Below are 144,179 nucleotides of genomic sequence, written 5' to 3'. Positions count from 1 at the left end.
TGGCTCTTTTATTTTGAATTTTGCACTCAAGAAATGGTTTTTTCTTTTTTCTGTAACTTCCCCTTTTTTCTTTCTGTTTTTCTGTTTCGCCTGAAGCTTGTGTTTCTCCGTGATGCTTTGTCTTGGTACTTTGTTGTTGCTTTGCTCACGAGACGGTTTCCAAGCTTTGTTGCTCTGGTTTTCGACTTTCTTCAGAATCTTTCTCCAGGTTGGTTCTACTTTCCTGTTTCTTTACTTCTTTCGTCGTTTTGCCTTCGGTTTTTTATAAAGTGCATTCTTGGAAAATCTAAATCTTTTCGTATCACTGTGAGCATGCTTGTTTACTGTTTGGAGTTTTTTCTTGCTTTTTAAATGGTCCCTTTGTATTCTGCTTTTTCTCGAAATATTGTTCCTTTGATGTTTTCCGTCATGCTGATAGCTTTGCTGATGAATTTCGTAAAAGATAGCGATTTTTCTAATGGCTCGTTTTGGTTTTCTTCGTGTTGTTTTGCCTTTCTGGGGAGAATTTATTTCTCTGAAAAAGGTGGCGTCTTTGATGACTTTCTTCTTGATATGTTTTGCTATTTGTTTGCTGATAAGCTGAGATTGTAAATTTGGAAGGTAGCTATTTCGATTCTGTTTGATTTATAGCTTTCTGGGGATGTTGCATCTTTGAAAAAGGTTTTTTCTCTGTCTTTGCTGCGAGTTTTGTTGGGACGTTAGTCTTGTAGGTTTTCCTGAATCCTTGTTCCCTGACTGCCTCCAAAGGATGCCCCTGGATCTTTTTGGTGTAGGTCATGGGGTTTCCTTTTATCGCTTGTACTGTGCTAGATTATATTGGCAGAGTTGTTTTGACTTCGTCCGAGATGTTTTTTGTAATCCAATTTTCCTTTCTTGTTTGTAGGACTAGTTGGCCATGTCTTCTCGCAAAAATATTGTCGAGGCGTCTTCTAAGGTTCCCGAGTAGATGTCTGATTGGTTGGACTCCCTAGTGTTGCTGTGTGTTTCTTTAGCCAATCCTGACTCCGAGGAGAGGGTTTGCTTCCCTGTCCCGACCCAAGGGGAGCACCCTTTCTTTTATGCTTACGACTATTTTTTCAGCCAGTTGGACATCACTTTTCCCTTTACTTCCTTTAAGACCGATTTGCTATGGTCGTGTAATGTAGCTCCGTCCCAGCTTCATCCGAACTCCTGGGGCTTTATTAAGATTTTTCAGCTTCTTTGCCAAGAATTGGATGTTACCCCCTCTCAAACTCTTTTCCTTTATTTGTTTGTTTTAACTAAGCCTGGAATTTCTTCAAAAAAGAAAGCCTTGTGGGTTTCTTTTAGATCTGCACAGGGACATAAGGTTTTTACCATGTATGACAAGTCCTTTAGGGACTTCAAGAATTATTTCTTCAAGGTTCGAGCTGTTGAGGGAGCTCGCCCCTTTTTTCTGGAAGCGAATGATGAGCCATCCTTTCCTCTGCATTGGCAGCAGAATGTAGTAGTATCCCGATATACGTGGGAAATGCTTGACGAGATTGAGCAGGCTTTTGTAATAGTTTTGGAGGACCCTTGGGGGGAACCTCCTCATTTAGATACTAAAAAATCCTTGGGGGACCCCTCCTTTGTTCGAACTGCATTGGGTATTACTTGATATATATTGCTTCTTGTTTTTACTTTGCTTTCTTCTTTTTTCCTGGTCTGTAAAACTATTGGTTTCTATTTTACAGAGATGGCCAAGAATAATGATGCGATGATAGCTTTCAAGAAGGCGAGAAAGGCTGCTACCGCTCAGAACATCTCGGCCAAGATGGATGGGGAAGGGTCTTCTCAGGTGACGTCGAAACCATCTGTGCTGAGCTCTCCCGGCCCGAGGAGAATGATCCCTACTCCTTGAGTCTGTGTAGTGGATCCTCCGCAGTCTTCTGCTGCTGCTGCATCTTCTCCTCCGGTCGTTCCCCCTTCTAAAAGACCTCAAACTGTTGAACCCTTCAATCTGGATGCCCCTGATTTCGACGCTGTTGGGTTTGTCGACCAGCAGATCAGTCCTTATGGTGCCCTCCCTATGGATGATGTATCACTGCTTCACCATTTAGACTTTATAACTCGGAGTAGCATCAAGATGGCATACATGGGGGCATCCTTATATCGGACTGCCCAAGATCTTTCTCTTCATGCTACGAAAGCCTTTATGGAGGAGGCCAAATTGGAGTTCGATCGGATGAAAGGTTTGAAGGAGGAGCTCGAGGTGAAGGTGACCAAGCTAGAGAAAGAGTTGGAGGGTGGGAAGGCTAGTTCTATTGCCTTGGCGGCTTCTGTAAAGTTGGCTAAAGACACGGCTTTGAGGCACAAGGATAGCTATGTTACGGCCTACAGGGAGGTGATGCGTCTCAGGGAGGAGTTGGAGTCTGCCCGGGTTGATTATGCCGAGCTCCAGGATCATCTTGTAGGCAGCGTAAATGCTGCTTATGAGAACCTGAAGGAGCAGGTTCAAGTTCTTGCACCTGAGGCCAACCTTACTCTCTTCAGTCTGGACAATGTTGTAAAGGATGGCAAGATTGTCCCTGATGATCCTGATGACGATGATGTTGAACCCTCCATGTGCCTGCCGCTAAGACTTCAGCTGGGCCGACTTCTTCGGCTCCTTCGTCTGAGACTGGTCATCCTGAATTGGAACCGGATTTTCAGATCTTGAACAGAGATGACAGGACAGTGGATACAGTGCCTCTTCAGACTTGCCCTCCTTCGCCTCATGCTACTGAGAAGACTTTGGATCCTCAATGAATTTTCTATATGTTTGTGTGTATAGCCCGGTTTGTGGGCTTTTTGAACTCTTTATGTTCTGACCTTTGCTACATTCCTGGTTGCTTGTTTAGCAGCTTTCTTTTGAAAAACAAAGTGATTTCCAAGCTCTTGGGGCTAGTTTTGGTAGCCTCTTGAGCTTGTTATTATTATAACTTGTGTTTTTCGTAACATGTTTGTCTGCACTCGTCTCGGTACCTTTCTAGGTGTTTGGAATTTTCGTTGTCTGACTTCTCTGGCTTGATTTCTTGGCCTGATGTTATTTCTAGTAATTCGCTTTGTTTGGACCTTACTCATGTGTTCATTAGGAATTACTTTGTATATCACCAAGGTTTTTGGGAGGCCGATTTCATCATGTTGGTTTTGTCCAAGTTGTTGTTAGTAATCCTCTTTGTTGGACCTTGTTCAGGTCTCTTTCAGGGATTACTTTTGTGATCTCTTGTTTTGGGCTGACTTCATCATGTCGGGCCCTTCTGAGTTATTTTTGTAATCCTCTTCCTTGGACCTTGTTCAGGTCTCTTTCAAGGATTACTTATATAACTTTTGTGTTTTGGGCCGACTTCGTCATGTCGGGCCCTTCTAAGTTATTTTTGTAATCCTCTTCCCTGTACCTTGTTCAGGTCTCTTTTAGGGATTACTTATATAACTTTTGTGTTTTGGGCCGACTTCGTCATGTCGGGCCCTTCTAAGTTATTTTTGTAATCTTCTTTTTTGGACCTTGTTCAGGTCTCTTTCAGGGATTACTTTTATAACTTTTATGTTTTGGGCCGACTTCGTCATGTCGGGCCCTTCTGAGTTATTTTTGTAATCCTCTTTCTTGGACCTTGTTCAGGTCTCTTTCAGGGATTACTTTTATAACTTTTATGTTTTGGGCCGACTTCGTCATGTCGGGCCCTTCTGAGTTATTTTTGTAATCTTCTTTCTTGGACCTTGTTCAGGTCTCTTTCAGGAATTACTTTTATAACTTTTATGTTTTGGGCTGACTTCGTCATGTCGGGCCCTTCTGAGTTATTTTTGTAATCCTCTTTCTTGGACCTTGTTCAGGTCTCTTTCAGGGATTACTTTTATAACTTTTATGTTTTGGGCCGACTTCGTCATGTCGGGCCCTTCTAAGTTATAGTAATCCTCTTTTATAGGGCTGGCCAGACCTCTTTCCATGGATTTACTTATAACTTTGGTTATTGCGACTGGTCCGACTTCTTAACGTCGGCCAGTCTTTAAGTTATTATCTAGCAATCCATTTTATTAAGACCTCGTCAGGTCCTTTCTTTGGATCACTTTCGATAACTTCTTACATTATTCTGTTTTCATCTTTGCTGATTTGTAGAAATTGAGTTCAATCCTCGTTTGGTCGACCTTTTGATGAATTTGGTTTTCATCTCTGTTGGTCTTTATCGTGATCGTGCAGTGAATTTGATTTTCACTTTCTGCCGATCTGTTGCTTTATAATCGGACGATGAATATTTCACATTAATACGGCTTGAGAATTTGTAGAATATCTAAACATATTTTATTCAAAAGAAAATGCAAATATATACATGCAGGAGTTTTTATCCCTTTAAGTCGGATAATTGGTAGGTCTTGGCTTGGTGCCTCATTACAAAACCTTTTCAGGGAAAAAGAGTGCGCCTTATGCTAAGATCCTTTATCATCCCTAACTATAGTACCTTCTAAGGTTGTAGGCGTGCCACGACCTGGGAAGCCCTCGTACATCGAGTTCGGACAGTCTGTAGTAGCCCTTTCCAAGTACTTCTACAACTCGGTAGGGTCCTTTCCAGTTTGCTGTCAGCTTTCCTTCTCCAGGTCGAGTTGTTCTGATATCATTTCAGATTAGGATAAGGTCATTCTCAGCGAAACCTCATGGCACTACCTTTTGATTATATCTCGAAGCCATTCGACACTTTAGTGATTCTTCCCTGATCTGAGCTCTTTCTTGGACTTCCGGAAGTAGGTCGAGTTCTTCCCTTTGAAGTTGGGAGTTGTCTTCTTCATTATAGTGGATCACTCTAGGTGATCCTTCTTCAATTTCTACTGGGATCATTGCCTCCATTCCGTACGCTAATCGGAAGGGTGATTCTTTTGTGGTGGAATGCGGCGTTGTTCGTTATGCCCCTAGGACGTGTGGGAGCTCTTCCGCCCAGGCTCCCTTTGCATCCTGTAATCTCCATTTTAGTCCGGCCAGTATGACCTTGTTGGCAGCTTCGGCTTGTCCATTGGCTTGGGGATGTTCTATGAAAGTGAACTGGTGTTTTATGTTCAAGTTGACCATTAACTTTCTGAAGCCTGCATCTGTGAATTGTGTGACATTGTCTGTGGTGATGGAGTATGGAACCTCGAACCTTGTGACAATGTTCCTATATAGAAATTTTTGACTTCTTTGAGCAGTGGCGTTGGCTAGGGGTTCTGCCTCGATCCACTTTGTGAAATAGTCTACCCCTACTATGAGGAATTTAACTTGTCCCGATCCCTGAGGGAAGGGTCCGAGAAGGTCGAGTCCCCATTTTGCGAATGGCCAAGGTGAGGTCACGCTGATGAGCTCCTCTGGTGGGGCGATGTGAAAGTTAGCATCTTTTTGACATGGTGGACATGTCTTTATGAACTCTGCGGCCTCCTTTTGTAGAGTTGGCCAATAAAATCCTGTCCGGAGTACTTTTTTGGTAAGTGCTTGCGTTCCGAGTTGGTTGCCACAATGCCACTGTGTATTTCTTCTAAAACTTCCCTTGTATTGGAAGTCGGCACACATTTTAACAATGGTACTAAAATCCCTCTTTTGTATAGAGTATTATTTATGATAGTGTAGTATTGTGCCACCCGTTTTAACCTCTTTGCCTCCTTTTCATCTGTGGGGAGTGTTTCTGTTTTGAGATAGTTAATTATGGGAGTCATCCATCCTTGATCTTGACCTGTTATGGCTAGGATTTTTTCTTCTTCCGAGATTGACGGAAAATACAGCATTTTTTGGATGAGGCTTCTATTGTTGCCCCCTGGTTTGGTGCTGGCTAGTTTTGAGAGTGCATCGGCTTGGGCATTCTGTTCTCGGGGGATGTGACTGACTTCATATTCTCTGAGTTGTCCGAGTTGTTCCCTGGTTTTTTCCAAATATTTTTTCATTGTGGGATTTTTGGCTTGGTAGCTTCCTGCTATTTGTGAAGTGACTACTTGCGAGTCACTGAAGATGATAAGCTTTTGAGCTCCAACCTCCCTAGCCAGCTTCAAACCAGCTAGTAGTGCCTCATATTCTGCTTGGTTGTTTGAGATAGGGAACCCAAATTTGAGGGAGAGTTTGATTTGGGTTCCTTGGTCGCTTTCAATTATCACACCTGCGCCGCTTCCAGTTTTATTTGAGGAACCGTCCACGTAGAGACTCCATTCTATGGGGGGTTTCGGGGTGTCTGTAAATTCTACGATGAAGTCAGCCAGGTATTGTGATTTGATGGCTGTCCGAGTTTCATATTGAAGATCAAATTCGGACAACTCAACTGCCCATTACAAAATTCTGCCTGCTAGGTCTGTTTTCTGCAAAATCCCTTTTATAGGCTGGTTAGTCTGAACCCTAATAGTGTGGGCTTGGAAGTATTGACGAAGTTGTCGAGATGTTAGTATGAGGGCGTATGCAAATTTTTCTATTTTTTGGTAGTTCAGCTCGGATCCTTGTAATGCTTTACTAATAAAGTATATGGGTTATTGCCCCATGTCATCTTCTCGAACTAGTACTGAGGCTACTGCCCGACTTCCTATTGCGAGGTACAATATGAGTGGTTCTCCTTCCCGTGGCCGAGTTAGGATAGGTGGTTGTCCTAGGAACCTTTTGAAATCTTGGAAGGCTTGCTCGCACTGCGTTGTCCATTCAAACTTCTTTCCCTTCCTTAGAGTCGCGTAAAAAAGGGAGAGATCTTATTGCCGATCCGGCTAGAAATCTGGACAAGGCTGCCAACCTCCCATTGAGTTGTTGTACCTCTTTGACACAAGTCGGGCTCTTCATGTCGAGTATGGCCCGGCATTTATCCGGATTTGTCTCTATTTCTCTTTGTGTAAGCATAAAACCCAAGAATTTGCCAGCTTCTACTGCAAAGGTGCATTTTGCAGGATTGAGTCGCATGCCATGCCTTCTTATAGTGTCGAACACTTGGGTCAGGTCGGATAATAGCGTCTCCTCATTTTGTGTCTTTATTAACATGTCGTCCACATAGACTTCCATAATTTTTCCGATGTGATCAATAAAGATCTTATTCATTAATCTCTGATAAGTAGCTCTTGCGTTTTTAAGTCCAAAAGGAATGACGATGTAGCAGTAGTTTGCTTTTGGGGTTAAGAATGAAGTTTTTTCTTGGTCGGGTGGATACATTGGGATTTGGTTGTATCCCGAATATGCATCCATAAATGAGAGGTATTTATATCCGGAGGAGGCATCTACCAAAGCATCGATACTTGGGAGTGGACAAGGATCTTTTGGGCAGGCTTTGTTGAGATCAGTGTAGTCGGTGCATATTCGCTACTTCCCATTTGATTTTTTCACCAAGATGATGTTAGCTAGCCATAGTGGATACTTGACTTCTCTTATGAATCCTGCTTCTAGTAGAGCTTGTACCTGCTCTTCCACAGCTTGGGATCGTTTTGGCCTGATCTTTCTTCACCTTTGTTGTACTGGCCGAGATCCTGGGTAGACCGCCAACTTGTGGCACATTAATTTGGAGTCTATGCCCGGCATGTCTGCAGCCTTCCATGCAAAGAGGTCGACATTATCTCGTAAGAACTGTATGATTGATTCTTTTATGTCTCCCTTTAGGTTCGTACCAATATTGGTTGTTTTGTCCGGGATATCTCCGATCTGGACTTTTTCTATTTCACCTTCGGGTTGTGGGCGGAGTTCTTCCAGCCTCTGAACTCCACCGAGTTTGATTGTGTGGAATTTTTCTCTTCTGCCTCTGAGGTTTAGACTTTCGTTGTAACAGCGGCACGCCATCTTCTGGTATGCTTTTATTGTAGCTATTCCTTCTGCAGTTGGGAATTTCATGCACAGATGTGGAGTCGAGACTATTACGCCGAGCTGATTCAATGTTGTCCGACCTATTATGGCGTTGTAGGCTGAGCTCACGTCGACCACGTTGTAGTCTATCTTGAGTGTTTTTGATTGGTTCCCTTTCCCGAAGGTTGTGTGTAGTGATATATATCCAAGTGGTTGAACTCGGGTGTCTCCCAGTCCGAACAGACTGTTCAGATATGCTCTAAGTTCTTTTTCTTCCAGGCCGAGCTTGTTGAAGGCAGTTTTGAACAAGATGTCGGTGGAACTCCCTTCGTCTATCAAGGTGCAGTGGAGATTTGCGTTCACTAGTATAATTGTGATGACCATGGGATCGTCGTGTCCTAAGATGATACCAGATGCATCTTCTTTGGTGAAAGTAATTGGAGGGATGTCGGCTGTTTCCTCTTTCCCCTCAACATGATACACTTTTTTAAGGTATCTTTTGCGAGATGATTTGGAGATTCCTCCTCCCTCAAATCCACCGTGTATTATATGGAGTTGACTTTCTGGTGTACGAGGTGATCGCTCTGTTCGTCCGACATCTTCGTCCCTTCTTCTTTTTCTTTTCTCATCGTCCCGGGTGGCCAGATACCGATCTAGTTTTCCCTCTCTTACTAGTTTTTCTATGACATTTTTTAAGTCAAAATATTCGTTGGTGGAATACCTGCGGATTCGATGGTATTCACAATATTCGGTCCGATTTCCTCCTCCTTTTTTGCCTTTGAGTGGTCGAGCTGGGGTACTTTTTCAGTGTGGCAGACTTCTCTGTAGACGTCCACAAGGGACACCCGAAGAGGGGTGTAATTGTGGTATTTTTTATTTTTCCCCATGTCGATCTTCCTTCTTTTTGGACTCTTTATCCTTGTCCCGGGAAGGATAGGTGAATCCGGATTTTGAGGTCCCTCCTAGTCGAGAATTTTCCTCCATGTTGATGTATTTCTCCGCTCGTTCTTGCACTTCGTTCAGAGATGTGGGGTATTTTTTTTATATAGATTGGCTAAAAGGTCCCTCTCGCAGGCCATTGATGAGGCCCATTGATGTGGCATTTTGTCTGTGCTCTTTAAGAAGAGGTCGGATAGTCTGACCTGAAGAGGTCGGTCAGCTTCTCGTTAAACATCCTGGGTCAGACTGCTTGACCCAGGGTATGAACACTTTCCGTCGTTGATCACCAGATTAGCCGCTCTATATGGAGTGGAGAGACGGTCGACAGACTGGATGTCTGTCCTCATCAGCAAGCAGCCATTTCTGCCATCTGGCGATTATGACAAAATGCCACAGAAGAAGAGAAAGACTACTGATAAACTACAGTTTTATGATTTATCTTGTGCTCAATTGAGTGGTTTTTTTCAAGTCTTTGCTCACTTATTCACATTATTTGCATGGTTTTACAATTCCTTCCTTATTCTGTGATATATGTGAAAACATGTTTCATAGGCCTTAAAACTGTTAATTTTGATTATCCTTTGTTACCATTCGATACTGTGACCTGTGTGTTAAGTATTTTTCAGGATTAATAGGACAGGAATGGCTTAGAGGACAGAAAGGAAATATGCGAAAGTGGAAGGAATGCGCGAAAATGGAGTTTTGAAGAAAATGGCAGCGATGCATGTGCATGGACGACGTGGACGCGTGCCAAGAGCAAAACACAAGCAACGCGTACGCGTGACTGACGCGTACGCGTGACAAGAAAAATCTCCAAATGACGCGCACGCGTGACCCACGTGAACGCGTGACAGACGCCACGTTCAGAATGTTGCAGAAAACACCCTCAGCGATTTCTGGGCCCCTTTTTGGCCCAAATCCAAGCCCAGAAACACAGAATAGGGGCTGGAGAATGAGGGAATCAAATCATTCATCAATCACACTTCTCATAATTCATAATTTTAGGTTTTAGATGTAGTTTTCTAGATTGAGAGAGGCTCTCTCCTCTCTCTTAGGTTTTAGGATTTAGGATTTCTCTTAGGTTAGGTTTACTTCTTCTCCATTCCATATTCAATGTTCCTTTAATTTAGTTTCTCTTCTACTTATATTTATTCTATTACTTTAGTTTGTTTATTTTCCAATTTGGTTTATGAACTCCAGGTTAGATTTGATTTCTTTATTTAATGCAAATTGAGGTATTTCAGATTTATGGTTGTTTTCTTCAATTTATGTAATTAGTGCTTTTAATATTTAGATTTCTCCCCTTTTAATATTTAGTTTCTCTTCAAATTGCTTTCTTCTATTTATGATATAAATAATTTGGATTTTTCCCCTCTTGGCTTGGGTTGAGTAATTGGTGACACTTGAGTTATCAAACTCCTTGTTGATTGAAAATTAGAATTTGCTAATTGATTTGGATCCCTCTAAAGCTAGTCTTTCCACAGGAGTTGACTAGGACTTGAGGAATCCCATTGATTAGTCCACTTGACTTTCCTTTATTTAGTAAGGGTTAACTTTGTGGGAGCAATAAACAATTCTCACCACAATTGATAAGGATAACTAGGATAGGATTCCTAGTTCTCATACCTTGCCAAAAGTTTTTCATGATAATTAATTAGCATTCTTGCCAATTTATTTCCTTGTTCCCTATTTCAAAAACCCAAAAAGATACTTTTCCATAACTAATAATAAATCATACTTCCCTGCAATTCCTTGAGAGACGACCCGAGGTTTAAATACTTCGGTTATCAATTTAATTGGGTTTGCTTTAGTGACAACCAAAACTTTTGTACGAAAGGATTCTCTGTTGGTTTAGAAACTATACCTACAATGTGATTATTTTTATAAAATTCTTTACTAGCTGTTCCGAGGGTTACCTGAAACTATAGGTTGATCTCGGATGAGATCTTCTGTACTAGTCAGGGATGACGTGTTCGGCTCGTGGATGGCGACCGGAGCTGCTGTGTCTGACTTGCTGGACTGGTGATGGTGCTGATCCTTTGTCACCGGAGGGTGGTGGTACCTGCAAGGGACTCCGATGCTTAAGTTAGCAAGGGTATTAAGCAGGTATATGTAGAATCAGAGTATGAGTTATACCTGGGTGCTCTAGTGTATTTATAATGGTGTGGAGTGACCTTTCTGGAGATAAGATAGTTATCTTATCTTATCTTATCTTTGAGTGAGGTCATCTTATCTTCAAGGGAACCGCCTTTATCTCTGTAGGCTTGGGCTGCCTTTGGATTCGGGTCGCGTTCCTCTGTTTGGGCCCTATTTGGGCTTTTCTGGTGATTTGGCCGAGCTCTCTGAGAAGAGGTCGGATAGTCCTGACCTAAAGAGGTCGGTCGACTTGTCGCTAAACAGCTCGGGTCGGACAACTCGACCCAGGGTATGAACAGTGCCCCTGCTTGAGTACGGCCTTCTTTTTTTGAGGTCGAGTCCTTTAGATTTTAGGTCTTTAATCCTTTGTTGGAAAGGCCGAGCTCGAGCACGTTGGTTGATTCCGCTGAAGTTTTTGAATGTGAAGTGTTTTGCCTTCGCTTTCTTTAGTTTGGAGGCGTGCGCTTTTGCATTTATATTATTGTCTTGGGAATGTGCGAGGGTTTAATAACCTCATTAATTCCCTTCGTGCTCCGTTTCTCTTTACCTCTTTCATTTTGAATTTCATACACAAGAAACGGTTTTCTCTAATCCGTTCCTTTCTTGTTGTAACTTCCCCCTTTTTTCTTGCCTTTCTGTTTTACCCGAGGCTTGCATTTTTCGTGTTTCTTTCTGCGACGCTTGCTGTTGGTGCTTTCCTCATTCTGGGTTCTGTCTTCAACCTTCTTCGGATCTTTCTCTCCTTTATCCAGGTTGGTTATTCTTTTCCCTTACTTTTGTCCTTCTTCCTTTGTTTTGTCTTATTTCTTGGTGAAAGTTTTGATCTTGCTTGAATGTTCGTTGAAAGCTTGAACCTTTTCACATTCTTGTGTCTATTTTTTGGCATTTCTCTTTGATGATTAAGGCTTTTTAGGTCTTTGCATGTTTGTTGCCTTTTTATTTGATCTTGTAGCTTTTTGGGATAATGGCTTTGTTTGTTTCTGGGAAAAGGTCGCGTCTTTGATGACTTCTTCTTGATACGTTTTGTTGCTTGGTAGTTCTGTTTGTTAATAAACTGAAACTGTAAGTTTGGAAGGTGGTTATTTTGATGACTTTATTTGATTTGTGGCTCGTGGATTTCTTCTCGGAGTGTCGATTTTGTTGAAAAAGGATTATTATCTTCCTGTAAGGACGTGTAGAGATGTAGGCTTGTAGGTTTTTCTGAGTTCTTGTTCCATAATTGCCTCCAAAGGATACCCCTGGATCTTTAGTGTGGGTCCTGAGGTTTCCTTTTGTCTGCCTTCTTGCCACTTATGTGCTTTAGTTTGAGTTGTATTCTTTTATGCCCGAGTTGCTCTTTTTAACTTGCCCAAGCTGTTTGATTAGTAACCCCTTTTTTCTTTTTCTTATTGTAGGATTTTAGTTGACCCATGTCGTCTCACAAAAATATTGTCGAGACCTCCTCCAGAGTCCCTGAGGGCATGTCGGACTGGCTGGACTCCCTCGTGTTGATGTGTGTTTCTATGGTAAATTCTGAATTCTGTGTGGAGCTGAGAAAACATCACAGAATTTGTGGTAATCGAGAGTAGGAGAAAAATTATGAGCTAGTAGCACCTGATTCTGATGAGAGGGTCTATTTCCCGACTTCAGTCCAGAGGGAACGTCCCTTCTTTTATGCCTATGACTATTTCTTCAGTCAAATGAACATTTACCTTTCCCTTTACTCCCTTTGAAACCAATTTGTTGTGGTTGTATAATGTGTCTCCAACCCAACTTCATCCGAATTCATGGGGTTTTGTTAAGATTTTCCAGTTGTTGTGTCAGGAATTGGATGTTAAGCCTTCTCAAACTCTCTTTCTTTACCTTTTCATTTTGACCAAGCCTGGGATTTCTCCCAAAAAGAAAGCTTCTTGGGTTTCTTTTTGGTCTGCCCAAGGAAAGAATGTTTTTTCGATGTATGATGAGTCTTTTAGAGACTTCAAGAATTATTTCTTTAAGGTTCGAGCTGTTGAAGGAGCTCGCCCCTTTTTTCTGGATGAGAATGACGAGCCCACCTTTCCTTTAGAGTGGCAAAAAATGTTGTAGTGTCGAGGTATACGTGGGAGATGTTGGACAAGGTCGAACATACCTTTGTTAACGTGTTGGAGGAGAATTAGGGACAGCCTCCTTATCTTGACACAAAAAGGTTTTTAGGGGATCCCTCGCTTCTCTGAGCTGAGCTCGGTAGTGGTTGTCTTCTCTTGTTTTCGTTTTGTTTCATTTTTGTCGAGCTTGTTCTTTTTCTCCCAATTTGTAACTGGGTTTTTGTTGTGTTTTTTCTAGAGATGGTTAAAAACAATGATTCCATGAAGGCCTTCAAAAAGGCGAGAAAGGCGACTGCGGCCCTAAACATCTCGGCCAAGGTGGCCGGGGAAGGATCTTCTCATCCTTTGCCCAAGCCGTCGGTACCGAGCTCTCCTGGACTGAGGAGGATGATTCCTACCCCTCGGGTTCATTTGGTCGATCTTCCACAGCCTTTTGCTGCTACCTCTTCTCCTACCGGCGCTCCTCCTCCGAAAAAACAGAAAACAACTGAGCCCTTTAACCTTGATGCCCCTGATTTTGATGCTGTCGAGTTTGTGGACCAGCAAATTGGTCGTTATGGTACCATCCCTACTGATGATGTTTCTCTTCTTCACCATCTTGACTTTATTACTCGGAGCAGCATCAAGATGGCACACATGGGGGCAACTTTATATCGGACTGCCCAGGATCTTCCCATTCATGCTACGAAGGCCTTTATGAAGGAGGCTAAGTTGGAGTTCGACCGGATGAAGGGTTTAAAGGAGGAGCTCGAGGTGAAGGTGACCAAGTTGGAGAAAGAGTTGGAGGGTGAAAAGACTAGTGCTATTGCCTTGGCGGCTTCTACAAAGTTGGCTGAAGACACGGCGTTGAAGCATAAGGAGAGCTATGTCACGACCTATAGGGAAATGATGCGTCTCAGGGAGGATTTGGAGTCTGCCCGAGCTAATTATGACGAGCTCCAAGGTCACCTTGTAGGTAGTGTAAATGCTGCTTATGAGAACCTAAAGGAGCAGGTTTGAGTTCTTGCGCCCGAGCTCGACCTTACTCTCTTCAGCTTGGACAACATTGTGAAGGATGGTAAAATTGTCCCTGATGACCCTGATGATGATGATGTCGAACCTCCTTTTGTGCCCGCCGCCAAAGCTTCTGTTACGCCGACTTCTTCAACTCCTTCAGCTGAGGTTGGTCATCCTGAGTCGGATTCCGATTGTCAGGTCCTGAACCGGGATGATGGGACGGTAGATGCGGTGCCTCTTCAGACTCGTCCTCTTTCACCTCGTGATGCTGTGACTGGGAACTCTCTATGATTTGTTTTGGATGTTTTTGTATATAGCCTGGCTTGTAGGCTTTGAACTTTTTTATGTTTTGTAATTCGTGGTATCTAACTGCTGGACACCTTTAGTTGCTTTTCTGTTAGCAACTTATTTTGAAAAAACAAAGTAGTTTCTCAAGTTCTTGGGGATGACTTTTGGTGGCCTCTTGAGTTTTTGTTATTATTATAACTTTTTTATTGAATGATGTGTTTGTTTGCACCTTATCTGACATCTTTTAGGTTTTTGGGAGTGTTGGAGCCTTGTCGTTCGACCTCTTTTGATTGCCTTCGTATTTTCATACTTTGCAGCTTGATTATTTTTAAGTCGTGGATTTCTGGGTCTAACTCGTATGCCTTCCGTTGGCCAACTTCTTTATCTAAAATTATTTTGTAGTAATCTATTTTGTTTGGACCTTTGTTAGGTCTCTTCCATGGATTTACCTTTAATTTTGGCATCTTGGTCAGGCCGACTTCATCATGTCGGTCCCTTCTAAGTTATCTCTAGTAATCCTCTTTCTTGGACCTTTGTTAAGTCTCTTTTAGGGATTACTTTTTATAACTTTTTGGTTTTGGGCCGACTTCTTTACGTCGGTCCCTTCTAAGTTATTTCTAGTAATCCTCTTTCTTGGACCTTTGTCAGGTCTCTTTTAGGGATTACTTTTTATAACTTTTTGGTTTTGTGCCGACTTCTTTACGTCGGTCCTTTCTAAGTTATTTCTAGTAATCCTCTTTCTTGGACCTTTGTCAGGTCTCTTTTAGGGATTACTTCTTATAACTTTTTGGGCCGACTTCTTTACGTCGGTCCCTTCTAAGTTATTTCTAGTAATCCTCGTTTTTAGGGTTGGCCAGGCCTCTTTCCAGGGATTGACTTTTTATAACTTTGGTTATTGTGGTCGACTAGTCCGACTTCTTTACGTCGGCCTGTATTTTAAGTTATTTTTAGCAACCCATTTTATTAAGACCTCGTCAGGTCCTTTCTATGGATCACTTTCGATAATTTCTTGTATTATTCTGTTTTTGTCGCTTTTTCATCTTTGCCGATTTTGTAGAAGTTAAGTTTGATCCTTGTTTGGTCAACCTTTTGATGAATTTAGTTTTCATCTTCTTTGGTCTTTATTGTGATCGGACAGTGAATTTGATCTTCACTTTCTGCCGATCTTATAGCTTTATAATCGGGAGATGAATTTTTAGCGTTTCAGATTAATGCGTCTTGAGAATTTGTAGAAAATATAAAAAACTTTATTCAAAAGAAAATGCAGATATATACATGTGGGAGTTTTATCCCTCTAAGTCGGGCAATTTGTAGATCTTGGCTTGGCACATCATTAAAAAACCTTTTTCAGGAAAAAGAGTGCGCCTTATCCTAAGATCTTTATTACCTCTAACTATAGTACCTTCTTAGGTTGCAGGCGTGCCATGACCTAGGGAGCTCTCGCCCTTCGAGTTCGGACAGTTTGTAGTAGCCCTTTTCAAGTACTTCTATGACTCAGTAAGGTCCTTTCGAACTTGCTGCCAGCTTTCCTTCTCCAGGTCGAGTTGTTCCGATATCATTTCGGATTAGGATGAGGTCGTTCTCGGCAAAACCTCGCAGCACTACCTTTTGATTGTATCTTGAAGCCATTCGACGTTTTAATGCCTCTTCCCTGATCCGAGCTCTTTCTCAGATTTCTGGAAGTAGGTCGAGTTCTTCCCTTTAAAGTTGGGAGTTGGCCTCTTCACTATAGTGGATCACTCTGGGCGACCCTTCTTTGACCTCCACCGGGGTCATTGCCTCCGTTCCGTAGGCTAATCAGAAAGGTAATTCCTTTGTGGTAGAATGTGGGATTGTCCGATATGCCCATAGGACTTGTAGGAGCTCTTCAGCCCAGGCTCCCTTTACATCCTGTAATCTCTGTTTTAGCCCAGCCAATATGACTTTGTTGGCAACTTCGGCTTGTCCATTGGCTTGGGGATGTTCTATGGAAGTGAATTGGTGTTTTATGTTTAAGTCGGCCACTAACTTTCTGAAGCCTGCATCTGTGAATTGGGTGCCGTTGTCTGTGGTGATGGAGTATGGAACCCCAAACATTGTGACAATGTTTCTATAGAGAAATTTTCGATTTCTTTGAGCAGTGGCGTTAGCTAGGGGTTCTACCTCGATCCATTTTGTGAAATAGTCTACCCCCACTATGAGGAATTTGACTTCTCTTGATCCCTGAGGGAAAGGTCCGAGAAGGTCAAGTCCCCATTTTGCGAATGGCCAAGGTGAGGTTACGCTGATGAGTTCCTCTGGCGGGGCAATGTAAAAGTTGGCATGTTTCTGACATGGTGGACATGTCTTTACGAACTCTGTGGCTTCTTTTTGTAGTGTTGGCCAATAAAATCCGGCCCGGAGCACTTTTTTGGTAAGTGCTTGTGCTTTGAGATGATTGCCACAGATGCCACTATGTACTTCTTCTAAAACTTCCTTTGTGTTGGAAGTCGGCACACATTTTAACAATGGTATTGAAATCCCTCTCTTGTATAGAGTATTGTTTATGATAGTGTAGTATTGTGCCTCCCGTTTTAACCTCTTTACCTCCTTCTTATCTGTAGGGAGTGTTTCTGTTTTGAGGTAGTTAATTATGGGAGTCATCCATCCTTGATCCAGCGCTGTTATGGCTAGGATTTTTCTCCTTCCGAGATTGACGGGTTTTGCAGCATTTCCTGGATGAGGCTTCTATTGTTGCCCCCTGGTTTGGTGCTGGCTAGCTTTGAGAGTGCATCAGCTCGAGCATTCTGTTACCGAGGTATGTGGCGGACCTCATATTCTCCGAGTTGTCCGAGCTGTTCCCTGGTTTTGTCCAAGTACTTTTTCATGGTGGGATCCTTGGCTTGATAGCTCCCTATTATTTGTGAGGTGACTACTTGTGAGTCGCTGAAGATGATAAGGTTTTGAGCTCCAACCTCCTTAGCCAGTTTCAAACCAGCTAGTAGTGCCTCATATTTGGCCTGGTTGTTTGAAGCAGGGAACCCGAATTTGAGGGAAAGTTTGATTTGGGTTCCCTGATCGCTTTCTATTATCACGCCTGTGCCACTTCCAGTTTTGTTTGAAGAACCATCTACGTAGAGATTCCTTTTTGTAGGGATTTGTGGGGTGTCCGTAAACTCTACAATGAAGTCGGCCAGATACTGTGATTTAATGGTTGTGCGAGCTTCATACTGAAGGTCAAATTCTGACAACTCGACTGCCCATTGTAGGATTCTGCCCGCTAAGTCTGTTTTCTGCAAAATGCCTTTTATGGGCTGGTTGGTCCGAACCCTAATGATGTGAGCTTGGAAATATGGGCGAAGTCGTCGAGACGTTAGTATGAGCGCATAGGTGAATTTTTCTATTTTTTGGTAATTCAGTTCGGACCCTTGTAGTGCTTTGCTGATAAAGTATATAGGTTGTTGTCCACTGTCGTCTTCTCGGACCAGTGCTGAGAGCCCGATTTTCTACTGCGAGGTACAATACAAGTGGTTCTCCTTCCCGTGGCCGAGTTAGAATAGGTGGTTGTCCCAAGAACCTTTTGAAATCTTGGAAGGCTTGCTCGCACTCTGTTGTCCATTTAAACCTCTTTCCCTTCCTTAGAGTGGCGTAGAAGGGGAGAGATCTTATTGCCGATCCAGCTAGAAATCTGGACAAGGCTGCCAATCTTCCATTGAGTTGTTGTACCTCTTTGACACAAGTCGGGATCTTCATGTCGAGTATGGCATGGCATTTATCCGGATTTGCCTCGATTCCTCTTTGTGTGAGCATAAAATCCAAGAATTTGCCAGCTTCTACTGCGAAGGTGCATTTTGCAGGGTTAAGTCGCATGCCATGCCTTCTTATAGTGTCGAATACTTGGGTGAGGTCGGACAGTAACGTCTCTTCATTTTGTGTCTTTATTAACATGTCGTCCACATAAACTTCCATGATTTTTCCGATGTGGTCTGTAAAGACCTTATTCATTAATCTCTGATGAGTAGCTCCCGTATTTTTGAGTCCAAAAGGCATGACGATGTAGCAGTAGTTTGCTTTTGGGGTTAAGAATGAAGTTTTTTCTTGGTCGGGTGGGTACATTGGGATTTGATTGTATCCCGAATAGGCGTCCATAAACGAGAGGTATTTATATCCGGAGGAGGCATCTACTAGAGCGTCGATACTTGGGAGTGGATAGGGATCCTTCGGGCAGGCTTTGTTGAGATTAGTGTAGTCGGTACACATCCGCCACTTCCTGTTTGATTTTTTCACCAAGACGACGTTAGCTAGCCATAGTGGGTACTTGACTTCTCTTATGAATCCTGCATCCAGTAGAGCTTGTACCTGCTCTTCCACAGCTTGGGATCATTCTGGTCCGAGCTTTCTACGTCTCTGCTGTACTGGCCGAGATCCTGCGTAGACTGCTAGCTCGTGGCACATTAACTTGGGGTCTATGCCTCGCATGTCTGCAGCCTTCCATGCAAAGAGGTCGACGTTATCTCGTAAGAACTGTACGAGTGATTCTTTTAGGTCTCCTTTTAGGATTGTGCCTATATTAGTTGTTTTGTCCGAGATATCTCCGATCTGGAATTTTTCTATTTTGCCTTCGGGTTGTGGGTGGAGTTCCTCCTGCCTTTGTACTCCACCGAGTTCGATGGTGTGGAATTCTTCTCCTCTGCCTCTGAGGTTCAGACTTTCGTTATAACAACGGCGCGCCGTCTTCTAGTCTACTTTTATTTTAGCTATTCCTTCTGCGGTTGAGAACTTCATGCATAGATGTGGAGTCGAGACTACTGCGCCGAGCTGATTTAATGTTGTCCGACCTATTAAGGCATTGTAGGCTGAACTCACGTCGACCACGATGTAGTCTATTTTGAGTGTTCTTGACTGGTTTCCTTTTCCAAAGGTCGTGTGTAGTGAGATGTAACCCAGTGGTTGGATTGGGGTGTCTCCCAGCCCGAACAGGCTGTTCGGATAGGCTCTGAGTTCTTTTTCTTCCAGGCCAAGTTTGTCGAAGGCAGTTTTGAACAAAATGTCGGTGGAGCTTCCCTGATCTACCAGTGTGCGGTGGAGATTTGCGTTGGCCAATATGATAGTGATGACCAGGGAATCGTCATGTCCTGAGATGATACCAGCTGCGTCCTCTTTAGTAAAAATAATTGTAGGGATGTCTGGTGCTTCCTCTTTTCCCTCGACACGATATACTTCTTTAAGATATCTTTTGCGAGATGATTTGGAGATCCCTCCTCCCGCGAATCCTCTGTGTATCATGTGGACATGTCTCTCTAGTGTACGAGGTGGTCGCTCTGTTCGTCCGACATCTTCGTCCCTTCTCCTTTTCCTTTGATCATCGACTCGGCTGGCTCAGTACCGATCTAATTTCCCTCCTTTTACCAGTTTTTCTATGACATTTTTTAAGTCGAAGCATTCGTTGGTAGAATATCCATAGATTCGATGGTATTCACAATACTCGGTCTGATTTTCTCCTCCTTTTTTGCTTTTGAGTGGTCGAGCTAGGGGTATTCTTTCAGTATGGCAAACTTCTCTGTAGACATCCACAAGGGACACCCGAAGAGGGGTGTAATTATGGTATTTTTTGATCTTTTCCCCATGTTGATCTTCCTTTTTCTTGGATTCTTTGTCCTTATCTCGGGAGGAGTAGGAGAATCCGGATTTTGAGATTTTTCCCAATCGGGAGTTTTCTTCCATGTTGATGTACTTCTCTGCTCACTCTTGAACTTCATTTAGAGATGTGGGATGTTTTTTCGATATAGAGTGGCTAAAAGGCCCCTCTCGTAAGCCATTAATGAGGCCCATAATTGCTGCTTCTGTGGGTAGACTTTGTATGTCTAGACATGCTTTGTTGAATCTTTTCATATAGCTGCGGAGACTTTTTCGATCTCCTTGTTTGATCCCTAGTAGACTTGGGGCGTGCTTAGTTTTTGTCTTTCTGGATGGAGAATCTGGCAAGAAACTTCTTGGCTAGGTCGTCAAAGCTGGAGATGGACCTAGGGGTAGATTGTCAAACCATTTAATTGCCGTCTTTGTTAAGGTAGTCGGGAAGGCTTTGTAGCGAACGGCATCTGAGGCGTCAGTAAAGTACATTCGACTTCTAAAATTACTGAGATGATGGCTAGGATCTGCCGTTCCATCGTATAGAATCATGTCGGGAATTTTGAAGTCTTTTGGAATTTTGGTCCTCATGATCTCCTTGGTGAATGGGTCTTGATCCTTACGGAAGCTATCTTCGTGACCGGATCGAGTAGTTTTGGCCTTGAGATCTGCTTCGAGTTTTTGGAGCTTGTCCTCTAATTCGCAGCGTCGCATAACTTTCCTTCGTAGGTCTCTCCTGGCTTCTCGTTGATGCTCCACCTCTTTTTTGAGCTGTTTTAAGCGATCTTGAAGTGCCTCCATGACTTCCGTATTTGGTGAATTCTTGTCGTTATTAGGTTGAGGAGTATTTTTGGTGTGGTGTCTGCGTTCTTGTGCGGCGTCCTGTCTTCTAGATCAGAGTCGTGGTCGTTGTCAATATTGTCCACCATGATGAGGGGATGACTTCCAGGTTTCCCAGCAGCGGCGCTAATGTTCCGAGGTTTACCTAAAACTGTAGGTTGATCTCAGATGAGATCTTCTGTACTGGTCGGGGATGATGTGTCTGACTCGTGGATGGCGATCGGAACTGCCGTGTCCGACTTGCTAGACTGGTGATGGTGCTGATTCTTTGTCACCAGAGGGTGGTGGTACCTGCAAGGGACTCCGATGCTTAAGTTAGCAAGGGTATTAAGCAGGTATATGTAGAATCAGAGTATAAGTTATACCTGGGTGCTCCAGTGTATTTATAATGGTGTGGAGTGACCTTTCTGGAGATAAGATAGTTATCTTATCTTAACTTATCTTTGAGTGAGGTCATCTTATCTTCAAGGGAACCGCCCTTATCTCTGTAGGCTTGGGATGCCTTTGGATTCGGGTCGTGTTCCTCTGTTTGGGCCCTATTTGGGCTTTCCTGGTGATTTGGCCGAGCTCTCTGAGAAGAGGTCGGATAGTCCTGACCTAAATAGGTCGGTCGACTTGTCGCTAAATAGCCGGGGTCGGACAGCTCGACCCAGGGTATGAACACTAGCAAAAGCCCTCTCGTAAAAAATGGCGCCGTTGCCGGGGAATTGCAATTGTGTGCCTTATTATTAGTCATTGTAAATATTTGCTTTTATTTGTTTATTTGTTTTTGTTTTTAATTTTTATTTTTATTAGATACTATGAGTTCTCACCCCTCTGGCTTTAAGTTTGGTTCCAATGTTGTTGTAAGGAATGGAAGCTATAACAGGAACATGCATCAAGGTCAAAACAATCAAAGATGGAAGGAGCCACGAGGATTTAATCAACCCTTTCGGCAACAACACTTTCCAAGGTACCATGGACAACGACCATCCTACGATGCATGCCAAGATAATAGTTATGGTGGACCTTTTCGTGACAACAAACCTCCACCAAATTACTATGGTCAAGAGCCATTCCGAGGTATATACCAAGATGATAGATATGGTGGACGCCCTTGTGGTTACTAGCAAGCTCCATCATATGCCTATGAACCACTTCCTCAACATAGCTTTGAACCACCATACTCACAAGCCACCTACAACCATTCACCTCCATATGACCCTAACCCTTATCTACCCCAATTCCAACCCAATTACTCCCAAGAACCACCACTTCTATATGTACCATGCCCATACCCAAATAGAACAAGAATCAAAGGATCGTCTCAAGGAAACAGTGGATCAATTTCATGCAACCCTTTATCAATTGGAGCAAGCAATAAATTGATTAGCTCCCAGTACGAAGGAGACACTAGAAGCTCCGGTGGAAGTAAGGAGCATGACTTTGTACTGGAACAAGTGGAGGAAGCCAGAATTATCGAAGAAGAAGAATTGGTTAAAGACTTAGGAGATGCTGAACCTCCACGGGAATCAAGAGTTATAGAGGATTCCGCCAAGAAATTTGCAATTGATGCTAAGGAGGATAGTGCACAACCCCCAAAGCATGTACCTTATGAAGAACTAGACGGAACAGATAAAGAAGCAAGCTTTCTTGGTAATGATGATCATGAATCAAGCTCTCCTAGTGATGAACTTGCATCCGAAACTGAACTCTTTGAGCTTGAAGAATCTTTTTCAAGTGAATATGAAGATGATGTGGAGGTAGACTTTTCTCAACCTCCGACTTATGACTTGAGTGATAGGAAAGAAATCGAAGACTTTGATCAAGACGTGGTTGCAGTTGAAGAGGTTTGTAAGGAAGTGGAATTATTCATGGAAGAGTACACGGGAGTGGAGCTTGATAGACCACTGGAAACACCTCTCCCAAGGCCATTACCACCCAATACAAACTTCAAGTGGGTAAAATCCTTAGCCTTTATCTTCATCTTCCCACTTGAATATGGTTTGCCTGAAACCAATGGCCAGCTTAGAGCTCTTTGTGGCTTTAAGAGTAAGAGGAAAATGGTTAGTAATAGGAGTTGGCATCCAAGGTTCATTACGGTTCCACGCTCCAAATGGAAGTGCAATGATTGGTATAGAGCTCGATTGAATGGATTTTGGAAGATGTTTGGGTGTCTCAGTGAAAATTCAGGTTGCATACCACCCGGTAGGAATAATGTAGATAAAAGCGAAGACGGGTACAAAAGCAAGGTTTGGAATCCTGGAATTCATTCTAATAATCAACACTCCTGGAGCCTGATCACCTGCTTTAACTTGCTCGAAGGATTTACGTGCCTAGTTTGGGACCCCAGAGGCTATTGGAATAGCAAACGTTGGTGGAGATTTCTGGATGAGTTCAAGCATAAGCCACCATAACAAGGAGCTCGCCAAATGTCCAACTTAAGGACTTTAACTAAAAGTACTAGGTGGGAGATAACCCACTGTGGCATGATCGTTCTTTTTCAGTATTTGTTCAATTTTGTTTTGATTTATTATTATTTTTATTATTCTCTTTTTCTTAGTGTTCATACATAGCATCAGCATCTGCATTTTGCATTCTGCATAAAAAAAACACACACACACACACACACCATGCGAGCGCATAGGCCACGCATGGGCGTCGATTTCAAATTGGCGTCACCATCCAACGCCCAAAAAGTTGGGCTAGAATCGTGTGGCTAGTGTGCAATGAGCACAAATTGGCCCATGCGTGTGCGTCAATGATGCATACGCGTCACTTTCATTTATACACACCATGCGTGGGCATGCGCGACGTGTACGCATCGCGTGCCAATTCTTGCCCCCAAATTGAAATAGAGAGTTGTGCCAAAACGACGCTGGATTCGTGCGTTTAGCACGATTCTGGTCGACGCGTACGCGTGCTTCACGCGTACGCGTCATCTCCACCTATCTCTCTTCATGCATTCGTGTCAATGATGCGTACGCCTAGTTGCAATTTTCACTATTGGTTGGTTGTTGTTGTTGCTGTTTCACTGTTTCATGGTTATTTGATAATGTTCTGCTTTATACCATCAATTCATATAAATTGCATTCATTCCTGCTGATTGCAATTATTGCTCTGCATTCATATCACATGTTGCTTGCACATCAATGCCTTGAGACTATCTTGATTGAAAATTCTGCTCAATGCCATTTTACTTGCTGGTTTGATATAATTTGTTTTGACATTCTTATAAACTGCTAATTTTGTTTGACAATTGCTGCTACTTGCTTTATTATCCTATTTGATTTTCCAGGAACGTTCCTTTTACTACCGGAATGCTGCCCAAATTTTCTCAGAAACGATTTTACTTAATTGCCATTCATGACTTGCCTTTGGTACTTTTCCGTTGTGCTTTAATTGGTTTAAACCAAAGTCACCTCATGACATGCTCGGCTAGCATTCACTATCTCTTTTGGTTCCCTTCCAACTACAATTGCATTATTGATGATTCTTAATCCTTTTTATGCTTCTTTTATTTTCATGTTTATCATCAATAATCTGCAGTATCTGCTTGAATGTGAGTTACTTATTCTTCAAGTTTGTGCATTTCTGTTATCTAGGAACTACAGTACCATGCCACTAACTTTAACTTCCCTTTTTAACTCGTGACTTCATTGACTTTCAAACTGCTCTCTTAGTACACTAACCCCTTTTGACCCCTTTCACAGCATGTTTCTTATTGTTTCTTGACAAACAGGCATTCCGAATTTCATTTAATAGCTTTTAAATTGTGATTTCTGATTGAATTCTTTGAATTTTACCCTGCATTCAGTCCAAAATTCTATATCTTTTTAACTCACTTCATGCTTTGGCTTTCATTCCTCTTTTGCCCATCTACTACTTATAGTGCTTGCATACTATTTGCTTTCCTATTTCTCTGCGTTAGTTTGATAAATATATCCTGGATTCTCTGTTTTTCAGGATGTCTGACCCAAAAGGAAAGGGAAAAGCTAAAGCAGGCATGGGTAAAAGGAAAAGAGGAGAGTCCTCTATGGCTCTGTTAGATATACTACATGATGATTCCTGGCGCGAGAAGAACTTTACTCTGCAGGAAAAAGCAGATCAATTAGTGCCTGCAACAGATCCGATCAAGTTCGCAAACCACTACTGTGAACTGAAATATGAGGTCTTTGGGACTAAAAGGCACCTATATTTGGAAAAGTCCCTCAGAATTCCAGCTGAATTACAACAGTACACCACTGAGCAAATCAAACAAGGAGGCTGGTTCTTTCTGGAAAGGAATTTTACTGAGGTTAATACATCCTGGGTCCAGAAATTCTACTGCAACTACTATAAGACAACCCTGGATGTAGTACAGCTCAGAGGAAAACAAATTTTAGTTACTGAGGAGGCCATTGAAAATATCCTCCATTTCCAGCCTTAATCCGATCAGCCAGATGGTTATCAGCAGGCTGAGGAATCCACGAGGTTTATGACCTTTGACTGGGAGGCAGTGAAGCGCACCATAGCCGTTGATCCAGCTGTCCCATGGGTTATAGGTAAGTCGACAGTGAATCCAAAAGGCATAAAAATTATTTATCTTAATGATGAGGCTCGGATATGGCAACAAATCCTGAGCAACTATGTGATGCCGAGCACTCATGAGACAGAGGTGCCGCTGCCATGATAACCCTCATCTGGTGCGTTATGGAAGGTAAGGACCTGTACCTTACACGTTCATCAGGCACTCCATGGCTAAAGTTCATGTCCGAGGCACTCTGCCTTTCCCATATTTGATTACCCAGTTGGGCCGCCGAGCTGAGATACCCTGGGAGCCTGAGGATGAGAAGCCACCAGCTGCCGACTGCAGGAAGATCATCCCACATAGCAGGAGGTTCGAGGCTCTGGGCCACAGACCGCCTTCTCTTACTGCCTCTGCTGATGCAGCCACATCTTCTGCTGCCCCTTCAGCACCTGCTGCACCACCCACACCCACAGCACCCTCACCTGCTTCCCAGCCCATCTACCACCTTGTGCAACGACTATTTGAGCGCCTGGAACGGATGGAGCGTCGCAATAAGTGCCGCTATGAGCATTTGAAGCTGATGATCCGGTCGGGACACACTGACATCCCCTTCGAGCCTGACACACCATCGAAGCCATCTGAGGAGGAGGTGGATGAGCATGAAGAGGATGCACGAGCAGAGGATAAGTAGGCATGATCCCAGCATGAGGAGTCTCAACAGACACAGCCGGCAGATCCACAGGCACCTATACAGGCAGATCCACAGGCACTTATACAGGCAGAGCCTCAGGCACCTTCACTGCCAGAGCCCATACAGACAGCACCAGCACACCCTTCCGGAGGTGACGACCCTTCACACCCAGCCTGATTGAGCATCGAGGATGATGCTATTATATAAGTGTGGGGAGGTCGCCATCTCTGGCAAATGTTATTTTGGTGAACTATTTCAGACCCTTTTCATCCTATTTTATTTCTTTTTTTGTATTTTTATTTTATCTTATTTTCTTTCCAGTACTTGCACATTTTCTTTTGCTATATTTCTGTTTATTTCTACCTTATTACATTTTACACTTTGGACTGTATATATCTTAGATATTTAGCTTGATTTACACTCCTAGTTTATTAGTTATGATATAGAAAAAATATGGATTATTAAGTTTAGTTTACCCTTTTAGCATATGAGAATTTGGTTTAATTGAAAATAGAGAGTAAACTAGAAATTTTTAGTTTTTCATAATGACAACAATCCACTTAGTATATATATATATAGCAATAAATGTTGGTAAATTGACAACATTTTTCAAAGAATATACTTATTTTTATAAGAGCCATTTAAAGATTCACATTGAGTTGAATGGAAACTCTTTATTTCTACTTGCATGATGTACATAACTGATATATGGTTTGCGAGCCAAAGAACACACAACCCATGAGTTTTTGAGCTTAATTACATGGTTACATTATTTAACCATAAATATTTTTTCTTGTGTGTTCTCTTCTCTATAACTGCAATCTTTGCTTTATTTCATTCTATATGTCCACTATTTGGTGTATTTACATGCTTGCATATGACTGAGGCCATTACTTATTTTTGTTCACTTATCCCAAATAAGCCTACCCTTTTAAGTCACCCTTGTTAGCCACTTTAAGCCTTTTAATCCCCTTCTATCTTATAACCACATCACTAGCCTTAAGTAGAAAAACAAATTAAATACCCCAAATTGAATATTTGGTTAGCTTAGGATAGAGATTGTGTATCAACTAAGTATGAGGAACCGTGGAAACTTGGGTTGATAGGGAATGTATTATGATAAATAGGAATTTGGGTACCTACTCATGTGAAACCAGAAAATTTAAAAATCCATATGCATTGATAAGTTATATTTCAGATAAAAAAAACCTATAATTAAATAAGTAAGCTTAGGGGACAAAATTACCCCAATAATGGATTTTGTAAAAAGATCAATGCACATGTGATGAGATTGGAAATAATTTGATACAAGAGTATGTGATACAAAAGTGGAAAAATTGGGTAGCTAGGCATAATTTAAGAATTGTATAAGAATATGTATATGTTAGGTGAGATCTTAGACTAATCAAGGATTCAATTTATAGCTCACTTGGCCATACATATATCCTCACCTTTGCTTTAACCCCATTACAACCTTGAAAAGACCTCATGATGTTTGCATGTGTACATTAAATATTTGTTGATTAGATAGATGAAGAACAAAGTTTTAGAAAGCATGACTAGAGAAGAGTAGAGTGATTAACCCCAAACATTGAGTGATTAGAGTGTATATACAAATCCAGTGAGGGTTCAATAGCTCAATTCCATATATCCATGTTTAGTCATTGCCTGTCTTGCAAGTTTGTGAACTCTTTTGATTAACTCAGCTCAACTGTGAATGTGTTTTAATATGGCTTAGCCCTTGGTTGTGCATATATGATTCCTTGAAAATTTGACTCAATATAACCACATGTAAGCTCTATGTGTATATAGGTGGATAGTAATTAGAATTGCATAATTCATTTAGGTAGCTTGCATTTAGATAGATTGCATTGCATAGATTCCACCATTCTGCCTTCACTCTTTTTCAGTTTCTCTTGAGCTAAGCATGAGGACATGCTAATGTTTAAGTGTGGGGAGGTTGATAAACCACTATATTATGATTTATCTTGTGCTCAATTGAGTGATTTTTATCAAGTCTTTGCTCACTTATTCACATTATTTGTATGGTTTTACAATTCCTTCCTTATTCTGTGATATATGTGGAAACATGTTTCCTAGGCCTTAAAACTGTTAATTTTGATTATCCTTTGTTACCATTCGATGCCGTGATCTGTGTGTTAAGTATTTTTAGGCTTTATAGGGCAGGAATGGCTTAGAGGATAGAAAGGAAACATGCGAAAGTGGAAGGAACGCGCGAAAATGGAGTTTTGAAGAAAATGGCAGGGACGCGTGCACATGGACTATGCAGATGCGTGCCAAGAGCAAAACACAAGCAACGCGTACGCGTGACAAGAAAAATCTCCAAATGACACGCACGTGTGACCCACGCGCACGCGCGACAGACGGCACATGCAGAAAGTTGCAGAAAATGTCCTCAGCAATTTCTGGGCCCCTTTTCGACCCAAATCCAAGCCCATAAACACATAATAGAGGCTGGAAAATGAGGGAATCAAATCATTCATCAATCACACTTCTCATAATTCATAATTTTAGGTTTTAGATGTAGTTTTCTAGAGAGAGAGGCTCTCTCCTCTCTTTTAGGTTTTAGGATTTAGGATTTCTCTTAGGTTAGGTTTACTTCTTCTCCATTCCAGGTTCAATGTTTCTTTAATTTAGTTTCTCTTCTACTTTTATTTATTCTATTACTTTAGTTTGTTTATTTTCCAATTTGGTTTATGAACTCCATGTTAGATTTGATTTCTTTATTTCATGCAAATTGAGGTATTTCAGATTTATGGTTGTTTTCTTTAATTTATGTAATTGGTGCTTTTAATATTTAGATTTTTCCCCTTTTAATATTTAGTTTCTCTTCAAATTGCTTTCTTCTATTTATTATATAAATAATTTGGATTTTTCCCCTCTTGGCTTGGGTTGAGTAATTGGTGACACTTGAGTTATCAAACTCCTTGTTGATTAAAAATTGAAATTTGCTGATTGATTTGGATCCCTCTAAAGATAGTCTTTCCATAGGAGTTGACTAGGAATTGAGGAATCCCATTGATTAGTCCACTTGACTTTCCTTTATTTAGTAAGGGTTAACTAAGTGGGAGCAATAAACAATGCTCATCACAATTGATAAGGATAACTAGGATAGGATTTCCAGTTCTCATACATTGCCAAGAGTTTTTCATGATAATTAATTTACATTCTTGCCAATTTATTTCCTTGTTCCCAATTTCAAAAACCTAAAAAGATACTTTTCCATAACCAATAATAAATCATACTTTCCTGCAATTCCTTGAGAGACAACCCGATGTTTAAATACTTCGGTTATCAATTTTGTTGGGTTTGCTTTAGTGATAACCAAAAATTTTGTGCGAAAAGATTTTCTGTTGGTTTAGAAACTATACCTACAACGTGATTATTTTTATAAAATTCTTTACTAGCAAAAGTTCTCTCATTAACCATTGAGCCACGATCATCTTCAGCAGAGCCCTCAGCACCTCCAGCACCTCCTGTGCCCACACCCCGACTTCAGACACCCTATGAGCTGGGTCGGGAGATCTTGGAGACTCTCCACCGCTTTAAGGTCTGCAACGCTCGCCACTTCCAGTGCATTGTGGCAAACTTTGAGGGCCGAGATCCTAGGCCACCTCCTCCAGATACACCTGAGCCGGAGATCGAGGAGCCAGCACCGGAGGAGCAAGCAGCTGAAGCTGGCCAGGCAGACGAGCCCCATGAGCAGACAGCGACAGAGACCACGGTTGAGGAGGCAGCAGTTCAGATAGCTGAGGAGCCGGTAGTTGTAGCCGAACCGAGTTGAGCCAGCAGCAGAGCCAGCTGGCTAGGCATTTGAGGAGCATAGAGCTGAGCCCACCACACGGTCGTCCAGTGCCATTATTGTATATCATCGTCATCACCACCCACCCCTGCCAGATGGTGGAGCTTCGCAGAGTTGATCACCCCGGTCTGACTTTTGGCACGGAGGAGCGTGCATCTTCTAAGTGTGGGGGAGGATCTACTATTTTTTAGGTGTAAACATTCTCTGTTGAACACTTGTCATTTAGTTTACTTTAGTTTTATTATGCTTTTGTAGATATTTTCAGCACCTTACTTTACTTTTTGCCATATATTAGTACTTTGATATATATATTAGTCGTTTATAGTTATATCTAGTATTGCACTTTCATTTTGGTATATACATACATATTGCATTTTATATTGCATAGTATATAGTATAGATATAGATTGTGATTAGATGATGTAAAAAGCTTATGCCTAGCTCATTTTGATCCTAATTGTTCATGTTACTTTTTGCTCGTTGAAAATTAGGAAAAGAACTAGGAAATTTTGAAAAAAAAAATTGCATCCATCACAACATACATACATATAGGAAATAATTTTGGTGAAAAATAACAAAGATTTCTAAGAATTTTGGGCTTTCTAAAGGATTGATTTGGAAAACTATTTTTAAACTTGCTTGAACAAATACCTTATGAGCTTTTGAGCTATATTGAGTGGTTACACATTTCAACCACTAATTTTGTTCATTGTATATTATATCTCTTCTATGATTGTAATCTTGGTTTTGCTTGATTCTTTATTTCCAATGATTGATGTTTTGAATTGCATTGAGCATGATTAAGGCCATCTTTGAATTAAAGCTTACTTTTCCCATATAGCCTACCCTTTGCATCTACCATTGTTAACCTCCTTTGAGCTTTATTTATCCCATTGTTCTTGATATTAGCACATCACAACCCTAAGCGAAAAACCATGAATTACCTTGGATTGTATCCTTGATTAGCTTAGGTTGAGGAGTGTGTTCCGTTTAAGTGTGGGAGAATCTTTTAGGAAACATTGGTAGTGAAAGAAAATGTTTAATTTGGGTATTCGTTGAAAATTTTGGAAAATGGGAACATTCATGTATGAACTATTAAACCATATGCATTACTTTGAAAAAAGAAAAAAAGAAAAATGAATGAAGGGATGCATATATGATGTTTTTGTGAAAAGCATACATGAGTGTTAGTAAACAAGAAATGATGGAAGGTTAGGATTGCATTTTGTTTTGATTTGGTTGGTATAGGTTGAGTTGGGAACTTAAACTAATCAAGGATTCAATTATAATTAGTCCACTTGGCCAAATCTACCCCTCCTTTACCCTAACCCCATTACAACCATATAAAGTCCTCATGATAATTGTATTCATGCATCATTTGTTTGTTGATTATTAGATGAAAAGCAAATCCTTGAAAGCATGATTGGAAGGATATTTGAGTGAATTGACCCTAGACACCGAGTGATTAGAGTGTATACACACCTAGTGAGGGTTCAATTACTCAACTCTATGTTTCCCTTTCTCCTATCATGCATTCTTACAAGTTGCTTCATTTTGAAACTTGAATCAATTCTTTAGATCTTGCTTGTATTGAATTAATTCCCTGCTAAGCCCTGTTTGTCTATACTTGCTTGGAATTTGATTGTTTGTTTTCACCAAATCAATATGACATTATAGATAGATAGATATATAGTATATACATACTAGCATGCATATAGATAGTTGCATTTAATAAGTTGATTACCCCTTTGATCATTCTCCTTGTTAGTTTAGCATGAGGACATGCTATTGTTTAAGTGTGGGGGAATTTATGAGTCTATATTTTTCGATATATTTTGGCCTGATTTGAATAAATTCTAGCACATGAACTCACACTTAATTACCAAAATAGCATACTTTTGTGTTTGATCCCTAATTTGAACCTAAATGTGAAAATATGCGTTTTAATACTTAGATTAGTGATTTTAATTCCACTTTTTTGTCATTTGATTCCATGATATATTTTTTGAGTGATTTCAGGTCATTTAGGTAGGAATAGATGGCTAAAAGTGGAAGGAAGCATGTACAAGGGAGAAAACATGAAGAAAACAAGGAAAAGCACACACCGCAAAGTGTGCGTGTGCACAAGCACCCGTGCGTGCGCACAGGTTAACTTTCAGCCAAGTGTGCGAACGCACACGTCTGTGCGTCCACAGAGGTCCCTGCACGTGATTGCATTAATAAAACACGTGCTTCGTAATTTCTGAGGCCTCTTGGCGCATTTTGGAAGGCTGGAATGCTGTTTTGGAGTGCTATATGAAGGAGAATTCATCACTTATCAAAGGGGGGACACATTGAAGCACTTAGGGCATAGTTTTAGATAGTAAGTAGGAGTAAGAGTAGTGTAGAGTAGAGAGCTCTCCTAGGGTTTATGTAGTTTTCTTGTAGCATTTTATTGCAAGCTTTGAGTTTGGATTTTGCTTCTTTAATTGTAAGTACTTTCAATTTCCTTTTAATTAAAGTACTTTCATTTTTCTTGGTTCAGGTTACTTTGTTCATATTGCAATTTTGTGTTTCTTGAAGTTTTTATCAATGAATTTTATGTTTCGTGCTTCCTTTATATTTGATTGCTCGTTTATGTTTGGTTTTGTTGATAGTTGGTTATAGTTTTCTAATTTTCCTTGCAATTTTCCATGTCTTACTTTTATGCACACAAGGTGTTTGTAAAAATGCCAACTCTAGTTTTTGAGTAGATTTTCACACCTTGGTTTCAGATTCGAGTTCCTAGGATACTAGAGTCATAATGTCTGACATTTAGTGGTGATTCTTGGGGAGTTAGTTGACTCTTATTTCCATTAATGCTAGCCTTTTATCAACTAGTTTGGTAAGTTGGTTAGGACTTATGGATTAAGGCCAATTATGCTTTCTTGACTTACTCCTCGATGGTTGGGGTTAACTAAGCAAGACTAACTCATGATAATCACCATAGTTGTGGTTATGGCAATGATAGGATTCCTTGGATCCTCAATTCTCAAGTCAAGGCTTCTTCATGCACTTATAGCATTTTCACTAGTTTTGAGCTTGTTCCCTTTTACTTGCATTAATTTCCAATTTTGAGCATTCCTTAGTTCTTTTAATCTTTTGTTCCTTGATTTCACAAACCCCCCCAATTTTTCCTATCAACCGAAAGAGAAACATCTCGATTGCATTCCAAGGGAGAACGACCCGAGGTTTAACTACACTTGATCTCAGTTTATATTAGAAATTGTAAACTTTGACCGAGCATCACTTGTTGGTTGAGATCTATACTTGCAACGAGGTTATTTCTCTTTCACCGAGAAGAGATTCTTAACCGATGGTTTGGCTCGCATCAACCATTCGAGCACCTTTTGAAAAAGTGTGGCTCATCCCACAAGTAATATTTAGTGTCATGGATGAGTTTTCTAACTTGTTGTATGTTGTATTCCTCGGGGATGAACCTTATCACCTTGTAATTTGTAATATCAGCAAACCAAGGCGCTTTGCATATTGCAAAGAGTTGTTCGTCGGGGAAGGTCTCAGATATCTCCGTAATAGGAGGGGACATCCCTGCTGCAGGTTCAATCTGGGATTGGTGGTCAGCCGCCTGGTTCTCTGACCCTTTTCCTGTCCCTGATCCCTATGTCAAATTCTTGCAAGAGCAATACCCATCTTATCAATCTGGGCTTAGAGTCCTGCTTGGACAGAAGATATTTGAGAGCAGCATGGTCAGTATAGATAATAAACTTAGATCCTATTAGATAGGATCTGAACTTGTCAATGGCGTAAACCACTGCAAGTAGCTCCTTTTCTGTGGTGGTGTAGTTTCTTTGTGCGTCATTTAAAACACGACTGGCATAATAAATGAGATGTAGGAGCTTATCATGTCTCTGTCCCAGGACAACACCAATTGCATGATCACTAGCATCACCCATTAGTTCGAACAGAAGGTTCCAGATGGGTGCAGAAATGATAGGTGTAGAGACAAGCTTTGCTTTCAGAGTTTTAAAGGCATCCATGCACTCTTTGTTAAAAATAAAAGGAGTGTCAATGGCCAAGAGGTTGCAAAGGAGTTTTACAATTTTGGAGAAATCTTTGATAAACCTCCTGTAGAACCCTGCATGTCCTAAGAAACTTCTGATTGCCCTGACATTAATAGGTGGTGGTAATCGTTCAATTACCTCCACCTTGGCCTGATCGACCTCTATCCCTTTGTTTGAAATCCGATGTCTAAGAACAATACCTTCAGTCACCATGAAATGGCATTTCTCCTAATTTAAAACTAGGTTAGTTTCTTGGCATCGTTTCAGAACTAGGGCCAGATGGTCAAGACAGGAATCAAAGGAATCCCCAAAGGCAGAGAAATCATCCATGAATACTTCAAGGAATTTCTCAACCATGTCTGAAAAAATGAAGAGCATACACCTTTGAAAGGTGGCAGGTCCATTACAAAAGCCGAAGGGCATCCTCCTGTAAACAAACACTCCATAAGGGCATGTGAATGTTGTCTTTTTTTAATCTTGGGGGTCTACTGCAATTTGATTGTAGCCTAAATATCCATCCAGGAAGCAGTAAAAAGCATGCCCAGCTATTCTTTCTAGCATTTGGTCTATGAACGGTAGAGGGAAATGGTCCTTCCTTGTGGCATTATTGAGTCTTCTATAGTCAATGCACATGCGTCATCCTGTCACTGTCCGTGTAGGGATCAGTTCATTCTTTTCATTATGCACCACTATCATCCCTCCCTTCTTGGGTACAACCTGGACAGGACTAACCCAAGGGCTATCTGAGATGGGATAGATAATCCCGGCCTCCCATAGCTTAATGACTTCTTTCTGCACCACTTCCTTCATTGCTAGATTCAGCCACCTTTGTGGTTGTACCACAGGTCTAGCATCATCCTCGAGCCTTATCTTGTGCATGCAATGAGTTGGGCTAATTCCCTTTAAGTCACTTATGGTCCAGCCTAGGGCTGTTTTGTGTGTCTTCAGCACCTGAATTAGTGCTTCTTCCTCTTGTGGCTTCAGGAAAGAACTTATGATTATAGGGTAAGTGTCACCATCTTCTAGAAACACATATTTCAAAGATGATATCAGTGGGTTGAGCTCGAGTTTGGGAGGTCCATCCTCCACTTTAAGAGCTTTTGAAGCCTCCTCCTGCTCTTCTGATGCCTCCCTATCAGAGCTGGCATCCTCAAGGATGTCATTCAGCTCCTTCTCTAAGCTCTTAACTGCATGTGTCTCTTCCACCAGAGAATTGATAATATTGATCCTCATGCACTCCTCTGATATATCAGGGTACTATATTTCCTTGGTGGCATCCAGTACGAACTCGTCCTCATTGACTCTTTGGGTCACCTTCCCTTTTTCCACGTCAATCAGGGTCTTTCCTTTGGCCGGAAAAGGCCTCCCTAGAATAATGGACACATTTTTGTGTTCTTTCATATTCAAGACTACAAGGTCTGTAGGGAATGCAAAGGGTCCAACCCTTACAATCATGTCTTCAATTACTACTAATGGAATCTTAGCTGAGATGTCAGCCAATTGAAGGCATATGTAGGTGGGCTTGATTTCTCAGGTTAGACTGAGTTTCTTTATCAGTGAGGCAGGTATTAAGTTGATACTCGCCCTAAGATCACATAGAGCCTTCCTTGTGGAGGCGTCTCCAAGGTTGCATGGTATCACACAGCTTCCAGGGTCTTGCAGCTTTTCTGGTAGGTTTCTTTGGATGACTGCACTGCACTCCTCAATGAGGAAGACTGTCTCTGCCACCCTCTAGTCCTTCTTGTGACTTAATATGTCCTTCATAAACTTTGCATAGGAAGGTATTTATTCAAGGGCTTATGCAAATGCGATTTTAATCTCCAGAGTCCTGAGGTAATCTGCAAACTTAGCAAACTGCTTGTCCTTCTCTGCTTGATAGAGTTTCTGAGGATATGCCATCCTGGTCTTGTACTCAGGTGTACTGAGTGGGGTAGAATGATTGTCAATGGTGCTAGAAGGAGGACTACCAGCATGCTTAGGAGAGGTTTTCCTTGGAATTGCACATGCTTGACCTTCCCCGTCTAGGCATTCAATGCCTAAGCTGGTCCCTTCCTGGCGTTGAATGCTAGCCATGCCCCCTTCTGGGCGTTGGACGCTCTTTCTGCCCCTTTTTGGGCATTGGATGCCCAAGGTCATGCCCTGGGTTGTTGTGTTTTCACCTTCTGACATTTCCTGCCCTCCTTGCCTCCCTCTGTCTTGAGATTGGCTATTTAGTGTCCTTCCACTCCTCAATTGGATGGTTTGGTACTCTTCTCTTATATGTTTAGATAAGTTTTGTTCAGCTTGGTTCAGCCATACCTCTATATTCTTGTTAGAGGCACCAGTTTCTTGCAGCACTTCTTGCAGGCTTAACAATTATTGTGTAAGGGAGTGCAGTTGCTGGGTTAGTGATTCACTCTGTTTTAGAGGGTCTGGGTTAGTGTACGCTGCTCTGACCGCTCTGTGCATTGTAATCTCACCAGATGAGTATAGGCGCTGGTTGATGGCGACTGTCTCAATAAGCTCTTGAGCTTCCTCAATAGTCTTTCTCATGTGGATTGAACCACCTGTAGAATGATCTAAGGACATCTTGGCTATATCTGTGAGTCTGTAATAGAAGATGTCTAGCTTGACCCATTCAGTAAACATTTCTGTAGGGCACTTTTGTAGCATCATTCTGTACCTTTCCCAAGCATTATAAAGAGATTCACTCTCTTCTTGCTTGAAACCTTGAATGTCCAGTCTTAGCTGGGTCAACTTCCTTGGGGGGAAATATTGATTTAGAAATTTATCTACCAGCTTGTTCCATGTGTTCAAGCTTGATCTGGGTTGAGTATCCAACTATCTCTTAGCTTGACCCTTTACAGCAAATGGGAAAAGCAAAATCCTATAGAGATCCTGGTCTACTCTTTCGGCTTGCACTGTGTCAGAAATCTGTAGAAAGTCTGCAATGAATTCTATGGACTCCTTTTGTGTGAGTCCCTGAAACTGGCAGTTCTGCTACACTAGAGTGATGAGCTGTGGGTTGAGCTCAAAGTTTGCTACTCCAATAAGGGGTATACAGATGCTTCTTTCATAGAAGTCAAGAGTGGGGCTGTATATGATCCCAAAGTTCTTCTTGGTTGTGTATTCTCAAATAGACTCATATTTAAATTTTTCTGTTCCTACCTACACAACAAGGAGCAGAGCAAGGAAAATGTGGGGGTCTATATGTCAAGAATAGAGAACTCCTAGTGAGATGTTCCACAAACTGTGCAATAGATCAGAGTAACAATAATGATAAGGATAAAAAATTTAATAAAATAAAAATATAGAAGTTAATCTAAGAAATTCAAATTTTTAAGACTTAAACAGAAAACGAGCTTAGCGTATTTTTGAATTTTGAAAAGGGAAACAACTAACATCACACTAAACTTAAAATTTTTGAAATCAAAAGCACAATAAAGATTAGAAGGACACCAATAGACACCAAATTTAGAGATTTTGAAATCAAACAAAGAGAAATAGCAAGAATGCTTCAAACAATAAGAAGGAAATTAAGAATAGATTTTGAAAGTTTCAAAAGAAGAATCAACAAAGATCAGAAGGACACCAAACTTAAAATTCAACAAACGCCTCAAACAAAAGAAAAAGGGATGACTCAAAATACGTTTTTGAAAAGGGGAATTCAAAAAACACAAACAACACAATTAAACGAAAAGCAGTAAAAGTACCTGATCTAAGGAGCAAAATAACTAGTAGTTTGTCAATCACAAACAATCCCTGACAACGGTGCCAAAAATATGGTGCGCGAATTTGTGACTCGCACAACTGAATCGGGAAGTGCACTAGGTCATCCAAGTAATACCTTAGGTGATTGAGGGTCGAATCCCACGAGGATCACCGGATCGAGCAAGCTGTGGTTATCTTACAGATCTTAGTCAGACGAATAAAAGGATAGTTGTTGTTTATTGTAGGCACATAAACAAGCAGTAATAATAGAACGTAGAGACACTAATTAGCAGTAGTTAAGGCTTTGGAGATGCTTCTTCTTGATTAACACGTCATACTCACTACGTCAATGATGAAAGATTCCTTCAATGGCAAGGCTGTAAGTGATTAAGCCATTGGTCATCGTCATTAATCTCCTCAGGTCCAAACTAAACATCCGAACGGAGTAGATCAATATGGATGATGGTCCTACTCAAAACGCCACAGACAAGGTCAGATCTTCCAGATCAGAGACTAATGCTCTTATGGTTCTAGCCCTTAGAGCCACAGGAACCTCAATCACCCTTGACTAATGAGGTTTTATGTCACATATCCCAATTAGCCCAGATAACTTATTGGAACCCATGATGCATCCTCAAGATGTAGCTCAATACTATCCAGGTCAGGACTCCTAAGGAACTCATGTAGAATCGACATTCATAAGGATGAAGAAAGACAATGCATTATAGAATAGAATCAAACATAGATTGAAGTAGAAAAGTAATTGCATTAATCCATAGGAATCAGCAGATCTCCTAACTTAGAGAGGTTTAGTTGCTCATACTATACAGAGAATAACATGTAATGTTCGAAAGTGGTGGTGAAGATCATTATCAAGAGTGATCTTCTTTCTATATATACTAACCTAAACCTAAAGAGACATTAATAATAATTGGAAATTACAAAAATGAAATAAGCTAAGCTAAAGGTGCGAAAATCCACTTCTAGCCCACTTGGTTAGTGTTTGATTTGAGTGTGGCATCTAACTTGAAGAAGTAGGCATTGAACGCCCACTAGGGGGTGAATGTGTTACGTCCTTGCCCCCTTTGTGGCATTGAACGCCAGGTTTGGGCATTCAACTCCAGCCATGGTCCTCTTGGGGTGTTGAACGCTCACTAGGGAGTAGTTTGGGTGTTCAACGCCCATTTTGGGCTGTCAAATCTGAAGAAAAGTATAGACCATTATATATTTCTGGAAAGCCCTAGAAGTTAGCTTTCCAATGACGTTGAGAACGTGTCATTGGGACCTCTGGAGCTCCAGAAACGCTCATTTGAATGCACGAAGACTTCTCTGACAGCATCTGCTGTGCTTTCCTTGCCTCTGAATCAGACTTCACCAAAACTCTGCCAAATTCACTCAAAATTCACCTAAAATCATAGAAAAACATAAAAGCTCAAATTAGAATCCAAAAAGTGAATTTTGCATTAAAACCTACAAAATCATAGTAAAACGTAACAAAATATACTGAAAATACTATGAAAATAACATCAACAAGCGTATAAAATATCCGCTCATCATGCCCCTTACTGGTGTTCAACACCAGAGGGGAGAAGCTCTAGAACTTGGGCGTTCAACACCCATAAGGGAACAGAGAGGACCAAGTTTTCTTTGCTTGGGGACAAGCAAACCTTTTAAGTTTGGTATTGCAGAGCAAGCTCTGGGTTTCTGCTAAAGGAAGGTGGATCATATTTAGCAGCAGCCATTATAACTGAGGTGGTTAAGTTTCATTATTCCTTCCTTTATCGTATTTCCTGTTTTCTATTCTAACTTTTGCATGATCACTCTTAGAACCTCCTTACTTTAATAGTCTATTTTATTTTGTTTTGGTTATAAGATATCCTATGTATCCCTCACCATGCTTAAAAGAAAAATTTATTTGAAAAAGAAAGAGTGAGGTACTTAAGCTTTGAGTATATCATGAGTTATTTCAATTATTTTGATGTGGTGGCCCTTGCATTTATTTTCTGAATGTATGAATCAACTGTGCATATTTGATGTTGAAGTTGAGTATGTTGGCTCTTGAAAGAACAGTGAATTTAGAGAAGTATTATTGATTTTTTGAAAAATAAAAAATATTGATTCTTGAATCAAGAAAAATCAGCAAAAAAAAAAGAAAAAAAAGAGGAAAAAATGTGTAGAAGAAAAGAAAAAAAATTTCGAGAAGGAAAATTTAATAAATAAAGAGCAAGGATCCAAGGCTTTGAGCATTAATGGTTAGAAGGGTCAAAATTGGCCTAAAAAGCTCAAATGAGTTGGTATCCCTAACTAAATGCTTGTGGTGTGAAGGTGTGAAGGTGTCAAGTAAAAAGCTTAAGACTGAGCAGTTAAAGTCGTGATCCCAAAGCTAAAGAGTATGCTTAAGAACTCTGGGCACCACTGTCTGGGAATTTAAGCAAAGCTAAATTCGAATCCAAAGGGTTCCCCCAGTTAAGTGCCTGTAGCATTTACGTATCCGGTGGTAATACTTGAAAACAAGACACTTAGAGTCACGGCTAGGCTAAAAAAGGTGCAAAGCACCAAAATAAAAAGAAGCTGTGTTCAAGAATTAAGAAAAGCTAAAAGAAGAGAATCAATAATATCATCCGGATTCTAGTTCCAAGGGATGCCAATATTTCTGAGCTTCAAAGGAAAGGAGATGCCAAACTTGTTCAGAAGTAAAGAGCTAATAGCCCTATTCAGTAATTGGGACTAAGCTTCATTGACAACTCTGAGACCTATTGTATTTTTCTCTTCCATTAGTCCTATCTCATTTTTGGTTGCTTGAGGGCAAGCAACAGTTTAAGTTTGGTGTTTAGATGATTGGATATTTTATACCATTTTTGGTATTATTTTCTTAGTGTTTTAAGCTATAGTTTATTACATTTTATTAAGTTTTAGTAGGTTTTAGTGCAAAATTCACCTTTTGGATGCTACTTTGAGTTTTTGTATTTTTTTTATGATTTTAGGTGATTTTTGGGTGAAGTTGGCAAGTTTTGGTAAAGTTTGATTCAGAGGTAAAGAAAGGACAATAGATGTTGTCAAATCCTGACCTTGTTGCATTCCAATGAGTATATCTTGAGCTATAGAGATCTAATTGATGCATTTTCAACAGCGTTAGAAAGCTAACTTTCAGAGCTTTCCAGCAATATATAATGCTTTATACTTTTCTTTGGAGAGGCCTGCCCAAAACGGGCGTTGAACGCCCAACTTACACCATTTCTGGTGTTCAAAGCCCAAGGAGGACCAAGGCCAGTGTTGAATGCCCAAAATTGGTGTTCAACACCCCCCCAAAAGGAATACAAGGCAGTGTGAACACCCCCCTAATGGGCGTTCAATGCCCATTCCTCAAGTTGGACGCCAAGCTCAACCCAAAAACTCACCAAGTGGGCCCAGAAGTAGATTTTCGCACCCTTAGCTTAGTTTATCTCATTTTTGTTATTTTTAATTATTAGATTAGTATAAATAGAAAAAGGATCACCCTTGTTCATAACCTTTTGACACTTTACACATTTTTCATATTATTTCTGTAAAGTATGAGCAACTAAACCTCCTAAGTTAAGGATAGGAGCTTTGCTCATCCCCATGGATTAATATTATTGTTTTTCTACTTTAATACATGTTTGATTCCATTCTATGATGTATTTTTGTTCTTCTTCTTTATGAATCTGGGGTGGAACGAGAGTATGACCCCTTATTCTACATGGGCTCTTGCTGATCCTTAGCCGAAAAGTATTGAGATGCAGCTTGAGAATACATCACAGGTTCCAAGAGAGCATTTGTGCTAATTGGGATACGTGACATAAAATCTCATTAGTCAAGGGTAATTGAGGTTTCTGTGGTGCTAAGGCTAGAATCATAGAGTTTCATTCTTTGATCCGGAAGATCCGACCTTGTCTGTGGCGTTTTGAGTAGGATTATCAGAGATTGAATTGCGTCTGCTTCACCCTCGTTCAGATTGGATGACCATTAGCACTGGCATGTGATCTGGATCAGAGGAGATTAATGACCACTATCCCCGGCTTTAATCACTTACAGCCTTACCATTGAATGATCACTCATTGTTAAATTAGTCAGTAAGAAGTATTAATCCGGAAGGATAAGCATCTCCAAGGTCTTAACTGATTTCCTATCATTATTTCTACACCAGTTTGGTATTGCTTTCTTTATTATTCTGTTTTATGCATTTACAATAACAACTACCTTTTCTATTTGCCTGACTAAGTCCAACAAGATAACCATTGCTTGCTCAATCCGACAAACTTCGTGGGATCGACCCTCACTCACCTGAGGTATTACTTGGACGACCTGGTGCACTTGCCAGTTCAGTTGTGTGAGTTTTAATTTCGCGCACCAGATGTTCAGACTTTTAGGCAGAAAGATGGTGAGTCCATCTATGAAGCCTAAGAAAGATACAAGCAGATGATCAGGAAGTGACTCGCAGATATGTTTTCATACTGGACCAAGCCGTAGATTTTCAATGATGGCCTCTCTGAGATGGCAACAATGTCTCTGGATAATTTCGCAGGATGTTCCTTGTACATGAAGAAGACGCCTGGAGAAGCTAATGAGCATATTGAGATGGTTGCTAACAACTAATATCTGTACTTTTTTGAGAGGAATCCTGTGAATCTTGTGAAGAAAGGAATTATGAAGGTGGACACCCTGGATGCCATTCTAGCTCAGAACAAGATCATGTCACAACAAATCAGTATGATTACTCAGCAATTAAGTAGGATGCAAGTCTTAGCTGATAATACTCAAGATGCATCTTATGACATGAATGGAGGCTTCAACCAAGAAGAGAATTATGGTTATGATCAACCCACTCCTGAGCAAGTTAATTATATGGGAAATTTCTCCAGAAATCCTAATAATGATCCTTATTCAAATATATTCAATCAAGGATGGAGGAATCACCCAAACTTTGGGTGGAGAGAGCAACCCTAGAAGCCCTGGCCAAATTTCAACAATAACTCTCAGGGCGGTTTTAATCAAAATAAGTTCAATAATATCAACAACTGTCAATTTCAAACTTCTCAACCACAGCAGGCATCAACTCAACCTTAGAACACTCTTGACTTGGCCTCTTTAGTTGCAAAACTTTCCAAGAGTGCTCATAGCTTTATGCAGGAGACTAGAGCTTTAATTCGGAACTTGGAAGTACAAGTGGGTCAGTTGAGCAAAAGAATACCTGAGAGACCTCCTAACACTCTTCCTGGTGACACAAAGGTAAATCCAAGGGAAGAGTGTAAGGCCCTCACAATGGCTCATGAATTCATGCCAAAGGAAGCGCAGGTTGCTAAGGAGTTAGAAGAGAAAGAAGCTCTAGAAAAGGATGAAGTTACGCTGTCACACGTCTCACCTAGGGCACCTATTCAAGAGCCTGAAGTATTACACCCTCAGGAGCTCCAAGAGCAGTCCAATAATGAGCAGTTCTCTCAGTTTTTGGAGGTCTTTAAGAAGTTAAAAGTCAATATTCCTTTCGCTAAGACTCTTGAGAAAATGCCTCCCTATGTAGCATTCATGAAAGGCTTACTCTTTGAGAAGAAGGCCTTAAAGAGAGATAAAATAGTGGTACTGACCAAGGAATGTAGTGCACTCATTCAGAGAAAGCTGCCAGAGAAGATGCCAGATCCAAGAAACTTTCAGATTCCTTGTACTATTGGGAATATCATTTTTTACAAAGCTATTTGTGATCTTAGCTCAAGTATTAATCTGATGCCTTTGTTTGTGATGGAAAAGCTGCAAATTCAAGAGGCACAGCCTACAAGGATAGCACTATAGATGGCAGACAAGTCTCTGAGGCAGGCACATAGGTCAGTGGAAAAATGTCTTAGTCAAGGTTGGAGAGCTTTACCTCCCTACAGATTCTGTGGTACTTGATATGGGAGAGGATGCAAATGACTCCATAATACTAGGAAGAACATTCCTAGTTACTGGGAGAACTTTGATTGATGTTGAGAGAGGTGAATTGGTTCTGAGCTACGAGAAGACTACCTGGTATTCAAGGATTTTAAACCTTCATCACTCTCTAGAGAAGGAGATACTTGTATGTAGAGTTTATTTCTTAAGCCTTCTCCCTTAGTGGAAACCAATACAATCCCCCTGACATCAAACTTAAGTTTGGTATTAGGCGTTCTTCACCCACTAAGGAGGGAGGAATTCCCAAGAAGAAGGTACCCAAGGGCTGGAGGAACAAGAAGATTTTCACTAAAGACTTCTCACTTGGAATGAAAGTGGTGATCACTAGAAGTCCAGTCCTGCTACCTCATACTGTGAATAGGATCCTATCTCTTGAACACATTAAGTTGATCCATGATAGTGCAAGAAAGAAGTTCATAGTGAGGGGTGAGAACCTAAGCCCCTATGACCCTCCTCCTTAGAGGAGCTGACCATCATGCTAGTGATGGTAAAGAAGTTCTTGTTGGGAGGCAACCCAACAATGAGTATCCTTTCATTTTACATCAGTGTGATTTTCATTTTATTTTTCATTGATTTTCATAGTTTTCCAAGGTTTAATCTTGTTTGTGATCTTGCACAGTGCTTAGAACAAGGACAGGAAGATTCAGAAGGAAGAACAAAACACCCTGGAGCAAGGTTGACTCGAAGTGTTTTGGCGCTAACGGTGCGTGAAATTGGAACTCGCACAACTTAACCGGCAAGTGCACCGGGTCAGCCAAGTAATACCTCAAGTAAGTGAGGGTCGATCCCACGAGGATTGTCGGACTAAGCAAGCAATAGTTATCTTGTTGGACTTAGTCAGGTAAACAGTAAAAGATGGTTGTTGTTGAAAACGCATAAAACAAGATAATAAAAAAAGCAATTGAAGGTTTGGTGTAAAAACAATATAAGAAAACAGTTAAGGTCTCGGAGATGTTTATCTTTCCAGATTAAAACTTCTTACTAACTATTTTAACAATGAATGATTCATTCTATGGCAAACTGTAAGTAATTAAACCCTAATCCTTTAGTGATTTAATCTCCTCTGATCCTCATCAAACGCCACTCCCGTGGTCATTTAGTTCGGATTGGAGGGTGAAGTTCAGAAAGCTAGTTTATGCATTTCTAGAAGATGGAGACACTTATAATGTAATCATAAGCTCTAGATTAGAGCCACAGGAAGAAGAAGCACTAATTCAAGTGCTAAAGACACACAAGACTGCTCTTGGGTGGACTATAACTGACCTTAAGGGCATTAGCCCGACCTGATGCATACACAAAATTCTGTTGGAGGATGACGCCAAACCAGTGGTGCAACCATAAAGGCAACTAAATCTAGCTATGAAGGAAGTAGTACAGAAGGAAGTCACTAAGCTATGGGAGGCTGGGATTATTTATCCCATCTCTGACAGCCCATGGGTAAGCCCTGTCCAAGTTGTTCCCAAAAAGTAAGGCATGACAGTAGTTCATAATGAAAAGAATGAACTAATTCCTACAAGGATAGTCACAGGGTGGCGTATGTGTATTGACTATATAGAAGACTCAATAACGCCACCAGAAAGGATCATTTTCCTTTACCATTTATTGATCAAATGCTAGAGAGACTAGCAGGGAATGCTTTTTATTGTTTCCTAGATGGATATTCTAGGTACAATCAAATAACAGTGGATCCACACGATCAAGAAAAGACAGCATTCACATGCCCATATGGCGTATTTGCCTATAGGCGAATGCCATTTGGCTGGTGCAATGCACCTGCCACCTTCCAGAGATGTATGCTCTCCATCTTTTCTGATATGGTGGAGAAGTTCCTTGAAGTGTTCATGGATAACTTCTCTGTCTATGGAGATTCATTTGAATCCTGCCTTGACCATCTGACCCTAGTTCTTAAACGATGCCAAGAGACAAACCTGGTCTTAAACTGGGAGAAATATCACTTCATGATGACTGAAGGAATTGTCCTTGGACATCGGATTTCAAACAAGGGAATAAAAGTGGATCAAGCTAAAGTGGAGGTAATCGAGTGATTACCACCACCTATTAATGTTAAAGAAATCAGAAGTTTCCTAGGACATGTAGGATTCTACAGGAGGTTTATAAAGAATTTTTTTAAAATCTCAAAACCCCTGTGCAACTTACTCACCACTAACACTCCATTTGTCTTTGACCAAGAGTGTCTGCAGGCCTTTGAGACCCAAAAAGCTAAGCTTATCATGGCACATATAATCTCTGCACCTAACTGGACTTACCATTCGAGTTGATGTGTGACGCCAGTGACCATGCCAATGGCGCAGTTCTGAGGCAGAGGCATGACAAGCTTTTGTACGTCATTTATTATGCCATTCGTGTCCTAAATGAAGCGCAGAAGAATTATACCACCACAGAAAAGGAATTACTTGCAGTAGTTTATACTATTGACAAGTTCAGATCCTATTTAGTAGGATCTAAGGTAATTATTTATACTGACCATGCTGCTCTAAAATATCTACTCACCAAGCAGGATTCTAAGCCTAGGCTCATAAGATGGGTGTTACTCCTGCAAGAGTTTGATATAGAAATTAGAGACAGAAAGGGGACAGAAAATTAAGTGGCTGACCACTTGTCTTGGATTGAACTAGTAGCGGGGACTTCTCCTCCTTCTACTGACATATCCGAAATCTTTCCAGATGAGCAACTTTTTGCCATCTGGAAAGCACCTTGGTTTGCAGACATTACAAATTACAAGGCTATAAGATTTATCCTCAAAGAGTACAATAGGCAGCAAGCCCGGAAACTCATGCATGATGAAAAGTACTATTTGTGGGATGAGCCATATCTCTTTAAGAGATTCCCAGACAGAATAATCCGACGTTGTGTGTCTGAAGAAGTGGCACGGAGAATCATATGGCATTGCCATGGGTCAGACTATGGAGGAGACTTTGGAAGTGAGCGAACACGCACAAAGGTCCTCCAAAGTGACTTCTACTAGCCCAAGCTCTTTAAAGACTCTAGAGAGTTTATCCGTAATTGTGACAATTGCCAGAGAGTTGGCAATCTCCGTCACGGTCATGACATGCCTCAACAAGGAATCCTAGAGATTGAGTTATTTGATGTATGGGGCATAGACTTCATGGGACCCTTCCCACCTTCATACTCAAACACTTACATCCTTGTAGCAGTGGATTATATGTATAAATGGGTTGACGCAATAGCTTCACCCTCTAATGACACTAGGGTAGTAATGAAGTTCCTCCAGAAGAACATCTCAGCAGATTTGGTGTTCCTCAGACATTGATTAGTGATGGAGGTACTCATTTCTGTAATAGACAACTTGACTCTGTTCTGAGCCGTTACGGAGTTTGCCATAAGCGAATCCTAGAGAGGACAGTAAGCGCCTCTCGGAAGGACTGGGCTAGAAAGCTCTATGGGCATACAGAACAGCTTTCAAAACCCCTATTAGAACTTCGCCATACCAGTTAGTGTATGGAAAATCCTGGCATCTGCCAGTGGAACTGGAACACAAGGCCTATTGGGTAACCAGATTCCTCAACCTTGATGCTAAGGCAGCTGGAGAAAAATGGCTACTCCAACTAAATGAGTTGGACGAATTTGACTTGGCTGCATTTGAAAATGAAAAGATCCATAAAGAAAAATCAAAAGGTGGCATGACAAGAAGATATCTTCCAGAGTCTTTGAACCAGGACAAAAGGTTCTACTCTTCAACTCAAGACTCAAATTATTCCCTGGGAAACTCAAACCCCGTTGGAAGGGACCATATGTGATTACTAGTGCATCACCTTATGGGCACATAGAACTTCAAGGTAAAGATCCAGACAATAGGTTCACTGTCAATGGACAGAGAGTCAAGCATTACCTTGAAGGAGGTATTGAGCTAGGAGGCTCAACAGTGAAGTCCAGCTAAAGACATTAAATAAGTGCTTATTGGGAGGCAACCCAATGACTAATAGCCTATTATTTTCTTATTTTCTAATTATTCCTGTTTGAATTAGTTTTCTTCATAATTAGTTTTATTAATTTGCTTTTTTTTTCAAACTTAGTGATCATGAACAGTATTTAAACAGAGACAATATGATACAGAATAGAAAATAGAACACCCTGGAGGAAGCACCTCTCTGGCGTTGAATGCTAGAAAAGGGTGATGAATGAGCGTTTAACGCCCATGAGGGTAGCACATCTAGCGTTGAACGCCAGCCAAGGGGTACTGGCTGGGCATTCAACGCCCAAGAGAGGTAGCTAGACCAGCGTTGAATGCTAGCCAAGGAGCCCTGGCTGGGCGTTCAATGCCCATAAAGAAAGGCAACCTAGCGTTGAATGCCAGAATGAATGTCATTCTAGGTGTTCAATGCCCAGCAAGAGGAACACCCAGCGTTAAACGCTAGAATCCAACCATTTTGGGCGTTTAACGCCAAACAGAGGGCCAGGGAGGTATCTTCTCTAAAACCTTATCTTTTCTTCATCTTCTCTTCTTTCCTCATTCAACCTATCATTTTAAATTTCAATCATTTTCCAAAATTTCAAATTCAAATTCCATTCAAATTTTAAATATTTTTAATTTCTTTTAAAATCTTTTAAATCTTTTCATATCTTTTGTAATTCTTGTTCATATCTTTTAAACTTTAAAATCTTTTCATTATTTCCTACCTTATCTTTTATATCTTTCTCATATCTTTGATGATGAACCCAATTTTTAAAACTTATCATTCTCTATATTTTTTAAATCTTCTTTTCTATTTGAAATTAATTTTCGAAAATCCCTCCCTCCTTATATATGTCCGTGTTCCCCTCTCTCTCATTCACATCCTCTCTCCTTCACCTTCTTCTTCTTCCTTTCTTACCTTTTGCTCGAGGACGAGCAAACCTTTTAAGTTTGGTGTGGAAGGAGCCTTGTTCTTTCATTGAAGTTTGATCCTCATCGCTCCAAAAAGTGGCAAAATCATTCCAAGAAACAAGAAAGAAGATGATCCAACAGTTGTTTTCAAACCTGTTAGATTCTACACTAATCAACATGAAGAACATTATCACAAGATAATGAGTAAAAGGCCAGTAATCCATGAGGCAAGATTTGAATTAGGAGAAGATGAATACCTAGAGATCCAGGAGCATATTCAAAATTAAAGAGAGGCTGGGAGATTCTAGCCAATCTTGAGATCAATGTTGGAATCGACATGATCCATGGATTCTATGCAAATCTGTGGATAACAGATAAGCAAAAGAAAGATGGAACAATATTCCATACTTTTTGCACTATGGTCAGGGGGAAGATCCTCTATTTTCATCTTGATAAGGTGAGAGAGATCTTTAAGTTACCCTTGAAAAATGATGACCCTGATTCCTACAATAGAAGGGTGGTAGCTAATCCAAAGCTGGACCAAGTCCTAGAGGACATATGCCTGTGATAAACCACTATTTCATGGTTTATTTTGTGCTTAATTGAGTGGTTTTTATCAACTCTTTACCCACTTATTCATACTATTTGCATGGTTTTACATTTGCCTTCCTAATTATGTGCTTTGATTGAGAACATGCTTCTTTGGCCTTAAGTTCCCTATGTTTAATCCTCTCTTATTATCATTAGATGCCTTGATATGTGTGTTAAGTGATTTCAGAGATTACAGGACAGGAATGGCTCAGAGAATGGAAAGAAAGCATGCAAAAGTGAAAGGAATACAAGAAATTGGAGAAATTGCTAAGCTGTCCAGCCTGACCTCTTTGCACTCAAACAGCTATAACTTTAGCTACATAGGTCCAAATGATGCGGTTCTAGTTGCGTTGAAAAGCTAACATCCAGGGCTTCGATTTGATATATAATATGCCATAGTTTCTCTAATTCTAGGTGACGCGAACGCGTGCTCCAGGCGGATGCGTCGCAGTGACGAAAATCAGCCTGGCAGATTTCTTCTCCAGCGATTTCTGGGCTGTTTTTGACCCAGTTTTCGGCTCAGAAAACACAGATTAGAGGCTATAAAGTGGGGAATCCATTCATTCATAATCATCAGCTCACAACACACAATTTTAGGATTAGATGTAGTTTTTAGAGAGAGAGGTTCTCTCCTCTCTCTTAGGATTTATATTAGGATTAGGATTTCATCTTCTTCATCACAGGTTCAATATTCCTTTTATTTATTTTTCCAATTTGGTTCATAAATTCTCATGTTTAACTTGATTTCTTTTATTTAATGTAATTTGAAGTATTTCAGATTTATCACTTCTTCTATTATTTGTTATTAATTGATGTTCTAAGTTAGATCCTAACTTGATTTTGGAGTTGATTGATATTTGGAGACCCTTGAGTTGAATTACTCAAGAGTTAAATTGTAATTAGGTTTATTGTTGATTGGCTCTCTAGTCACTAACGCTAATCCTTCCCAAGGGAGAAGATTAGAACTTGTGAATAGAAGTAGACTTCTAACTTACTTGACTTTCTTTTACTTTACTTGGTAAAGGATAACTAAGTAGAAGCAACCTTCAATTATCAATTGATCTTGAGAAAAATCCAACAAGGATAGAACTTCCAATTAATCTTCTTCGGGTCAAGGCTTTTAATTTAATTACATAAAATTTCTTATTTACTTTTATTGCCTTAATTTATAATTATATATGTGCCCATTGCCCAAACTCCAAATTCCCCAGAAAACCCATAACCAATAATAACACACCTCCCTGCAATTCCTTGAGAAGACGACCCGAGGTTAAATACTTCGGTTATCAATTTCAAAGGGGTTTGTTACTTGTGACAACCAAAACGTTTGTAAGAAAGGAATTCTTGTTGGTCTAGAGTTATACTTACAACGCGAATTTATTTGTGAAAATTCTAGATCGCGCGAGAGTTTCGTTCTTCAGCTTGCATAGAACTCAATGGATTGAGGATGCAAAAGGCAAGCCAAGCCAACTGAAAAGAATGGACCTCAAGCCAATTGCTAGAGGATGGCTAGATTTCATTGGGCGTTCTATACTCCCTATTAGTAACCGCTTGGAAGTTACTATTCCAAGAGCTGTAATGATTTACTGCATCATGATGGGGAATGAGGTAGAAGTTCACCAAATAATCCCCTGTGAGATGTACAAGTTAGCAAATAGGATGTCTACTCATGCCAGGCTGGCCTATCCAAATCTTATCTTTCGCCTGTGCCAAGAGGCTAAAATCATGATTCATGTAGACACATTTATTCCAGTGGAAAGCCCAAGCAGATAATGGAAAGCTCCAAGATACAAGAGGATCATCCCAAAAGGAAGGCACCTGAGCCTCCCCAAGAGATCCCTCCAATTGAATATTGGGATCAGTTGAAAGCATCTGATGCAACTGCAAACCACCTTGGATCAACTAAGAGAAGAGCAGAAAGATCAGACTAGCATGATTTGCAAACTGGTCAAGGAATAAGAGAAGCAAGGGCGTGAGATAGAAGAGTTGAAGCACCAAAAGCTCTCCCCTGAAGAGCCTAGCGTCTCCCATGCTTAAGGTGGTTGAGTTCCACCCCCATATTTCTGTTATTCTAATTTCTATTTCTCATATTTAGGTATACATGATCACTAGTAGTATTTAAGTCTTTATTTTTATTTTTCTACCTTTTTATTTAAGAGTTGTATAAGCATTAGTAATAATTAAGTTTTATTCTCCAATTAGCTATAAAATATTCCTCTTATAATCATTAAATATGAATAAAATAGTGATTTTTTTAGAAGAATTAGAGATGTATAAATTTCTGAGTTATATAATAAGAATAGTCAATTATTTTGATGTGGTGGCATTGCTTTAGTTTTCTGAATGTATGAATGAACAATGCATATTTGAAATTGAAATTAAGAATGTTGGCTCATGAAAGAATGATGATGAAAGTGAAGTATTATTGGTAATATGAAAAATCAAGAGAAATTGATTCTTGAAGCAAGAAAAAGCAGCAAAAAGCAAGATGCAATAAAAAGAAAAAAAATGATTGCATGAGAAAAAAAAAGCAGAAAAAGCAATAAGCTCTTTAAACCAAAAGGCAAGAACAAAAAGTCAATAACCCTTTAAACCAAAAGGAAAAGGTAAAAGGATCCAAGGCTTTGATCATCAATAGTTAGGAGGGCATAATGGAAACAAAATCCTGGTCTAAGCGGCTCAACCAAGCTGTCCCTAACTATATGCTTGTGGTGTGAAGGTGTGACGTGAAAAGCTTAAGACTGAGCAGTTAAAGTCGTGATCCAAAGCAAAAAGAGTGTGCTTAAGAACTCTGGACACCCCTATCTTGGGATTCTAGAAAAGCTAAATCATAATCCAAAAGAGTTCACCGAATTAAGTGTCTGTGGCATTTATGTATCCGGTGGTAATAGTGGAAAACAAAGTGCTTAGGGCCACGATCAAGACTAAAAAAAAGGCTGTGTTCAAGAATAAAAAAAAACTAAACTAGGAGAGTCAATAATATCATCTGAATTCTAAGTTCCTAAAGAGGCAAACACTTCTGAGTTTCAATGGATAGTAAGATGCCAAAACTATTCAGAAGCAAAAAGCTACTAAGTCTTGCTCATCTAATTGAAACTGAACTTCATTGAAAACTCTGAGATTTATTTTATCTTACTCTTCTTTTTATCCTACCTTGTTTTTAGTTGCTTGGGGACAAGCAACCGTTTAAGTTTGGTGTTGTGTTGAGCGGATATTTTATACGCTTTTTGGCATCATTTTCATATAGTTTTTAGCATCTTTTATTTGAGTTTTATTATATTTTCATAGGTTTTAGTGTAAAATTCACATTTTTGGATTTTACTTTGAGTTTGTGTATTTTTATGCAATTTCATGTATTTTCTGGCTGAAATTGAGGAGCTGGAGCAAAAGTCTGATTCAGAGGCAGAGAAAGCACTGCAGATGCTGTTAGGATCTGACATCTGTGTACTCAAAGGAGCTTTTCTGGAGCTACGGATGTCTAAATGGAGCATTCTTAATGGCCATGGAAAGCTAACATCTAGAGCTTTCCAAAAATGTATAATAGTCTATACTTTGCTTCAGAACTGAAGGCACAAAACTGGTGTTCAACGCCAGCCATCTACCCCAGTCCAGGCTTCCAACACCCACAGAGGAGTGGCCAGCATCCAACGCCCATAATGGTGTCCTTAGCCAGCGTTCAACACCCAAGGAGCATCCTAGACGTGGAGACCACTCAAGCTCAGCCCAAACACTCACCAAGTAAGCCCCAGAAGTGGATTTTTGCACTACAAGCCTAAGCCTATCATATTTATGTAATCCTTAGTCATTAGTTTAGTATTTAAAGGAGAAGATCACCCTTGTTTAGGATCTTCAACCTCACTTTTGACACTTTACACATTTCACATTGTATTTTCTATCAGTATGAGTTTCTAAATCTTCTAGGTTAAGGCTAGGAGTTCTGCTGAGTTTTATGAATTAATAAAAGTATTACTGTTCTATCTCAAATTCGTGTTTGATTCTCTATTCTAAGATATATCTTTGTTCTTCATCCTTATGAATTCTACATGGGTTCAGAGTGAGTCTTTCATTGGACAATGATGAACCACTAGCTTGATTATACATCTCATAGACGGCAAATCCACGACTTTGTTGGGGACTTCTCGAGACACCAGTTCTGCGGAGGTATGGGGAGATTAGAGTCTTTGTGGTAAAGGCTAGAACTAAAGGCGTAGCATTCTCTTATCCAGAAGATTCGACCTTGTCTATGGCGTTTTGAGTAGGATCATCAAGGGGAATGAACTGCAGGAGCTTCACCCTCAATCAGACTGGATTCGCACTAACCCTGGTGTTCAGCACTGGAGGAGAATCGGATACCTCTCAAGAAAGGCATTGATCACATACAGCCTGCCATAGAAGAAAATATTTACAGTTGGAGTAGACAGTAAGACTGAATTGATCCAGAAGAGCAAAGCATCTCTGAAACCTTAACCATCTTCTTATCATTGCATTCACCTTGAATTGAGTAATGTTATCTTTATTTTACTTTTATGCGCTTTAAACAAACAAATAACTTTTCTATCCGCCTGACAAAGATCTACAAGATAACCACAGATTGATTTAAGCCAACAATCCTCGTGGGATCGACCCTGACTCACTCAGGTATTACTTGGATGACCCGGTGCACTTGCTGGTTCAATTGTGAGAAGTGGAATTCCGCACACCAGTAGCCTTTCTGCCACGCCAGGGATATAGGCCTTACACACTCATACAGCAGAAAATATGCTACACCAGGGATATAGGCCCTGTACACTTATGCAGCAGAGAGGGTTATCAATCATCACCATATTCTCATCTCAAACGTTTCTCAGCTCTCAAGTCTCAACATTCCAGGGATATATTTCCCGGCACACTTTTGCAACAGAGAAATCTGCCACGACAAGGATATAGGCCCTGAACACTCATGCAGTAGAAAAATCTGCCACGCCAAGGATATAGTGCCTTGCATACTCTTTCAATGACCAACAAGTTCAACATTCCTCTCTGGGACCAACACTCATCATAACCATCATCAGTTCTTAATTTCACAAGTTATCATCACCCCCAAGCTCTCAAACCATCACCAATATAGCACTCTGCCTACTCACTCACAACTTTAGAAACCTAAGTCTCAGTCTTCTAAACTCATAGAAAATTACCAATTCAAATTAACTATCCCATCTTCACTAGTCTTAGAGTCTAATTACTAGCCACAAGTCTAAGAAAAAGTTATGGAAACTTGGAAATCTAGAAAATCCTTAAAAGCGTAGAAAAATATATTTTCAGCAAAACAGGGGTTGTGCATACGCAGAACCCTATCGTGCGTATGCACACGTTGAAAAAGGTACATCCACGTACGCATACAATACATCCGCGTACGCATACACGAAAATTGGACCATTTCGCGTACGCATACCTGGGTCTGCGTATGCAAGAGTGCTGGATAGAGGCCACCATCCGTGTATGAGGCATGGGCCCGCGTACACATCCACCTCAGTTTGCAGAAAAATATCAAGTTGCAGAATTTTCAGTTTTAAACACCAAACTTTAAAGGTTCATAACTTCCTCTACAAAACTACGTTTTTCTCAAACTTTATATCATTTTAAAGATCTTGAAATCATTGTTAGTTTAAAATAAAAATCATTCAATTCCAATGTCACAGGCTCAAGTTATGATGGACAAAGTTCACCAAAAATCAAATTTTACCCAAAAACGCCAAAGTTCTCTAATTTCCGAATTCCATAACCCAACCAAACCAAAACATACCCAATTTCATTACAAAACACTACCACATACTACACTTTATCATTATATTTCACTTCAATCAACTCATCACCCATTTTACTTAATCTTTCTACCATAATTCAACAAAATCCACAATTCATAAATCAATATCTCAACCTTAACAATTTTCATACAATTCAACTCTTGATAAACCTCATTCACCACCATTCAACATTAACACTAACCATAATATTCAAAATCCAATATCATCATCAATATTTATCACCACTCATCATAATCATATTCAATATCAATATTCATCAGACATTCATCATATTTCATATGTCACATATTCCAACACTCCATATCATCCTTTTCATCATCAAACATAATTTCACATATAATTAATGATACAAAACAAATTCAATCCTATCCTAAGGTCCACTAGCCTAAGTGTCCAGAAACATTACATATTATATAAAGAAAATCGAAACCATACCTTAGCTCGATCTAAAAGCCTCAAACCCACTCCAACAAACACCAAAACTCAATCTAACATCATATAACAAATAAAAACATCACTAGGGTTCAACAAAATAATTAAACACAAGATTTTAGTGAAACCTTATCTTACCCAATGGCATTAGGGTTAAAAACCAACAATATTTTAATGCTAGATCACCCCTAAACAAATAAAACCACAAAATCTACTCAAAAACTATAACCAAAAACGCACAAAAAGCTAGGGTGTAAAACTTAAGCTTGAGATTTGATTTCTTACCAACAATGCATAGCTAGAAATGAAGATCTCCACAAGAGCTTCGCGTGGGCGCAAACAGCTCGTCAATCGAAGTTCCGGATCAAAAGTTATGGAGCTTTGAAGGAGGGGGAGAATAGTGAAACTCCAATCACCCCTCTTCTCTCTTCTCACCGCCCTTTTCTCTCTCTCTCTCTCTCTCTTTCTCTCTCTCTCTCTCTCTCTCCTGTTTCTAAAAACTGAGGACAAATGGTCTCATAACTCACTTATATATGTTAGGCTTGGACCCAATTTGGGCCTAGTCCAACACATTAGCCTTTTAGATCCGTTTGGTCCAACTTTGGGCCAAAACCTTTAAGATTAGTGCCCGGTTTTACATTCTAAATTATTTTTGTCCTTTCAAAATAATAAATTAAATTTTTAAAATCTTATTTTTCTCAAAACGCGGTACTAGACAGACTAGAGCCGGTACTGCCAGCTTAAGCACCAGTACGCATTTTTATAAAAATTTTTTGCAAAAGATACATTTTCCCACTCAGAAAATTTTATTGAATTCAAATTTTACCTTTATATTTTAAAAAGAACACTTCTATATTTTTGAACCTATTTTGGGCAATTAAATTATTATTTCATTAAAGAGTTTACTCCGGTTCTTACATTCTCCCCTCCTAATTAGGAATTTTGTCCCCAAAATTCGAATCGCGTGATATATCCTCCATGAAGCGTTCTACTATCAATGTTGTCAACCCAAACAAGTCGTCAACATCTCGTCCACTGTCGTCCTACCGCCTCAACGTTCCCTCTCGCCTTCCACTGCATCACTCTGATTATTCGTCAGTAAGAATCCGACTTACTCTATTACCTTGAACATAAATTTTCCTTTAACCCAAATACTGCCTTTGTAACATCTTTCAAAACCTTCAAAACAAGTTCAATCTAAACCAGTTCAATGTTAAAGCTTTTTCAAAAGACTCAAAGATCATTTATTCATGAATCAATCTTTTTAAATAATGATTTCCTTAAATTCATTAAAATCATTAAATCATATCTTAAATTTCAAACCAAATTCACAAATCAACAAAATAATAAAATAGAACTCACTTTTCTTTTAAACGATATCATTTAAACCAAGAGTTTCGACCTAGTTCCAAAGCCAAATCATTTAAACCTAAAGTTCCAAACTAATTTTCAAAATCATTCTAAGCTTTAAAACTTTTTCAACATGATTCAAGGCCATACCGGTTAGAAATTGAAAATCCTAATTAAAAACCGCAAAAGAATTTGTCTTTATTTTGTAGCTGCATCAATCGGCATTTCCCCTGCCACCAGTGCTGAACCTTTCCCATCAACTAATATGCCACAAACTCCATGAACTAGTTTTCTGGAACATGCTAAGCTCGTAATGCATTGGCTAGGTTAATCATCCTCACTATCTCTCTGTTAATATGATTGACCTCGTCCGTGAGTTGCCATTTAGAGTCCTGCTACACCAAACAATCGATATCGAGGTAATCAGTCTCAATATCTCAAGTGGAGTGCTTCAATTATCCCCAAAGGCACTCACAAACAAGCATGCTATGCATATCAAGTAGATAACCTAAACAACATGAAAGAAAATGAGCCAGAGTGTGCAACGAAGCACAATCGGTCCATCCCTCAGGCTCACGGGAACAAACCGCTCTGATACCACTAAATATAATACCCCGTTACCCTAAGTGTTCCGAGGGTTACCTGAAGCTGTAGGTTGATCTCGGATGAGATATTCTGTGCTGGTCGGAGATGACGTGTCTGACTTGTGGGTGGTGGCCGGAGCTGTCGCGTCTGACTTGTTGAACTGGCAATGCTGTTGATCCTTCGTCACCGAAGGGTGGTGGTACCTGAAGGGACTCCGATGCTTAAGTTAGTAAGGGTATTAAGCAGGTTTTTAGTAGAATTAGAACATGAGTTATACCTGGGTGCTCTAGTGTATTTATCTGGAGTGTCAGTAAACTCTGCAATGAAGTCGGCCAGATACTGTGATTTGATGGCTGTCCGAGCTTCATATTGAAGGTCAAATTCAGACAACTCGACTACCCACTGTAGGATTCTTCCTGCTAAATCTGTTTTCTGCTATATGCCTTTTATGGGCTGGTTGGTCCGAACCTTGATGATGTGGGTTTGGAAATATGGGCGAAGTCGTCAAGACGTTAGTATGAGAGCATAGGCAAATTTTTCTATTTTTTGGTAGTTCAGTTTGGACCCTTGTAGTGCTTTGCTGATGAAGTATATAGGTTGTTGTCCACTTACGTCATCTCTGACCTGTGCTGAGGCTACTGCCCGATTTTCTACTGAGAGGTACAGTACAAGTGGTTCTCCTTCCCGTGGTCGAGTTAGAATAGGTGGTTGTCCCAGGAACCTTTTGAAATCCTGGAAGGCCTGCTCGCAAACCTCTTTCCCTTTCTTAGAGTGGCGTATAAAGGGAGAGATCTTATGGCTGATCCGGCTAGAAATCTGGACAAGGCTGTGATGACATGTCACCATGTCATATTTTTCTATGCTTTTTCATACAAGAAATTGATGATTTGTGCTTAAATATTGAATGATTTTGTGCTTAAATGATATATTTTCTTGATCTTTTAAATTTTATAAATCTTGTAGGAAATAAGAAGAAAAAGAAGCAAAGAAGCTCAAAATAAGCTAAAAAGAAGAAAAAAAGAGCTTTGGGGAACACTTTGAAGTTGGAGCACACTTTGGAGCCTTAGGCCACGCTTTTAAAAGCGTAGCCCATGACCAAATTAAAGGAGAATAGGCAATCAGCACACAAAGCTCCGCTCTTGGCAAGAGCAGAGCGCTATAAGAGTTCAAAATAAGCTTGGAAGCAAAATTTTTGCTAAGTTAAAATCTGGGCGCTCACAGCATGACCATGCTTCCTTCAAAGGGCTATAACTTGAGATACAAATGTCCAATTGATATGCTTCTAGTTGCATTGGAAAGATGACATTCAGAGCTTTCCAACGATGTATAGAAATCCATATTTGGCATGAAATTGAAGCACGAGTGAAATACATCTTTAAGGACCAAAAACAAGTAAAAATAGACCAAAGTGCAAACACCAGGATTCGAAGAGGGAGACCACCAGGGTTCGAAGAGGGAGACCAAGGGAAGCCCATCAAAGTAGCGCTCACTTGGATAGCGCTCCGCTCTTGTGGAGAGCATTGTCGTTCTCTCTTCAAGAAATTGCAAGGAAAATTGCTCCCCAAATGCTTCCACCAAGGCTTGAACACGGATACCTCACTAAGGAAGCAAGGATGCTGCGCTCTTGGGGAGAGCGAAGCGCTACTCCCTTGTTTTGCCAAGCATTGTCACGCACCAAAATTGACACGGCCAGGGACACAAATTGAATGCTACGCTCTTGTGGAGAGCGGAGCATTGCCCTGGGAAGTGTCCCACACCAAACTAGCTTGAACCGAGCTTGACCCATGCTCCAAACCAATTAAACCAAGGCCAACCAAACCCATTTCTCCTCAAATCCAAAGCAAGAAAAGCCCACATCGTCACTCAAAGGCACAAGAACAAGCTAGAATTAGGATTTTTATTTAATTTATTTTTCATTTCAATTTTATTTTATTTTGTAAAAAGCCTATATAAGGCATCATTTCCATCTTTGTTAGGAGAGTTCCATTAGAGAGTATAGGGTCAGCTCCATTAGAGAGCTCTCTCTTAGTTTTCATTCTTGTCTTGGATCTTGGGTGAAGAATTGAAGAAATTCTGTTTCAATCTCACCTTGAGATCTCTTGTTTATTTTTTGCATAACTTTAGAAATTGTGATTTGAATTCAAATTCTGTTTACTGCCTTCTTCTACTTCTTTTGCACTTTACTACTCCATTTTCTTTTGCAATTGTTCTTGGGTGGATCAAGGAAGAATTTGAGATCTAGACTTATTTTCTAGTCTCATCCAACCCCTGAGATCTTAAATTTCTCTTGAGCTATTGTAGAGCTACATTTTGCTTTCTATTTGGTTTCTCAAGTAATTCATCTTCTCTTGTTTAGATCTGTTGCATTTTAATTCATCTTTTACTTCTCTGTTTAATGCCATTTTACTTTCTCTTGTTTAATTTCTGCAATTCCAGCACCAAATTCAATTTACTTTCAAGCAATTTAATTCTTCTGCACTTGTTTGGCATTTTACATTTCTGTTCATGATTTGATTTACTTTTTCAACAAGTTTAATTCTCTGCAGTTGCTTTAAGCCTTAATCTATTGCTTTCTTTAATTTCCAGCACCCAATCCCCTTTACAATTCATGAAATTTACATTTCTTGCAATTTAAGATTCTGCTATTTTACTTTCTTGTTATTTAAGTTACTTGCAATTTTACTTTCTGCATCTTTAAGATTTTTGCAATTTACTTTCTGTTGGCTACATTTCACACAATCCACTCAATGTTAGCTTGACTAAACTAATCACCCACTAAAGTTGCTTGATCCATCAATCCCTGTGGGATCGACCTCACTCTAAGTGAGTTTTACTACTTGATGCGATCCGGTATACTTGCCGGTGAGTTTTAGGTGTTGGAATTCATTTTCCAAAATACACCATCAGGCTGCCAATCTTCCATTGAGTTGTTGTACCTCTTTGACACAGGTCAGACTCGTCATGTTGAGTATAGCCCGGCATTTATCCGGATTTGTCTCGATTCCTCTTTGTGTGAGCATGAAACCCAAGAATTTGCCAGCTTCCACTGCGAAGGTGCATTTTGCAGGGTTAAGTCGCATGCCATGCCTTCTTATGGTATCGAATACTTGGGCGAGGTCGGACAGTAATGGCTCCTCGTTTTGTGTCTTTACTAACATGTCATCCACATATACCTCCATGAGTTTCCCGACATGGTCAGCGAAGACTTTATTCATTAATCTTTGATAAGTGGCTCCTGCGTTTTTGAGTCCGAATGGCATGATGACGTAGCAGTAGTTTGCTTTTGGGGTTAAGAATGAGGTTTTTCCTTGATCAGGTGGGTGCATCAGAATTTGATTGTATCCCGAATAGGCGTCTATGAATGAGAGGTATTTGTATCCGGAGGAAGCATCCACCAGAACGTCGATACATGGGAGTGGATAGGGATCTTTTGGGCAAGCTTTGTTAAGATCGATGTAATCAGTGCACATCTGCCACTTCCCATTTGATTTTTTCACCAAGACGACGTTGGCTAGCCATAGTGGGTACTTGACTTCTCTTATGAATCCTGTTTCTAGTAGAGCTTGTACCTATTCTTCCACAGCTTGGGATAGTTTTGGTCCGAGCTTTCTACGTCTCTGCTATACTTGCCGAGATCTTGGGTATACTGCCAGCTTGTGGCACATTAGCTTGGAGTCTATGCCCATACGGCCTTCCATACGAAAAGGTCAACATTATCTCTTAAGAACTGTATGAGGGACTCCTTTACGTCTCCTTTTAGGATTGTGCCAATATTGGTTGTTTTATCTGGGATATCTCCGATTTGGACTTTTTCTATCTCGCCTTCAGGTTGTGGACGAAGTTCTTCCCGCCTTCGAACTCCCCCGAGTTTGATGGTGTGGATTTCTTCTCCTTCGTCTCCGAGGTTCAAACTTTCGTTGTAACAGCGGCGTACTGTTTTCTGGTCTCCTTTTATCGTGGCGATCCCTTCTGTAGTTGGGAACTTCATGCACAGATGTAGAGTCGAGACTACTGCGCCGAGCTAATTTAGCATTGTCCGACCTATCAGGGCGTTGTAGGCTGAACTCACGTCAACCACGATGTAGTCTATGTTGAGCGTCCTTGACCGGTTTCCTTTTTCAAAGGTTGTGTGCAGTGAGATATATCCAAGTGGTTGGATTGGAGTGTCTCCTAGTCCAAATAAGCTGTTCGGATATGCTCTGAGCTCTTTTTTCTCTAGGCCGAGTTTGTCGAAGGCAGTTTTGAACAAGATGTCAGCCGAGCTTCCCTGGTCCACCAGTGTGCAGTAGAGATTAACGTTGGCCAATATGATAGTGATGACCATGGGATCATCATGTCCCGAGATGACGCCAGCTACGTCCTCTTTAGTGAAAGTGATAGTAGAGAGGTCGGGTGCTCCTTCTCCTCCCTCGACATGATATACTTCTTTAAGATGTCTTTTGCGAGATGATTTGGAGATTTCTCCTTTCGCAAATCCTCCGTGTATCATGTGGACATGTCTCTTCGAGGTACGAGGTGGTCGTTCAGTTCATCCAACCTCTTCGTCCCTTCTTCTTTTTCTGGGCTCATCTATTTTGCTGGCTAAGTACCGATCTAGTCTCCCCTCTCTTACCAATTTTTCTATGACATTCTTCAAATCGAAGTACTCATTGGTGGGATGTCCATAGATTCGATGGTATTCACAGTATCCTGTCCGGTTTCTTCATCCTTTCTTGCTTTTGAGTGGGCGAGGTGGGGTATCTTTTCAGTATGGCATACTTCTCGATAAACATCCACAAGCGACACCTGAAGAGGGGTGTAATTGTGGTATTTCTTGATCTTTTCTCCATGCTGATCTTCTTTCTTCTTGGACTCTTTATCCTTATCTCGAGAGGAGTAGAAGAATTCAGATTTTGAGGTCTCTCCTAGTCGGGAGTTTTCCTCCATGTTAATGTATTTCTCTGCTCGTTCTTGCACTTTATTCAGAGATGTGGAATGCTTTTTCGATATGGAGTGACTAAAAGGTTTCTCTCCTAAGCCATTGATGAGACCCATAATGGCTGCTTCTGTTGGCAGACTTTGTATGTCCAGACATGCTTTGTTGAATCTTTTCATGTAGCTGCGAAGACTTTCCCGATCTCCTTGCTTGATCCCTAATAGGCTTGGGACATGCTTAGTTTTGTCCTTTTGGATGGAAAATCTGGCTAGAAACTTTTTGGCTAAGTCGTTAAAGCTTGAGATGGACCTAGGGGGCAGATTGTCGAACCATTTAATTGCTGTCTTTGTCAAGGTAGTTGGGAAGGCTTTGCACCGAATTACATCTGAGGCATCGGTGAGATACATTCTACTTCTGAAATTACTGAGATGATGGATGGGATCTGATGTGCCGTCGTACAGAGTCATGTCAGGGGGTTTGAAGTCTTTTGGGATTTTGGCCTTCATGATCTCTTTGGTGAATGGGTCTTGATCCTTGCGGGGGCTATCTTCGTGGCTGGATCGGGTAGTTTTAGCTTTGGGATCGGCTTTAAGCCTTAGGAGCTTGTCTTCTAATTCTCGGCGTCGCCTAGCTTCCCTTCTAGGTCTCTCTCGGCTTCCCTTTGATATTTAACCTCTTTTTTGAGTTTTTTTAGGCGATCTTGTTGAGCTTGAAGCGCCTCCATGACTCCTGTGTTTGGCGAATTCTCGTCTTTATTAGGCTGAGAAGTATAGTCTGGTGTGACATCCGCGTTCTTATGCGGCGTTCTGTTCTCCAAATCAGAATTGTGGTCGTTGTCAAGGTTGTCCGCCATGATGATGGGATGACTTCCAGGTTCCCCGGCAACGGTGCCAATGTTCCGAGGGTTACCTGAAACTGTCGGTCAATCTCGGATGAGATCTTCTATGCTGGTTGGAGATGACGTGTCTAACTTGTGGGTGGTGGCTGGAGCTATTGTGTCCGACTTGTTGAACTGGCAAATAGTGCTGATCCTTCGTCATCGGAGGGTGGTGGTACCTGCAAGGGACTCCGATGCTTAAGTTAGCAAGGGTATTAAGCAGGTTTTTAGTAGAATCAGAACATGAGTTATACCTGGGTGCTCCAGTTTATTTATAATAGTGTCGAGTGACCTTTCTGAAGGTAAGATAGTTATCTTATCTTATCTTTGAGTGAAGTCCTCTTATCTTTAAGGGGAACCACCTTTATCTTTCTAGGCTTGAGCTGCCTTTGGACTTGGATTGTGTTCCTCTGTTTCGGCCCTTTTCTGGGCTTTTCTGGTGATTTGGCCGAACTCTTTTGAGAAGAGGTCGGGTAGTTCTGACCTCAGCCCGGGTCGGACATCTAAAACCCAGGGTATGAACACTAAGGCTTACCTCTAGCCATAAAGCAAAGGATAACAAAGTGTCACGACTGTTGTAAAGATCATATTATAGTATATATATTCAAGGATTTAGATAACTAGAAGCCTGATGAAGGAACAAAAGCTCAAAGTCACATAAAGTGGAATTACAAAAAAAAAATGCAAAGCATTCATACACGATAACTAAATGCATAGGTATGAACAAGAAAAGATATAATACATATATAAAAGCTTGTAGATAGCTCCAGGATACACAAGGTAATAATTAAATTAACAAGATATAATTAAATTAACAATATATATATATATATATATATATATATATATATATAAGTATCTTGTACGAAAGAGAGGACTAGCTACATCTTGCGGAGTTTAGGCCATCTAGTCAAACTGAAGTACAAAAGACTTTTGGAAGTTTAAAACAGGTTATACAACTTATCTCTCAAATCAATACTCTAAGGCAAATTAAATACAAAAGCGAGAGTACTAGACAAAAGTAAGCAAAATGTAAGAGATGATAGGAGATCGTCTGCTCTGTTACCACCACGCAACTCACCGAGGTGGGTTACGACCTGCATCTGAAAAATAACAACAGAATATGATATGAGAACCGGAGGTTCTCAGTATGGTAACAATGCCCAATATGTAAGATATAAGGTTTCAGGACGCCAAAGACAATCCTAGAACTTCACATCAAAAATCGATATTTAGGCTTAACAAAAATAAATAACTTAAACCATAAACCGTAAAAAGGGTTATCTAAACTTAGGAGATTTCTAAGCAATACCAATCACACTGCTATATCCCACAGCCTTCGCTAACCTACCCTCCACGCGATCCCATCGCCACCGCCTACCTAACCTCATCAGCACCAGACAAACACAAATAATGTAAGCAAGTAAAACACAAGTAGCATACATATATAGCAGGTAAATCAACTAACATTTACACATGTTATTCAAATAGGCATAACTCAAGTAATCAAAGCAAGCAAGCATGTAGAAAATGTATATGATGAATGCCTGTCCTATTGGCTGTGATATCACATGTCGGTGAGAGTGCCAACCCAACACATCCTTTCGGATGTAGCCTTTCTACCACACCATGGATATAGGCCCTGCACACTCATGCAGCAGAAAATCTGCTATGTTAGGGATATAGGCCCTACACACTCATGCAGCAGAGAAGGTGTTCATACCCTGGGTCGAGCTACCCGACCTGGGATGATTGGCTACAAAGCAACCGACCTCTTCAGGTCAGGCTGCCCGATCTCTTCTCAAAGAGGTCGGCCAAATTAACAGGAGAGTCCAATAAAGGGCCCAAATAGAGGAACACGACCTAAATCCAAAGGCAATCCAAGCCTATAGAGATAAAGGCGGTTCCCTTGAAGATAAGCTGACTTCACCCAAAATAAAGATAAGATAAGATAACTAACTTATCTTATCAGAAAGGTCAGCCCCATCTACTATAAATGCACTGGAGCACCCAGGTATAACTCATACTTTGATTCTACATAAAACCTGTTTAATAACCCATGCTAACTTAAGCATCGGAGTCTCTTGTAGGTACCCCCCACCCTTCGGTGACCAAGGATCAGAGGTGCAGCCAGTCCAACAAGTCGAACACAACAGCTCTGGCCGTAACCAGCCGGCCGGACACGTCATCTCCGACCAGTACAGAAGATCTCATCCGAGATCGACCTCCAGTTTCAGGTAACCCTCGGAACATTGGCACCGTTGCCGGGGACCTGGAAGTCCTCCCATCACCATGGCGGACGACCATGACAACGATCACGATTCGGATTTAGAAGACAGAACGCCGCACAAAAACGCGGACACTGCACTGAAAGATACCCCGAAAACTGACGGGAAGAAAGACTCACCAAATCCAGGAGCAATAGAAGCACTTCAAGATCGCTTGAAGCAACTTGAAAAAGAAACCCAACAACAACGAGAGATCGGAAAGGATCTAGAAAGAGAGCTACGGCGACATCGAGAATTGGAAGAAAAATTACTGCAATTAGAAGCCGATCTCAAATCAAAAGCCCCTCGGATCACTCCTGAGGAAAACTCACGCAAAGAACAGGATCTATTCACCAGGGAGATCATGAAAACCAAAATCCCAAAGGACCTCAAACTCCCGGATATGATTTTATATGACGGTACCACAGATCCCAACCACCATCTCAGCAATTTCAGAAGTAGAATGTACCTTACCGACGCCTCAGATGCCGTTCGCTGCAAAGCTTTTCCCACAACTCTCACGAAGACAGCAATCTGATGGTTCGACAACTTACCTCCAAAGTCCATCTTAAGCTTCGATGACCAGGCCAAAAAGTTCCTGGCCAGATTCTCCATCCAGAAAGATAAGGCCAAGCACGCCCCTAGTTTACTAGGGATCAAGCAAGGAGATCGGGAAAGCCTCCGCAACTACATGGAAAGATTTAACAAAACATGCATGGACATACAAAGTTTACCTACAGAGGCCGCCATCATGGGACTCATCAACGGCCTACGAGAAGGACCTTTCAGCCAATCTATATCAAAAAAGTACCCGACCTCCTTGGATGAAGTGCAGGAACGAGCAGAAAAATACATCAATATGGAAGAAAACACTCGGTTAGGAGAGACCTCAAAATCAGGGGCCTCCTACCGAGACAGAGACAAGGAATCCAAGAGGACAGAAGATCGACAAGGGGAGAAAATCAAAAAGTACCATAATTACACTCCTCTCAGGGCATCCTTGGTCGAGATATACAAAGAAGTATGCCATATAGAAAAAATCCCCCCAGCACGGCCACTCAAAGGCAAAAAGGGAGGAGGAAACCGGAAAGAATATTGCAAATACCACCGAGTCCGAGGACACTCCACAAACGAATGCTTCGACTTAAAAAATATCATAGAAAAATTAGTGAGAGAAGGAAAGTTAGATCGATTCTTGGCCACTCGAGATGATGATCAAAGAAAGAGACGAAGAGATGAGGATACTGAACGAACGGAACGATCACCTCGGACACCAGAAAGACATGTCCACATGATACATGACGGATTCACAGCAGGTGGGATCTCCAAATCCTCTCGCAAAAGATACCTCAAAGAAGTATATCATGTCGAAGGAAAGGAGGAAGCACTCAACATCCCAGCAATAACATTCACTAAAGAGGACGCATCCGGCGTCATCGCAGGACACGACGATCCCATGGTCATCACCATTATATTAGCAAACGCTAACCTACACCGCACCTTAATAGACCAAGGGAGTTCTGCCGACATTTTATTCAAAACAGCCTTTGATAAACTCGGCTTGGAGGAAAAAGAACTTCAAGCATACCCAAACAGTCTATTCGGACTAGGAGACACCCCGGTTCGACCACTAGGATACATACCACTACACACAACCTTCGGAAGAGGGAACCAATCCAGGACCTTCAAAATAGATTACATCGTGGTCGACGTAAGTTCAGCTTACAATGCTCTCATAGGTCGGACAACACTCAACGAACTCGGTGCGATAGTTTCGACCCCACACCTATGTATGAAATTCCCAACACCAAAGGGGATAGCCACGATAAAAGCATATCAAAAAATGGCACGTTGCTGTTACAACAAAAGCCTAAACCTCAGAGGCAAAGGAGAAGAGTTCCACACAATCGAGCTGGGCGGAGTTCAACGACGAGAAGAACTTCGTCCCCAGCTAGAGGACGAGATAGAAAAGATTCAGATCAGGGACACCTCGGAAAAAATAACCAATATCGGCACAATCCTAAAAGGAGACTCAAAGGAATTACTGATACAGTTCCTGCGAGATAATGTCGATCTCTTTGCATGGAAAGCCGCAGATATGCCAGGCATAGATCCTAAGCTTATGTGTCATAAGTTGGCGGTCTATCCAGGATCTCGACCGGTACAGCAGAGACGAAGAAAACTTGGGCCAGAATGATCCCAGGCTGTGGAAGAACAAGTACATGCACTACTGGAAGCAGGATTCATAAGAGAAGTCAAATACCCACTATGGCTAGCCAACGTTGTCTTGGTGAAAAAATCAAATGGGAAGTGGTGAATGTGCACCAATTACACCGATCTCAACAAGGCTTGTCCAAAGGACCCTTACTCACTCCCAAATATCGATGCTATGGTAGACGCTTCTTCCGGATATAAATATCTCTCATTTATGGATGCATACTCGGGGTACAACCAGATCCCCATGTATCTGCTACACCAAGAAAAGACCTCGTTCCTAACACCGAAAGCAAACTACTGCTACATTGTGATGCCTTTCGGTCTTAAGAACGCGGGAGCTACTTATCAGAGGCTAATGAATAAAGTCTTCTCGGATCACATCGGAAAGATTATGGAAGTCTACGTCAACGACATGTTAATAAAAACACAAAGTGAAGAGACATTATTGTCCGACCTGGCCCAAGTATTCGACACCATAAGGAAGCATGACATGCGACTCAACCCAGCAAAATGCACCTTCGCGGTAGAAGCAGGAAAATTCTTAGGATTCATGCTCACACAAAGAGGAATTGAAGCAAATCCGAACAAATGTCGGGCCATACTCAACATGAAGAGCCCAACCTGTGTCAAAGAAGTGCAGCAACTCAACGGGAGATTGGCAGCCCTATCCCGATTCTTAGCAGGAGCCGCGATAAGATCTCTCCCCTTCTATGCTACTTTAAGAAAGGGAAAGCAGTTCGAGTGGACAACAGAATGTGAACAAGCCTTCCAAGACTTTAAAAAGTTCTTAGGACAGCCACCTATCCTCTCTCGACCACAAAAAGGAGAACCACTCATATTATATCTCGCGGTAGGAAGCCGGGCAGTAGCGTCAGCACTAGTCAGAGAAGACGAAGACGGACAACAACCCGTCTACTTCATTGGTAAAGTACTACAGGGATCCGAGCTGAACTACCAGAAAATAGAAAAATTTGCATACACTCTCATTCTAACATCTAGACGACTCCGCCCTTACTTCCAGGCCCACACCATCAAAGTTCGCACCAACCAGCCCTTGAAAGGAATATTACAGAAAACAGATTTAACAGGTAGAATTCTACAATGGGCAGTCGAGTTGTCAGAGTTCGACCTCCAATATGAAGCTCGGACGGCCATTAAGTCACAATATCTGGCCGATTTTACCGCAGAATTCATAGATGCCCTGGAAACCCTCACAGAGTGGAATCTCTCTGTGGACGGTTCTTCAAATAAAACTGGAAGCGGCGCAGGAGTGATAATAGAAAGCAACCAGGGAACCCAAGTTGAGCTCTCCCTCAAGTTCGGGTTCCTGGCTTCGAATAACCAAGCAGAATATGAAGCACTGTCAGCTGGTTTAAAGCTGGCTGAAGAGATTGGAGCTCGAAAACTCAACATCTACAGCGATTCGCAAGTTGTCACATCACAAATAACAGGGAACTACCAAGCCAAAGATCCCACCATGAAAAGGTATTTAGATAAGACCAAGCAACAGCTCGGATAAATCAGGGAATATAAGATATACCACATACCCCGAGAACAAAATGCCCGAGCTGACGCACTCTCGAAACTAGCCAGCACCAAACCAGGGGGCAACAATAGAAGCCTCATCCAGGAAATGTTACAGAACCCGTCAATCTCGGAAGAGGAAAAAGTCCTAGCCATAACAAACCAGGACCAAGGATGGATGACTCCCATAATTAACTACCTCAGAGCAGGAACACTCCCCACAGAAGAAAAAGAGGCAAAAAGGCTAAAGAGGGAGGCACAGTACTACACCATTATCAACAACATCCTGTACAAAAGAGGGATCTCAGTACCATTACTAAAATGCGTACCGACCTCCCACACAAAGGAAGTGTTAGAAGAAGTACACGGCGGCATTTGTGGCAATCACTACGGAGCACGAGCTCTAGCCAAAAAAGTGCTCCGGACGGGGTTTTATTAGCCAACTCTACAGAAAGAAGCTACAGAATTTGTAAAGACATGCCCACCATGTCAGAAACATGCCAACTTTCACATCGCCCCACCAGAAGAGCTCATCAGTGTAACTTCCCCTTGGCCGTTTGCAAGGTGGGGGCTCGACCCTTAGCCCCTTCCCCCAGGGGTCAGGACAAGTTAAATTTCTCATAGTAGGGGTAGACTATTTCACAAAATGTATTGAGGCAGAGCCCCTAGCCAATGCCACCGCTCAAAGAAGCCAGAAATTCCTATATAGAAACATTGTCACAAGGTTTGGGGTTCCACACTCCATCACCACGGACAATGGCACCCAATTCACAGACGCAGGCTTCAGAAGACTAGTAGCCGACTTAAATATAAAACACCAGTTCACCTCCGTCGAACACCCTCAAGCCAATAGACAGGCCGAAGCCGCCAACAAAGTCGTATTGGCTGGGTTGAAATGGAGACCACAAGATGCAAAGGGAGCTTGGGCCGAAGAACTTCCGCAAGTCCTATGGGCATATCGAACAACGCCACACTCCACCACAAATGAATCACCATTTCGACTAGCATATGGAGTGGAGGCAATGATCCCAGTAGAGATCGAGGAAGGGTCATCCAGAGTAGTCTACTACAATGAAGAAGCCAACTCCCAAATTCAGAGGGAAGAACTCGATCTACTACCCGAAATCCAAGAAAGAGCTCGGATCAGGGAAGAAGCACTAAAACGAATGATGGCTTCCAGATATAATCAAAAGGTAGTGCCGAGGAGTTTCACAGAGAATGATCTCATCTTAATTCGAAATGATATCGGAACAAACTCGACCAGGAGAAGGAAAGTTGGCAGCAAACTGGAAAGGACCCTACCGAGTTGTAGAAGTACTCGGGAAGGGCTACTACAGACTGTCTGAACTCGATGGACGAGAGCTTCCTAGGTCATGGCACGCCTGCAACCTAAGAAGGTACTATAGTTAGAAGAAATAAAAGATCTCATCATTGGATGCACTCTTTTTCCTGAAAAGGTTTTTTAATAAGGCACCAAGTTGAGACTCAGACAATCCCATATGTATATATTTGCACTTTTCCTTTAAATAAAATATATTTTAGATATTCTACAAAGATTCCAAGACGCATTAATCTGAAGCATTCATCGTCTGATTATAAAGCAACAGATCAGCAGAAAGTGAAAAACAATTTCACTGCACGATCACGATAAAGACAACCGTCCGATAAAGGTGAAAACGCGATTCACCCAAAGGACGATCTAGAGATGACAACCACTTTCTACAAATCGGCAAAGATGAACACAGAATAATGTAAGAAGTTATCGAAAGTGATCTAAAAAAGAACCTGACGAGGTCTTACGGATCGCTAAAATAATAACTTAAAGACTGGTCGAACATTAAGAAGTCGAACCAAGTCAAACCAAGTTATAAGTAAACCCTGGAAAGAGGTCTGGCCAACCCTATTAAAGAGGATTACTTTAACTTAGAAGGGCCCGACATAACAAAGCTGGCCCAAAACGAAAAGTTATCAAAGTAATCCCTAAAAGAGACCTAACCAAGGTCCAAGAAAGAGGATTGCGAAATAACTTAGAAGATATCGACACAAAGAAGTCGGTCTCCTACAACGAAAATTTATAAAAGTAATCCCTGAAAGAGACCTGACCAAGGTCCAAGAAAGAGGATTGCGAAATAACTTAGAAGAGATCGACACAAAGAAGTCGGTCTCCTACTATGAAAAGTTATAAAAGTAATCCCTGAAAGAGACCTGACCAAGGTCCAAGAAAGAGGATTGCGAAATAACTTAGAAGAGATCGACACAAAGAAGTCGGTCTCCTACTATGAAAAGTTATAAAAGTAATCCCTGAAAGAGACCTGACCAAGGTCCAAGAAAGAGGATTGCAAAATAACTTAGAAGAGATCGACACAAAGAAGTCGGTCTCCTACAACGAAAAGTTATAAAAGTAATCCCTGAAAGAGACCTGACAAAGGTCCAAGAAAGAGAATTACGAAGTAACTTAGAAGAGATCAACATAAAGAAGTCGGTCTCCCATAAATTGGTTATAAAAGAAATCTCTAAAAGAGACCTGACAAAGGTCCAAAAAGGAAGATTACTTTAAATACTTGAAAAAAGATCGACATCGGTCAACTACTTGGAAAAGGACAAAGAAGTCAGGCATGGATCGTTAAAACGGGTCCACACATCAATAACAAACAAAGAAGCTAAGCAAACAATCCTTCAAAGAAGCCAAGACAGGCGCAAGCAAATGTGACGTAAAAGCTTCAGGGTCAGACCCAAAAGCTCAGAAGCTATTCATTGTGTTTTTAAATAATGTGGCTAAACAATCAACCAGAAAGAGTGTCAACAAAATAAACCAAAGAGTTTTAAAGCCCACAAGCCGGGCCAACTACAAAAATATCCAACATAAATCAGCTAAAGGTTAGAAGACTTCTTAGCAGCATCAGTCTGAGGAGAAGGAGGGCGAGCCTGGAGAGGAACAGCATCCACAGTACCATCATCCCGGTTTAGAATCTGACAGTCAGAATCAGAAGCGGGAGGGTTGACCTTGGCAGGAGGAACAGTAGGCGCTGACATCTTGGCAGAAGACACAGGGAGGGGATCGACCTCATCATCGTCATCCCCATCATCAGGGACAATCTTGCCATCCCTGACAATGTTGTCCAAGCTAAAGGGAGTGAGATCGGCCTCGGGAGCAATAACCCAAACTTGCTCCTTCAAGTTCTTGTAAGCAGCAGTCACGCTGCCAACGAGATGACTTTGGAGCTCAGAATAATCTTCCCAGACATTGTTGAGCTCCCCCCTCAGACGCAACATCTCCCGATAGGATGTAACGTAACTATCCTTGTGCATCATGGCTGTGTCCTCAGCCAACCTCAAAGAAGCTTCCAGTGATTGAGAACTCGCCTTCTCGTTCTCTAGGTCCTTCTCCAGCTTGGCTACCTTTATCTCAAGTTCCTCCTTCAACTCCCTCATCCGATCAAACTCTTGTTTTGCCTCCTCCATAAACGCTTTAGTGGCATGGAGAGGGAGATTCTGAGCAGTCTGATATATGGCAGCCGCCATATACGCCATCTTTACGTGATTTCGGGCCATAAATTCCAAGTGATGGAGGATGGACACATCATCCGTAGAGAGGGAGCCATAGGGACCAATTTGTTGATCCACAAACTCAATGGCATTGAAATCGGGAGCATCGAGGTCAAAGGGCTCGGCTGTTTTTTGTTTTTTATTGGGAGGAACAACAGATGGAGCGGCAGAAGTGGGGTGAGGATCCACCAAACGGACTCGGGGTGTGGGGACCACCTTCTTCACCCCAGGAGATCTTGGCACTGATGGCTTCTCGCGCATTTGGGAGGACCCCTCCCCAGCCACCTTGGCCGCAATATTCGTGGCAGCAATCGCCCTCTGCGCCCTCTTAAAAGCCTTCATAGCTTCATTATTCTTCATTGCCTCTGCAAATAAAACAGAAAATTCAGCTACAAGTCGGACAAGTCGGAAAAGACATCTACAAGCAACATAAACAAGATAATAAAAGAAACACAAGATACCCAGTTCAGTTTGAAGAAGAGAAGGATTGGTTAGAAATTTCTTTGTGTCAAGATGGGGAGGTTGGCTCCAGCGTTCTTCCAAGATAGTCACAAAGGTTCGCTCAGCCTCATCCAACATTTCCCACGAATACCTGGAGACCCTCACGTCTTTTTGCCATTCCAAGGGAAAAGCAGGTTCGTCATTCTCATCCAGAAAAAAGGGCCGAGCTCCTTCAACAGCTCGGACCTTGAAAAAGTAGTTTTTAAAATCACGGAACGACTCGTCAAACATGGAAAAAACCTTCTTTCCCTGGGTAGAATGAAAGGAGACCCAAGCTGACTTCTTTTTTACCACACCGGGCTTAGTCAACACAAACAGATAGAAAAAGAGAGATTGGGAAGCAGGAATACCAAAACCATTGCACAACAATTGGAAAATTTTAATAAAACCCTAGGAATTGGAGTGAAGTTGATAAGGGGCAACATTACAGGACCATAACAGATCGGTTTCAAATGGAGTAAAAGGAAGGGTGATACCCAGCAGACCGAAGAAAAAATCATAAACATAAAAGAAGGGGCGATCATCAACAACCCGAGTAGAAAAGCAGACTCTCTTGTCAGAAGAGGGAGGGACAAGTTCATAGTTCTTCTCATCACCAAAATTACTACAGACACTATGAAACTGCCTAAGCTGAGCACAAAATTCAGAATCAACCAGCGAGACACACATGAGAACCATGGAGTCCACCCAATTGGCCATACCCACGAGAACCTGGGAAGGCATCTCTACAACGTTATTTCGGGAAGACATGAGGTCAACTAAATCCTACAAAAAGAAAAGAAAAATGGATTACTTAAAAACATCTCGACGGGCGGAGAAACAAAAAAGGGAAAACCCCAAGACTTAAGACAAAAAGTCTTGGGGCATCCCTTGGAGGCAGTAAACAAGCAAGGTCTTTAAGTTATTTCTACAGCCTACATCCCGGCACTCATCAAAATAAAATCCAGGAAGAAAACAAAGGAAGCAAAAATGCAAAAGGTCCACCCTTCTACAATTTATCAGGAAAAAGCATTGCTCCTACAGTTTATCAGCGGGAAGCACTATTTCTACAATTTATCAAGAAAAAGCATTGCTCCTACAGTTTATCAGCGGTAAGCACTATTTCTACAGTTTATCAGAAATTCCAAAAAGGGCCAAGCGGAAAAACAGCAAAGGCGCAAACTTTTTCAAAATCAAGTAAAAAATCATCAGCAAAGAACAAGCACCAACATTGAACATACCAAATAGAAATCGTCAAAGACGCAACCTTTTTCAGAATCAAATAAAGTCATCATTTCAAAGCTTCAAATACAAAAGCATTCACAAACATGCAAAGTTCTGAAAGTATCAAGCAACAGATGGAGAAACTACAAGACACACAGTGATCAGCAAAAAAGACGGAAAGATCCAAACTTTCTCAAACAGACACAAAAAGGGTGTAGAGGAAGGAAGAAAGAAGAGTCAAACCTGTGAAATGAGAGAAAACTACGAAGAAAAGCAGGGAAGCGGAAAGCAAAAGCCAGAATCACCCCTTCTCCCACGAAAAAGCAAAGTGACAAAGCAACGTTGCTAGGCAAAAACGTGAAACTGCAAACTCCAGGTAGAAGCTTCAGAAAAATCAAAAAAGTTGAAAGCTAGAGAATGAAAGAAGAAATATGAAGAAGTTACGAAAAGGGTGAAGGAGAGAAACCGTTTCTTGAGTACAAAATTCAAAAATAGAGAAGTTAGGGGAAACGGGGCAATTAAATGTCAAATAAATGCAGATATTAAAACCGCTTGCATTCCCAAAAAAGCGCTAATACAAAAATGCGTGCTTTTAAAGGAAAACGTTCTACATTCAAAAGTTTCTACAAAAGGAAGAAATCGACAAAATGCTTGAGTTCAGCTTCGTCAAAAAAGGACCGAAGTCAAAGACTCGACCTCAACAAAAAGACCGAGCTCAAGCAGGGGCACTATTCATACCCTGGGTCGAGCTACCCGACCTGGGATGATTGACGACAAAGCAACCGACCTCTTCAGGTCAGGCTGCCCGACCTCTTCTCAAAGAGGTCGGCCAAATTAACAGGAGAGCCCAATAAAGGGCCCAAATAGAGGAACACGACCCGAATCCAAAGGCAATCCAAGCCTATAGAGATAAAGGCGGTTCCCTTGAAGATAAGCTGACTTCACCCAAAATAAAGATAAGATAAGATAACTAACTTATCTTATCAGAAAGGTCAGCCCCATCTACTATAAATACACTGGAGCACCCAGGTATAACTCATACTCTGATTCTACATAAAACCTGTTTAATAACCCATGCTAACTTAAGCATCGGAGTCTCTTGCAGGTACCCCCTCCCTCCGGTGACCAAGGATCAGAGGTGCAGCCAGTCCAACAAGTCGGACACAACAGCTCCGGCCATAACCAGCCAGTCGGACACGTCATCTCTGACCAGTACAGAAGATCTCATCCGAGATCGACCTCCAGTTTCAGGTAACCCTTGGAACAGAAGGTTATCAATCATCACCATATTCTCATCTCAAACTTTTCTCAGCTCTCAAGTCTCAACATTCCAGGGATATAGTGTCTGGCACACTCTTGTAGTAGAGAAATCTACCACGCCAGGGATATAGGCCCTGCACACTCATGCAGCAAAAAAATTTTCCACGCCAGGGATATAGTGCCATGCACACTCTTTCAATAACCAATAAGTTCATCATTCCTCTCTGGGACCCACACTCATCATAACTATTCCGAGGGTTACCTGAAACTGTAGGTCGATCTCGGACGAGATCTTTTGTGCTGATTGGAGATGACGTGTCCGGTTGGTGGATGACGGCTGGAGTGGCTGCGTCTGACTTGTTGGACTGATTACGCTGCTGATCCTTTGTCACCGGAGGGTGTGGGTATCTGCAAGGGACTCCGATGCTTAAGTTAGCAAGGGTATTAAGCAAGTTTTTAGTAGAATCAGAGTATGAGTTATATCTGGGTGCTCCAGCGTATTTATAGAGGTGTGATAGTGACCTTTTTAGATAAGAAAAGTTAGTTATCTTATCTTATCTTATCTTTGGGTGAAGGTCAGCTTATCTTCAAGGGAACCGCCCTTCTCTCTGTAGGCTTAGGCTGCCTTTAGATTGGGCTGTGTTCCTTCGTTTGGGCCTTCTTGGGCCTCTGTGGCGTTTTGTCTGAGCTCTTTAAGAAGAGGTCGGATAGTCTGACCTGAAGAGGTCGGTCAGCTTGTCGCTAAACATCACGGGTCGGACAGCTTGACCCAGGGTATGAACAGTGCCCCTGCTCGAGCTCGGTCTTTCTTTTTGAGGTCGAGTCCTAGTTTTTAGGACTTTGGTCCTTCTCTGGTGAAGCCGAACTCGAGCATCTTGTTGACTTCATTTTTGTAGCGTTCTCCTTTTTGAATGTGGAACGTTTTCTTTTCCTTTCTTCTAAAAGCGCACGCTTTTGCATTAGCGCTGTAGCCTTAGAAATGTGCAAGGGTTTAATACCCTCATTAATTGATTGTTAATGCTCCGTTTATCTTGGCTCTTTTATTTTGATCTTTGCACTCAAGAAATGGTTTTTTCTTTTTTCTGTAACTTCCCCTCTTTTCTTTCTGTTTTTCTGTTTCGCCTGAAGCTTGTGTTTCTCCGTGACTCTTTGTCTTGGTACTTTATTGTTGCTTTGCTCAGGAGATGGTTTCCAAGCTTTGTTGCTCGAGTTTTCGACTTTCTTCAGAATTTTTCTCCAGGTTGGTTCTACTTTCCTGTTTCTTTACTTCTTTCGTCGTTTTGCCTTCGGTTTTTTATAAAGTTTTGATTTTTCTCTTGAAGTGCATTCTTGGAAAATCTGAATCTTTTCGTATCACTGTGCGCATGCTTGTTTACTGTTTGGGGATTTTTCTTGCTTTTGAAATGGTCCCTTTGTATTCTGCTTTTTCTCGAAAGATTGTTCCTTTGATGTTTTCCGTCATGCTGATAGCTTTGCTGATGAATTTCGTAAAAGATAGCGATTTTTTCTGATGGCTTGTTTTGGTTTTCTTCATGTTGTTTTGCCTTTCTGGGGAGAATTTATTTCTCTAAAAAAGGTGGCGTCTTTGATGACTTTCTTCTTGATATGTTTTGCTATTTGTTTGCTAATAAGCTGAGACTATGAATTTGGAAGGTAGCTATTTCGATTCTGTTTGATTTGTAGCTTTCTGGGGATGTTGCGTTAAAGGTTTTTTTCTCTGTCTTTGCTGTGAGTCTTGTTGGGATGTTAGTCTTGTAAGTTTTCCTGAATCCTTGTTCCCTGACTGCCTCCAAAGGATGCCCCTGGATCTTTTTGGTGTAGATCCTGGGGTTTCCTTTTATCGCTTTTACTGTGCTAGATTATGTTGACCGAGTTATTTTGACTTCTCTCGGGATGTTTTTAGTAATCCAATCTTCCTTTCTTGTTTGTAGGACTAGTTGGCCATGTCTTCTCGCAAAAATATTGTCGAGGCGTCTTCTAAGGTTCCCGAGGGGATGTCTGATTGGTTGGACTCCCTAGTGTTGCTGTGTGTTTCTTTAGCCAATCCTGAATTTTGCGTAGAGCTTAGAAAACATCACCGTCTCTGCAAGAGTAGAGATCAAGAGAGGAATTATAAATTGGTGGCACCTGACTCCAAGAAGAGGGTTTGCTTCCCTGTCCCGACCCAAGGGGAGCGCCCTTTCTTTTATACTTACGACTATTTTTTCAGCCAGTTGGACATCACTTTTCCCTTTACTTCTTTTGAGACCGATTTGCTATGGTCGTGTAATGTAGCTCCGTCCCAGCTTCATCCGAACTCCTGGGGCTTTATTAAGATTTTCAACTTCTTTGCCAAGAATTGGATGTTACCCCCTCTCAAACTCTTTTCCTTTATTTGTTTGTTTTAACTAAGCCCGGGATTTCTTCGAAAAAGAAAGCCTCGTGGGTTTCTTTTAGATCTGCACAGGGACATAAGGTTTTTACCATATATGACGAGTCCTTTAGGGACTTCAAGAATTATTTCTTCAAGGTTCGAGCTGTTGAGGGAGCTCACCCCTTTTTTCTGGAAGCGAATGATGAGCCATCCTTTCCTCTGCATTGGCAGCAGAATGTAGTAGTATCCCGATATATGTGGGAAATGCTTGACGAGATTGAGCAGGCTTTTGTAACAGTTTTGGAGGACCTTTGGAGGGAACCTCCTCATTTAGATACTAAAAAATCTTTGGGGGACCCCTCCCTTGTTCGAACTGCATTGGGTATTACTTGATATATATCGCTTCTTGTTTTTACTTTGCTTTCCTCTTTTTTCCTGTTCTGTAAAACTATTGGTTTCTATTTTACAGAGATGGCCAAGAATAATAATGCGATGAAAGCTTTCAAGAAGGCAAGAAAGGCTGCTGCCGCTCAGAACATCTCGGCCAAGACGGATGGGGAAGGGTCTTCTCAGGTGACGTCAAAATCGTCCGTGCCGAGCTCTCCCGGCCCGAGGAGAATGATCCCTACTCCTCGAGTCCGTGTAGTGGATCCTCCGCAATCTTCTGCTGCTGCTGCATCTTCTCCTCCGGTCGTTCCCCCTTCCAAAAGACCTCGAACTGTTGAACCCTTCAATCTGGATGCCCCTGATTTTGACACTGTTGGGTTTGTCGACCAGCAAATCAGTCCTTATGGTGCCCTCCCTATGGATGATGTATCACTGCTTCACTATTTAGACTTTATAACTCGGAGTAGCATCAAGATGGCACACATGGGGGCGGCCTTATATCGGACTGCCCAAGATCTTCCTCTTCATGCTCCGAAGGCCTATATGGAGGAGGCCAAATTGGAGTTCGATCAGATGAAGGGTTTGAAGGAGGAGCTCGAGGTGAAGGTGACCAAGCTAGAGAAAGAGTTGGAGGGTGAGAAGGCTAGTTCTATTGCCTTGGCGGCTTCTGTAAAGTTGGATGAAGACATGGCTTTGAGGCACAAGGATAGCTATGTTACGGCCTACAGGGAGGTGATGCGTCTCAGGGAGGAGTTGGAGTTTGCCCGGGTTGATTATGCCGAATTTCAGGGTCATCTTGTAGGCAGCGTAAATGCTGCTTATGAGAACTTGAAGGAGCAGGTTCAAGTTCTTGCACCTGAGGCCAACCTTACTCTCTTCAGTCTGTTGTAAAGGATGGCAAGATTGTCCCTGACGATTCTGATGACGATGTTGTTGAACCCCCTGTGCCTACCGCTAAGATTTCAGCTGGGCCGACTTCTTCGGCTCCTTCGTCCAAGACTGGTCATTCTGAATTGGAACCGGATTGTCAGATTTTGAACAGAGATGACGGGACAATGGACGCAGTGCCTCTTCAGACTCGCCCTCCTTCGCCTCGTGCTGCTGAGAAGACTTTGGATCCTCAATGAATTTTCTAGATGTTTGTGTGTATATCCCGATTGGTGGGCTTTTTGAACTCTTTATGTTCCGACCTTTGCTACATTCCTGGTTGCTTGTTTAGCAGCTTTCTTTTGAAAAACAAAGTGATTTCCAAGCTCTTGGGGCTAGTTTTGGTAGCCTCTTGAGCTTGTTATTATTATAACTTGTGTTTTTCGTAACATGTTTGTCTGCACTCGTCTCGGTACCTTTCTAGGTGTTTGGAATTTTCGTTGTCTGACTTCTTTGGCTTGATTTCTTGGCCTAACGTTATTTCTAGTAATTTGCTTTGTTTGGACCTTACTCATGTCTTCATTAGTAATTACTTTGTATATCACCAAGGTTTTCGGGAGGCCGATTTCATCATGTTGGTTTAGTCCAAGTTGTTGTTAGTAATCCTCTTTGTTGGACCTTGTTCAGGTCTCTTTCAGGGATTAATTTTGTGATCTCTTGTTTTGGGCTGACTTCGTCATGTCGCGCCTTTCTGAGTTATTTTTGTAATCCTCTTTCTTGGACCTTGTTCAGGTCTCTTTTAGGGATTACTTTTATAACTTTTACATTTTAGGCCGACTTTGTCATGTCGGGCCCTTCTAAGTTATTTTTGTAATCCTCTTTCTTGGACCTTGTTCAGGTCTCTTTCAAGGATTACTTTTATAACTTTTATGTTTTGGGCCGACTTTGTCATGTCGGGCCCTTGTAAGTTATAGTAATCCTATTTTATAGGGCTGGCCAGACCTCTTTCCAGGGATTTACTTATAACTTTGGTTATTGCGACTGGTCCGTCTTCTTAACATCGGCCAGTCTTTAAGTTATTATTTAGCAATCCATTTTATTAAGACCTCGTCAGGTCCTTTCTCTGGATCGCTTTCGATAACTTCTTGCATTATTCTATTTTCATCTTTGCCAATTTGTAGAAATTGGGTTCAATCCTCATTTGGTCGACCTTTTAATGAATTTGGTTTTCATTTCCGTTGGTCTTTATCGTGATCGTGCAGCGAATTTGATTTTCACTTTCTGCCGATCTGTTGCTTTATAATCGGACGATGAATGTTTCAGATTAATGCGGCTTGAGAATTTATAGAATATCTAAACATATTTTATTCAAAAGAAAATGTAAATATATACATGTGGGAGTTTTTATCCCTTTAAGTCGGATAATTTGTAGGTCTTGGCTTGGTGCCTCACTAAAAAACCTTTTCAGGAAAAAGAGTGTGCCTTATGCTAAGATCCTTTATCATCCCTAACTATAGTACCTTCTTAGGTTTCAGGTGTGCCATGACCTGGGAAGCCCTCGTCCATCGAGTTCGGACAGTCTGTAGTAGCCCTTCCGAAGTACTTCTACGATTCGGTAGGGTCCTTTCCAGTTTGCTGCCAGCTTTCCTTCTCCATGTTTAGTTGTTCCGATATCATTTTGGATTAGGATGAGGTCGTTCTTAGCGAAACCTCGTGGCACTACCTTTTGATTATATCTCAAAACCATTCGACGCTTTAGTGCTTTTTCCCTGATCCGAGCTCTTTCTTGGACTTCCGGAAGTAGGTCGAGTTCTTCCCTTTGAAGTTGGGAGTTGGCTTCTTCATTATAGTGGATCACTCTAGGCGATCCTTCTTCGATTTTTACTGGGATCATTACCTCCGTTCCATACACTAATCGTAAGGGTGATTCCTTTGTCGTGGAATGCGGCGTTGTTCTATATGCCCATAGGACTTGTGGGAGCTCTTCAGCCCATGCTCCCTTTGCGTCCTGTAATCTCCGTTTTAGTCCGGCCAGTATGACCTTGTTGGCAGCTCTGGCTTGTCCATTGGCTTGGGGATGTTCTACGGAAGTGAACTGGTGTTTTATGTTTAAGTCGGCCACTAACTTTCTGAAGCCTGCATCTGTGAATTGGGTGCCATTGTCTGTGGTGATGGAGTTTGGAACCCCGAACCTTGTGACAATGTTCCTATATAGTAATTTTTGACTTCTTTGAGCAGTGGCGTTGGCTAGGGGTTCTGCCTCGATCCATTTTGTGAAATAGTCTACCCCTACTATGAGGAATTTAACTTGTCGCAATCCCTGAGGGAAGGGTCCGAGAAGGTCGAGTCCCCATTTTGCGAATGGCCAAGGTTGAGGTCACGCTGATGAGCTCCTTTGGCGGGGCGATGTGAAAATTGGCATGTTTTTGACATGGTGGACATGTCTTTACGAACTCTGCGGCCTCCTTTTGTAGAGTTGGCCAAAAAAATCCTGCCCGGAGTACTTTTTTAGTAAGTGCTTGCATTCCAAGAAGGTTGCCACAAATGCCACTGTGTATTTCTTCTAGAACTTTCCTTGTATTGGAAGTCGGCACACATTTTAATAATGGTATTGAAATCCCTCTTTTGTATAGAGTATTATTTATGATAGTGTAGTATTGTGCCTCCCGTTTTAACCTCTTTGCCTCCTTTTCATCTGTGGAGAGTGTTTCTGTTTTGAGGTAGTTAATTATGGGAGTCATCCATCCTTGATCCTGACCTGTTATGGCTAGGATTTTTTCTTCTTTCGAGATTGACGGAAAATACAGCATTTCTTGGATGAGGCTTCTATTGTTGCCCCCTTGTTTGGTGCTGGCTAGTTTTGAGAGTGCGTCGGCTAGGGCATTCTGTTCTCGGGGATGTGACGGACTTCATATTCTCCGAGTTGTCCGAGTTGTTCCCTGGTTTTGTCCAAATATTTTTTCATAGTGGGATCTTTGGCTTGGTAGCTTCCTGCTATTTGCGAAGTGACTACTTGTGAGTCGCTAAAGATGATAAGCTTTTGAGCTCCAACCTCCCTAGCCAGCTTCAAACCAGCTAGTAGTGCCTCATATTCTGCTTGGTTGTTTGAGGCAGGGAACCTGAATTTGAGGGAGAGTTCGATTTGGGTTCCTTGATCGCTTTCATATCACACCTGCGCCGCTTTCAGTTTTATTTGACGAACCGTCCATGTAGAGACTCCATTCTGTGGGGGGTTCCGGGGTGTCTATAAATTTTGCGATGAAGTCGGCCAGGTATTGTGATTTGATGGCTGTCCGAGCTTTCTATTGAAGATCAAATTCGGACAACTCGACTGCCCATTGCAAAATTCTGCCTGCTAGGTCTATTTTCTACAAAATCCCTTTTATAGGCTGGTTAGTCCGAACCTTAATGGTGTGGGCTTGGAAGTATTGACGAAGTCGTCGAGATGTTAGTATGAGGGCGTATGCAAATTTTTCTATTTTTTGGTAGTTCAGCTCGGATCCTTGTAATGCTTTACTGATGAAATATATGGGTTGTTGCCCCTTGTCGTCTTCTCGAACTAGTGCTGAGGCTACTGCTCGACTTCCTATTGCGAGGTACAATATGAGTGGTTCTCCTTCCCGTGGCTGAGTTAGGATAGGTGGTTCTCCTAGGAATCTTTTGAAATCTTGGAAGGCTTGCTCGTACTCTAGTGTCCATTCGAACTTCTTTCCCTTCCTTAGAGTAGCGTAGAAGGGGAGAGATCTTATTGCCGATCCGGCTAGAAATCTGGACAAGGCTGCCAACCTCCCGTTGAGTTGTTGTACCTCTTTGACACAAGTCGGGCTCTTCATGTCGAGTATGGCCCGGTATTTATCCGGATTTGCCCCTATTTCTCTTTGTGTAAGCATAAAACCTAAGAATTTGCCAGCTTCTACTACGAAGGTGCATTTTGCAGGATTGAGTCACATGCCATGCCTTCTTATAGTGTTGAACACTTGGGTTAGGCCGGATAATAGCATCTCCTCACTTTTTTTCTTTATTAACATGTCGTCCACATAGACTTCCATGATTTTTTTGATGTGATCAGTAAAGATATTATTCATTAATCTTTGATAAGTAGCTCCCGCATTTTTAAGTCCAAAAGGCTCGACGATGTAGCAGTAGTTTACTTTTGGGGTTAAGAATGAAGTTTTTTCTTGGTCGGGTGGATACATTGGGATTTGGTTGTATCCCGAATATGCGTCTATAAACGAGAGGTATTTATATCCGGAGGAGGCATCTACCAGAGCGTCGATACTTGGGAGAGGATAAGGATCTTTTGGGCAGGCTTTGTTGAGATCAGTGTAGTTAGTGCACATTCGCCACTTCCCATTTGATTTTTTCACCAAGACGACGTTAGCTAGCCATAGTGGATACTTGACTTCTCTTATGAATCCTGCTTCTAGTAGAGCTTGTACCTGCTCTTCCACAGCTTGGGATCGTTCTGGCCCGAGCTTTCTTCGCCTTTGTTGTACTGGCCGAGATCCTGGGTAGACCGCCAACTTGTGGCACATTAATTTGGAGTCTATGCCCGGCATGTCTGCAGCCTTCCATGCAAAGAGGTCGACATTATCTCGTAAGAACTGTACGATTGATTCTTTTATGACTCCCTTTAGGTTCGTACCAATATTGGTTGTTTTGTCCAGGATACCTCCGATCTGGAATTTTTCTATTTCACCTTCGGGTTGTGGGCGGAGTTCTTCCTGCCTCTGAACTCCACCAAGTTCGATTGTATGGAATTCTTCTCCTCTGCCTCTGAGGTTTAGACTTTCGTTGTAACAGTGTCGCGCCATCTTCTGGTCTGCTTTTATTGTAGCTATCCCTTCTGCAGTTGGGAATTTCATGCACAGATGTGGAGTCGAGACTATTGCGCCGAGCTGATTCAATGTTGTCCGACCTATTAGGGCATTGTAGGCTGAGCTCACGTCGACCATGATGTAGTCTATCTTGAGTATTTTTGATTGGTTCCCTTTTCCGAAGGTTGTGTGTAGTGATATATATCCAAGTGGTTGAACTAGGGTGTCTCTCAGTCCGAACAGACTATTCGGATATGCTCTAAGTTCTTTTTCTTCCAGGCCGAGCTTGTCGAAGGCAGTTTTGAACAAGATGTCGGCGGAGCTCCCTTGGTCTATCAGGGTGCGGTGGAGATTTGCGTTCGCTAGTATAATTGTGATGACCATGGGATCGTCGTGTCCTAAGATGATACCAGATGCATCTTCTTTGGTGAAAGTAATTGCAGGGATGTCGGGTGTTTCCTCTTTCCCCTCAACATGATACATTTCTTTAAGGTATCTGTTCACACCCTGGGTCGAGCTGTCCGACTCGGGATGATTAGTGACAAGGCGACCGACCTCTTCAGGTCTGACTATCTGACCTCTTCTCAAAGAGATCGGCCAAATTGACAGAAAAGCCCAATAAAGGGCCCAAATAGAGGAACACGACCCACATCCAAAGGCAGCCCAAGCCTATAGAGATAAAGGCGGTTCCCTTAAAGATAAGCTGACCTCACCCAAAGATAAGATAACATAAGATAACTAACTTATCTTACCTAAGAAGGTCAGCCCACAACCATTATAAATACACTGCTCCGGCCGCCACTCACCAGCCGGATACGTCAGCACCGACCAGTACAGAAGATCTCGTCCGAGATCGACCTCCAATTTCAGGTAACCCTTGGAACATTGGCGCTATTGCCGGGGACCTGGAAGTCATCCCATCACCATGGTGGACGACCATGACAACGACCACGATTCAGATCTAGATGATAGAACACCGCACAAAAACGCAGACACAACACTGAAAGATACCCCGGAATCTAACGGGGACAAAAACTCATCAAATCTGGGAGTGATAGAAGCACTTCAAGATCGTTTAAAGTAACTTGAAAAAGAAAGCCAGCATCAACGAGATGTTGGGAAAGATCTACAAAAGGAGGTAAGGCGACGCCGAGAATTAGAAGACAAACTTCTAAAACTCGAAACCGATCTCAAAGCCAAAGCTACTCGATCCACTCCTGAGGACAACTCTTGCAAAGATCAAGATCCATTCACTAGGGAGATCATGAGGACCAAAATCCCTATAGACTTCAAACTTCCGGATATGGCTTTGTACGATGGCACTACAGATCCTAACCATCACTTCAGTAATTTCAGAAGTAGAATGTACCTCACCGACGCCTCAGATGCAGTTCACTGCAAAGCTTTTCCAACAACTCTCACAAAGACAGCAATTAGATGGTTCGACAACCTACCTCCGAAGTCTATCTCAAGCTTTGACGACTTAGCCAAAAAGTTCCTTGCCAGATTCTCCATCCAAAAAGATAAGGCTAAGCACGCCCCCAGTCTATTAGAAATCAAGTAAGGAGATCGGGAAAGTCTTCGCAACTACATGGAAAGATTCAACAAAACATGCCTAGACATACAAATCCTCCCAACAGAGGCCGCCATCATGGGCCTCATCAATGCCTACGAGAGGGACCTTTTAGCCAATCCATATCAAAGAAATACCCCACATCTCTGGATGAAGTGCAAGAACGAGCAGAGAAATACATCAACATGGAAGAAAATTCTCGACTAGGAGAAACCTCAAAATTTGGATTCACCTACCGAGACAAAGATAAAGAGCCCAAAAAGAAGGAAGATCGACAAGGGGAAAAAATTAAAAAATATCATAATTACACCCCTCTTCAGGTGTCCCTTGTGGATGTTTACAAAGAAGTCTGCCACACAGAAAAAATACCCCAGCTCGACCACTCAAAGACAAAAGAGGGGGAGGAAACCGGAACGAATTTTGTGAATACCATCGACTCCGTGGGCACTCCACCAATGAATTCTTTGACTTAAAAAATATCATAGAAAAATTAGTGAGAGAAGGAAAACTAGATCGGTATCTGGCCACCCGGGACGATGATCAAAGAAAAAGGAGAAGGGACGAGGAGGTTGGACGAACCGAGCGATCACTTCATACACCAGAAAGACATGTTCATATGATACACGGAGGGTTTGCAGGAGGAGGAATCTCCAAATCATCTCGCAAAAGATATCTCAAAGAAGTATATCATGTCGAAGGAAAGGAGGAAGCACACGACATCCCTGCAATTACGTTTACGAAAGAAGATGCATCCGGTATCATCTCAGGACACGACGATCCCATGGTCGTCACCATTATATTGGCAAATGCAAATCTCCACCGCACACTAATAGACCAAGGGAGCTCCGCCGATATCTTATTCAAAACTACCTTCGACAAGCTCGGCTTGGAAGAAAAAGAACTTAGAGCATATCCAAACAGCCTGTTCGGACTGGGAGACACTCCAGTGCAACCACTGGGATACGTCCCGCTACACACAACCTTTGGAAAAGGAAACCAATCCAGAACACTCAAGATAGACTACATCGTGGTCGATGTGAGTTCAGCCTACAATGCCTTAATAGGTCGGGCAACATTAAATCAACTCGGCGTAATAGTCTCAACTCCACATCTATGCATGAAATTCCCAACTGCAGAAGGAATAGCTACGATAAAAGCATATCAGAAGATGGCGAGCCGCTGTTATATCGAAAGTCTAAACCTCAGAGGCAGAGGAGAAGAATTCCACACAGTCAAACTTGGTGGAGTTTAAAGGCGAGAAGAACTCCGTCCACAACCTGAAGGTGAAGTAGAGAAAGTCTAGATCGGAGACATCCCGGACAAAACAACCAATATTGGCACGATTCTAAGAGGAGACATAAAAGAATCACTTGTACAGCTCTTACGAGATAACATCGATCTCTTTGCATGGAAAGCTGCAGACATGCCAGGCATAGACCCCAAATTAATGTGCCACAAGTTGGCGGTCTACCCAGGATCTCGGGCAGTACAGCAGAGATAAAGAAAACTTGGGCCAGAACGATTCCAAGCTATGGAAGAGCAGGTACAAGCCCTACTGGAGGCAGGATTCATAAGAGAGGTCAAGTACTCACTATGGTTAGCTAACGTCGTCTTGGTGAAAAAATCAAATGGGAAGTGGCGAATGTGCACTGACTACACTGATCTCAACAAAGCCTGCCCAAAAGATCCTTATCCACTCCCAAGTATCAACGCTCTGGTGGACGCCTCATCCGGATATAAATACCTCTCGTTTATGGATGCATATTCTGGATACAATCAAATCCCAATGTATCCACCCGATCAAGAAAAAACCTCGTTTCTAACACCAAAAGCAAACTACTGCTACATTGTAATGCCTTTTGGTCTTAAAAACGCGGGAGCTACTTATCAAAGGCTAATGAATAAAGTCTTTTCAGATCATATCGGAAAAATCATGGAAGTCTATGTGAAAGATATGTTAATAAAGACACAAAGTGAGGAGACATTATTGTCCGACCTGGTCCAAGTGTTCGACACTATAAGGAAGCATGGCATGCGACTCAAACCTGCAAAATGCACCTTTGCAGTAGAAGCTGGCAAGTTCTTGGGTTTTACGCTCACATAAAGAGGAATCGAGGCAAATCCTGATAAATGCCAGGCCATACTCAACATGAAAAGCCCAACTTGTATCAAAGAGGTACAACAACTCAACGGAAGGTTGGCAGCCTTGTCCAGATTTCTAGCGGGATCAGCAATAAGGTCTCTCCCCTTCTACGGCACTCTAAGGAAGGGAAAAAAAGTTCGAATAGACAACAGAATGTGAGCAAGCCTTCCAAGATTTCAAAAGTTTCCTGGGACAACTACCTATCCTAACTCGACCAGGAGAGGGAGAGCTACTCATATTGTACCTCGCAGTAGGAAGTCGGGCAGTAGCCTCAGCACTAGTTCGAGAGGACGACAAGGGGCAACAACTTGTATACTTCATTAGTAAAGCACTACAAGGGTCCGAACTGAACTACCAAAAAATAGAAAAATTTGCCTATGCGCTTATACTAACATCTCGACGACTTCGCCCATACCTCCAAGCTCACACCATTAAGGTTCGGACCTACCGGCCCATAAAAGGAATATTATAGAAAACAGATCTAGCAGGCAGGATCTTACAATGGGCAGTCGAGTTGTCCGAATTTGACCTTCAATACGAAGCTCGGACAGCCATCAAATCACAATACTTAGCCGACTTCATTGCAGAATTTACAGACACCCCAGAAACCTCCACAGAATGGAATCTCTACGTGGACGGTTCCTCGAATAAGACTGGAAGCGGCGCAGGTGTGATAATTGAAAGCAACCAAGGAACCCAAATTTAACTTTCCCTCAGATTCGGGTTCCCTGCCTCAAACAATCAGGCGGAATATGAGGCACTACTAGCTAGTTTAAAGCTGGCTAAAGAGGTTGGAGCTCAAAGACTCATTATCTTCAGCGACTCACAGGTGATCACTTCATAAATAACGGGGAGCTACCAAGCCAAGGACCCGACTATGAAAAAGTACCTGGGTAAAACCAGGGAGCAGCTCGGACAACTCCGGGAATATGAAATCCACCACATACCCCGTGAACAGAATACCCGAGCTGACGCACTCTCAAAACTAGCCAGCACCAAACCAGGAGGCAACAGTAGAAGCCTCATCAAGGAAATACTACAGAACCCGTCAATCTCGGAAGAGGAAAAAATCCTAGCCATAACAGGTCTAGATCAAGGATGGATGACTCCTATAATTAACTACCTCAAAACAGAAATACTTCCTACAGATGAGAAGGAGGCAAAAAGGTTAAAACGGGAGGCACAACATTACACTATCATAAATAATACTCTATACAAAAGAGGGATTTCAATACCATTGTTAAAATGTGTGCCGACTTCCAATACAAGGGAAGTTTTAGAAGAAATACACAGTGGCATTTGTGGCAACCATCTCGAAGCACAAGCACTTACCAAAAAGTACTCCAGGCAGGATTTTATTGGCCAACTCTACAAAAGGAGGCCACAGAGTTCATAAAGACATGTCCACCATGTCAAAAACATGCCAACTTTTACATCGCCCCGCTAGAGGAGCTCATCAGCGTAACCTCACCTTGGCCATTTGCAAAATGGGGACTCGACCTCCTCGAACCCTTCCCTCAGGGGTCAGGACAAGTCAAATTCCTCATAGTAGGGGTAGACTATTTCACAAAGTGGATCGAGGCAGAACCCCTAGCTAATGCCACTGCTCAAAGAAGTCAAAAATTCCTGTATAGAAATATTGTCATAAGATTCGGGGTCCTATACTCCATCACCACAGACAATGGCACACAATTCACAGATACAGGCTTCAGAAAGTTAGTGGCCGACTTAAACATAAAACAACAATTCACTTCTGTAGAACATCCTCAAGCCAATGGACAAGCCGAAGCTGCCAACAAAGTCATATTAGCTGGGATAAAACGGAGGTTACAGGACGCAAAAGGAGCGTGGGCTGAGGAGCTCCCATAAGTCCTATGGGCATATCGGACAACACTACATTCCACCACAAAGGAGTCACCCTTCCGATTAGCGTACGGAACGGAGGCAATGATCCTAGTGGAGATCGAAGAAGGGTCGCCTAGAGTAATCCACTACAATGAAGAAGCCAACTCCCAACTTCAAAGGGAAGAGCTCGACCTACTTCCCAAAATCCAAGAGAGAGCTCGGATCAGGAAAGAAGCATTAAAACGTTGAATGGCTTCCAGATATAATCAAAAGGTAGTACCACGAGGTTTTGCGGAGAATGATCTCATCCTAATCCGAAATGATATCGGAACAACTCGACCTGGAGAAGGAAAACTGGAAGCAAACTGGAAAGGACCCTACCGAGTCATAGAAGTACTTGGGAAGGGCTACTACAGACTGTCCGAACTCGAGGGTCGAGAGCTTCCCAGGTCATGGCACGCCTGCAACCTAAGAAGGTACTATAGCTAGGAATGGTAAATGATCTTAGCATAGGGTGTACTCTTTTTCCTGAAAAGGTTTTTTTAATGAGGGACCAAGTTGAGATCCACAAATTATCCGACTTAAAAGGATAAAAACTCCACATGTACATATTTGCATTTTCTTTTAAATAAAATATGTTAGATGTTCTACAAGTTTTCAAGACGCATTAATCTGAAACATTCATCACACGATTATAAAGCAACAGATCGGCAGAAAGTGAAAAATAAAATTCACTGCACGATCACGATAAAGACCAACAGAGATGAAAATCAAATTCATCTAAAGGTCGACTAAACAAGGATTAAACCCACCTTCTACAAATCGGCAAAGATGAAAACAGAATAATGCAAGAAGTTATCGAAAGTGATCCGGAGAAAGGACCTGACGAGGTCTTAATGGATTGTTAAATAATAACTTAAAGACTGGCCAACGTTAAGAAGTCGGACCAAGTCAACCAAAGTTATAAGTAAACCCTGGAAAGAGGTCTGGCCAACCCTATAAAAGAGGATTACTTTAACTTAGAAGGGCTTGACATGACGAAGTCGGCCCAAAACATAAAAGTTATAGAAGTAATCCCTGAAAGAGACCTGAACAAGGTCCAAGAAAGAGGATTACAAAAATAACTTAGAGGGGCTCGATATGACGAAGTCGGCCCAAAACATAAAAGTTATAAAAGTAATCCCTGAAAGAGACCTGAACAAGGTCCAAGAAAGAGGATTACAAAAATAACTTAGAAGGGCTCGACATGACAAAGTCGGCCCAAAACATAAAAGTTATAGAAGTAATCCCTGAAAGAGACCTGAACAAGGTCCAAGAAAGAGGATTACAAAAATAACTTAGAAGAGCCCGACATGACGAAGTCGGCCCAAAACATAAAAGTTATAGAAGTAATCCCTGAAAGAGACCTGAGCAAGGTCCAAGAAAGAGGATTTCAAAAATAACTTAGAAGAGCCTGATGACGTTAGGATTTTTGCCAGTAAAGAATTTCATAAAAACAGTCGCGTTGTAGATATAGTCTCTAAACCGACAAAAATCCCTTCGTACAAACGTTTTGGGTGTCACAAGTAACAAACCCCTTTAAAAATTGTTAACCGCGTATTCAAACCTCGGGTCGTCTTCTCAACGAACTGCGAGGAAGTATGTTCTTATTACTGGCTATAAAGGTTGTAATCGGGGTTTAGAAGGTGAGAAGCAAGTGATTTAAATGACAAGTAAAGTAGATGGCAATTAAAATAAATAAATACTGTAAAGCAAACTTTTGGCAAGGTAAGAGAAATTGGAAGTCCAACTTAGTTTTCTCTCTCAACAATAATGAAGTTTGAATCTAAATTCCACTTAGTTAACCTTTACTAAAGCAAAAGAAAGTCAAGGGACTAATTAGTTTGACCTTCGAATCCTATTTATTTCCTAAGAAAAAGTTGGGATAATTGAAGTTCAGTTCAATTAGCAAGATAGCGATTAGCAGTTATGTTGAGTTTGATAATGCTGAGTTACTGATTTCTTAACCAATACCAAAAGGGGAAAAAGTAAAATTGCTGGAATAAAAATGTCCTTAGATGGAAAGCAATGAATTAAAGAGAGCAATCATAAACTGGAATACCTCAATTATCATTAATTCAAATAACAATCTGTAACATGGAATAATTTGCAAATTAAATTATAAAAGTAAATAATCAACTCAAGTGCTGGAATAAATAAATAAAAGTGAAAAGGGAAGCTTAAAACAAAGAAACATAAAACCTGGATCGAGAGTCACTCTTAAAAACTAAGAGAAGTCCTAAATCCTAATCCTAATCCTAAGAGAGAGAGGAGAGAATCTCCCTCTCAAAACTAAATCTAAATCATGGAAAGTAGTAAAAATGCGAGCTCCCTCTGAATGGATGCATTCCCCCACTTTATAGCCTCTAATCTGTGTTTTTCGGGCCGAAAACTGGGTCAAAAACAGCCCAGAAATCGCCCCCTGCGTATTCTGGTACGTTCAGGTCGCGGACAAGTGACGCGGAGGCGTCGTCCACGCGGCCGCGCGGATTGAAGTTCGCAGATGCGATGCGTCCGCGTAGATCACGCATTCGCGTCGTGTAGCGTCAGGGAAACTATGGCATATTATATATCAAATCGAAGCCCCAGACGTTAGCTTTCCAATGCAACTGGAACCGCATCATTTGGACTTCTATAGCTAAAGTTATAGCCGTTTGAGTGCGAAGAAGTCAGGCTGGATAGCTTAGCAATTTCTCCAACTTATTGTATTCCTTCCACTTTTGCATGCTTCCTTTCCATCCTCTGAACCATCCCTGCCCTGTAATCTCTGAAAACACTTAACACACATATCAAGGCATCTAATGGTAATAAGAGAGGATTAATAATAAACAAATATAAGATCAAAGAAGCATGTTTTCAATCATAGCACAAAACCAGAAAGGAAAATGTAAACCATGCAAATAGAATGAATAAGTGGGTAAAGAGTTGATAAAAACCACTCAATTGAGTACAAGATAAACCATAAAATAGTGGTTTATCAACCTCCCCACACTTAAACAATAGCATGTCCTCATGCTAAGCTCAAGAGAAGCTATAAAAATGAAGAGGATTGGTAGGATATATGAAATGCAATCCTATCTATATGAATGCAACTACATGCAAAATGTTTCTACCTACTTGGTTTAAAAGTAAACAAGTTCTCCAAGACAAATACAAACCAATTTCCACTAATTCAAATCGTACAATAAAAAGCAAGTAAACTTGTAAGAAGACAGCTCATGAAAGCAGGGAACATAGAATCAAGCATTGAACCCTCACTGGTAGTGTATATCACTCTAATCTCTCAAGTGTATAGGGTTATTCACTCTACTCTTCTCTAGTCATGCTTTCTAAACCTTGTTCTTCATCTAACCAATCAACAATTTTTAATATACCAATGCAAACATCATGAGGTCTTTTTCAAGGTTGTAATGGGGCTAAGGTAAGGTAAAGGTATATATGTGGCTAAGTGAGCTTTATAAATTGAATCTTTAATTAACCTAAGCTCTCACCTAATATACATATACTCTATATACTTTTAAATTCATGCCTAGCTACCCATAATTCCCACTTTTGTATAATTCCCATACTCATGTACCAAATTTTTTTTCTTTAATTTTTATCACATGTGCATTGATCTTTTATTAAACTTAATATTGGGGTAATTTTGTCCCCTTATTTACTTATTTATTGAGTATTTTTGGATTTTTCTCTTTTTTCTCTTTTTTTTTTGTAGAGAAACAATCATAACTTATCAATGCACATGGATTTTCTATTATTTTTCTATTTTTGTTTTTCATGAGTAGGTTCCCAAATTCTTGATATTCAAATAAATTAGAAACATTATACTTTTCCTTTATTAACCCATGTTCCCACAGTTTCCCCACACTTAATTAACACACTATCTTAAGCTAACCAAAGATTCAATTGGGATAATTAATTTGTTTTCTGCTTAAGGCTAATGATGTGGTAAGATATAGAACAAATGGGGATTTCAAGGCTCAAAGTGGCTGACAAGGGTGATTTAAAGGGTAGGCTTATTTGGGATAAGTGAGCTAAAATCAAATAATGGCCTCAATCATATGCAAGCATGTAAATACATTAAATATTGGACATATAGACTGAAACAAAGTAAAGATCACAATTATAGAGAAGTAAACATACAAGAATAAAATATTTATGGTTAAATAATGTAACCATTTAAATAAGCTCAAAATCTCACAGGTTGTGTGTTCTTTGGCTAAAAAACCATATTCCAAATACAACTTCAAACAAATTTAACAAAAATTTTTCAATTTAAATTAGTGAAATACTATAAAAAATTTTTAAAAAGAAAATATTACTTCAACCAAGTAGTAACTAAATGCACAAAATCAAATAAACATGCAATTAAATATGCAAATGCAATAACTAATTTAACAAAGAAAATTTAAACATTGGTGTTGAAACAGAAAGGTACTAACCCATGGAGATCGGTATCGACCTCCCCACACTTAAAGATTGCACCGTCCTCGGTGCATGCTAAGATGTGCAAGTGGACGGGTTGCTTCAACTGATGCTTTTCTCATCGAGGAATGTGCGTAGGAACTTGTTTGTCTCTCCCATGTAAACGTCTTCCGGTTCTCTTCCTGGTGGCCATCCTGAAAGAAAAAGGGAAGAAAAGTAACCCAAAACAAAGAAGAAAAAACAAATAAAACATGGGTAGGTTTGCCAAATAATAAGGGTCTCAATTACATGGTAGCTACAACATGCAAGTGAGAAAATAATAGAAGTACATGGCAAATCAAGAGTGCAACAATTTGCAACAATGGGAAAGAGAGTGTGGGTAATGCAAAATAGTGTAAGTACATATCAATGCAAAAGGAATATCAGTATTATAAAAATTAGCATTTGACTTATGAATGATAATACCCAATTAGAATGAAACAAGTCATGAAGCATCAAGATAATACCAGAAAAGATATAACAGTTGAATAAGAACTTTTAACACCAATGGAAAATAATAAATTTAGAAAAGAAAATAAAAATATGCACAAAATGAAGATGCAATGAATGAAATATGCAAATAAATTAAGTAAAATAAAATAAAAGATGAGAAGAATGAGCAGGGAAAGAAGGGGAGAAGAAGTAAGTAAGAAAGGAGGGAGGAAAAGTTAGGATTGGGGGAGAAAAGATAAGATATTTGGCAAATTAGGATAAGTTGTGCGGCGCAAGCGACGCGATCGCGTGGGGCACGCGGTAGCGCGGCTTGCACTTAAACTGATTGATGCGGTCGCGTCGGTCACGCGGTCGTGTGACCCGTTTTATGCTACTGGCGCGAGGACAGCCTCGCTCTAACACAACTCTCTGTTCAAAAATCATTAATTGCCAAATATTGGGTGACACGATCGCGTGGGGCACGCGATCGCGTGGGGCACGCGATCGCGTGAGTGGGCACTTAGTAGGATGTGACGCGGCCGCGTGGGGCACGCGGTCGTGTGAGATGGATTGCGCGTCCAGCGCCAGTCCAGCACCACTCTAGCACAACTTTCGGCTGTGCACCATTATTACGTCGAAATCCTAGTCACGCGGCCGCGTGGGGCACGCGGTCGCGTGGGACGATTTGTGCCACGGGCACGCCTCCAGCCACGCTCCAGCGTGACTCTCTGTTCGTTTTTATTTTCTCCCCTCTCCTTGCGACGCGAACGCGTCGCTGATTCGGTCGCGTCGCGTTGCGTTTTTTTTTTATATGTATGATAAATGCAGAATGCAATGACTAACATAAACGCTATGCATGATTCCAGGTTCAATGAAGTAAAATGAAAAGGAAATAAAAAGGAAAGCAATTAACAAGAAATAAATTGAAAAAGAAGCGACCATACCATAGTGGGTTGTCTCCCACCTAGCACTTTTAGTTAAAGTCCTTAAGTTGGACATTGGAGGAGCTTCTTGCTAGGACGGCTTATGTTTAAATTTGTCCAAAAATCTCCACCAGTGCTTGGAATGCCAATAGCCTCCGGGGTCCCATACTAGGCATGTAAAGCTTCTGAGCAGCTTCAGACAAATTTTCAGGCTCCCGGAGTGACGAATGTCAGAATAGATTCCAGGATCCCAAGCTTTGCTATTAAATCCGCCTCCGTCTTGATCTATATGTTTCCATCCGGGTGGTTTAAAAAGTAGAATCTCACCATGGTGACCAAACGTTCTCCGTGATCCATGCAATTGAGCATGATACCAATCCATGTACTTTGAGGTGAAGCGTGAAACCTTATTGAACCTTGTGCACCAACTCTGAGTACGAGTCATTTCCCTCTTACTCTTAAAGCCACAAAGAGCTCTAAGCTGGCCATCTGTTTCAAGAAAACCATGTTCAAGTGAATAAGTAAAGTTATAGGTTAAGGATTGTACCCACTTGAAGCTTGTATTAGGTGGTAATGGCCTTGGGGTAGGTGTTTCTGGTGGTTCTGTAAGTTCTACTCCCTTGTGCTCTTCTGTGAATTCCTCCACTTCCTTGCAAGGCTCTACAATTGTATCTGTGTCCTGGTCAAAGTCTTCTATGTCTTCCTCATCACTTGAGTCATAGATTGGAGGTTGAGAGAAATCTACCTCCGCATTGTCTTCATATTCACTTGGGAAAGATTATTCGACCTCAGAGAATTCACTTGCGGATGCAAGTTCATTACTAAGAGAATTTGACTTGTGACTATCATCATCAAGGGAATTCGCTTCTTGGATTGTTCCATCTGATTCTTCATAAACGACTTGCCTTGGGGATTGTACAATATCCTCCTTAGCATCAACTGTAACGTCCTTGACGGAGTTCTCCTCAGCTCTGGATTCCCATGGAGGTTCAGCATCTCCTAGATCTTCAACCAACTCTTCTTCTTGAACAATGAAAGCCTCTTCTACTTGTTCTAGTACGCATTCATTCTCTGTCTTGTCCACTGGAGTTTCTGGTATTTCCTTCATGCTCCGCTCTTCATTAGACTGTCCACATGGGGTTGTGGCTGATCCTTCTATATTTGAGCGCCTAGAAACCCATTGAATTACTGCTTGCTCCAGTTGTCGAATGGTTGTTTGAAGTTTATTTACTGTTTCCTTTAGGCGAACCTCTGCTTCTCGGGTTGCCGGACTTGGACATGATACATAAGAAAGTGGTGGTGATTGGGAGTGATTGGATTGGTACTGGGGTAAGGAAGGATCATATGGTGGCGAATGGTGAAGAAAAGCTTGTGAGTGTGGTGGTTCGAGGTTATGTTGAAAGGATGGCCTATATGCACGGGGTGGGGCTTGTTGGTAGTTACAAGGTTGTCCACCATATCTTTCAGCTGGGTATGCATTGTAGAATGGTCTTTGTCCAGGATATCTCGGAGGGTGTTGCTGCCTAAAGGGTTGATTAGATCCTCTTGGCTCCATCCATCCTTGATTGGTCCGACCTTGATGCATATTCCTGCTGTAACTTCTATTTCCTTCAACAAAGTTAGAACCAAACTCAAAGCGAGATGGGTGAGAGTTCATGGTAGCAAATAAAGATAAAAAGAAAAAAATAAAGAAACAAGCAAAAGAAAAAATATTTAGAATAACCAATAATAAGGCACACGTTAGCCGTTCCCCGGCAACGGCGCCATTTTGACGTTAGGATTTTTGCCGGTAAAGAATTTCATAAAAACAGTCGCATTGTAGATATAGTCTCTAAACCGACAAAAATCCCTTCGTACAAACGTTTTGGATGTCACAAGTAACAATCTGTAACATGGAATAATTTGCAAATTAAATTATAAAAGTAAATAATCAACTCAAGTGCTGGAATAAATAAATAAAAGTGAAAAGGGAAGCTTAAAACAAAGAAACATAAAACCTGGATCGAGAGTCACTCTTAAAAACTAAGAGAAGTCCTAAATCCTAATCCTAATCCTAAGAGAGAGAGGAGAGAATCTCCCTCTCAAAACTAAATCTAAATCATGGAAAGTAGTAAAAATGCGAGCTCCCTCTGAATGGATGCATTCCCCCACTTTATAGCCTCTAATCTGTGTTTTTCGGGCCGAAAACTGGGTCAAAAACAATCTGTAACATGGAATAATTTGCAAATTAAATTATAAAAGTAAATAATCAACTCAAGTGCTGGAATAAATAAATAAAAGTGGAAAGGGAAGCTTAAAACAAAGAAACATAAAACCTAGATCGAGAGTCACTCTTAAAAACTAAGAGAAGTCCTAAATCCTAATCCTAATCCTAAGAGAGAGAGGAGAGAATCTCCCTCTCAAAACTAAATCTAAATCATGGAAAGTAGTAAAAATGCGAGCTCCCTCTGAATGGATGCATTCCCCCACTTTATAGCCTCTAATCTGTGTTTTTTGGGCCGAAAACTGGGTCAAAAACAGCCCAGAAATCGCCCCCTGCGTATTCTGGTACGTTCAGGTCGCGGACAAGTGACGCGGAGGCGTCGTCCACGCGGCCGCGCGGATTGAAGTTCGCAGATGCAATGCGTCCGCGTGGATCACGCGTTCGCGTCGCCTAGCATCAAGGCAACTATGGCATATTATATATCAAATCGAAGCCCCAAACGTTAGCTTTCCAATGCAATTGGAACCGCATCATTTGGACCTCTGTAGCTAAAGTTATAGTTGTTTGAGTGCGAAGAGGTCAGGCTGGACAGCTTAGCAATTTCTCCAACTTATTGTATTCCTTCCACTTTTGCATGCTTCCTTTCCATCCTCTGAACCATTCCTGCCCTGTAATCTCTGAAAACACTTAACACACATATCAAGGCATCTAATGGTAATAAGAAAGGATTAATAATAAACAAATATAAGATCAAAAAAGCATGTTTTCAATCATAGCACAAAACCAGGAAGGAAAATGTAAAACATGCAAATAGTATGAATAAGTGGGTAAAGAGTTGATAAAAACCACTCAATTGAGTACAAGATAAACCATAAAATAGTGGTTTATCACCCGATATGATGAAGTCGGCCCAAAACAAGGGATCACAAAAGTAATTCCTGAAAGAGACCTAAACAAAGTCCAAAGAGGATCACTAACAACAACTCGAACGAAACCGACACAACGAAATCAAGTTAATTCCTAATAAAAACCTAAGCAAGATCCAAACAAAGCGAATTACTGGAAAAAGAGCATGCAAAGGAATCAAGCCAATCCAGAGAGGTCAGACAATGAAAGGTTCCAGCATTCACAAAACCTAGAAAAGTGCCAAGTCGAGTGCAGACAGACAGGATATAAAAACACAAAGTTATAATAATAACAAGCTTCAGAGGCCACCAAAATCAGCCCCAAAAGCTTGGAAACTACTTTGTTTTTCAAAATAAAGTTGCTAAACAAGCAACTAAAAGAGTGTCAAACAGTCAGCAAACATTATTTACAAAATAAAGAGTTCAAAAAGCCCACAAGACGGGCTATCTACGCAAAGCATTCACATAATCAGGGAGGACCCGAAGGCTTCTCGGCATCACGAGGTGAAGGAGGGCGAGTATGAATAGGCACAGCATCCACAGTCCCATCATCCCGATTCAAGATTTGACAGTCAGGATCTGACACGGGATGAGCAACCTCAGCTGAAGGAGCGGAAAAAGTCGGCACTTCGGAGGCTTTGGCAGTGAGCACAGGGGAAGGTTCAACATCATCGTCATCAGGGTCATCAGGGACTATCCGGCCATCCTTTACAACATTGTCCAGACTAAATAGAGTAAGGTCAACCTCGGGAGCAAGAACTCGAACTTGCTCCTTCAGGTTCTCATAAGCAGCATTTACGCTACCTACAAGGTGACCCTGGAGCTCAGCATAGTCAACCCGGGCAGACTCCAACTCCTCCCTAAGACACATCACTTCCCTATAGGCCATAACATAGCTATCCTTGTGCTTCAAGGCGGTATCCTCAGCCAACCTCACAGAAGCCGCCAAGGTAATAGAACTAGCCTTTTCGGTCTCCAACTCCTTCTCCAGTTTGGTCACTTTCACTTGGAGCTCCTCCTTCAAACCCTTTATACAGTCGAACTCTTGCTTAGCCTCCTCCATAAAAGCTTTGGTAGCATGAAGAGGGAGGTCTTGGGCAGTTCAGTACAGGGCAGCTCCAATATGTGCCATCTTGACGCTACTCCGAGTAATAAAATCCAAGTGGCGAAGGAGAGAGACATTGTCGGTAGGAATGGTACCGTAAGGACCAATCTGCTGATCGACAAACTCAACCGTGTCAAAGTCAGGGGCATCAAGGTTGAAAGGCTCAGTTATTTTTTGTTTTTTGTTTGGAGGAGCACCAGAAGTAGCAACAGAAACTGGAGGAGGATCAGCCAAACGAACCCGGGGAGTAGGGATTACCTTCCTCACCCCCGGCGAGTTCGGTATGGCCGACTTCGACTGAACTTGAGATGATCCCTCACCAGCCGCCTTAGCTGAGACGTTTTGAGCTGTAGTATCCTTCCTTGCCCTCTTAAAGGCCTTCATGGATTCCTTATTCTTAATCATCTCTGCAAACAAAGCATCACAGCAGGAAACTAAGTTACAAATCAAAAAAGAGCTCGTAAAGAAATAAACTCAACAAAACAAGGAAAGCCAAAATTGAACACTACCCAGCTCATCTCGAAGGAGTGAGGGGTCCCCTAAGAATTTCTTGGTATCAAAATAGGGAGGCTCCCCCCAATTCTCCTCCAACACAGTCACAAAGGCCTGCTCGACCTCATCCAACATCTCCCAGGAATACCTCGACACAACAACGTTCTTTTGCCACTCTAAAGGAAAAGTGGGTTCATTATTCTCATCCAGAAAAAAGGGACGAGCTCCTTCGACATCTCGGGCCTTGAAGAAAAAGTTCTTAAAATCACGAAACGACTCGTCATACATAGAAAAAACTTTCTTCCCTTGCGAAGCTCAAAAAGAAACCCAGGCAGCCTTTTTCTTCACTACCCCAGGTTTTGTTAAGACAAACAAATAAAAGAAAAGGGATTGCAAAGCAGGAACGTCAAACTCATGACACAGCAATTGAAATATCTTTATAAAACCCCGATAATTGGGGTGAAGTTGGGATGGAGCTACATTGCAAGACCACAACAGGTTGGTCTCAAAAGGAGTAAAAGGAATGGTGATATTCATCTGGCCAAAAATGTAATCGTATGCATAGAAAAAAGGACGATCTCCAGCAACTCGAGTAGAGAAACAGACTCTCTCTTCAGGAGTGGGGGGTACAAGCTCATAATTCTTTTCCTCACTACCACTACTACAAACCCTATGAAATTTCCTAAGCTGCTGACAAAACTCAGAATCAACCAAAGAAAGACACAAAAGAACCATCGAATCCACCCAATCAGCCATGTTCTTAGGGATTTGGGAAGATGTCTCAACAATGTTCTTGCGAGAAGACATGAGGTCAACTAGTCCTACAGCAAAAAAGAAGAAAATAGATTACTAATCCAAACATCTCGGACAAAATCAAAATCAACTCATAGCAGAACATGACTCAAGCATACAAACAGGTAAAAGGAAAACCCCAAGACAAGGTCCAAGGGCATCCTTTGGAGGCAGTGACAGAGTAAGGACTCAGGAAAAATCTACAAGGCTAACATCTTGATGAAACCTCCTTTCCGGGCAAACAACAACACGAAGAGAAAGACAAAGTAAATATAAGAAAGAACGTCATCTGCTACAAAGTCTATCAAGTAAAGAAAGCTTCAAAAGGCGCAGACTTTTTCAAAAGATTATTAAACAGTTCATCAACCCAAAAATTCCAAAACGCGAAGGCGACAGTCAGAAACCGAACATGCAAACAAACAAAACCTCTATCATCAGAAGAAATGCTAGAAACATGCATCACAACAAATTGAGCATAACAGTGCAAAAAGGTTCAAATTTTCCAGCAGGCATTTCAAACAAAAAATCAAAGCTTTATCAAAAAGCCAAGGGTAAAACAACGAAAGAAGAAACAGAAAATAGAACTAACCTGGAGAAAGATTTTGAAGAAAGTTGGAAGCAGGAGCGACGAAGTTGGGAAATTGTCTCTTGAGCAACGAAGAACCAAGACAAAGCCTCGAGAGAAAGTTGAAAAGAAGAGCAGAATCTAGAATCGCCCTTCCACAGCCAGGAGGAAACAATAACCAAGCAATGTCGAAAGGAAAGAGACGAAAGCTACAAACCCCAGGCAAAAACAGAAAGAGAGAAAAAACAGGGAGGTTACGGAGAAGAGAAAATGTTTTTCTGAAATTGGAAATTTGAAATAAAGAGGCTAGGAGAAACGGGGCAATTAAAGCCAATTAATGAAGGCATTAAACCCTCACACGTTCCCAAGAACAGAGCACTAATACAAAAGTGCGCACTTTCAGAAGAAAACATTCCACATTCAAAAAGGAAGATTCTACAAAGAAAGAAGTCGACAAAATGCTCGAGTTCTGCTTCAGTCAAGAAGAATCGAAGTCCTAAAACTGAGACTCAATCTCAAAAGAAAAGACGGAGCTCGAGCAGGGGCACTGTTCACACCCTGGGTCGAGCTGTCCGACCCGGGATGATTAGTGACAAGGCGACCGACCTCTTCAGGTCCAACTATCCGACCTCTTCTCAAAGAGATCGGCCAAATTGACAGGAAAGCCCAATAAAGGGCCCAAATAAAGGAACACGACCCACATCCAAAGGCAGCCCAAGCCTATAGAGATAAAGGCGGTTCCCTTAAAGATAAGCTGACCTCACCCAAAGATAAGATAAGATAAGATAACTAACTTATCTTACCTAAGAAGGTCAGCCCACAACCATTATAAATATACTGGAGCACCCAGGTATAACTCATACTCTGATTCTACTAAAAACCTGCTTAATACCCATGCTAACTTAAGCATCAGAGTCTCTTGCAGGTACCCCCACCCTCCGGTGACGAAGGATCAGCAGTGCAGCTAGATCAACAAGTCGGACACGACAGCTCCGACCGCCACTCACCAGCCGGACACGTCAGCACCGACCAGTACAAAAGATCTCGTCCGAGATCGACCTCCAGTTTCAGGTAACCCTCGGAACAGTATCTTTTGCGAGATGATTTGGAGATTCCTCCTCCCGCAAATCCACCATGTATCATATGGACGTGTCTTTCTGGTGTACGAGGTAATCACTCTATTCGTCCGACATCTTCGTCCCTTCTTCTTTTTTTTTTGCTCATCGTCCCGGGTGGCCAGATACCGATCTAGTTTTCCCTCTCTTACTAGTTTTTCTATGACATTTTTTAAGTCAAAACATTTGTTGGTGGAATGCCTGCGGATTCGATGGTATTCACAATATTCGGTCTGATTTCCTCCTCCTTTTTTGCCTTTGAGTGGTTGAGCTGGGGTATTTTTTCAGTGTGGCAGACTTCTCTGTAGACGTCCACAAGGGACACCCGAAGAGGGGTGTAATTGTGGTATTTTTTTATTTTTTCCCCATGTCGATCTTCCTTCTTTTTGGATTCTTTATCCTTGTCCTGGGAGGGATAGGTGAATCCGGATTTTGAGGTCTCTCCTAGTCGAGAATTTTCCTCCATGTTGATGTATTTCTCCGCTCGTTCTTGCACTTGGTTCAGAGATGTGGAGTAATTTTTTGATATAGATTGGCTAAAAGGTCCCTCTCGCAGGCCATTGATGAGGCCCATGATGGCGGCCTCTGTTGGTAGGCTTTGTATGTCTAGGCATGTTTTGTTGAATCTTTCCATGTAGTTGCGAAGACTTTCCCGATCTCCTTACTTGATTCCTAATAGACTGGGGGCGTGCTTAGCCTTATCTTTTTGGATGGAGAATCTGGCCAGAAATTTATTGGCTAAGTCATCGAAGCTTGAGATAGACCTATGAGGTAGATTGTCGAACCATCTAATTGCTATCTTTGTTAGAGTAGATGGAAAGGCTTTGCAGCGAACTGCATCTGAGGCGTCGGTGAGGTACATTCTACTTCTGAAATTGCTGAGATGATGGCCGGGATCTGTAGTGCCATCATACAAAGTCATATCCGGGAGCTTAAAGTCTTTCGGGATTTTGGTCTTCATGATCTCCTTTGTAAATGGATCTTGGTCCTTGCGGGAGCTATCCTCATGAGAGGATCGATTAGCTTTGGCCTTGAGATCGGCTTCGGTTTTTAGGAGTTTGTCCTCCAATTCCCGGCGTCGTCTTATTTCCCTTTGTAGGTTTTTCTCAGCTTCTCGTTGACGCTCCGCCCCTTTTTCGAGTTGCTTCAAGTGATCTTTGAAGTGCCTCCATGGCTTCCACAGTCGGTGAATTGGTGTTTTTGTTAGGTTGAGGAGTATCTTTTGATGTAGTGTCCGCGTTCTTGTGCGGCGTTCTATCTTCCAGATCTGAATCGTGATCATTGTCATGGTCGTCCGCCATGGTGATGGGATGACTTCCGGTTCCCCGGCAATGGCGCCAATGTTCCGAGGGTTACCTGAAACTGTAGGTCGATCTCGGACGAGATCTTTTGTGCTGATCGGAGATGACGTGTCCGGTTGGTGGATGACGGCCGGAGTGGCTGCGTCCGACTTGTTGGACTGATTACGCTGCTGATCCTTTGTCACCGGAGGGTGGGGGTACCTGCAAGGGACTCCGATGCTTAAGTTAGCAAGGGTATTAAGCAGGTTTTTAGTAGAATCATAGTATGAGTCATACCTGGGTGCTCCAGCGTATTTATAGAGGTGTGATAGTAACCTTTTTAGATAAGATAAGTTAGTTATCTTATCTTATCTTATCTTTGGGTGAGGTCAGCTTATCTTCAAGGGAACCGCCCTTCTCTCTGTAGGCTTGGGCTGCCTTTAGATTGGGCTATGTTCCTTCGTTTGGGCCTTCTTGGGCCTCTATGGCATTTTGTCCGAACTCTTTAAGAAGAGGTCGGATAGTCTGACCTGAAGAGGTCGGTCAGCTTGTCGCTAAACATCCCGGGTCAGACAGCTTGACCCAGGGTATGAGCAATAACCATCATCAGTTCTTAATTTCACAAGTTATCATCACCCCCAAGCTCTCAAACCATCACCAATATAGTACCCTGCCTACTCACTCACAACTCTAGAAACCTAAGTCTCCGTCTTCTAAACTCATACAAAAAATTACCAATTCAAATTAACTATCCCATCTTCACTAGTCTTAGAGTCTAATTACTGGCCATAAGTCTTAAGAAAAAGATATGGAAGTTTGGAAAGCTAGAAAACCCTTAAAAGCATAGAAAAACACGTTTTTGGGAAAACATGGGTTGTGCGTATGCACACCTCTATCGTGCGTACGCACACGTTGAAAAAGGTACGTCCGCGTATACAAACAGTATGTCCGCGTACGCATACACAAAAATTGGATCATTTGGCGTACGCATACCTTGGCCTGCGTACGTAAGAGTGTTGGACAGAGGCCACCATCCGCATATGAGGCATGGGTCCGCGTACGCATGCACTTCAATTTGTAGAAAAATGTGAAGTTGCAGAATTTTCAGTTATAAATACCAAACCTTAAACGTTCATAACTTCCTCTACAAAATTCTATTTTCCTCAAACTTTATATCATTTTAAGGCTCTTGGAATCATTGTTAGTTTAAACTAAATATCATTCAATTCCAATGTCTGAGGCTCAAGTTATGATCCGCCAAAGTTCACCAAAAATCAAGTTTTACCCAAAAACGTCAAAGTTCTCTAATTTCCAAATTCCATAATCTAACCAAACCAAAACATACCCAATTTCATTACAAAACACTACCACATACTACACTTTACCATTCTATTTCACTTCAATCAACTCATCACCCATTTCACTTAATCTTTCTACCATAATTTAAAAAAATCCACAATTCATAAATCAGTATCTCAACCTTAACAATTTTCATACAATTCAACTCTTGATAAACCTCATTCACCACCATTCAACATTAACATCAACCACAATATTTGAAACCCAATATCATCATCAATATTTATCACCACTCATCATAATCATATTCAACATTAATAGTCATCATACATTCATCATATTTCATATATCACACGTTCTGACACTCCATATCATCCTCTTCATCATCAAACATAATTTCACATATAATTAATCATACAAAACAAATTCAATCCTATCTTAAGGTCCACTAACCTAAGTGTCCAAAAATATTACATATTACATAAAGGAAACCGAGACCATACCTTAGCCGATTTCCAATGTGAACCCAACACCAAAATGAAGCCACCGAGCTTGATCCAAAAGCCTCAAACCAACTCCAACAAACACCAAAACTAAATGTAACATCATATAACATACAAAAACATCACTAGGGTTCACAAAAATAATTAAATACAAGGGTTTAGTAAAACCTTACCTTACCCAATGGTATTAGAGATAAAACTTAACAATATTCTAATGCTAGATCACTCCTAAACAAACAAAACCACAAAATCTACTCAAAAACTATAACAAAAAACACACAAAAAGCTAGGGCAGAAAAATGGAGCTTGAGTTTCAATTCTCACCAACAATGTATAGCTAGAAACGAAGAGCTCGATGAGAGCTTCGTGTGGCCACAAATGGCTCGTCAATCGGAGCTGCGGATCAAAAGTTATGGAGCTTTGAAGGAGGAGGTGAATAGTGAAACCTCAATCACTCCTCTTCTCTCTTCTCACCGCCCTCTCTCTTGTTTCTGAAAAATGAGGCCAAATGGTCTCATAACTCACTTATATATGTTGGGCTTTGACTCAATTTGGTCCCGGTCCAACCCATTAGCGTTTTAGGTCCATTTGGTCCAACTTTGGGTCAAAACTTTTAAGATTAGCGCCCGATTTTACATTCTAAATTATTTTTGTCCTTTCAAAATAATAAATTAAACTTTCAAAATCTTATTTTTCTCAAAAGCGTGACAACAGATCACCAAAAGTGTGGTGATAGAGCAACTGGCACACTTATAGATATGAACTTTTCAAAAGCGTTCCTGTAGCTCTAAAAGCGTGGCAAAAATTGCTACGCTTTTTTCAATTTTTAGCCACACTTTAAAAGCATAGCAAAATTCTGGTTTTTTTTGTAGTGCACGCTCTTCTCAAGTGTATCACACAATATATAGATTTTAATGATTCTTCTTTCAAATTATAAATTAAAAAATGGAAAGCATCGGCTTGTGGACAACAGCTTCACAACAATTATATATTTATCTAAGTGTTAGGAATAAGAGAGTAATCTGAAATAGTGTATTATTCAGGTTGAAGAAAAGTACAATGTACAAGGGGTATATATAACTGCTAGTAGAATCAAAGTAATAAAAGCATAGAATGCTACAATTAATATACAGATATGATACTAATTGATCTAATTTGATTCAAATTATTCTCTTAACATCCCCCCCTCAAACTCAAGTGAGAGCTAAGGATACCATCTTGAGTTTGGATAACAGAGTCTGGAAACGAGTCAAATGATGAGCCTTCGTGAAGATATCAGAAATCTGATCCAATGTTCCAACAGTGATGAGTGATGGTGTATTTTGGAAAATGAAACGAATTTCCAAACACCTAAAACTAACCGGCAAGTGTACCGGGTCGCATCAAGTATTAATAACTCACATGAGTGAGGTCGATCCCACAGGGATTGAAGGATTGAGCAATTTTAGTTTAGTGATTGCTTTAGTCAAGCGAGTCAAGTATTGGTTTGAGTGGTTTGTAATTGACAGAAGCTAAATTGCATGAAATGTAAAGAGAGAAGGCAGAATTGTAGTAAATTAAAGAGAACAGAAAGTAAAAGTGATGAATCTTAAAGAACAAGTAAATTAAATTGCAGAAACTTAGATTATAAGAAATATAAATGACTGAATCTTAAAGTGCAAGAAAGGTAAATTGCTTGAATTATAAAGGGGATTGGGAACTGGGATTGTAGAAATTTAAACAAGCAAAAGTAATTTGCAATAAACAGAAGAGCAAAAGATGAATTGAAATTATGTAGATCTCAATCAGAAGAGTAAAAATGCTTGAAGAATTAAAACAGAAAGTGACTGATGCTTAGTTGCAGCAATTTAAAAGAAGGTTGAAGATCTCAGGAGTGGAAGAGACTAGAAAACAAGTCTAGATCTCAAATCCTTCCTTGATCCAACAAGAACAATTGCAAAAGAAAAATGGAAAAGTAAATTGCAGAAGAAGTAGAAGGATGGAAGCAGTAAACAGAATTGGAATTCAAATCTCAAATTCTAAAATTATGCAGAAAGTAAACAAGAGATCTCAAGGTGAGATTGAAATAGAAGTTCTTCAATTCTCCACCCAAGATCCAAGATGAAAAGTAAAGAGTGCTCAAGCAAGAACAAGGAAGAAGAGAGATCAATTCTCCTTCCCAATTCTCCAAGATCCAAATTCCAAGTAAAACCTCAAAATTACAAAAATGAAAATTAAAAGAAGCAAAAAGGTAAAAGTTCAAAATCAAAGTAAAGTCCTCTCTAAATCAAACTAGCTTCTATTTATACATTTTCTATTCTTGGATTTTAGAATTCGGGTGGGCTTTTTAATTTGGTGAAGATTTGAATTTAATTGGATTTTTAGTTGAATTTTAGCCCATGTGTTGCTCCCAGGAGGATGCTCTGCTCTTGTGGGGAGCAGAGCATTGAAGCTTGTCTTGGGGCTCCTTGTTGCGTGCCAAGGCTTGGAGGGAATCAGGATAGCGCTCCGCTCTTGTGGGGAGCGGAGCATTGGCTGCCTTGGTGTGTGTCTTGTGCGCCTTGCCTTGCCTCTCTGCCCGTGTCAATGTTGCGTGCCTCATGCTCCCTGGCCGTGTCATGTTGTATGTGTTGCACCAAGAAGTAGCACTCTGCTCTCCTTGGGAGCGTAGCATTCCTTGTTCTTGGGTGAGGTCCCAAGTTCGAAACCTTGGGAAGGCATGCTGGCTCTTTTTCTTTGTGAAGGAAATAAGGGTTGAGTGGGAGTGCCTTGGGTTCGAAACTTGGGGGATGCTTTTGGCCAATTTTTGGCTTATTTTCCTTGTGAGTAGCGCTCCGCCACTCCCCTTTGCTCATGAGTTCGAACCTAGGAGCAAGCATTGGGAAAATATTTCCTTGGAATTATATGTGATTGGAGCCCGATAATGCTCTCAAGGAGAGCGGAGCATCATTCTTCTCTTCTTTATTTCTTGGCCCCAAATTGTGCTCCGCTCTCAATGGGAGCGTAGCATCATACTTTGTTCTTCTTGGCTCATAGTTTGGCTCCCTTGAGAAAGTGCTTCGCTCCTGAAGAGAGCATTGTGCTTTCTTCTTCCATGTCCCAAGCTTCCTAGTTTCCTTTGCCATATTCTTCTTTCCCTTGGGCCACGCTTTCTTAGGCCACGCTTTCTTATTTTCTTCTTTTCTTCACCTACAAGTAATCAAAACAACCAATCAAAGTATCACCAAATTCACAAGGTTTATAAATCAATAAAAATCAATTAAATTTAGCTTGAACCTCATGATTTAGTATCAATTAAATGGTGGTTGATTGATTCAAGGAAACCATGCAATTCCACTCCAAATTACTTACTTGTAATGCAAGAAAGTGCATAAATTCTAATAAAATAAAGAAAAAGACTAGTAAAACTAGGCTAAGATGACTTGTCATCACAACACCAAACTTAAAACTTGCTTGTCCCCAATCAAGTATAAAACATAAGAGAAGATAGAATGAAATAGAGAAGTATATATGTCCTTATTAAGAAGATAGTTGAACTTGGTTCATGGGGTTTCATGCAGATCAAAAGTGGCTCATTTATTACTTGCTGTCAAAACAAACAATGTTTTCTTAAGGGTTAACTACAGTTGCTGCTACAATGCCTTACTTTTTGCTTGTTTCCCTTGTTAATTTTCTTTCTTCTTTCCTTTGCTTAGAGAGCTTATTACTCATTGAAGGCTTGGTGGCAAATGTTGTAGTGGCCTTTGGCTTAATTTCACTCAACATTTCTTCACCACAAACACATGGCTCACTTTTTTTCCTCCTAGGATCATTGGTGCCCAGCATCTCTTTGGATAACTAAGTGTCTTGTAGCTAGGTTGCTCTTTATTGTGGACTTTCAGTTGGCAATCCCAAATCAGTTGATCTAAGTGGCCAAGTTTTGAAATACTCCTTAGAACTTACTTGTCCAAGCATATCCTAGTACAAAAACACCACAGGCATATATCCTAGGGTCCAAGCTATTGGTGTCTAGCCTTATTATTTGTTTCTTTGCCACTTTTTGCCTTTTTCTATTTCTTTTTCTTTCTGTTTTGATTTACTTTCAAGGGATTTTCATTAGCTGAAGGATCATAGCATCAAACTAGCTTAAGCTTCAAGTAACATGTCATTATGCAGCAATTATTGTATGAGCTATCAATTGAATCAAACACATACCACCACTAACTTTCATTCTAACTTTTGCAACATTGAACAATTACTTTTCCAAATCAAACATCTCTCTTTTATTCAAACAGCAAGGGGAAGAAAGCAAAATACTCAAGCTAATGAAGGATGACAATTATTATGCAGATAACTTTTTAAGCTAAAATATGTGCGAAACAAAGAACAACTGGAGGTATATCATGTTTCAGATATACATCTTCCTTATTTAGTTTAGGGAAATGAAAGAACTTCACCACCTTCTAGTTGTCTTGTCCCTGGTTGTTGCTTGATTCTCCTTTCTTCTTCTTTCTCTTCCAGAGCTAGGAGTAGTCTTGAATTTCTTCACTAGGGCACCTTCTATCCCAGACAGGATCTGTGAGTCCTGATAGCCCAACTTCCTCCAATCTTTGAAGTATTACCTCAGTATAACTATGAGACTTTGCTTTCTGGCGGTCTCTAAGTTCTTGGCACTGCTCGAATGGTTTAATTTGTGGATTTAGTGCTGGTATGCTGTGGGTCAAGTACTCCAACCTTGCTTGCATGTCTTCATTACACTTTGATTGTTGCACATGTCTAGCTTCTCCAATAGTATGATGAATATTCTTCCAGTGAGTATATTCCCCATATTTGGCTTGGGTCAAGAACATTTTGTCATATGATTCTTGAAGTCTTGTTGCTTGTTCTTTTTGCCCCTCAAGAATCTTGGTTTGGAACTCTTGTTGTTGGACCATCATTTGTTGCTGCCAAGCTTCATTTTGCTTCCTGTCTTTCAGATATTGCTCCTGGTGCACTAGATATTGCTCTTGGTGTCTCACATTTTGTTGTGATATTTCCTCAAGAGCCCTTTGTAGTTGACTCATATCTATGGCACTGTGAGCTTGTTCTTCCCCTTCTTCTGATCTTCTTCTTCTTTGGGGTCTTTCTTCTTGATCATCATCCTCATTAATTCCTTCCATGTTTCTCTTTATGATTCCCGTCCCCTTTTTCACTCTCTTTGTGTCCTCATCTTCAAAAATCACTCCAGCTTTGTTGCATAGCCTTAGAATGGTGCTTGGATGACCGAGCCTAGTTGATTTATTTGTGCTTTCAGCGATCTCTTGAATACTGTCGGCTATGAGTTGTGCAAGGTTGATTTCTCCCCCATGTAAAATACAGTATGTCAAGAGTGCTCGCTTGATTGTGACCCCTGAGGTGTTTCCAGTAGGGCGTATAGATCTCCTTACTATCTCATACCACCCCTTGGCCTCAGGAATGAGATTTATTCTCTTCAATTGGCTTGGGATTCCTTTTGAATCTCTTTCCCAGTCTGTGTCTTCCAAGCATATCCCTTGTAAGATCTCATCAGGTTCATTCTCTCCCTGCAGTCTAGCTTTATAGCTGCGCTCTTCATAAGTTATGGTTCTCAACTTCAAAGCTCTTGTGATGGCTGCTGGACTAAAATCCACTTCAACTCCTCTAACATAACTTTTGTAAGGGATGCTGTTTTCATTCTCTTTCACAGCATTTGCATAGAATTCCCTGATCATGACTACACTAATCTTGGTGAGAGGATCACATAAGAGATCCCACCTTCTTTCCCTAGTGATCTGCCTCATGATGGGATATTCCCTGTCCCTCAGCTCAAAACCCCTCTCATAAATGATGTGCTTTGACTTCATGAATCTATGATACTTTCTCTCATGGAACTGAGATATAAACTTTCTTGTATCATAGGACGGGGATTCAGTTACCATTGGTTCCTTCCCTTGTCTTCTCTTTGAGCTTGATGAAGCTATGAATTCAATTAGAGGGAGAAGGAAAAGGTGGATTTGTGGTTGATTGAGGTACGGTTTTATGGTGTGAGAATGAAGAAAGAAATGTTGCTGTTGAGAAGGGAGTGGAGCGTGTATAGGATTGCACAAGGGGAACCAGGACTTATGATTGTAAGAAAGATTTGTAGGAACATGTGATGCAAGAAATGTCTCCACCTATTTATAGGCAAGGCATTAAAACTTTAGAATAAGACCATACTTGAAGAGGGATTCAGTCATGACTTATGAAAGGTAGAGATTGAGTTGAACAACATAGTAACTTCATGAGATGAACGGCTTGCAAGCTCTCTTGAGGGTTGACAAGGATTCTCTTCCCATTGGTTGCATGAGGTTCGTCCTCCAAGGTGACTAGCATGCAGATTTTTGCTTTCCAAGGTAGGCACACCTCTCTAGGCACATGTGATCCTTCTCTCTTGGCTTGTCATAACCGTGTCTTCATCTTGTCTTCACCTCACCTTCTTTTTCCTAATTCAATCAAAATGGTCAACTTTAGGACATAGTTGTAGCACGGTGATGAAGTGGTGAATGCTTATATTATTTATTATGTTTCTTAGTCATAAAAGATCAATTGTGTCCCTTACTTAGTGAACCAAGGTTTGGTGAACACCAAACTTGTTTCTTGCTGAGGGATGAATGTCAAATGCAGCCATTTATCACAATTGATACTTTCATCATAAGTCCTAATTCATTTTCCAACATACATTCCTAAAATGAAACATTGCATGATTCATCTATGCATGATTTTAAGTTTTTTTTTTGAACAAAAGTTGATTCTTCTCAAGATTGGTACATATGCAGACACCAAACTTAATGTTTGGTCATATACTTTGTCTAAATGACTAAGCATATGATCTAAGAATGTTTGAGAAGGTGATTTTTGTGTGCTGTCAAGCACACCAAACTTAGAAGCCTGGCATGTGTTTCAAAATAGTATATGCATCTGTCAAGTATGTCTAATAAAATTCAAAACCATGCTAAGATGATCATAATTTATTGAATTCAAAAACGAGCAAGAATCTTAAATCATGGGTTGCCTCCCATGGAGCGTTCTTTTATTGTCATTAGCTTGACATTGGACCCTTCTTTTATGGTGGTTGATGGCTGTAGTGTCTCAGCTTATCCCCCCTGAATGTGAGCTTCTTCTTTGTTCCTTGATGTTCAATTTTGGCATGCTCTAGTGAGAGTATTTTGCTGACAGTATAATAGTCATCAACTTCTTGGCTTGCTCCCAGTTGTTGATAGATCAACTGTACTTTATCACCCTTAGAGAACCCCTTTGTTGAAATCTTTTTGTTCTTCCAACCCTTTTTAGTTTTGTTCTTGTTTTTCTTTCCTCTTTTTGTTGATCTTTTCTCCTTGCATGTGGGCTTCACTTTGGGACTTTTCTTCTTAGTGGCTAACATTCCAATGTCTTCTTGAATTTCTTCATCATTCTGCACAATCTCTTTCTCTTTTTGTCCTGCTGTGTTATCTATTTCTTGTTTCGGAGGGTGACTACTGATTGTCTTGTTGATTCCTTCCTTCCACTGTGAGTCCTCCTTGTCAGTTTCCATGCACTCCTTTGTTTCATCTGTGAGCTGCGTTTCTGGGAATACATTCAGGGTGACGCTTTCGTCATGCATTCTGAGGGTCAACTCTCCTTTCTCTACGTCTATAATGGCCCTAGCAGTGGCCAAGAATGGTCTTCCCAGTATAATAGAATCACCATCCTCCTCATCTGACTCTAAGACCACAAAATCAGCAGGGAATATGAACTTGTCCACCTTAACTAGAAGGTTCTCAATCACCCCCCTGGGACATATTACTGACTTATCCACCAATTCTAAAGACATCTATACTGGTTTCACTTCTTCTATGCATAGCTTTTTCACTAGAGAGTAAGGCATCAGATTGATAATAGCCCCTAAGTCACACATCGCCTTGTTGATGGTCATACTGCCAATGGCACAAGGTAAAAAGAAACTTCCAGGATCTTCAAGTTTAGGAGGGAGTCCCTTCTGGATTAATGCTCTGCATTCTCCAGTGAGCAGTACAGTTTCATTTTCTTGCCAGCTTCTCTTATTGTTAATAAGCTCCTTCAAAAACTTGGCATACAAGGGCATTTGCTCAAGTGCCTCAGCTAAGGGTATGTTGATCTCCAACTTTTTAAAGATTTCAAGAAATTTTGGGAAGTGTTGGTCCTTAGTCTCCTTGTTGAACCTTTGGGGATATGGCAATGGAGGTGTGAAGTTCACTTCCTGCTTGTGATCCTTGGTTGCTTCTTCAATTGCTTCCTTCCCTTTTCTTGAAATTTTTGGTTGTTCCTCCTTTTCTTGAGCCTGCCTTGAAGTTTGCTTGCTTGCTGTTACATCCTCATCATTGGCTTCCTCTTTTTCACCCTGTTTCTTGTCATTTTCCTTTGGCTTCTTGGTTGCTTCTTCATTTTTCACCAAGATCTTTCCACTCCTTAGCTGTATAGCTTTGCATTCCTCTTTTGGATTAGGAATGGTGTCACTTGGGAGTGAGCTCAAAGGTCTCTCAATAGTAATTTGCTTGGAAAGCTGTCCAATCTGTCTCTCCATATTCTTCATGGAGGCTTCCTGGTTCTTTGTTGTCATCTCTTGGTGCTTCATCATTTTATCCATTAAGAGCTCCAAGTTGGTAATCCTCTGAGAGTCTTGTGAGATTGGTTGGTTGTGGAGTATTGAGGGTTTAGGGTAAGTGTTTTGGTTGGTGCCTTGGTTATTGGATGGATGATAGTTAGAGTTGGGGTAAGTGTTTTGTGGTTTTCTATATGTGTTTTGGTTATTGGTTTGCTGGTTGTTGTGGTTAGTGTTTTTCCAACTGTTTTGGTTTGAGTTCCTTTGCCATGGTTGTTGAGGTTGATTGTGATTGTCTCCCCATCTGAGGTTGGGGTGGTTTTTCCATGAAGGGTTGTAAGTGTCACCATAAACCTCATTTGTCCTAGAATTTTGATTGTGCATGTACTGGACTTGTTCTTGTTGTTGATCCTCTTGAGTTTCTTCATTTGTCCCCCATGTGGATGATGGTTGGCTTGTGTTGACTGCTGCAACTTGGAGGCTATCAATCCTTTTGGCCATTTGCTCAAATTGTTGTTGAATTTGCTGCTGCATCATTTTGTTTTGAGCTAAGATTGAGTCCACTCCTTCCAACTCCATCACTCCTTTCCTCTGTGATGGTTGGTGTTGCCTTTGGTGAACAAAGAAATACTGGTTGTTAGCTACCATGTCAATGAGATTTTGGGCCTCCTCTGTAGTTTTCATGAGTTGCACAGAGCCTCCTGCTGAATAATCCAAAGCCTCTTGAGATTTCAATGTTAAGCCTTCATAAAAATTCTGCAATCTGTCCCACTCATTGAACATTTCAGGAGGACATTTCCTGATTAAATCCTTGTATCATTCCCATGCCTCATACAAAGTTTCAGCATCTATTTGTGTGAATGTTTGTACTTCAGTCTTCGATCTAATAACCCTTTGAGGTGGATAAAACTTGGCAAGAAACTTGCTCACTAGATCATCCCAATTGTTGATGCTGTCTCTTGGGAAGGATTCCAACCATTGAGTAGTTTTGTCTCTGAGAGAAAATGGAAATAATAACAGCTTGTAGATGTCAGGATGCACTCTATTGGTTTTGACAGTGTCACAAATCCTCAAGAAAGTAGACAAGTGTTGGTTTGGATCTTCAAGTGGTCCTCCTCCAAAAGAACAATTGTTTTGAACCAAGGTGATGAGTTGTGGCTTTAGTTCAAAGTTGTTTGCATCAACATTTGGAGTAAGGATGATACTCCCACAATGTCTAGGATTTGAAAATGTATAGGAAGCCAAAACTCTTCTCTGAGGTGGGTTGTTGTTGTTATTGGCTACTTGATGAGCGGATATTTTATACGCTTTTTGGGGTTAATTTCATATAGTTTTTAGTATGTTCTAGTTAGTTTTCAGTTTATTTTCATTAGTTTTTAGAAAAAATTCATATTTTTGGACTTTACTATGAGTTGTGTGTTTTTCTATAATTTCAGGTATTTTCTGGCTGAAATTGAGGGATCTGAGCAAAAATCTGATTCAGGCTGAAAAAGGACTGCTGATGTTGTTGGATTCTGACCTCCCTGCACTCAAAATGGAATTTCTGGAGCTACAGAACTCCAAATGGCGCGCTTCCAATTGCGTTGGAAAGTAGACATCCATAGCTTTCCAGAAATATATAATAGTCCATACTTTGCTCAAGGATAGACGACGTAAACTGGCATTCAACGCCAGCTCTCTGCCCAATTCTGGCGTCCAGCGCCAGAAACAAGCTGCAAGTTGGAGTTCAACGCCAGAAAAGGATCCAAAGCTGGCGTTGAACGCCCAAAACAGCCCCAGGCACGTGAAAGCTTTAGTCTCAGCCCCAGCACATACCAAGTGGGCCCCAGAAGTGGATTTCTGCACTATCTGTTATAGTTTACTCATTTTCTGTAAACCTAGGTTACTAGTTTAGTATTTAAACAACTTTTGGGGATTTATTTTGGACCTGATGACATTTTTAGATCTGAACTTTGTACTCTTTGATGGCCTGAGTCTCTAAACTCCATTGTTGGGGGTGAGGAGCTCTGCTGTGTTTCGATGAATTAATGCAACTATTTCTGTTTTCTATTCAAACACGCTTGTTTCTATCTAAGATGTTTATTCGCACTTCAATATGATGGATGTGATGATCCGTGACACTCATCATCATCCTCAATCTATGAACGCGTGCCTGACAACCACCTCTGTTCTACCTTCGATTGAATGAACATCTCTTGGATTCCTTAATCAGAATTTTCGTGGTATAAGCTAGAATCCATTGGCAGCATTCATGAGAATCCGAAAAGTCTAAACCTTGTCTGTGGTATTCCGAGTAGGATTCAGGGATTGAATGACTGTGACGAGCTTCAAACTCACAAGGGCTGGGCGTAGTGACAGACGCAAAAGGATCAATGGATCCTATTCCAGCATGAGTGGGAACCGACAGATGATTAGCCGTGTGGTGATAGCGCACCTGGACCTTTTTCACTGAGAGGACGGATGGTAGCCATTGACAACGGTGACCCACCAACACACAGCTTGCCATAGGAAGAACCTTTGCTGCGTGAAGAAGAAGGCAGGGAGAAAGCAGAGATTCAGAAGACAAAGCATCTCCAAAACTCCAACATATTCTCCATTACTACAGAACAAGTATTTAATCCATGCTCTTTTATTCTTCAAAATTCATACTGATAATTATAATTGATTCCCTGACTAAGATTTACAAGATAACCATAGATTGCTTCAAACCAACAATCTCCGTGGGATTCGACCCTTACTCACGTAAGGTATTACTTGGACGACCCAGTGCACTTGCTGGTTAGTTGTGCAGAATTACATATTGTGAAGTAATTTTCGCATACCAAGTTTTTGGCGCCGTTGCCAGGGATTGTTAGTGTTTGAACAACTGACGGTGAATCTTGTTGCTTAGATTAGGAAATTTTTGTCTTTTGAGTCAAAGTCTTTTATTTTCTTTTCAAAAAAAAAATTTTTTCAAAAATAATAATTTCTCAATTAAATTTTGTGCCAAACTGTAAGTTTGGTGTTTTCTTGTTGATTCCCCTTTAGTTTTCGAAAATTTTGGTTTGGTTTTCTAAAAATTTTAAGTTTGGTGTTCCTTGGTGTTTTTCCTCCAAAATTTTCAAAAACAAGGAGCATTAGATCTAAAAATTTTAAATCCTGTGCTATCTTATTGTTTTTCTCTCTCCTCTCTAAATTCAAAAATATCTTTTTTCTTTATTTTAAAGCAAATTTTCGAAATTTACCTTTAAAATTCAGATTTTTATTTCAAAATCTAAAACCTTTTTCAAAAAAATCATCATATCCTTTTCAAAACTTCCTAACCACTTCCTCTCTCCTCAATTTTTTCAAAAATTTTCAATCATTTTTATTTATTTTATTTTAATTTATTTCATTTTCGAAATAAATAAATAAATAAAATTTTTTTTACATCATCTCCCTTTCTCCATCATGGATCTAAGTGGAAATGAACAGTCCAGGAGGACTCTGGGGTCATATGCTAACACCTCTACTGCTTCATATGGGAGTAGTATCTGCATACCCTCCATTGGAGCCAGTAGCTTTGAGTTGAATCCTCAGCTCATTATCATGGTGCAGCAAAGTTGCCAGTATTCCGGTCTTCCACAGGAAGAACCTACAGAGTTTCTGGCACAATTTTTACAAATTACTGACACAGTACATGATAAGGAAATAGATCAGGATGTCTACAGACTATTACTGTTTCCATTTGCTGTAAAAGATCAGGCTAAGAGGTGGTTAAATAACCAACCTAAGGCCAACATAAGGACATGGAAACAGCTGACAGAAAAATTCCTGAATCAATACTTTCCCCCAAAACGGATGACACAGCTAAGGCTGGACATCCAAGGCTTTAAACAAGGAGATAATGAATCTCTTTATTATGCTTGGGAGAGATACAGAGAGATGCTACGAAAATGCCCCTCTGAAATATTTTCAGAGAAGGTTCAGTTAGACATCTTCTATTATGGGCTTGCAGAAGGAGCTCAGATGTCTCTAGATTACTCAGCTGGTGGATCTATCCACATGAGAAAGACAATTGAAGAGGCTCAAGAGCTCATTGATACAGTTGCCAGGAATCAGCATCTGTACCTAAGCAGTGACCCTTCCATGAAAGAAGAGGTTAAAACAGTAACTGCTGAACTCAGCCCTGTAAAACAAGCTGCTGAATTCAATCAGCAATTGGACTTTCTAACAAAGCAGTTAGCCGAATTCAAGGATAAACTACAAGAGACAAGGATGGCTAATATAAATATGGAAGAACAATTGAAGCAAACAAAGCAGCAGCTATTAAGACAAATAACAGAAGAATGCCAAGCAGTTCAATTAAGAAGTGGGAAAGCATTAAATACCCCACCTCAAGGCAGCAAAGAGCTAAGGAATGAGCAAACCACCCAAAATTCACTTGAGGACAGTAAGAGCCCAGAGAAAAGTAATTCTGGCGCTAAAATGCCAGAAATCTGGTGGAAGGCTGGCGCTGAATGCCCAGACCATGCCCAAGACTGGCGTTCAACGCCAGTAACAAGCAAGAACTGGCGTTCAACGCCAGAAACAAGCAAGGATCTGGCGTTGAACGCCCAAAATGGGCATAGTTCTGGCGTTCAGACGCCAGGAACAGACAAGAAGTTGGCGTCTAACGTCACTCCAACTTCTAACTCTAGCACTCAATTGCCAGTGAGGGATCAGACACACACAAGTCCTGATAACGACCCATCTAAAAAGGCTTCTTCAACCACTTCTGTAGGAAATAAACTTACAGCAACTAAGGTTGAGGAATATAAAGCCAATATACCTTATCCTCAAAAACTCCGCCAAGAGGAGTAGGATAAGCAATTTGCTCGCTTTGCAGATTATCTCAGGACTCTTGAAATAAAGATTCCATTTGCAGAGGCATTTGAGCAAATACCTTCTTATGCCAAGTTCATGAAAGAGATCTTGAGTCATAAAAAGGATTGGAGAGAAACTGAAAGAGTTCTCCTCACTGAAGAATGCAGTGCAGTCATTCTAAAAAGCTTTCCTGAAAAGCTTAAAGACCCTGGGAGTTTTCTGATACCATGCACATTAGAAGGTAATTACACCAAGACAACTTTATGTGATCTTGGGGCAAGCATCAACCTAATACCTACATCCACTATCAGAAAGCTCGGCTTAACTGAAGAAGTTAAACCAACCCGGATATGTCTCCAACTTGCTGATGGCTCCATTAAATACCCATCAGGCGTGATTGAAGACATGATTGTCAGAGTTGGGCCATTTGCCTTTCCCAATGACTTTGTAGTGCTGGAAATAGAGGAGCACAAGAGTGCTACTCTCATCTTAGGAAGACCCTTCCTAGCAACTGGACGAACTCTCATTGATGTCCAACAAGGGGAAATAACCCTGAGAGTCAATGATGATGAGTTTAAGTTGAATGCTGTCAAAGCCATGCAGCATCCAGACACATCAAAAGACTGCATGAAAGCTGATCTTATTGACTCTTTGGTAGAAGAGATCAACATGGCTGAGAGTCTCGAATCAGAGTTGGAAGACATCTTTAAAGATGTTTAACCTGATTTGGAGGATTCAGAGGAGATGAAGGAGCTTCTGAAATTTCCTCTGGAAGAGGAAAGACCTCCTAAACCCGAGCTCAAACCATTACCACCATCCCTGAAATATGTATTTCTGGGTGAAGGTGATACTTTTCCAGTGATCATAAGCTCTGCCTTAAATCCACAGGAAGAGGAAGCACTTATTCAAGTGGTAAGGACACACAAGACAGCTCTTGGGTGGTCCATAGGTGACCTTAAGGGCATAAGCCCAGCTAGATGCATGCACAAAATCCTATTGGAGGATAATGCTAAACCAGTGGTTCAACCACAGAGGCGGCTAAATCCAGCCATGAAGGAAGTGGTGCAGAAAGAGGTCACCAAATTACTAGAGGCTGGGATTATTTATCCTATTTCTGATAGCCCCTAGGTGAGCCCTGTCCAAGTCGCCCCAAAAAAGGGAGGCATGACAATGATTCATAATGAAAAAAATGAACTGGTTCCTACAAGAACAGTTACAGGGTGGCGCATGTGTATTGACTACAGAAGGCTCAATACAGCCACCAGAAAGGATCATTTTCCTTTACCATTCATAGACCAGATGCTAGAAAGACTGGCAGGTCATGATTACTACTGCTTTTTGGATGGCTACTCAGGCTATAATCAGATCACAGTAGATCCCCAGGATCAAGAGAAAACAGCATTCACATGTCCATCTGGAGTGTTTTCTTATAGAAGGATGCCATTTGGGCTATGTAATGTGCCTGCAACCTTCCAGAGATGCATGCTCTCTATTTTCTCTGATATGGTGGAAAAATTTCTAGAAGTCTTCATGGATGACTTCTCAGTATATGGAGACTCATTTAGCTCCTGTCTTGATCACCTGAAACTTGTTCTGAAGAGATGCCAAGAGACCAACCTAGTTTTGAACTGGGAAAAATGTCACTTCATGGTGACTGAAGGGATTGTCCTTGGGCATAAAATCTCAAACAAGGGAATAGAGGTGGATCAAGCAAAAATAGAGGTAATAGAAAAATTACCACCACCTGCCAATGTTAAGGCAATCAGAAGCTTTCTGGGGCATGCAGGATTCTATAGGAAATTTATAAAGGATTTTTCAAAAATCGCAAACCCTCTAAGCAATCTGCTAGCTACTGACATGCCATTTGTGTTTGACACAGAGTGTCTGCAGGCGTTTGAAACGCTGAAAGCTAAGCTGGTCACAGCGCCAGTTATTTCTGCACCAGACTGGACATTACCATTTGAGCTAATGTGTGATGCCAGTGATCACGCCATTGGTGCAGTATTGGGATAGAGGCATGACAAGCTTCTGCATGTCATTTATTATGCTAGTCGCATTTTAAATGATGCCCAGAAAAATTACACAACCACAGAAAAAGAATTACTTACAGTGGTTTATGCCATTGACAAGTTCAGATCATACTTAGTGGGATCAAAAGTGATTGTGTATACTGACCATGCTGCTCTTAAATATCTACTCACAAAGCAGGATTCAAAACCCAGGCTCATCAGATGGGTGTTGCTTCTGCAAGAGTTTGATATAGAAATAAGAGACAGAAAAAGGACAGAGAACCAAGTGGCTAATCACCTGTCCCGGATAGAGCCAGTAGAAGGGACGTCCCTCCCCTCTCTTGAGATCTCTGAGACTTTTCCGGATGAGCATTTATTTGCCATTCAGGAAACACCATGGTTTGTCGATATTGCAAACTATAAAGCTGCAAGGTTCATACCGAAAGAGTACAACAGGCAACAAAAGAAAAAATTAATCACGGATGCAAAGTACTACTTGTGGGATGAACCCTATCTCTTTAAGAGATGTGCAGACGGAATAATCCGTAGGTGTGTTCCTAGAGAAGAAGTACAGAGGATCCTATGGCATTGCCATGGATCTCAATATGGAGGCCATTTCGGAGGTGAGCGAACAGCCACCAAGGTCCTCCAATGTGGCTTCTATTGGCCCACACTCTATAGAGATTCCCGAGAGTTTGTACGTAACTATGACAGTTGCTAAAGAGCTGGTAATCTACCTCATGGTTACGCCATACCTCAACAAGGAATCTTGGAGATTGAGTTGTTTGACGTATGGGGAATTGACTTCATGGGACCTTTCCCACCATCATTCTCAAACACTTATATTTTGGTGGCAGTTGACTATGTATCAAAATGGGTTGAGGCCATTGCCACACCCACTAATGATACTAAAACAGTGCTGAAGTTCCTCCAGAAACATATCTTTAGCAGGTTTGGTGTCCCTAGAGTACTAATCAATGATGGGGGCACTCACTTCTGCAACAAACAGCTTTACTCTGCCATGGTCCGGTATGGGATTCGCCACAAGGTGGCGACTCCATATCATCCATAGACTAATGGACAAGCTGAAGTCTCTAACAGAGAGCTAAAAAGAATCCTAGAACGGACTGTAAGTACCCATAGAAAGGATTGGGGAAGAATCTTGGATGATGCTCTGTGGGCATACAGAACAGCATTCAAGACTCCTATAGGGACCTCTCCATACCAACTTGTGTATGGTAAGGCATGTCACCTGCCCGTGGAACTGGAACATAAAGCCTACTGGGCAACCAGATTCTTAAACTTTGATGCCAAATTAGCTGGAGAAAAAGATTGCTCCAGCTAAATGAGCTAGAGGAATTCAGATTCACTGCTTTCGAAAATGCCAAGCTCTATAAAGAAAAATAAAAATAATGGCATGACAGGAAGCTGTCATCTATAATTTTTGAACCAGGACAAAAAGTTCTGTTGTTTAACTCTAGGCTCAGGCTATTCCCCGGGAAACTGAAGTCCCGGTGGAGGGGACCATATGTGATCACAAGTGTATCACCATATGGTTATGTGGAGCTTCAAGATATTGATTCTGATAAAAAGTTCATTGTTAATGGACAGAGAATCAAGCACTATCTTGAAGGCAATGTTGAGCAAGAGTGCTCAAGGCTGAAGCTAGATTAAAAGCTCAGCAAAGTCCAGCTAAAGACAATAAAGAAGCGCTTGCTGGGAGGCAACCCAGCCATAGGGCATCACTTCCTCTAAGCATTTTGCCCTATTCTTGATTTTATTTGTTTATATAAAGTTCACTGATCCTAAGGTAAAGAGTCAATTGTATAAGTTTACAGGGTTACAGAAGGATTCTGCACACAAAACAAAGAAAAAAGAGCTCACTGGCAAGAAAACGCCAGTAAAAGTCTGTTTTGGGCGTTCAACGCCCAAAAGAAGCATCCATTGGGCGTTGAACGCCAGTGAGGATAGCCATCTGGGCGTTAAACGCCAGAAAGAAGCTCTTTCTGGGCGTTTAACTCCAGATTTACAGCATTCTGGGCGTTCAGAAAAACGCCCAGTAACAAAGGACTTCCTGGCGTTCAACGCCAGAAAGAAGCAGCAGCTGGGCGTTGAACGCCCAAGAGAGGCAGCATTTGGGCATTGAACGCCCAAAACATGCAGCGTTTGGGCGTTCAAACGCCAGGATGGTGGGGAGGAGGTAAATTCATTTTTTCATCATATTTTTTATTTTCACGCTTCAATTCATGATTTCTCACATAAACATGTTAAGAACCCTAATTTCTAAAATTCCTAATTTCAAAAAACCCTATTTTAAAAATATCAAATGTATCTTAATCCATAAGCACCAACCCTTTTTATCCAATTCAACTGTTTTTCAAAATTTTCAAAACAAATCCATCTCTTCTCATTCAAAAATCTTTTCAACTAATTAATATCTTTTTCAAATCTCCACATTATCTTTTTCAAAATTTAGATTTATCTTTTTCAAAAATCTTTTATATCTTTTTTTAAACTACATCATCTCTTATCATATCTTCTATCCTATCTTTTCCAAATCAATCTTTTTTATCATATCTCTTCTAATTTTTTGAACCCACCCCCCCTCCCTTTAAATATGGGTTCGGCCTCCCTCCCCTTCCATCAACAATTGCACCTAGCTCTCCTTCTATCCCTCTCCTTTCTTTTCTTTTGCTTGAGGACAAGCAAACCTCTAAGTTTGGTGTGTTTATCCGTGATCACTAAGATCATGGCTCCTAAGGGAAAACAACCCACTTCAAGAGGCAAGAAAGAGAGTGTTCCAAAACTACTTTGGAATCAAGGGAAGTTCTTATCTAAAGAACATTCAGACCATTACTACAAAATAATGGGTCTAAGATCAGTGATCCCGGAAGTTAGATTCGATCTGAAAGAAGACGAATATCTGGAGATCCAGGAGTAAATTCGAATTAGGAACTGGGAGGTCCTAGCTAATCCTGAAACAAAAGTGGGAAGGAATATGGTCCAGGAGTTCTATGCTAATATGTGGCAGAAAGACAAGCAAAAACTATCTGGAACTGCTTTCTATGAATATCGGACCGTGGTCAGAGGAAAGATTGTTCATACCAACCCTGACAAGATCAGGGAGATCTTAAAGCTACCTCAGCTGATAGATGATCCAGACTCTTTCAACAGGAGAATGATGAGAATAGACAAGGGCCTGGATAAGATTCTAGAGGATATATGTATCCCTGGAGCCAGGTGGACCACCAGCACGAAGGGTGTCCCAAATCAACTCAAAAGAGAAGATCTCAAACCAGTCGCCAGAGGATGGCTGGACTTCATTGGGCATTCTCTGCTGCCCACCAGCAACCGTTCTGAAGTCACTGTTAGAAGAGCAGTGATGATCCATTGGATCATGATGGGAAAAGAAGTGGAAGTTCATCAACTGATTTCAACTGAATTCTACAAAATTGCTAACAAAAATTCTAAAGAGGCCAGGTTGGCTTACCCAAGCTTGATTTCTCTGCTCTGCAAGGACGCTGGAGTAAGGATGGGAATAACTGAGTATATCTCAGTCGAGAAACCAATCACCAAAGCATCAATGGAAAAACAACAAGCACAGGATGATCCCATCAAGAAGAAAACACAGGAATTTCTCCCAGAAATCCCTCAATCTGAATACTGGGAGTATCTTGAAACATCAGTTACCAAAATGCAAGAAGCTATAGAACAAATAATAAAAGAACAGAAGGAACAAAGTCAAATTCTTTGCTATTTGATTAAAGAACAAGAGGAGCAAGGGCGTGACTTGAGGGAATTGAAGCACCAGAAGTTATCTCTTGAAGGACCAAGCACCCCACAGATCCGAGGAACATCCACTTCCCAGAACAAAGGTTGTTAAATTCTAATTTCTGCTTTAACTCTGTGATAGTTGTCGTTATAGGAGTTTACCTTAGGAGTCATATAGTAGTAATTAGTATCTGTTTTGATTTTATCTCCAATTAAGTTATAGTCTATTTTTCTCATCATCAGCAAACATGAATAAAATAGTAGATCTTTTGAATGAGAGGCAATAAAATTTCGAGTTTTTAATAATAAAAATTCTAATTAGTTACATGTGGTGGTAATGCTTTCTATCTTCTGAATGAATGCTTGAACAGTGCATATGTCTTTTGAATTTATTATTTAAGACTGTTAAATATGTTGGCTCTTGAAAGAATGATGAACATGAGACATGTTATTGATAATCTGAAAAATCATAAAAATGATTCTTGAAGCAAGAAAAAGCAGCAAAGAACAAAGCTTGCAGAAAAAAAAAATAGAGAAAGAAAAAGAGAAAGCAAGCAGAAAAAGCCAATAGCCCTTAAAACCAAAAGTCAAGGGTAATAAAAAGGATCCCAAGGCTTTGAGCATCAGTGGATAGGAGGGCCTAAGGGAATAAAATCCTGGCCTAAGTGGCTAAACCAAGCTGTCCCTAACCATGTACTTGTGGCGTGAAGGTGTCAAGTGAAAACTTGAGACTGAGCGGTTAAAGTCAAGGTCCAAAGCAAAAAGAAGAGTGTGCTTAAGAACTCTGGACACCTCTAATTGGGGACTTTAGCAAAGCTGAGTCACAATCTAAAAGGTTCACCCAATTATGTGTCTGTGGCATTTATGTATCCGGTAGTAACACTGGAAAACAAAGTGCTTAGGGCCACGGCCAAGACTCATAAAATAGCTGTGTTCAAGAATCATCATAATGAAATAGGAGAATCAATAACACTATCTGAATTCTAAGTTCCTATAGATGCCAATCACTCTGAGCTTCAATGGATAAAGTGAGATACCAAAACTGTTCGGAAGCAAAAAGCTACTAGTCCCGCTCATCTAATTAGAATCTGAGCTTCACTCAAAAACTCTAAGATATTATTGCTTCTCAACCTATTAGTCTTCTATTTTATTTGTCTAGTTGCTTGAGAACAAGCAACAGTTTAAGTTTGGTGTTGTGATGAGCGGATATTTTATACGCTTTTTGGGGTTAATTTCATATAGTTTTTAGTATGTTCTAGTTAATTTTTAGTTTATTTTCATTAGTTTTTAGGAAAAATTAATATTTCTGGACTTTACTATGAGTTGTATGTTTTTCTATGATTTCAGATATTTTCTGGCTGAAATTGAGGGAGCTGAGCAAAAATCTGATTCAGGCTGAAAAAGGACTGCTGATGTTGTTGGATTCTGACCTCCCTGCACTCAAAATGGAATTTCTGGAGCTACAAAACTCCAAATGGCGCGCTTCCAATTGTGTTGGAAAGTAGACATCCAGAGCTTTCCATAAATATATAATAGTCCATACTTTGCTCAAGGTTAGATGACGTAAACTGGCGTTCAACGCCAGCTCTCTGCCCAATTCTGGCGTCCAGCGCCAGAAACAAGCTGCAAGTTGGAGTTCAACGCCAGAAAAGGATCCAAAGCTGGCGTTGAACGCCCAAAAAAGCCCCAGGCACGTGAAAGCTTTAGTCTCAGCCCCAGCACACACCAAGTGGGTCCCAGAAGTGGATTTCTGCAATATCTGTTATAATTTACTCATTTTCTGTAAACCTAGGTTACTAGTTTAGTATTTAAACAACTTTTGGGGATTTATTTTGGACCTGATGACATTTTTAGATTTGAACTTTGTACTCTTTGACGGCATGAGTCTCTAAACTCCATTGTTGGGGGTGAGGAGCTCTGTTGTGTTTCGATGAATTAATGCAACTATTTCTGTTTTCTATTCAAACACGCTTGTTTCTATCTAAGATGTTTATTCGCACTTCAATATGATGGATGTGATGATCCGTGACACTCATCATCATCCTCAATCTATGAACGCGTGCCTGACAACCACCTCTGTTCTACCTTCGATTGAATGAACATCTCTTGGATTCCTTAATCAGAATCTTCGTGGTATAAGCTAGAATCCATTGGCAGCATTCATGAGAATCCGGAAAGTCTAAACCTTGTCTGTGGTATTCCGAGTAGGATTCAGGGATTGAATGACTGTGACGAGCTTCAAACTCACAAGGGCTGGGCGTAGTGACAGACGCAAAAGGATCAATGGATATTCCAGCATGAGTGGGAACCGACAGATGATTAGCCGTGTGGTGACAGCGCACCTGGACCTTTTTCACTGAGAGGACGGATGGTAGCCATTGACAACGGTGATCCACCAACACACAGCTTGCCATAGGAAGAACCTTGCGAGCGTGAAGAAGAAGACAGGGAGAAATCAGAGATTCAGAAGACAAAGCATCTCCAAAACTCCAACATATTCTCCATTACTGCAGAACAAGTATTTAATCCATGCTCTTTTATTCTTCAAAATTCATACTGATAATTATAATTGATTCCCTGACTAAGATTTACAAGATAGCCATAGATTGCTTCAAACCAACAATCTCCGTGGGATTCGACCCTTACTCACGTAAGGTATTACTTGGACGACCTAGTGCACTTGCTGGTTAGTTGTGCGGAATTACATATTGTGAAGTAATTTTTGCATACCACTACTCCTTTTGGTGGATTTGGTGGATTTGTTAAGTGTTCCTCGATGTCCTGGAATTCTTCTTCTGAATCCTCTTCTCCAACAATGTTTTTCCCTCTTTCAGCTCTTCTTAATCTCCTGAGGGTTCTTTCGTCTTGTTCACAAAAAGTGGGTATAACTCTCCTTGTACCTGACATACACCCAAAACAAAAAGAATCACACAAAACCCAGAAAGACAATAACACTTCAACCCATTGCTAGAGTGAAATTTTAGTTAGCTTAAGCAAAGATTCAAACAGTTAGTGTGTTAGTTAAGAATTAAAGAAACAGAAAAGAAAAAGTGCTTGATCAAGATCTCCACTTCACTTAATCATTGTCAATCTAATCAATCCCCGGCAACGGCGCCAAAAACTTGATGGTGTATTTTGGAAAACGAAACGAATTTCCAAACACCTAAAACTAACCGGCAAGTGTACCAGGTCGCATCAAGTAATAATAACTCACATGAGTGAGGTCGATCCCACAGGGATTGAAGGATTGAGCAATTTTAGTTTAGTGGTTGATTTAGTCAAGCGAGTCAAGTATTGGTTTGAGTGGTTTGTAATTGACAGAAGCTAAATTGCATGAAATGTAAAGAGAGAGGGCAGAATTGTAGTAAATTAAAGATAACAGAAAGTAAAAGTGATGAATCTTAAAGAACAAGTAAATTAAATTACAGAAACTTAGATTGCAAGAAATGTAAATGACTGAATCTTAAAGTGAAAGAAAGATAAATTGCTTGAATTATAAAGGGGATTGGGAACTGGGATTACAGGAATTTAAACAAGCAGAAGTAATTTGCAATAAACAGAAGAGCAAAAGATGAATTGAATTTAAGTAGATCTCAATCAGAAGAGTAAAAATGCTTGAAGAATTAAAACAGAAAGTGACTGATGCTTAGTTGCAGCAATTTAAAAGAAGGTTGAAGACCTCAGGAGTGGAAGAGACTAGAAAACAAGTCTAGATCTCAAATCCTTCCTTGATCTAACAAGAACAATTGCAAAAGAAAAATGAAAAAGTAAATTACAGAAGAAGTAGAAGGATGGAAGCAGTAAACAGAATTGGAATTCAAATCTCAGATTCTAAAATTATGCAGAAAGTAAACAAGAGATCTCAAGGTGAGATTGAAACAGAAGTTCTTCAATTCTCCACCCAAGATCCAAGATGAAAAGTAAAGAGTGCTCAAGAAAGAACAAGGAAGAAGAGAGATCAATTCTCCTTCCCAATTCTCCAAGATCCAAATTCCAAGTAAAAACCTCAAAATTACAAAAATAAAAATTAAAAGAAGCAAAAAGGTAAAAGTTCAAAATCAAAGTAAAGTCCTCTCTAAATCAAACTAGCTTCTATTTATACATTTTCTATTATTGGATTTTAGAATTTGGGTGGGCTTTTTAATTTGGTGAAGATTTGAATTTAATTGGATTTTTAGTTGAATTTTAGCCCATGTGTTGCTCCTAGGAGGATGCTCTGCTCTTGTGGGGAGCGGAGCATTGAAGCTTGTCTTGGGGCTCCTTGTTGCGTGCCAAGGCTTGGAGGGAATCAGGATAGCGCTCCGCTCTTGTGGGGAGCGGAGCATTGGCTTCCTTGGTGTGTGTCTTGTGCGCCTTGCCTTGCCTCCCTGCCCGTGTCAATGTTGCGCGCCTCATGCTCCCTGGCCGTGTCATGTTGTATGTGTTGCACCAAGGAGTAGCGCTCTGCTCTCCTTGGGAGCGTAGCATTCCTTGTTCTTGGGTGAGGTCCCAAGTTCGAAACCTTGGGAAGGCATGCTGGCTCTTTTTCTTTGTGAAGGAAATAAGGGTTGAGTGGGAGTGCCTTGGGTTCGAAACTTGGGGATGCTTTTGGCCAATTTTTGGCTTATTTTCCTTGTGAGTAGTGCTCTCCCACTACCCTTTGCTCATGAGTTCGAACCTAGGAGCAAGCATTGGCAAAATATTTCCTTGGAATTATTTGTGATTGGAGCCCGATAATGCTCTCAAGGAGAGCAGAGCATCATTCTTCTCTTCTTTATTTCTTGGCCCCAAATTGTGCTCCGCTCTCAATGGGAGCATAGCATCATACTTTGCTCTTTTTGGCTCATAGTTTGGCTCCCTTGAGAGAGTGCTCTGCTCCTGAAGAGAGCATTGTACTTCCTTCTTCCATGTGCCAAGCTTCCTAGTTTCCTTTGCCATATTCTTCTTTCCCTTGGGCCACGCTTTCTTAGGCCACGCTTTCTTATTTTCTTCTTTTCTTCACCTACAAGTAATCAAAACAACCAATCAAAGTATCACCAAATTCACAAGGTTTATAAATCAATAAAAATCAATTAAATTTAGCTTGAACCTCATGATTTAGTATCAATTAAATGGTGGTTGATTGATTCAAGGAAACCATGCAATTTCACTCCAAATTACTTACTTGTAATGCAAGAAAGTGCATAAATTCTAATAAAATAAAGAAAAAGACTAGTAAAACTAGGCTAAGACGATGACTTGTCATCAATGAGACGAACAGCACCAATAAGGATACGTTGCCGAACAAAGTGACAATCATTCTCAATGTGTTTGGTGCATTCATGAAACACATCAATATGGGCAATCTGAATAGGACTGTGGTTGTCACAAAAAACATCAGTTGGGGATGACTAAGGAGCACTCAAGTCTTCGAGAAGCCAACGAATCAAGATAACTTCAGTAGTGGTGTTAGCGAGAGCACGGTATTCAGCTTCTGTGCTTGATCAAGCAGTGAATATTTGCTTTCTAGCTCGCCAGGAAATGAGAGAGTTTCCAAGAAACAAACAATAACCAGTAGTGGAACGACGATCAGTGGGATCACTAGCCCAATCAACATCTGAGTATGCCTGAAGGGATAAAGATGAATGGGCAGAAAAATAAAGGCCATGGAATAGGGTGCCTTTGATGTTGCAAAGAATATGAAGAACTACCGCATAATGAGTAGTACGAGGAGCTGACAAGAACTGGCTACGAACATGAACTGGATAGGCGATGTCTGGTAGGGTGACAGTTAAGTAGACGAGTCCTCCAACTAGCTGTCGATAAATAGTAGGATTATCCAAAACAGTGCCATCCATAGGAGTAAATCGAACATTAAGCTCAAGAGGAGTAGACTCTGTGCGACTATCTATAATTCTGGCTCAAGCAAGAAGATCTGAAGCATATTTAGCTTGAGAGAGATAGATGCCATTATCGGTGGATATGACTTCTAGACCAAGAAAATAGCTGAGAGAACCAAGATCTTTCATCTCAAAAGTAGGCTGAAGGGACACCTTGAGATTAGAGATACCATCAACATCATCTCCAGTAATGATCATGTCAACAACATACAGAAGTAGAAGAACAATTCCACGTTCACTTTTACGAATGAAGAGAGCATTCTCATGAGGGCTGCAAGTGAAACCAAGACTGCATTTGGTAGTACTGAACTTGTCAAACCATTCACGAGGAGCTTGCTTAAGTCCATAGAGTGCCTTGTGAAGGAGAAAAACTTTTCTAGAAGGACAAGGATAACCCGGAGGGGGTTTCATATAGACCTTCTTTTTCAAATCTCCATTAAGAAATGTATTCTTCACATCCATCTAACTGAGAGACCATTTTTTGACCGCAGCATTGGCAAGAAGAGGTCGAACAGATGTGAGACGAGAAACAGGAGCAAAAGTCTCTTCATAGTCAATACTATACTCTTGCGTACAACCCTGAGCAACCAATTGTGCCTTATAATGGTCAATAGAACCATCAGAGTGAGTCTTGATCTTGTATACTGGTGCACGAAATTGTGATCATCAATGGAGCCAACAACTTGGTACGCACAATTGTAATCTCAACTCTTTTTTACAATTCCGCACAACTAACCAGCAAGTGCACTGGGTCGTCCAAGTAATAAACCTTACGTGAGTAAGGGTCGATCCCGCGGAGATTGTCGGCTTGAAGCAAGCTATGGTCATCTTGTAAATCTCAGTCAGGCGGATTCAAATGGTTATGGAGAATTGATAATTAAAAGATGAATAAAATATAAAATAAGATAGAGATACTTATCTAATTCATTGATGAGAATTTTAGATAAGTGTATGAAGATGCTTTTTTACTCCTGAACTTCTGCTTTCCTATTGCCTTTATCCAATCATTCATACTCTGTTCCATGGCAAGCTGTATGTTGGGTTTCACCGTTGTCAATGGCTACCTCCCGTCCTCTCAGTGCAAATGGTCCAAATGTGCTGTCACCGTACGTCTAATCATCTGTCGGTTCTCGATCATGTTGGAATAGGATCCATTGATCCTTTTGCGTCTGTCACTACGCCCAACACTTGCGAGTTTGAAGCTCGTCACAGTCATCCCTTCCCAGATCCTACTCGGAATACCAGAGACAAGGTTTAGACTGTCCAGATCTCAGGAATGGCCGCCAATAATTCTAGCCTATGCCACAAAGGTTTTAATCTTAGATTAGAAACCCAAGAGATACACATTCAAGCTTGTTTGCATGTAGAGCGGAAGTGGTTGTCAGCACGCGTTCATAGGTGAGAATGGTGATGAGTGTCACATAATCATCATATTCATCATGTTCTTGAGTGCGAATGAATATCTTGGAGAAGAAATAGGCTTGAGTTGAATAGAAAAATAATAGTACTTTGCATTAATTCATGAGGAACAACAGAGCTCCACACTTAAATCTATGGTGTGTAGAAACTCCACCGTTGAAAATACAAAAGTAATGAAGGTTCAGGCATGGCCGAATGGCCAGCCCCCAAAGCGTGATCAAGAGATCAAAAGATGAACTAAAGATTTCTCCGATGAAAATACAATAGCAAAAGGTCCTATTTATAGAGAACTAGTAGCCTAGGGTTTACAGAAATAAGTAAATGATGCAGAAATCCACTTCCGGGCCCACTTGGTGTGTGCTTCGGCTGAGCATTGAAGATTTCACGTGTAGAGGCTTCTCTTGGAGTTAAATGCCAGCTTTTGTGCCAGTTTAGGCGTTTAACTCCAGCTTTTATGCCAGTTCTGGCGTTTTGACGCCAGAAATTTTATGCTGACTTGAAATGCCGGTTTGGGCCATCAAATCTCCGGAAAAGTATAGACTTTTATATATTGCTGGAAAGCCCAGGATGTCTACTTTCCAACGCATATGAGAGCACGCCAATTGGGCTTCTATAACTCCAGAAAATCCATTTCGAGTGCAGGGAGGTCAGAATCCAGCAGCATCTGCAGTTCTTTTTCAGCCTTTGAATAAGATTTTTGCTCAGGTCCCTCAATTTCAGCCAGAAAATACCTGAAATCACGGAAAAACACACAAACTCATAGTAAAGTCCAGAAATGTGATTTTTGAATAAAAACTAATAAAAATATACTAAAAAGTAATTAAAACATACTGAAAACTACCTAAAAATAATGCCAAAAACGTATAAATTATCCGCTCATCACAACACCAAACTTAAATTGTTGCTTGTCCCCAAGCAACTGAAAATCAAATAGGATAAAAAGAAGAGAGTATACAATGAATTCCAAAAACATCTATGAAGTTCAGTCTTAATTAGATGAGCGGGGCTATTAGCTTTTTGCTTCTGAACAGTTTCGGCATCTCACTTTATCCTTTGAAGCTTAGAATGATTGGCATCTATAGGAACTCAGAATTTAGATAGTGTTATTGATTCTCCTAGTTCAGTATGTTGATTCTTGAACACAGTTACTTTATGAGTCTTGGCCGTGACCCTAAGCATTTTGTTTTCCAGTATTACCACCGGATACATAAATGCCACAGACACATAACTGGGTAAACCTTTTCAGATTGTGACTCAGCTTTGCTAGAGTCCCCAATTAGAGGTGTCCAGAGCTCTTAAGCACACTCTTATTATTTTGGACCACGACATTAACCGCTCAGTCTCAAGCTTTTCACTTGACACCTTCACGCCACAAGCACATGGTTAGGGACAGCTTGGTTTAGCCGCTTAGGCCAGAATTTTATTCCTGTGGTACGTCCTATCCACTGATGCTCAAAGCCTTGGATCCTTTTTATTTTACCCTTGCCTTTTGGTTTAAAGGGCTATTGGCTTTTTCTGCTTGCTTTTTCTTTCTCTTTTTACTCTCTTTTTTTTTGCAAGCTTTTCACTACTTTTTCTTGCTTCAAGAATCATTTTTATGATTTTTCAGATTATCAATAACATTTCTCCTTTTTTCATCATTCTTTTAAGAGCCAACAATTTTAACATTCATGAACAACGAATTCAAAAATATGCACTGTTCAATCATTCATTCAAAAAAACAAAAAGTATTGCCACCACATCAAAATAATTAATCTGTTTTAAAATTCGAAATTCATGTACTTCTTTTTCTTTTTGCAATTAAAAACACTTTTTATTTAAGAAAGGTGATGGATTCATAGGACATTCATAGCTTTAAGGCATAGACACTTAGACACTAGTGATCATGTAATAAGACACAAACATAAATAAAACATAAAGCATAATTTTCGAAAAACAGAAAAATAAGAACAAGGAAATTAAAGAACGGGTCCACCTTAGTGATGGCGGCTTGTTCTTCCTCTTGAAAATCTTTTGGAGTGTTTGAGCTCCTCAATGTGTCTTCCTTGACTTTGTTGCTCCTCCCTCATGACTCTTTGGTCTTCTCCAATTTCATAGAGGAGGATGGAATGCTCTTGGTGCTCCACCCTTAGTTGTCCCATGTTGGAACTTAATTCTCCTAGGGATGTGTTGATTTGCTCCCAATAGTTTTGTGGAGAAAAATGCATCCCTTGAGGCATCTCAGGGATTTTATGATGAGGAATTTCCTCATGCTCTTGTCCATGAGTGGGCTCTCTTGTTTGCTCAATCCTTTTCTTAGTGATGGGCTTGTCCTCATCAATGAGGATGTCTTACTCTATGTCAATTCCAGCTGAAATGCAGAGGTGACAAATGAGATGAGGGAAGGCTAACCTTGCCAAAGTAGAGGACTTGTCCGCCACCTTGTATAGTTCTAGGGATATAACCTCATGAACTTCGACTTCCTCTCCAATCATGATGCTATGGATCATGATAGCCCGGTCTATAGTAACTTCAGATCGGTTGCTAGTAGGAATGATTGAGCGTTGGATGAACTCCAACCATCCCCTAGCCGCGGGCTTGAGGTCATGCCTTTTTAGTTGAACTGGTTTCCCTCTTGAATCTCTCTTCCATTGAGTGCCCTCTTCACAAATGTCTATGAGGACTTGGTCCAACCTTTGATCAAAGTTGACCCTTCTAGTATAGGGGCGTGCATCTCCTTGCATCATGGGCAAGTTGAATGCCAACTGTATATTTTCTGGACTAAAATCTAAGCATTTTCCCCGGACCATTGTAAGCCAATTCTTTGGGTCCAAGTTCACACTTTGATCATGGTTCTTAGTGATCCATGCATTGGCAGAAAACTCTTAAACCATTAAGATTCTGACTTGTTGAATGGGGTTGGTGAGAACTTCCCAACCTCTTCTTCGAATCTCATGTCGGATCTCTGGATATTCACCCTTTTTGAGTTTGAAAGGGACCTCGGGGATCATCTTCTTCTTGGCCACAACTTCATAGAAGTGGTCTTGATGGATCTTTGAGATGAATCTCTCCATCTCCTATGACTCGGAGGCGAAAGCTTTTGCCTTCCCTTTCCTCTTTCTAGAGGTTTCTCCAGCCTTAGGTGCCATAAATGGTTATGGAAAAACAAAAAGCTTTATCTTTTACCACACCAAACTTAGAAGGTTTGCTCTTCCTCGAGCAAAAGAAGAAAGAAAAGAGTAGATGAAGAAAATGGAGGAGATGGAGGGGGTTTTGTGGTTCGGCCAAGGGGGAGAAGTAGTGTGTATGATGTGTGAAAATGAATGAGTGAAGATGGGTTTATATAGGAGTGGAGAGAGGGGGTAGGGTTCGGCCATGTATGGGTGGGTTTGGGAGGGAAAGTGGTTTGAATTTGAATGGTGAGGTAGGTGAGGATCTATGGTGGATGGATGTGGATTGGTGAAGAGATTTTAGAGAAGAGAGTAGGATTTGATAGGTGAGGGGTTTTTGGGGAAGAGGTATTGAGGTGATTGGTGAAGGGTATTTGGGGAAGGGTGTTATGGGGAGGTGTGAAGAAGAGAGAGAGAGACGAGGTAGGTGGAGATCTTGTAGGGTCCATAGATCCTGAGCTATCAAGGATTTCTCATCCTTGCACCATGTTGGCGTGTAAATGCCCCCTTGATTGCCAATCCTGGTGTTAAATGCCAGGTTCCTGCCCATTTCTGGCGTTTAACGCCAGCTTTTCTCCCCTTTCTAGTGTCTAAACGCCAGCTCTGTGCCCATTTCTGGCGTTAAACGCCAGCTTTTCTCCCCTTTATGGCATTTAAACGCCAGCTCTGTGCCCATTTCTGGCATTAAATGCCCAGAATCGTGCCAGACTGGGTGTTTAACGCCCATTCTGCTACCCTTAAACGCCAGTAAGCATCTCCTCCAGGGTGTGCTGTTTTTAATACTGTTTTTCATTCTGTTTTTGCTTTTTCAGTTATTTTTGTGACTTCACATGATCATCAACCTACAAAAAACATAAAATAACAATGGAAAATAAATAGATATGATTAAATAAAATTGGGTTGCCTCCCAAGAAGCGCTTCTTTAATGTCAATCGCTTGACAGTGGGCTCTCATGGAGCCTCACAGATACTCAGAGCATGATGATGGCCTCCCAACACCAAACTTAGAGTTTGAATGTGGGGGCTCTAATTGACTCTGCATTGAGAGAAGCTTTTCATGCTTCCTCTCCACGGTTACAGAGGGAGATCCTTGATCTTTAAACACAAGGGAGTCCTCATTCACTTGAAGGACCAATTCTCCTCTGTCAACATCAATCACAGCTTTTGCTGTGGCTAGGAAGGATCTACCAAGGATGATGGATTCATCCTTACACTTCCCAGTATCTAGGATTATGAAATCAGCAGGGATGTAGTGGCCTTCAACCTTTACCAAGACATCCTCTACAAGTCCATAAGCCTATTTCCTTGAATTGTCTGCCATTTCTAGTGAGATTCTTGCAGCTTGTACCTCACGGATCCCTAGCTTCTCCATCACAGAGAGTGGCATGAGGTTTATACTTGACCCCAGGTCACACAGAGCCTTCTCAAAGGTCATGGTGCGTATGGTACAAGGTATTGAGAACTTTCCAGGATCCTGTCTCTTCTGAAGTAATCTCTGCCTAGTCAAGTCATCCAGTTCTTTGGTGAGCAAGGGGGGTTCATCCTCCCAAGTCTCATTACCAAATAACTTGGCATTTAGCTTCATGATTTCTCCAAGGTACTTAGCAACTTGCTCTTTAGTAACATCTTCATCCTCTTCAGAGGAAGAATACTCATCAGAGTTCATGAATGGCAGAAGTAAATTTAATGGAACCTCTATGGTCTCTGTATGAGCCTCAGATTCCCATGGTTCCTTATTAGGGAACTCCTTGGAGGCAAGTGGACGTCTATTGAGGTCTTCTTTAGTGGAAATCACTGTCTTTCCCTTTTCTATGCATTCGGCCATGTGGGACGTGTTTATGGCCTTGCATTCTCTCTTTGGGTTTTCTTCTGTATTGCTTGGGAGATTACTAGGAGGGAGTTCAGTAATTTTCTTACTCAGCTGACCCACTTGTGCCTCCAAATTTCTAATAGAGGACCTTGTTTCAGTCATGAAACTTTGAGTGGTCTTAAATAGATCAGAGACTACAGTTGCTAAGTCAGAGTGGCTCTGCTTAGAATTCTCTATCTGTTGCTGAGAAGATGATGGAAAAGGCTTGCTATTGCTAAACCTATTTCTTTCACCATTACTGCTGTTGAAGCCTTGTTGAGGCCTCTGTTGGTCCTTCCATGAGAGATTTGGGTGATTTCTCCATGAAGGATTATAGGTGTTTCCATAGGGTTCTCCCATGTAATTCACCTCTTTCATTGCTGGGTTCTCAGGATCATAAGCTTCTCCTTCAGATGAAGCTTCTTTCGTACTGCCTGTTACTGCTTGCATGCCAGACAGACTCTGAGAAATCATATTGATTTACTGAGTCAATATTTTGTTCTGAGCCAATATGGCATTCAGAGTATCAATCTCAAGAACTCCTTTCTTCTGATTTGTCCCATTATTCACAGGATTCCTTTCAGAAGTGTACATGAATTGGTTATTTGCAACCATCTCAATGAGTTCTTGAGCTTCTGCAGGCATCTTCTTCAGATGAAGAGATCCTCTAGCAGAGCTATCCAATGACATCTTGGACAGTTCAGACAGACCATCATAGAAGATACCCATGATGCTCCATTCAGAAAGCATGTTAGAAGGACACCTTCTGATCAATTGCTTGTATCTTTCCCAAGCTTCATAGAGGGGTTCACCTTCCTTCTGTCTGAAGGTCTGGACCTCCACTCTTAGCTTACTCAATTTTTGAGGTAGAAAGAATTTGGCCAGAAAAGCACTGACCAGCTTTTCCCAAGAGTTCAGGCTTTCCTTAGGTTGTGAATCCAACTATATCCTAGCTCTGTCTCTTACAGCAAAAGGGAAGAGCATAAGTCTGTAGACCTCAGGGTCAACCCATTGGTCTTGACAGTGTCACAGATTTGCAAGAATTCAACTAAGAACTGATGAGAATCTTCCAATGGAAGTCCATAAAACTTGCAATTCTGTTGCATTAGAGAAACTAATTGAGGCTTTAGCTCAAAGTTGTTTGTTCCAATGGCAGGGATAGAGATGCTTCTCCCATAGAAGTCGGGAGTAGCTGCAGTAAAGTCACCAAGCACCTTCCTTGCAATGTTGGCATTGTTGTTATTTTCGGCTGCCATGGCTTCTTCTTGTTTGAAAATTTCTGTTAGGTCCTCTACAGAGAGTTGTGCATTAGCTTCTCTTAGCTTTCTCTTCAAGGTCCTTTCAGGTTCAGGATCAGCTTCAACAAGAATTCCTTTGTCTTTGCTCCTGCTCATATGAAAGAGAGAAGGAGAAAGTATAGAATCCTCTATGTCACGGTATAGAGATTCCTTGAGATGTCAGAGGAAAAGAAGAATAGAAGGAGGAGGTAGAAAGGAGAGAATTCGAACTTATGGAGAGGGAGAGAGTTCGAATTGCACATTGAGGAGGAATGTTAGTCCCTTAAATAGAAGGATGTGAGAAGGGGGAAAGAATTTTTTCGAAATTAAATTTAGAAAGATTTTGAAATAATTAAAAGAAATTTTGAAAATTTGGTTGATCATTTTCGAAAATTAAAATTGAGAAAGTAGTTAAGTGATTTTGAAAAAGATTTTGAAATTAGAAATAAAAAAGATATGATTGAAAATTATTTTGAAAAAGATGTGATTGAAAAGATATGATTGAAAAAATATGGTTTTTTAAAAAGATATAATTGATAAACAATTAGAAATATTTGATTTTTAAAATTAATGTCTTGGCTAACAAGAAATTTAAAAGATATGATTCTAGAATTTAAAATTTGATCATTTCTTAATAGGCAAGTAACAACTTAAAAATTTTGAATTAAATCATTAATTGTAGTAAGGATTTTTGAAAATACTAAAAAAATGGAAAGGATTTGATTTTGAAAACATATGATTGAAAAGATATGATCTGAAAAAGATTTGATTTTGAAAAATTATGAAAATTTGAAAAAGATTTGAATTGAAAACAAAATCTTCCCTCTTGTGCCATCCTGGCGTTAAACGCCCAGAATGGTATACATTCATGCGTTTAACGCCCAAAATACTACCCTTTTGGGCATTTAATGCCCAGCCAGGTACCCTGGCTGACGTTTAAACGCCAGTTTTCCTTCCTCACTGGGCGTTTTGAACGCCCATCTTTTTCTGTGTAATTCCTCTGCTGCATGTTCTGAATCTTTATTTCTCTGTATTATTGACTTAAAAAGACATAATTTTGAAAAGAATTTTTGAATTTTTAATGATGAAAAACAACAAAATAAAACTAATCATGTAAAACTAAGATCAAATAAACAATGCATGCAGGACACCAAACTTAGAAATTTTCATATTAGAAATACTAACAAATTGAGAATGCATATGAAAAACAACAAAACACACAAAACAAGAGAAATTAAAGATCAGAGCAAGGAAATCATCAAGAACAATATTGAAGATTACTGAAGAACAAAATTCATACATTCGAAAAATGCAGGGAATTAAATAAAACATGCAGAACACCAAACTTAAAAATTGACACTAGACTCAAACAAGAAACATAAATTATTTTTGGTTTTTATGATTTTATAATTTTTTTTGTAGTTTTTCGAAAATTATTTGGAAAAGAAAATAAAGATTTCAAAATTCTTAATAAGAATTCCAGGAATCATGCAATGTTAGTCTAAAGCTTCAGTCTAAAAAGATTACACATGGCTAGCCAAACTTCAGCAGGACATTACATACAACAGCTAAATTGATGAGAATCAATCAGCTTTTGTGATGATAAAAACATCATCTGAAACTCTAGAATTCATTCTTAAAAATTTTGAAGAATAAAAATAAAATAAAGTTACCTAATCTAAGCAACAAGATGAACCGTCAGTTGTCCAAACTCGAATAATCCCCGGCAACGGCGACAAAAACTTGGTGCACTAAATTGTGATCATCAATGGCGCCAACAACTTGGTACGCACAATTGTAATCTCAACTCTTTTTCACAATTCCGTACAACTAACCAGCAAGTGCACTGGGTCGTCCAAGTAATAAACCTTACGTGAGTAAGGGTTGATCCTACGGAGATTGTCGGCTTGAAGCAAGCTATGGTCATCTTGTAAATCTCAGTCAGGTGGATTCAAATGGTTATAGAGAATTGATAATTAAAAGATGAATAAAACATAAAATAAGATAGAGATACTTATGTAATTCATTGATGAGAATTTCAGATAAGCGTATGAAGATGCTTCGTTCCTTTTGAACTTCTGCTTTCCTATTGCCTTCATCCAATCATTCATACTCCTTTCCATGGCAAGCTGTATATTGGGTTTCAACATTGTCAATGGCTACCTCCCGTCCTCTCAGTAAAAATGGTCCAAATGCGCTGTCACCGCACGGCTAATCATCTGTTGGTTCTCGATCATGTTGGAATAGGACCATTGATCCTTTTGCATCTGTCACTACGCCCAACACTCGCGAGTTTGAAGCTCGTCACAGTCATCCCTTCCTAGATCCTACTCGGAATACCACAGACAAGGTTTAGACTTTCCAAATCTCAGGAATGGCCACCAATAATTCTAGCCTATACCACGAAGGTTTTAATCTTAGATTAAAAATCCAAGAGATACACATTCAAGCTTGTTTGCATGTAGAACGGAAGTGGTTGTCAGGCACGCATTCATAGGTGAGAATGGTGATGAGTGTCACATAATCATCACATTCATCATGTTCTTGAGTGCGAATGAATATCTTGGAGAAGAAATAGGCTTGAGTTGAATAGAAAAACAATAGTACTTTGCATTAATTCATGAGGAACAACAGAGCTCCACACCTTAATCTATGGTGTGTAGAAACTCCACCATTGAAAATACAAAAGTAATGAAGGTTCAGGCATGGCCGAATGGCCAGCCCCCAAAGCGTGATCAAGAGATCAAAAGATGAACTAAAGATTTCCCCGATGAAAATACAATAGCAAAAGGTCCTATTTATAGAGAACTAGTAGCCTAGGGTTTACAGAAATAAGTAAATGATGCAGAAATCCATTTCCGGGCCCACTTGGTGTGTGCTTGGGCTGAGCATTGAAGCTTTCACATGTAGAGGCTTCTCTTGGAGTTAAACGCCAGCTTTTGTGCCAGTTTGGGTGTTTAACTCCAGCTTTTATGCCAGTTCTAGCGTTTTTATGCCAGTTATGGCGTTTTTACGCCAGAAATTTTATGCTGACATAGAACGCCGGTTTGGGCCATCAAATATCAGGCAAAGTATGGACTATTATATATTTCTGGAAAGTCCAAGATGTCTACTTTCCAACTCAATTAAGAGCGTGCAAAATGGGCTTCTGTAGCTCCAGAAAATCCACTTTGAGTGCAGGGAGGTCAGAATCTAACAGCATCTGCAGTCCTTTTTCAGCCTCTAAATCATATTTTTGCTCAGGTCCCTCAATTTCAGCCAGAAAATACCTGAAATCACAGAAAAACACATAAACTCATAGTAAAGTCCAAAAATGTGATTTTTGAATAAAAACTAATAAAAATACACTAAACATTAATTAAAACATACTAAAAACTACCTAAAAATAATGCCAAAAAGCGTATAAATTATCCGCTCATCATATACCCATCTGCTTCCCACAATTTCCAAATTGGAAGGAGGACTGTTCCGAGGGTTACCTAAAACTGTAGGTCGATCTTGGATGAGATCTTCTGTACTGATTGGAGCTGACGTGTCTGGCTGGTGGGTGGTGGCCGGAGCTGTCGCGTCCAACTCATTGGACTGGCTACGCTGCTGATCCTTTGTTCACTAGAGGGTGGTGGTACCTGCAAGGGACTCCGATGCTTAAGTTAGCAAGGGTATTAAGCAGGTTTTTAGTAGAATTAAAGTATGAGTTATACCTGGGTGCTCCAGTGTATTTATAATGGTGAGGAATGACTTCTTTGGAGATAAGATAATTATCTTATCTTATCTTTGAGTGAAGTCATCTTATCTTCAAGGGAACCGCCCTTATCTCTATAGGCTTGAGCTGCCTTTGGATTTGGGTCATGTTCCTCTGTTTGGGCCCTTGTTGGGCTTTCCTAGTGATTTGGCCGAGCTCTTTGAGAAGAGGTCGGATAGTCCTGACCTGAAGAGGTCGGTCGACTTTGTCGTTTAAACATCTCGGGTCGGACAGTTCGACCCAGGGTATGAACAGTGCCCCTGCTTGAGCGTGATCTTCCTTTTGAGGTAGAGTCCCTAGTTTCAGGACTTCAATCCTTCTCTGGAGAAGTTGAGCTCGAGCATTGTCGATTTTTTTTGTACAGATCCCTCTGAATGAGAAAAGTTTTTCTTTTTTTTAATTTTTTGAAACAGGCTTTCCTTTGTTCTTTTGAAATGCGCGTCTCTTTGCCTTGGGAATGTACGAGGGTTTAATAACCTATTAATTCTTCTCTTTGCTGTTTTTCCCCCTTTCTTCATTTTGAATTTAGTTAAAGATTTGGCTTCCGTTTCTTCTTCTCTTTTGGTCACTGTAACTTCACCCTTTTTCCTTCGTTCTTCTTTTTTTGCCTGAGCCTTTTTTCACGCTTCCCTTTGTGGCGTCATTGGTGATTACTGGAGTTTCCTTTGCTTCAAAAGGCATTTCCGGATTTTTGCCTCTTCGCCTTCAACTTTTTCGGCGCTTCCTCCTCTTTTAGGTTGGTTCTTCTTTTGTACTTGCATTGTTATATTCTTGCTGAAGTTTTGATCTTGCTTGAATTTATGTTGGAAAGCTTGAACATTCTCACATTACCATGCTTGGTTGTCACTGTGATGTATGTTTTCTAGTTTTTTTTTCGACCTTATGTATGCTCTTGGGTGGATTCCCTAGTAGTTTGACACTTTTAGGGCTTTGCATGTTGTCGCTGCTTTTCTGATTGTACTTTTGATTTTGAGGGTTTATGAACTACTGTTTGCTTTTTAAGAAAGATTGCTCCTTTGATGACTTTTGCCATGTTGGTAGTTTTCTTTTTGATAAACTGGTAGAACATAACGATTTTCTGGTGTCTTGTTTTGATTCGTGTCGATGCTTATTTGGAAGGGGATGATTTTGCTAAGAGTTTAGTTGGCGTGTAGCTTTGTAGACTCTTTTTTGAGTCCTTACTCTATCCCTACCTCCAAAGGATATCCCTGGACCTTGGTATGTGTCTTGGGGTTTTTCTTTTACTGTTTGTGTTGCTCTGAGTCATGTTTGTCCGAGCTGTTTTCTTTGATTTCACCCGAGCTGCTTTGGTTAGTAATCCATTTTCTTTTTGCTGTAGGATTAGTTGGCTATATCTTCTCGCAAAAATATTGTTGAGACGTCTTCTAAGGTTCCTGAGGGGATGTCCGACTGGTTGGACTCCCTTGTGTTGATGTGTGTCTCCGTGGTAAATGCTGAGTTCTATGCGGAGCTTAGAAAACATCACCGAATCTGTAAAAATAGAGATCAGGAAAAGAACTATGAATTGGTAGCGCCTGATTCTGATGAACGGGTTTGCTTTCCTGCTTTGACCCGGGGGGAACGTCCCTTCTTTTATGCTTATGACTATTTTTTCAGCCAGCTGAACATTACTTTTCCTTTCACTTCCTTTGAAATCGACTTGTTGTGGTCGTGTAACGTAGCTCCATCCCAGCTCCATCCGAACTCCTGGGGTTTTATCAAGATCTTTCAGTTGCTTTGCCAAGAGTTGGACATCACACCTTCTCAAACTCTCATTCTTTATCTTTTTGTTTTGACTAAGCCTGGGATTTCCTCAAAAAAGAAAGCCTATTGGATTTCCTTTCGATCTGCCCAAGGACATAAAGTGTTTGCTATGTATGACGAGTCCTTTAGGGACTTTAAGAATTACTTCTTTAAAGTCCGAGCTGTTGAGAGAGCTCGACCCTTTTTCTTAGAATCAAATAATGAGCCTGCCTTCCCCTTGTGTTGGCAAAAGAATATTGTGGTGTCTCGATACTCGTGGGAGATGCTTGACGAGGTTAAGCAGGCTGTTGTGAATGTTTTGGAAGATATTTGGAGGGAACCTCCCCATCTCGATACCAAGAGATTTTTGGGGACCCCTCCCTAGTCCGAACTGTGTTGGGTGTTGACCGACTTATTTTTGCTTTGTTTTACTTTGCTTTCTTTCCTTCTAGTTTGTAACTTGCTTCTTTGGTTGATTTTGTTTTTTCAGAGATGGCCAAGAATAATGATTCCATGAAAGCCTTTAAAAAGGTGAGGAAGGCTACAGCTGCCCAGAACATCTCGGCCAAAGCAGTTGGGGAAGGATCCTCTCATGCTCTAACAAAACAGCCAGTACCGAGCTCTCCTGGACCGAGGAGGATGATTCCTACCCCTCGAGTTCATTTGATCGATCCTCCCCAGACTTCTGCTACTACCTCTTCTCTTACTGTTGCTC

At 40.9% G+C, this 144,179-nt stretch overlaps 1 non-coding gene across 1 annotated transcript; it reads left to right on the top strand.

The window, feature by feature from the left end:
* Nucleotides 1-137,446: 137,446 nt before the first annotated feature.
* LOC148553125 (small nucleolar RNA R71) lies at nt 137,447-137,554 on the top strand. Its single transcript, XR_015893781.1, has one exon. It is a non-coding gene; the product is annotated as a small nucleolar RNA R71 (small nucleolar RNA).
* Nucleotides 137,555-144,179: the final 6,625 nt, after the last annotated feature.

Source organism: Arachis ipaensis, chromosome B7 (assembly GCF_059453495.1).
Source record: "Arachis ipaensis isolate K30076 ecotype BB chromosome B7, ASM5945349v1, whole genome shotgun sequence".
In the NCBI taxonomy this organism is placed as follows: domain Eukaryota; kingdom Viridiplantae; phylum Streptophyta; class Magnoliopsida; order Fabales; family Fabaceae; genus Arachis; species Arachis ipaensis.
Note: the sequence above shows the minus strand (reverse complement) of the source record. Positions and strands in the feature narration are given on the sequence as shown.